At 47.9% G+C, this 138,623-nt stretch overlaps 2 protein-coding genes and 1 long non-coding RNA gene across 7 annotated transcripts; 1 reads left to right on the forward strand and 2 right to left on the reverse strand.

The window, feature by feature from the left end:
* Window positions 1-5,797: 5,797 nt before the first annotated feature.
* DGAT2 (diacylglycerol O-acyltransferase 2) lies at window positions 5,798-42,501 on the reverse strand. 4 transcript variants are annotated; one of them, XM_005290530.5, is made up of 9 exons: window positions 42,265-42,460; window positions 37,388-37,438; window positions 30,042-30,161; window positions 28,732-28,839; window positions 27,311-27,381; window positions 13,517-13,721; window positions 9,789-9,963; window positions 8,527-8,729; window positions 5,798-7,276 (listed from the first exon to the last, which is right to left on the reverse strand). In XM_005290530.5, exons 1-9 carry the CDS (start codon window positions 42,305-42,307, stop codon window positions 7,122-7,124), a joined length of 1,131 nt encoding a protein of 376 aa, XP_005290587.2. In that variant the 5' UTR covers window positions 42,308-42,460; the 3' UTR covers window positions 5,798-7,121. The 4 variants fall into 4 exon arrangements, with proteins under 4 accessions (XP_005290587.2, XP_005290589.2, XP_005290588.2 ...); XM_005290532.4 differs by having other exon boundaries at window positions 8,527-8,724; window positions 42,265-42,437; XM_005290531.5 differs by lacking the exon at window positions 37,388-37,438 and having other exon boundaries at window positions 42,265-42,501.
* LOC101953993 (uncharacterized) lies at window positions 42,464-73,415 on the forward strand. Of its 2 annotated transcripts, XR_010597914.1 has the most exons (5): window positions 42,464-42,530; window positions 49,893-50,104; window positions 70,174-70,356; window positions 70,472-70,768; window positions 71,678-72,316. It is a non-coding gene; the product is annotated as an uncharacterized LOC101953993 (long non-coding RNA). The 2 variants fall into 2 exon arrangements; XR_010597913.1 differs by lacking the exons at window positions 42,464-42,530; window positions 70,472-70,768 and adding an exon at window positions 42,733-42,786 and having other exon boundaries at window positions 71,678-73,415.
* Window positions 73,416-74,690: 1,275 nt separating this feature from the next.
* MOGAT2 (monoacylglycerol O-acyltransferase 2) lies at window positions 74,691-117,460 on the reverse strand. The gene is made up of 6 exons (XM_008172211.4): window positions 117,251-117,460; window positions 108,419-108,597; window positions 81,854-82,058; window positions 79,198-79,372; window positions 78,345-78,544; window positions 74,691-75,826 (listed from the first exon to the last, which is right to left on the reverse strand). Exons 1-6 carry the CDS (start codon window positions 117,342-117,344, stop codon window positions 75,672-75,674), a joined length of 1,008 nt encoding a protein of 335 aa, XP_008170433.2. The 5' UTR covers window positions 117,345-117,460; the 3' UTR covers window positions 74,691-75,671.
* Between the last annotated feature and the right edge of the window lie 21,163 nt (window positions 117,461-138,623).

A 138,623-nucleotide genomic window follows, 5' to 3' on the forward strand; every position in this document is an offset into this window, starting at 1 on the left:
GACTGGAGCAGGGTTGGGGTTCTGTATGGGGCAGTAGCTCTGATCCTGGTCTGAGAGCCCCACACAACCCCACCCACACACGCTGGAACCACCGGGGTGAACAAGTAACAGTGACAATGAGAAGGTTGAAATGCTTAGGAATGCAATCCCAACTAAAAGGGGACAGAGAGGCCTCAAGGACAGATTAGAGACCAGCTAGGGAATGTGGGGACATATCAAACCTTTCAGGTTTCATTCCACTTAACCTAAAGGAAGAAGCAGAAATAATCTTAGCAATTATTTCTGAGAAGACCTGGAGGGGAGATATAGCCCCAGTGGATCGGAGAAAGGGAAGCACACTGTGGGAGAGAGGGGGAGCCCAAGAAGTTTCCCTTTAATACTAAGAAATTTGCTGTAATAATAAAGCAGTAGAGGAAAATAAGGTGATAAGGTTAAGCGGAAACCACAGATACCAATATAGCAATACTATTTACTACTATCTGTAGGAGGGTGATGCCCAGAAGCCCTGACTGAGATCAGGGCCCCATTGTGCTAGACGCTGTACAAATGCGTGGTCAGAGCCAGCCCTTGCCCCAAATAGCTTACCATTAAAATAGACAAGCCAGACCAAGAGTGGGAGGAGGACAGAGATGGGAAGTGACTTGCTCATGGCAGGTGAGTGCCAGAACTGGAACTAGAACGCTGGTTCGCCAGGTCCTGCTGCCGTACATAGCTCTTACAATAGCGCAGAGATAGCCTGTACCTTCCCAGAGTAAAAGCCATGGGAGGCGGATTCTGTGAGATTCATCGTGGAGTGTCCTTTAGACGCTTCTATCCGGGTTAGCGGCCTTGGTGTCTGCACAGAGCGTGGGTGCACAGCCTCTAATCCGGAGGGAGGAAGGAAGCTGCAGCATGTTTCACCAGCCCCACCATGGTGCTCTCTTCCCATCCAGGACCACCAAAGGGCCTCTCCTCAACATCTGTCTAAACCCCCATTCCAAGAGGGCAGCCATGTTAAGGGTGTGGAGCATCTCATCTCCCATGGGCAAGGTGAGCTCACCAGCAAAGCAAAACACTGGAACTGATAGTCTTCGTTGTCAGTAAGGCAGGAGGAAGTGAGCAGGCTGGTTCTTAGCTACTACTATCCTTGACTGATGAGTCATTTGGCTCCCTGCTTCTGTGTATGTGAAGCCATCAGGCTACCAGCCCTGACCATTTCTGTTTCCAGGATACAGGAAGCAGAAGTGGACATGAGATGGAAAGCCCAGATCCAGGTCCAGAACCGAATTGCCGGGACACTTGGGCCTATCACTGCATGCGTTATAACACAGAACCCCTGCAGCAGATCAGATGTTAACCATAAGCCCCAGTACTCAGTCCTGTCCCAGGTCCGGTACAGCTTTTCTGTAAATCTGACAAAAAGAGAATGTGATTTCAAACATTCCAGGATCCTAACTGTGAATTAACCTTGAGGAATCAACTTCCCCATCAGACTGTCTTCACAGACAGCACAGGTTTGCTTCCTAGAGCAGAGTGACACAGATGGTGTCTGGTCTCTTGGTCCCAATCATCTAGGGCAGTGGTTCTCAACCTGCGGCCCATGGGCTGCTTGCAACCCAATCAGCACACAGCTGCAGCCCATGTGATAGCCTCAGGGCCATACAGTACTATATAGTGTGGATATGGCCCACATCACACAGAGAGCTGCATATGCAGCCCACAATGGTAAATAGGTTGAGAACCTCTGACTGAGGGGGAAAAGAATCCTTTTTTGCACCTGCCTACTGAGCTTTCACTGGCCTCCCTCCTGGCTGGTTAAGTGCTCCCTGTGACGGGTTGGATCACAGAACCCCCCTTGGGAGCTGCCACCCGATGTGCAAAGACTACCCCTGCTTCTGTTTTCCCTGCCAGCTCAGGACTCCAGCACCCTGTCTTGCTGAGCCAGACACTCCTGTCTGGCTCCAGACACAGATCCAGGCTCTGAATCTCCTGTCCCAAAGCTGCAGGTTACCTGAAAACAGCTCACAGAAGTGCGCTTGTCTTTAGCACTCAGATGCTCAACTCCCAATGGAGTCTAAACCCAAATAAATCCGTTTTACCCTGCATAAAGATTATGCAGGGCAAACTCATAAATTGTTCGCCCTCTATAACACTGATAGAGAGATATGCACAGTTGTTTGCTCCCCTAGGTATTAATACATACTCTGAGTGAATTACTAAATAGAAAGTGATTTTATTAAATACAGACAGTAGGATTTAAGTGGTTCAAAGTAGTAACAGACAGAACAAAGTAAGTCACCAAGCAAAATAAAATAAAATGCGCAAATCTATGCCTAATCAAACTGAATACAGATAATCTCACCCTCAGAGATGCTTCAGTAAGTTTTTTCTCAGACTGGACACCTTCCAGGCCTGGGCACAATTCTTTCCCCTGGTACAGCTCTTGTTGCAGCTCAGGTGGTAGCTAGGGGATTCTTCATGATGGCTCCTCTCCCTCTCTGTTCTCTTCCCCCCTTTATATATATTTTGCATAAGGCGGGAACTCTTTGTCTCTCTGGGTTTCCACCCCCCCTCACTGGAAAAGCACCAGGTTAAAGATGGATTCCAGTTCAGGTGACATGATCACATGTCACTGCAAGACTTCATTACTCACTTGCCAGCACACACATATACAGGAAGACTCACAGGTAAATACAGCCATCTGCAGACAATGGGAGTCATCAAGATTCCAGACCATCATTAATGGTCCACACTTTACACAATTACAATAGGCCCTCAGAGTTACATTTTATATTTCTAGTTTTAGATACAAGAGTGGTACATTTATACAAATCAGATGATCATACTCAGTAGCTTATAAGCTTTGTAATGACACCTTACAAGAGACCTTTTGCATGAAGCATAGCCCAGTTACATTACATTCACTTATTACCGTATTTTCTCTAAAACTATCGCAGTTACATTATATTGACTTATCAAGTTTTTATAAAACCATATAGACTGCACAACGTCACACTCCCCTCCAGCTATTCTAGTATTCCTAAGCAGTTCTCATACCTGGGAATAGTTTTGTTTGTTCCCTGCTTTGGAATCTCAGTGCAATTTATCAGGAGCTCGACTCCTCCCTGTTTGGAGCCTTAGTAATGGAGAATCTTTTGAACCAAGTACAGAGAAGACCAGCCAGACCTCAGGTGTGGGGCTTCTTGAAGCCAAGAGCTTCAGAATCCTAATCCCAGCTCTGAGAGACTTTGGGCAGGTCATTCGCACACAGGCTCTGGATGAGTTTGTGATGTTGCTAGAGAATTTAAGGGGGGGCAGGGGATTGGTTATATATGTTGCACTATAACTATCTGTCTGTAACAGTGAAATATGGACAGATGGCTAAAGAGAGGTAATGTTAAGAACACAAGTTATCAGTGATGAAATTTGTTTTGCCAGTATCTGTCTACTTGCAGAAATCGCCGGTGAGATGTTGACTACTGACTAAAGATACGGATCTCAGCGTGTGATGCAAAACATCAACACCAGTCACAAAACAGGATCTATACCAAAGACGTAAATGACAAAGTACATCAACATGGGATTTACTTGGACTGGAGACAGTGAATACCCTCAGCCGCAGGGTGTGGGATGTAGTGAAGGTCTGTCGAACAACAGCCTAAAACCATCTCTTCTATGCAGACACTCAGGAACAAAATATGACCACCACAAGGACAAACCACTAGGATTTTTCAAGCGGACACTGGTGCAGTTAATGGCAAACAAGAAAGTTTTACGCTCTACTGCTGCCGACGATATTAAGGCCCTCAAAGCAGCATACTTCGTGAGTTACAGTGTTGTGAAATCAGGAAAAAAAAAAAATCTCACACTGCAGCAGAGGAACTACTATCGCTTGTGGCTGCAGCCATGGTAAGCACTATGCCCCAAAATTAATTCAGTTCCTGCCATTATCAAACAACAGCAGCATGCCGAATTGATGACATGGCCCATGGGGTCCTAACTCAATCACTAGTAGCCAGTACTTTGCTCCACAGCTGGACAAATCCATGGACATAGCAGGCTTAGCTCACCGTCTTGTGTACATGTGGTATATTTACAAAGGTGCAATACAGGAGGACATTTTGTTTTTCCAGTTGCTGCCTACCACAACTGCGAAGGAGATTTTCTGGTTGCTTGACTTCACAAAAACATGGTATCATCAGGTCAGGATGTATTGGCATCTGCACTGATGGCGCCAAACCAATGACTGGTAAGTATAGTGGAATAGCGACACGTATCAGAGCAGTCGCTCCCAATGCAATGCGGGCACATTGCAGTATGCATAGGGAAGCCCTTGCACCAACTGGAAGGAAGTGCAGGACAGCGCTGTAAACTTTATAAAAGCTCAACCCTTGAACTCCAGAATCTTTTCCACTCTTTGTAATGAGAGTGGAAGCAAGCATGTCACTCTATTGCTCCACATGGAGGTTTGACAGCGGTCACAGGGCACATTGCTTTGAACTTCATGCCCACCTCCAGGTATTTTTTGACAGACCACCCATTCCCACTCACTGTCTGTATGACACAGCTTGGCTCTCATGGCTGGGCTACTTGTCCGATATAGTCTCTCGCCTGAGTGATCTAACTCTAGGACTTCAAGGGCTCAATGCAACCATCTTCAATGTCCAGGACAAAATTATGATTATAGTTCTATATATTAGGTGTGTGTATGCGCATTGTAATTTGTAAAAGTTTGGGCATTAAGAGAGTAACTAGCTCTGTTGGTCTGGGACCACGTGTGCCCTGGGTACCAGATTTAGATGGCTTCAGTTCTGTACCAATGACAACTGTACCAGTTCAGTACCAATGACACTGATCCAGGTGGAGATAATTTTCAGTTGATTGTGGCGCTCTATGGGGACTCCTGGGCCTTGCCTTAGAGGTCTTGCGTGAATGGCTCCTGGGAGTCTGCACTCGCTCATCTCCCTTGCAGTGAGGGCTCCTGCCAGGACTCAGGAAGTCTACGGGCTGACTCCTTGAGTAGGAGTTTGAGCCTCAGTTCTCCATCTTCCCTGGATCTGGGCTTCAGTTGCTGACACAAGGCACACGTCTGTGGACTGTTTCTCTCTCCCAGGCAGTGAACGCACTTTGAGTGTCCGTCAGGCACTAAGATTCCTTGCAACTGAGACACTTTTTGAAGCAGGGAGGGAGAAGAGGGGGCTTGGGCATACCAAGGGGTTGGCAAAAGACAAAAAAAGTTTTATTAAAAAGGCAATGTCCAAAATAAAATGTAAACTAAGAAAAGAGGCTTCCAGGGAAGCTAAAAAATTAGCAATTCTAAAAGCATTGAGCCACAAATGGACAGCTCAACCACCCTTGGCTAGAGACGGAGCTATAGAAGGAACTGAGGTGGGTTTGCACGTGAGGAGCAGCACATGCACCCAAAGTTCTCCGATCAGCAGCGCAGCAACGCAGAAACCCCTTCAGTGGAGCACCCATAGGGACACTACTTGAAGTAGTAACTGATGTGTAAGATCTGCACAAGAGGAGTTTCAGCACATTTCAGGGCTCTACTCCAAACCTGGGTCTCATGAAGGATCTCTGGAAAGTAAGTGTTTAATTTCTGAGAGGTTGAGAGGGGAAGAGTTAAAGATTTACTATTGGTTAATCTGTAGGATGTCATTGCCCTATGCACATGCACCCAGAGTATGTTGGAGGAGCACTTGCAACACAGTCTAAATAAAATAAACCAAATAGCCACAGATAACATTTAAGGAACCCGGTTACACATCTGTAGGATGCAGAAGAGAGCCATGGCGCAGGAGAAGAGGGTATGAACTATTTTTGCTCAAATTTATTTCTATAAATTTGTACAAAAAGTTTGGATGTGGTACAATATTCCATCAAATAGGAAAGGAGGAACATGTAGTTGTGATGCAAGATTCCAGGACTGTCCTCTTGCATAATACAAAGGCACGTTTCAGAGCTTCAATACACTCAACAACTAACTGTTGAAGAAGGCAGGTTACACATGCAGTAGTGCAATGTTTTAAATTACACACACACACACACACACACACACACACACAGTACTCCGAATACAACATCTCACTACAAGCATCATTGTCAACATCCATGTAAACATTTTATAAACAAACATTTAAAAACAGTCAATAAATGTATATCCTGTGCAGAAAGACTACTTCCTTACATTCACAGCATGGAATATATTATAATTTTTTTATAAACTCCTCTTTGAACAGCAGAATTCATTCCCAACTTTACATTTGGACCCTGATCTTGCAAACACACGCATCACTTCATGCACATGAACAGCCCCGTCGGATTCACCCTGCTGCACATCCCTGAGTGTTTGCAGGATCAGGGCCATTATTACATTCACATAAAATTGCACCTCCCAATACTTCTAGAGTTTGTTTAAAGTATTGCTGGCTAATACTGAGCGCTTCCAACATTCTCATACAACACACATTCAAGTACCATCTAAAGTCAGACCTGCTTATAAAGACATTCAAAAATTAAAAAAAGAGGGAGCTAAATATACTATATACTGCATGGAAATAACATGGTACATTAGAGTTACAAGTTCTTTTGGTTTCCAACCCCATGCACACCAGAAGCTATAAAACAGGGCCCAACCATCAAATTGCATTGTTTGTGCTTTCAGAAGGGGCTTTTCCCAACCAGAAACGCCCTTGTGCTATGTACCTACAATACCGGGGTCACTATCAAATCAAATAAGTGCTTTCTTTGGGTTGCAAAATGAATGGGCCCAACTCTCCCAGCAGAATCTGTGCCACTGCTGGTAAGAATCTGTAGCAGTGGGAATATTTAAAGTCCATCATTGGCAATCAGAAATATTATATAGCAGATTACAATGGGAATCACATTTTCCCGTCCTCATTCCCACAGCTGTGGGGAATTGTAGTGTTCTTCTTGATAGTGATAGCAATTTGTAATGGGATGTATCTGAAGCAAGATTTTTTTTATTTTTAAAAAGGTCTAACTTTTTTTCCTTTAAAAACAGACACCCATCCACACATGCTTTCAGCTTTATAGAACAAAAAACAACGTGGACTTTTGGAGACACCATCTCCAACTCCGATTTCGAGCAGGTTACCACCAGGTCAAACATAGTTCTCTCAGTTGATGTCCAATACCTCCGTCTCTGGCAGGCCAAACTTAGTCTTGTACTTGTCAAAGAGTCTAATCAGAGAGCTCACATACATGCAGTGATAAAAGTCTATCTCCCTCTGGCTCGGATGGTCAACTTTAGGAATGGTGATAGGCTCCCCAACTGAAATGAAAAACAAAATCCAGATTAGACAGTTTCTCTCCCAACAGAGGGTCTGAGGCTTCTGCATTGTCTAGACTCCTATCTAGGCTGGAGTTTTGCAGTGGTGTAGCTACATTTATGCAGCCCCAGATGTAGATGCCCTGCAATGGTGTAAGACAGGGCTTGCACCAGAACAATTTAACATACTAAGGGGGTTATCCAAAGCCCATTGCAATTATTGAAAAGATTCCCACTGCCTTCAGCGAGATCTGCGTCAGAGTGCAAGTCACACCGGCACAATCCCTGGTTTCCAGTGGTGCAGAGCATGTCTTTAGTAGCCAATTACAGTGGTTGTAGCAGAATCCAAGTTACACCAGTGCAAATTTTGCTGCCAATGCACCAGAGGGTGTAGCAACTTCTGCCGTTACAGATCAGCAGTAACTTACTACCCCTTCAAGAGTAAGGAGGAGGAATTGTATCTTAGCAGGATTTCTCAGGAATACAATGCCTCCTGGTGCAATGCCTGGGGTAGTGCAGCTTATGCATTACCCTGGGCTGAAAGGTAAATTCTAGCTCACTGAACTGTTCCTGGGTGATCCATGCCAAATATATTGATCTTCTGCACTCTGCTGAGTTGGCTATTGGTTCATGTGCTGTTCTTATCTGGGTCACAAAGGGAGATGCCGCTCTACAATACTGTAAATAAGATATTCACATAGGATCCACGTGGAGAGAAGGGGGACAGAGTAAGGAAACAATGATAACTTTGGACTGTCTGCACAGCTTAGGCAATTGCTGTAGGATGGATTTTTCATTCACTGTGGATCCTTTAAGACGACTTCAAGAGTCTCAGTTTCTGGTAGATCCAAGTAACTGCTGTAACGTTTAACATGGATGAATTAGAGACCTGACATACCTGCTGCAGTAAGAGAAACCCTGCATAGAACTGGGCTGTTTCTCCCTTCTGAAAAGCTTGGTGCTTTGGGAGGCGAGAACAAAGAGGGGGCTCAGTGTCAGAACACTCAGGCTGGAGTGGGATCCAGACACAGATCTGGATTCCAGAGAGCAACCCAGTGTAACAACTTCTGCTAAACCAACATGGTGACTGCAAGGAAGGATAAAAGGCTAAGTTCATCCTGCTTGAATCTGAGCCTTTAGATCCAGGGAGTCTAGTTATCCTAACCTCAGCACAGTCTAAACCAGCCTCTTCTCCAGCCCAATAGAACAGGGCGGTGCAGAATGTCATGTACATGTTCAAATCCAGTGCCTACCAACAGTGGTGATGGGCTTGGAATAAGGTAGCAATCCCCAGGTGTTGGAAGAGAAAAGGCCACGGCCATGGAATATGCACGGAGCAAAACCGATGTGTTTCTGAAACTTCTTCTGGACCCATCTTCCCCAGGAGCCCTCCTCGAAGATCACCTGCTTGTAAACCTCGTTCTCGCCAAACGAATACACCGGGACCAAATCTGCTCTACAAAGAAAGAAACAAGACGCGAATCAAAACCTTCCAGAGGCTGGAAATCACCTTCTAGGCTCAAAGCCAGCAGACACATGCTTGAGCAAAGAAGAGCAACAGGGGAGGCTCCAGCTGATTTTCTGCATGCTGTATTCACTGCAACTTTGCCTGCAACATCCAAAACAAGGATGTTGTTAGGAGTTACTATGCTAAATACTTCGCTATTGCTAGGAGTTACTATGGTTTCCAAGATGCAATATGCTCCAGTGGGTGCCCCGGTCAGTTGTACAAATCATCAGAAGACAGAGTCTAAACTAGAGAGGGAGGATGGGATTGTGATTAAGGCACCAGAGAGACTCAGGAGTTCCAGGTTGGATTCCTTGGGCCAATCGTTTAATCTGTTTCTCCTCCATAAGGAAGGATTTCCCCCATTCTTCTCCCACGCTTTGACTTGTCTCTTCAAATTGCAAGAGCTATGGGGCTGGGACTGCCCATGTATATGTACAGAGCATGGCATGCCTAGCACAATGATCTTAGCCAGGGCCACTCGGCGTTCCCATAATACAACCCCCAAATCAGAAAAAAGGTGAGCTATCCATCAATGACTTACACAACCAGAGCTGCATGGGCGGGGCTGAAGCAAGCACCTGAACTGCCAGTTTCATATAGGTGCGCACACACAAAAAGTTAATCTGGTTCCTATTTCAGGGGTGGGCAGAACAATACCGTGGAAGTGGAACAAAGTAAAGGACAATACAGGCTTTGGAACAGCAGAGTCTTACTGATAGGGTTACCATACGTCTGGATTTTTCCCGGACATGTCCGGCTTTTTGGTCCTCAAATCCCAGTCCGGGAGGAAATTCCAAAAAGCCAGGCATGTCTGGGGAAAATAGGGAGGGGTCGTGGGACTTGGATCCAGGCCGGGGGCCGCTCGCCCCGGGGGCCGAGCCGGAGCCGCTGGGACTGGGGTTGCGGGTGCTGAGGGGGAGTGTAATGAGGGGGCTGTTATAAATCTACTCCCATAGGTGTGCTGGAAATTGAAGTGTTATGGATTAGAGCGGATTTCTCCTTTACCCGTGTCGTAGAGCCAGCTTCACAAATCCCTTCCGATTTTTCAGAGTCACCGAGTTCTTCCCTGGCGTGCAGTTCAGGGACTCTGCAGCTCCTCCCACCACAATGACAATTGCATTTCCACGGCCGTTCTTGGACAGGATGTAATCTATGCTGTCGCGGTTCACAGGACAGATACCTGAGCATTCCAGGAGAGAGAAATCTGGCTAGGAATTACTGAAGACTTGCCGTTTGCAGTGCAGAAGATGAGTGGGCAAGGAGGGACACATTTGGTTTTGAAAACAAAGCGCTGCATAATCCCCAACTTTTAAAGAGCATCTCCCCCCATCCTCCAGGGTGAGATATGGCACTTATTCAATTCCAGCTGTTATAGACCAGCTGGATGGTCCTAAATAGGCCAACCATCCTCCTAACTTAGAAAGGAAATCCCCACGGACCAAAATGAACTCCAAAGATTTTTAAAGCCACATGGGTATGCGGAGCTCAGCACTGCAACACCTAAGTGATTTAGAAACCTAAATCTCATTGTCAAAAGGGATTTAAGCACTTAAACATCTAAATTAAAAATATATATAGATTATACCTATCTCAAAGAACTGGAAGGGCCATTGAGTCCAGCCCCCTGCCTTCACTAGCAGAACCAAGTACTGATTTTGCCCCAGATCCCTAAGTGGCCCCCTCAAGGACTGAACTCACAACCCTGGGTTTAGCAGGCCAACGCTCAAACCACTGAGCTATCGCTCCCCCCCCAAAGTTCCATTGATACTGGATGGTATTTAGCATCTTAAGTGCCTAACTCCCTTTTGAAAATATTTTCACTCCTAAATCAGTTAGGTACTGCAGCACAGAGCACAGCAATGCCCAAATACCTTTAAAAAGCCGGGCCTAAAACAGATAGATGCGGCACTAGTCTTACATCAGTACAAGGCCCCTAATCCCACCAGCCTTTTGCTATTACAGGACATCATTGCTCTGGCACATGGGCACTGAACTTTACCCTTTCAGTTGGCAGTATTGGTCACTGATGTAGTGCCGGAATGGCTAGCACATAAGAGCTCACTTCTGCACTCAGATGAATGCCCATTTGTCCAAGAGCCATAGGGCTGTCTAATTTAAGGGAGAAATCCTGCCCCCAAATTTTGTAGCACTCAGAGTAGTTTTACACTTAAAGGGAGAAAATTTGAGTGCTCAGTCAATTTAGCAGGATTTTCTAAATATTTTAATGGCTGTGTAATGGTTTTTGCTGGGGGATAGAGTGTGAACCATGAAGAGAGACAGGAAACAGTGGGGAGAAATCTCATGTCCCTGGAAAGATGCTTTCGTGTTGCATTCTGGGGTGGAAAGCAAGAAATGCACAGTGCACCTTCACACTGGGATCTCTCTTTTTTCCAGTGTCGATTAGCCAAAGAACTAGCGCATTTTTCTAACACTGCACTTCAAAATGGAGAGTGCTAGAAGTTAAAGCAAGCTAGACACTTTCTGTTCTGCTCTCAAACTAGAAAGTATGTATGGTGAAAAGGTATTCTGGTGGCCTTCATTACTGCAGCATAATTCTCTCAAGAACCCAGTACTGGCAAAGATGAGGATACAGTCTGCAGGAGAGTAGGTGAATACCATCCATTATACAGCCCTACAGGGGGGCATAATGCTTTACGGAATTAGTGCCAGGCTTGGCTCCAAGGAGCTTAAAATTCCAATCAGAAGTAGAAAAGGGGGATTTATTTTCCAGCTTTATTAAAAATCACTTAATTGACAATGCTAAATATATGCAGTATCTTCTCAGATTCCTGAAATACAGGGATTTTATGGTAAGGTTATTCTCAGTCTAGAAAAAGTGTCCTTGTTCCTAAATCAAGTTTCAGATACACTAAAACACAGTATTCAGAGTAACAGCCGTGTTAGTCTGTATCCGCAAAAAGAAGAACAGGAGTACTTGTGGCACCTTAGAGACTAACAAATGCTCTAATAAATTTGTTAGTCTCTAAGGTGCCACAAGTACTCCTGTTCTTCTTAAAACACAGTACACAGTCAAAGGACTTCTATTTTCCTGAAATCAGTGACAGCTTTCTCACTAGAACTTACAACATACATGATTTAAAGATTGGAATGAATGAGATGCATTAGTGCAACATAGGAAGATCAATTTCACTGCTTAATACCCCCAGCCCCATCTAAATGGAGAGACAGCTTGCTTTTCCCTTCAAAAGGGCTTTATGGAACAGCTACAAGCTGAAATAATACCATTACCTAGTCTATCTGTGGTAGGTAGCTAACTAGCCCATAGGACATGCAGGTTAGCAAGAGACCATCCCTCCTTGGTAGCAAGCCATGGTGTGACTCTACCCCACAGTGCCTGCCATGGTCTGTTTGTGTGCACTCTACTGGTGTGTATGTGTGTGTGGGCGGACACATACATACACTTAGTTGCAGTGCTTGGAGCTAGCCCTTTGAAAAAAAAAAAAGACAAGATAAAAAGCACATCACCACATTGCATGTGGACAGTCCATGGTAGGCTAGATTCAGACCTCCAGCTTGCCACAAACTAAATGTTCAAGTGTAACCTCACCACAGGCTACTGCCACACAGAGCATGTCTAAGTCTCCTTCCTAAGACCAAGTCTACACTACACTTATTTCAGTAGAAGTACGTTGCTCAAGGGTGTGGTTTTCACACCTCTGAGCAATGTAATTATACTGACTGTAGCCCCCTCCCAAGACAGCGCTATGTTGGCAGGTGAGTTTCTCCAGCCAACGTAGCTACAGCCTCTCGCAGAGGTGGAGCGACTACTAAGCCGATGGGAGAGCGCTCTTCATCAAAGCGCTACAGAAGCGCAGCGGCACCAACGTCTCTTTTGTAGTATAGACCTACCCTAACATTCCTTTCCTGGCCATCAGAGTTAATAGTCCAAGTTTCCCCCTTAAAGGCAAACTGCCAATTTTCTATAGCCTTTTTGGTAATTACGGTAAATGTAATAGGATTAAGAAGCAAAAGTTAACCACAGTACTAAAATAATCAAGCACCAAAGAAAACACTTACGTTTGCTAGACATAAATTTGGCCTGTTTTTTTCTCACCACCTCCAAATGCTCAATAGATCTTAGGAGATGGAAGAGGCTTATTGTATCCTTTAGCCCACATCCACTGGTGCCACTGCTAGATTGCCCACCTGCAGTGTTTCTTAGGCCTTGGCTACACTTACCCGCTAGTTCGGCGGCTGGCAATCGAACTTCTGGGTTCGACTTATCGCGTCTAGTCTGGACGCGATAAGTCGAACCCAGAAGTGCTCGCTGTCGACTGCGGTACTCCAGCTCGGCGAGAGGAGTACCGCGGAGTCGACGGGGGAGCCTGCCTGCCGAGTGTGGACCAAGGTAAGTTCGAACTAAGGTACTTCGAACTTCAGCTACGTTATTCACGTAGCTGAAGTTGCGTACCTTAGTTCGAATTAGGGGGGTAGTGTAGACCTGGCCTCAGAAACATGGCAAGATATGGGCTTCAGCGTGCCTTTGTCTTTCTACTAATATAAACCAGTCTCAGCTGCTCCAGCAGGCGAGACGAGAACAAGCTGAGGAAAAAGATTCTGCAAATAAACTGATTTCAGCTTCAAGCTTTGGATGCTGCAATAGAGACCGGGGGCGGGGAGGGAGAGGGGAGAGGAGGGAGAGAAAGACAGAATCTGGAGAGTGGCTAGGTGGTGAGAGGGAGAGAGGAAGGAGTGGGATCTTTCGTTCTTACCGCCAGACATTAAGTAGTCCCTCAAAATAGGCATTCTAAAGTTCCCAGCTAATGTAGCAAGGTACGGTCTGATCCCAGGAAACTTCTGGCCAACACCAGTGGCTTCTGTGCTGAAGTTGCAGAACGCACCCAAGCCCATGATTCCATGCGGGTGGTAGCCAAAAATGTAATTCCTGTTGGTCAGCAGATTGTGGGTTTTAACCAGCTGAGAAAGAGAAAGGAACGTAAAGTTAACACAATTGTTTAAAACACCAGCAAAATTGCATGCAGAAATTCTCTTGCACGATACAATACAAGGCCAAGAGAAAAGGAGGTTTTGAAAAATAAGTTTGACACTAAATTTTGAAATCCGCAAAGCGTCAGTGCCCAATTCACCAATGCTGATCTTCTGATCCCAGCCCAGAAATGTACCTCCCATCACCATCCACCAAGGAAATACAGGACATACCATCTTGAATTCACTTGGGATGGTGGAAATGAATGAGAGATTCAATAAGAAAATCCTTTTGGCACCCTACAGTTAAGAGGCAAATATTGTATGAAAGTGTCCCCTATCATGGGGCTACACGCTCACTTTGCCACGTTTAAGGGAGTGATTGGGTTTCAGCAAAAACCCATTTCCCTTCAATGCCCCTCCTGCCTAGGGTGACCAGATAGCAAGTGTAAAAAATCAGGACAGGGGGTGGGGAGTAATAGGTGCCTATATAAGAAAGAGCCCCAAAAATTGGAACTGTCCCTATAAAATCGGGACACCTGGTCACCCTACTCCTGCCATCCCTCATGTCCTGAAATCCTATTCTTTGCAGTCCTGGAAGCAGAGGTTGTACTTGGTGCCACAAAGCCCTTTAGACTGAACTACTGCACAGGAACTAGGGAAAAACCATTTCCTGTATTCGTTACCTGTAGCTGCTAGCAAAATTAAATTTGCTGAGTACCCGAATGCAGGCTCTGACTCCCTGAAACCCCCATCTGCTGCTTTGCACTTCTAGAGCAGTTTACATTTAGTCACCTCCCGAAATAAGCAGCCTCAACATAGTTTGCGCTTGATTGGCAGCAGATAGTTTCTGTAACATTTTTCTTTCCATGTTAGTGCGATCTTTCCCCAACTCTAAAATGCCAAAAGTGGGTGCACAAGGCCTTCATAACCAGTGGCTGGTACTGTTCAGTTCCTGGAGGACCTGTACAGGAATCCAAGTGACAAGCCTTTTTGATTCAAGGTTGTGCGAGTTTTCTGGCCATTTGAAAATAGGGAGAAGACAGACTGGTACAGAATCAATCCCTCCTGGACAAATTCAAATTTCATCCACGCATCTTAGTTCTCAGCCACACATAGGGTTACCATCCATCCGGGTTTCCCCGGACATGTCCGGCTTTTTCGCTTCTAATAAAGTAGAAGTGTCTGGGATTTCCCCCTTCCCCCAATGCAGAGTGCAGCGCACTGATTGGACGGCTGGGCCTGATTGAAAGCCGCCCGCAGCCACTGGGGCCCTCTAGCAGCCAGAGTCCCTCCCCCTCCCCCGCAGAGCAGTGCCACAGTGTTGGCTGCCCGTGGAGCTCGCAACTCTCCCTCCGCCTGGTAGGGGGGACAGGCAAGGGACAGGGAACGGGGGATTAGATTGGTTTGGGGTTCTGGGGGGGCTGTTGGAAGAAGGGGGTGTAGAGAGTGGTTAGGGCAGTCAGGGGACAGGGAGACTTAGATGGGGGCAGGGTCCTGGGGGCAGTTAGGGTGGAGGGAGCATCTCAGGAGAGGGCAGTCAGGGGACAGGTAGGGGGTAGGGGGATTCTGAGGGGGGCAGGAAGTGGGAGGGGGTGGGGCTAGGGCGGCACCCCATGTCCTCTTTTTTGATTGTTGAAATATGGTAACCCTAGCCACACATAGCAAACAAAGTGCAGAGAAAAATCCATGACCTGCCTGAAGCCGTGCTAGGTGCAAATTGGTTTCACTTAATTAACCTGCTACCATTTAGCACACAAAAACACCCCCATGAAAAGCCATCTGACTGGGAAAGGAAATCATGTAATTGTCGCGTAGTTCAGTGACCCTGTAAATCATAGCATAGGATGGCTTTGCATCTGTGAGTGACCTTCTCTGCCATTAAAGCCTGGATACTTTATACAAGTTATCAACTGGTCTTTCACAAGGCAGAACAGGGATCACGGACTAGAATTCCTTGGTGGATGCAGGAGCAGAGAGACTGGCTTTGTTTCAGATGGTGCATTCAGAATAAGACTGTACAGATTCTGCCAGGTTCCAAAAAGGCAGAAACTTTAACTGCTCTGTTGTAGTATATAGTACAACACACCACAGTCTAAATTTTGGCCTCAGATATCTACATGCATCTTACATTAAAGTCAGTTTAATGGGTTAACTTCAGTGGGAGCTGCACTCATGTTTGGGTACTGTGGTAGTACCCAGGAGCCCCAGTCACGAGCCAGGATACCATTGTGCTAGGTGCTGGATAAACTCGTAACAAAAAGACAGTCCCTGCTCCAAAGAGCTTACAAAGCTCTCACATGTCCAAAGGCAGAATATGACCCTTGGTATGCATATATAATAAGTTGTATTTGAAAGAGCAGAGAAACTTTCCAAAAAACTGATAATGTTGCACCATCATAGCTGATTTACGCCAAGAAGTTTATTGGTGATATGACAACATGGCTCGACTAAACGACAAAGCAACGAAATGCATCTCTGTGGGCCTAACGTGTGGTGATAAATCTAATGCCCTGGCGTTTGTATGCACATGCAATAGGCTGTATTTGAAAGAATGCAGAAACTTTCCAAATATCTGGTGAAAGTAGGTTTGCACCATCACAACACATTTTACGCGAAGAGATTTCTAGGCAAGAGAAGTCAAGTCATGTTGTCCTGAATTGCCAAGATTCCAGATCACCAAAAAGTACCTAGCAATTGATCAAGCATCCAGGAGTTTGAATCAAACAGAGGACCGTACTCTCAAAAACAAATCTACCACACAGTAACATTTGTTCTGAAAAAAGCACACGAATGATACTTCAGCAGGTTAAACGTATGGATCATCATCATCATCATCTTCCCCAGGGACTTACTCTCTTTGCAACAGTTACAAAGTTATAAATTCTGTAGGACTAATACCCCAGGAGTATTAGAAGGATGCTCAGATTTATTACATGATGGTAGCAGCCACAGTTCTTGAGCAGGAGGGGACCCTGTTTTGCTAAGTGCCAACCCCAAGATGCCAAGATTCAAACTTATTGCTTTATAAATTAGGGCAATTTTTTTTCAGGGTTTCCCCCCTTTTTAATCTCATGAAAAGAAAAGCCGGCAAGAGGACACAAAGCAACTCTGTTTTCCTTCTCTGGAAGAAGAAGAAGAAACCCCAAAGGTCTGATTTTGAGCCCCCAGAACGACAATCTCTAGATGAGCTTTCTGAAGAGCTCAATTATTTATGGTTTGTACTGCAGTAATACTCAAGATCCTCAATCACAGACCAGGATCCCATTGTGTCTGGCGCTGTACAAACCTAGAACAAGACAACCCCTGCCCTAAAGAGCTGCTTATATTATAGCACTCACAATTTTTGAGAATCAGGCACCATGTGGTTTTAAAGCTGAACTGTTTCATGTCTCATCAGCAGAGAAAGGAGTTAAATGCAAAAAGATTGCATCCCGTTACCGATCAAACTGCTGTGCATCATTAATTGGCACTGTAGTGCATGTTCTGCCACCTTGCTTTGTTCCAGTACCCGGATATAGCAGGAAGGACATTCCACATCTTTATGGCTTTGGGATGCAAGAAAGAGTCATGGGGCCAGACAAAGAAATGGAAACTGCTTTTCAGGAGTAGCAGGGATAACTAAAAGGAGGGGAATGGGTGGAGAGAGACTGAACATTCAGTTATGGATAAAATAGCAGTACCCGATTTCTCCTGCCCTAGTACTGGGGGAGACAGGTAGCAAGTAGTGACTAGTAGGCCTGGGCAAGGAAGGTGGCCACAGTACACCTGCAGTTTGGTTTAACCAGCCTCAGGGTCTATAAGTTACATGTAGTGCATTTACTAATAGCTTTAGAGCCTTAGACACTTTGCAGTTAAAAGGGTGAAGGAGCTTTAACAAAAAGAAGAACAGGAGTACTTGTGGCACCTTAGAGACTAACAAATTTATTAGAGCATAAGCTTTCGTGGACTACAGCCCACTTCTTCGGATGCATATCCTGTATCCTGTTCTTCTTTTTGCGGATACAGACTAACACGGCTGCTACTCTGAAACCGGAGCTTTAACAGACTCCAGTGAAGCCGATTGTCCCTTTGCTGTCAGACTAGCAGTACAAACACCTAAGCACAGCTTTCCCACTGCTGGAGTAGTCTAGATAGAGGAGCACAGGGAAGCAGGACTCCTATTCCATTGCCAGCTCTGTGACTAACTTTCTGTACGTCTTGGGGCAAGTTATTTGATCTCAGTTTCCTCAGCTGTGAAGGGATGGGGCCATACCCCTCTCAGGAGTAAGGCTGCTCTGGGTTACAGCTCAGACCTAATTAAAGATGCTGCAAGGTCCGGGTTACCTTTCTGCATTCTAATAATGCATATGCAGAGCCTGCCCCTTCTATATGCCTCATTGACCACAGTGAGAGGGGGAAGAGAGCCAGCTCATCCCAGCAGCTGCACTTGGTCACCCTGAATCCCACGTGCTTGTGTTTATCCCGAGAGGTCACTTTAGGAGGGAGTTCACACCCTTCGGGGCTCTGAAAGCTGCACTCTACAGTGGTGTCTGTTCGCCATTGGACTCTAATCTGTCAGGGCTTCCACCGGACAGGAGGCCCTTTTGCAACCCTGCCAGCCTTCTGGAAGCTGAAGCAGCAATGAGGAGTGTTTGGTTACACCCCCTCCACCCCTTTCTCCGAGCACTGTGAATGGGCTACAGAAACCCCACGGGTATGTCTACACTGCTGTCACGAGGTGGGATTGCCTCATGTGTGGACAGGCCTGAGTTAGCTTGGATCGAGCTAGCTCACTAAATAGCAGAGCTGTGGTGGGACCGGCTAGCCACTGGAGTGCAGTCCCACCAGTACTCTAGGTGCATACTTGGAGAGCTAGTCCATACCGCTGCCTCTACAGTGCTAGCGATACCCAAGCTCGCTCGATCCAAGTAGTAGGTCCAAGCCAGTAGGTCTATGCATTCTGCAGTCACACCTCCAGACAGCAGCCCAGAGACTAGCGCAAGCCATGTGTGGCTTTTATGCACAGCAGACGGACAGGCGTTCCCCACAACCCCTCCAGCCTGGTGGACGTCTGGCACATGAGACAACCTGGTCAGAAAACTACATCCTCCCCTTCTCTCCTCAGTTTAACACAGCCCACTGCCCTTCCTTTGCACAGCATCCCAGAAGGATGGGGCAGGCCAGCCAGTTATGTCTGTGGTACCCGCTGAGGGGGTAGGTGCCGGGTTAGTGAGTTGTATCACTGAGCAGACCATGCCCACGATGCTCTTTAAAGCTGTACCCCAGAGTGATGTGGCATTTCCAGCAAAGCAAGGAGGCTTCTAGAGAGAGAAAGAAACACTCAGGCGGAGGGGGAGGGGAGAGAAAAATCCAGAATTATAATAATTAAAAGAACAAGAGCTTTGGAAGCATGATAAATGCTCCTGTGTCAGGGCTTCAGCCAAACCTGTACCTGGCAGAGGCTAGAAAGAAACTTTTCCTAGGCACAAGTTACCCAGGAGGATTTTCTTGCACCTTCCTTTAAAACTGCCATTGGCCACTGTTGGTGGCAGGACTGTGGACTAGATGGACCACTGGTCGGAGCATGGCATTTCCCACAAAATCCTATAGGTGATTAAGCCAGCTGATTAAGAGGGAGAGTAGTCCATAACTGCCCATTGTTTTGTTTTCCCCTGTACACATACTACTACTTTAGCATGGAGATCCTAAAGCTTCCCTGGTGCCCCCCTTCAACACCTCACTCTCTGCTCCCTGTGAAACCTTCCTCCTCCGCTTATTTTACAGCCCTCACTAGGTGAAAGGTGCCCTAATGCAAAGTTCAGCAGCACAAAATCCCTGCTTCCCCTTGCCTCACGCTGTTCAGCGGTTACCGAGTGATATTTAAAAAGGGTTACCCCCAGACTGAAGCTACAACCTTTGGCACAGTGCCCTGAGGTTGGACTTTCCTCCCCACAGCTAATAAAACTGCTGTGAACGTGACCACTGGGTGCACGGGGAGCTGTTGAGTCTGACACCGCGACAGAGCATGCACAAGCAGAAGTGGAAGTAGTCATAGTAACAGGACACAGTCCAAGTAGAGAGCCTGAACAGCCTAGGGTCCAAGGATTTGAACACCAGCCAGACCTAGGGCTCACCTCAAAGCACTGACTATCCAAATTTATTTGTAGACCAAGGGTACATCTACCCTTTGAGTGGCGGCAGCAATGGTGTGATGGGCCAGCTGCGTCTAGTATGCACCTAGCATGTCAGCCAGATACAGGCTTGGGCCAGCCAGCCCCTCCCCCTCCTCACACCACCATACACTACAGTTAAGCCCACTAGATCAGACAGTGGGTCTTACCCCTCAAGTTCTGCTTGAGCTGGAATTTACACCTCCGGCACCACATGGAGACACACCCCTGGAGTGAAGGAAAGGAACACAGCTACAAGCCAGGGGGCAGGGGTGACTGAGCACAGGGCTAATTCCTGTTCGTATTTATTCCTCTTTATGCTGGACCAGCAGGAGGCGTTGGGTAAGGAGGAGGGAGGTTAGAACAAGCGAAGAGAGCAAGGGGTTGGTGGGGGCAGGGAGAACGATGCAGGCAGTGTGAGGACTGAGGCAGAGGCTGGCGCAAACAGCCGATCAGCAGAGAGTAAAAGCCGTCTGAGAGCTCCCAGTGCTGCATGCTGGCTGCTGACATCACTTGGGTCCAAGGTGTCTGGAGCAAGCGATACCAGCTGGGCATCTCCCTGCCTCACTGGTGCCAGGAATACCCCTTGTATCCCCAGAGGCTGGAGTTTGTCCTGTCTTGCTTCCTCCATAGCCCAATCCCCTGACCTGGGGTGGGGTGGGAGTGCTAAGCCCCAAGGTCTGGCTACCATTTTTGCAGAACCACCCATCTATTCAATCTCAGCAGAGGGGCTGGAGGTTATTGAAATTAGGGATTAAAGAAGATCTGCGATGTCTAGTGCAGGATGCAAGAGCCTCTGCTTCAATTTAGCTGCAGCAGGACCAGCTTAGAAGGAAGGAAAATACTCTTCTGTATGCCAACTAGGCCAGCCAGATCAAAGGGATTTGGGAGCAAGCTGGAAAAGCTCTTACAAGCCTCATTTGGCATGAATGGTGCAAGGCTGCCTGCAGCCACCTTTGACTCTGCTAGCAAGCTAATTGTCAGGTGCTTATTTGAAATAATAGTATTAAGCAGAGGCTGTTTGCAGCTACACTCTTCGCTCCCGAATGGCTTCAGCAGAACTTTAAGTAGCCAGCATTAAAGTACACATATTCAGCATTTTAACTGTGCATCTCTTCTGACCAAGCAGGCACTTTATAAAGCCAAGCACTACAGGGTTCACGTGCACAAACACTAGTTCACATTCACAAGCACTGCAGTGGTTCTCAGCCAGGGATACATAGAGGCCTCCCAGAACATATGTCAACTCATCTAGACATTGGCTTCGTTTTACAACAGGCTACACGAAAGCACTAGCAAAGTCCGTACAAACTAAAATTTCATACAGACCATGACTTTGTTTATACTTCCCTATATAGTAGATCAGGGTTTCAAACCTGAGGGGGGGGGGGGGAAATCACGATATTTTTATAATTATATGGTAAGCAATTTTTCAGTAATAGTGTGCTATGACACTTTTGTAGGTGTGTGATTTTGTAAGCAAGTAGTTTAAGTGAGGTGAAACTTGGGGTACATGACAAATCAGACTCCTGAAAGGGGTACAGTAGTCTGGAAAGGTTGAGAGCCGCTGGTTTAGAGAGAGAAAAACACGAAGTGTTGATGTGCACCAATGCTGATTTCACTCAGGAAGATTCCCCATAAATGAAGACCTTTACTTTATGACACAAGACAAAGTTATGCAATCATCAGATTGTAATGACAACTAGATAAGCAGGCAAGGATTAGCAGAGCACGCTTGGTAAGTGGACTCTAGAATACAACGAGGCAGAGTCTGTTGCTGTCTAGAACCACTAGACTAACAGATACAGGTAACTATTAGTCACAGCACCTGGTCCAGACGGACATTATCAAAGGTCAGGCCTCATATAGACCTTCTCTTGACTGAGACACCCCCCAGGCTGCAGAACTCCTGAAATTGCCCTGGGACTGCAGTTTACCTACATTGCTAAGCTTGAAGAACTCCTACTTCCAGGGCCAGTCACTAAGTCGTAGCAGACATAAGCCTTACTAAGCCAACAGCTTCCTAAGCTTATTTCTGCCCCACTAACTGATGTTATTCTGCTCCCTTACATGCTAACCTCACTAAATATATTCCCTACACCTTTGGCAGCAGGTCAGTTTTGTATCCGGCATGATCTTTAACGGAAAGAGAGAAAGGAGACAGAATTCATGCCTAGCTTCCTCTGCTTCCCAAGCCTTGGCTGTTTCAAAATACAGTACAACCTCCACTATGTGCATCTTGCAGCACAGCCAGCCTAGCGACCAAGCCTCACTTCTCAGGGACTTACGGTACTAGAGTTTGGTCTCTTATGCCTAAGACTTCATAAGTGCTACACAAGAGATGCAACAGCCCACAGCCATGAGTATTCCACTCAGCAGCATAGCAAACTTGGCTACAGGGATGGCCAAAACCCAACTAGAACATGACTCTGGCTGGCTTCCTTGCTAATTCACAAAAGGAATTACCCTTCCCACCCCCCCTTTTTGGAGTTATCCAGGTTCTCCTGTAGCATGTTCCTGCACATTTGCAGACCCAGCTGAGTGGGCTCTTCAAGCACTGTTCAGGTGTTTTAAAATTTTTGGATTTAACAGTTATTTGGATTACAGTAGCAGCTAGCGGCACCATTGTGCTAGGCGCTGTACATACATAGCAGGAAGTAGGAGGAACCCCAGCCCTAAGGAACTTACAACCTAGAGAGACAGGTTATGTAAAGAATGGGGTGAGGGGGTAACACAGCAGAGGCCAAAAACAGAAGCATGGAGCTGAAATGACAGCGAAGGTCACAGAGCCATGACAAAGCTGGGTGTAAAACTGAGATCTCTGGCCTCAGTCCTGTACCTGAGCCACCAGATCACACACCCTCCATTTTATACCTTGTTTCTAGTGCCAGATACCCAGCTTAGGAATACTTCATTCATAGCACTTTGCTTATGGCAGAGATATACGTGTGATGGTGGGATGGGCAGTAAGTGCTCCCTCCTCCCCAGGGGGATGCAAACACTTTACATGGTTATGAACTTTAAGCAGGTTTGCTTTTAAATAGAAGCGTTTAGTACTGCCGCACCTTTCGCTGTTACAAAACTAACACGTTGGTAGGTTGTGTCGATCAGAGCAGCAGAGATGCAGTAGGAGAATTAAACACTGATTGTCAGCTGGAGGCAGACGTTGAAGATTACACTGTTGCTCAATGATCATGGGAAAGATTCATACGGGGCAAAGTTCTGCATATCACAATGTGATTTCCCCTCCCATCTCCACCTTAATTAGGCAGCACTAGGGATTCTCGGACCCCTACTATCTCCCTTGTGCACTTCACCCAGCATGTGGCTGTGCAAGGGCTGAAAAATGCAGACAGCACTGTCTCAAGGCGTATTTACCCCCCCAACATCCCTCCTCTGAGCTAGCTAAAGCGATTCACAAGCCAGGGGTCAGTTTAGGGAGTCACCAGCCCGAGTAGCTGGTTTTAAAGCCATTAGCGCCCTTGCTGACAGGTTTTTAATCCTGTAGGATTTGAGCACCTTCCAGGAGGATATTTGTACTTCTACTCCCAAGCAGCCATGGGATCAAAATGATGTCCTAGCTCCTGATGCTTCCCAAGCCTACATCCCTTATGTGTCGGAACTCAGCCTAGCTGCTGGCACCTTTTTATGCCTCTCTCCCTGGTCGCACGCCCCTCCCTACAGGTATAAACGCCATCTCACATGGTCATTCCTGCCTTTTAAATGCAGTCCACTGTCCGGATTAGTAGAGCAAGCTCAGCTGTCACTGTTGTTCAGCCACGTGGTGACAGGCAGCCCAGTGAAGTATTTCAGTGGCAGCAGTGGGACCTAGACAAACACTGAGCAAATTTTAATCTGATTTCAGAAATGTGATTAGAGAGTCAGAGCTGGTGAGCTGGCTCCTGCAAGCATTTTAGAAGGAGGCAGTCGCTGGTCTGGTATCACCCATATGCAGACCAGAGAGTATGGATTACACAGGAGCCATGTGTAGGACAAAGCAAACACCATAACACATTGGAGTCCTGCCATTCATGGCATGTTTAGTTGCTCAATACTGAGAAGAGCTGGTCTCAGTCCCTCCATACCCAAAGTAATCCCCCAACCAGCATCTCTAATACATATATCTTACATTTATATAAAGCCTTCCAGCCTAAAGCTAGAGTTTGGCACAGCCATCAGCTGTTGGAATTCTGCAATTAACCCAGGTTCTAATTAGAACTTGGGATACAGACTTCTGCAGAGTACTGGTCTCAGATCACACCCAAGTGCACATCTGGCTGGTTTTAAACACCGACCAATCCCTGGCTGTCCTAAGCAGGTTTTTAGGACATGGTAGTTCGCACCTTAACTCTGCCCATGCTGGCTCGTCACCGTTGCCAACACCAGCCTATCTGCTCTGAGGGGAAAGTGGACACTTTCTAGGCAGTAGACCCAGGAGAGAACAGGGGTGTTCTTACCCACTCAAGTTAATCAGGCCCACTACATATTAGCTGTTTACAACACCACGGTACGTTCCTGCCCCAGAGTTAGTAGCTAGGGGTATGTCTGCACTTGCCTTGGGAACCTTTCCCACCAGTGCTCAAAGCTTCAGCTTCACTCCTAGGCTCTGCTGTTTTAAGGCCTGTCTTCCAGCCATGCTCAGAGGAGGTCTATGTGACTAAGTTTCTGGGGGCTGTGCACAGAACACAGCTCTTTTGGGAAGTGGGAATCCCCAGCCTGGGCAGCATGGAGGGAAGGACACTTGCTATCACCAGTGGAGCTAAACCAGCAGCAGTGGGAAAGGATAGCCAGGCTCCTAACATAGACAAGGCCACAGAGTGCCAGGAGTACTGGAATATGGTTCTTGCTTAAAAGGTACACCTGGCTTCCAACCTCTGGAGAGAAAGGGCTAGTTGTGTTGTTGGCTGTTCGATAGCCCCCACCCTGCCCGGGGGTGGGGAGGAAGAGCTACAGAAAGCCTTACCCAGTCATGTAAGTAACAGGCATGCTTCTAAATGTACCAGGGCCATTTGGCAGCCAAGGCACCAGAGTGCCCGTTTGTTTCCTTACATGGGACAGCCATGGTCATTAGCTATGTGATGCTGCACAGTGCTAGATAAGCAGGACTTTGTCCCCAGCTCTCTATAGGGTGGTGGCCCCTGCATTGCCATTGACATGGGATCCCAATGGGAAAGCTCAGGACTGCATGTAGCCACCTTACACCCTTATCACACCAGCAGGAGTGTTCAGTCTGACAGGGCTGGGTAGCATGTCTAGCCCAGGCATGTGTCCTTATGGAGGGAATGGAAACCAAAGGACGGAGACGGAGCTATGTGCCAAAGACAATAGATGGGGAATCATTTGGATACACAAGAGGGCTCAAGAGAGCCCAGGATGAGAACTACACTGGCTGCAGTACTGCAGCCTGAGTAGCTGGCATCATACCAGCCTGATCCAGCGGGAGGGATCTGCAGCCAGATTTGACAGCCCTGTCTGAAGGGGTCCTGCCCATTTGCTGCTTTGGATTTTTGTAAGAGCTGTGCTCTCTGCCCAAGTCAAAGAGGCAGGTGTCTGCTGTGGAGACTTCAGGAGGAGAAGACAACCCAGCCAAGACTAAATCCCCAGCCAGTGGAGGACAACCAGAAGTATTGAGCTAATTGCTTTTCCTCTGCTTAATATCCTCTTCCCCCATGCCTGCCTGCTGCAGGACATTATCAGTCACAGATGTTCCGACTCTGTGCTGAATCAGTTGCTGACTTCACGTTCCACTGTTTGTGTGGTTGATAAACAATGCTTATCTAGATTCACCATCTGCATGCAAGGCCCAAGGACCAGTGAAGTAGCAGTACACACTCTCCAAGGTAGCTGCAGGGAGATGGCAAGTCAGCAGGGAGTCACTTGGTCTAAGAAATCCCATAGGAGGTGTTCAACAAGCTTCCACTAGAAGACTCTGGGAGTTACAGTTTTGACAAGTTATTGTTTGATGTGCTCAGTTTTGTAGTTATGCTTCTGATTGCTAAGGTCAGCAAGGATCACCATTAAAAAGCCAACAGGCGTCATCTAGTCCAAGTATAGGGGCAGCATTCTTCGATATTATTGATGTATAGTATCTGTTAGCAAATACTGGCTTTAATAGCTACCACTGCATTCCTAGAATAAGCACCTTGAACGACCTACCCTTCCTCCAACCGGCATGCTGAGAACAGACCTCTTCCCAGCTCCAAGCCCTCTAACTAGCTCTGAAGAGTCCCCAGCTGCACAGCAGGGTTACTTCCATGTAGGTTTTCCCATCTCATGCACTTACCAGTCCTTCCTCTCCTCAAGCAACCAGTCTAGTGGAGTCAGAATGATTAGCTGGGAGACTGGTTGCATGGGGCGGGAGGTGCACAGGCTAGAGGATCAGAGAGCATTTGGAAGATGAAGAGGCGAGCAATTCCACATCCAAGTCACACCCACTTCCCCAGTGCTGGAGTCCCTCCCAAATTAGCTACAAATACTTAGCAGCCTGCTTCACTTCAGCAGTGGCCATTTCCAGGGGGTGCGGGTCCCTTTTGTTAGAGATGGAGACCTTTAACTCCAAGACCTTTCCCCAGCTACTACCTACACATCTGCTGACTGTGCTGTGAAGTGGACTCCTGCTAATTCCAAGGTCTTGCTCGACAAAGTGGCATACAGGAAGCCTTGAATTCTTTAGTTGTAAAGTGCTATGCTGTAGCTTAATGAAAACTGGCAAATCTCAACCCTGGCTACCAATAACTTGAACAGCATCTCAGGAGCCCAGAGACAGAACAACTATTTATTGAGGCTACCGTGTAATCAAGCAGGTGCAATAAAAATGATTCTTGCCCCCCCTCCAAGGACTTTTTGCATATTGATAATAAAATTAAAGTTTAGACATGATCACCCCCTATTCCACCAGGGAGCCTTACGGGCAATGGACTAGATCTTGGTCTTAGGTCGTGTTCTATGAAATGAAGAGTACAAGCTGCAGAGGGGATAGCATTCACTTCACATGTTCTAGCTGGTGGGGAGGGGTGAACAGGAAAATCCATTGTTTATAGGATACTCTTGTACAACCAGATTTCTCCAAGGCAAACTGGTGCCTTGAGTCAATGGAGTCATCTCAGAAACAAATGACATTCCAAACAGAATCGATTAGGGATGCACCAAGTTTGCAACGCAAATGACAGACTTTCAGAGAAACACATCACATGGAGGGATCCTAAATATAGCACATTCTTCTAACGTGGTTTTTCAGTTTCAGATAAGGATAAAGTAAGGCCTGTGTACAGAACAAGAGCTGGTTTCCTCATGTCAAAGAGGGTTTTTTTTTTTTTTTTGTTAGTTTGTTTTTCTCCACAACAACCAAGAGGTTACCACAAGACAAATCTAAGAGGAACAGAAGAGCCCTTTGTACAGTCAGGAGTAGAGCAAGAAAAGGTTATTTACCCGTACGGGAAAATAGTCTCTGAAGTATCTCCATATGGCCCAGTTTCTGACCCACTGGGATCTTCTTCCACCTTGGGAAAAAAGGGAAGAAAGTGCAGTTTGAGAATATCAGTAGCAGTGTGGAAGGTCAACACCACTGATGCCCATTAGAAGATCTCAGGACAGCACAGATGCCCTACAGCCCTGGGACGTAGAGACTTGCACAAAGCATGTTAAGGCCTCGTTTTCAGAGGTATGGAGCACCTGTACCTCTCTTTGGCTTCCACACTTCTGAAGAGAGTCAGACCTCAAGCAACAACTGCATAGCAGAGTTGACAACTTAACCCAGGAGTCCCCAAGTTCCAGTGCCATGTAAACACTAGAACTGAAAACAGGGGTTTGTAGTATCAAGACATCCATGTTTGCCATCTTTTGGCTCAGTTTCTTCCCCTGAGAAAGTCCCATTAGCTCAGCCAGGATCTTTTTGCATTGAAAGCTATGTAGAGTTAAAGTCTGGCTGAGACATTAAGTCTTTAATGCCTGGTGGTCCTAATTGCCTTCTCTGGTTACAAGAGCCCTTTTTTTCTACTAAGAAAGCTTATAAGCATGGGGAAACTGTATTCAGGTGTGTCAACTGAAGGAAGCTGATCATTCTCAACTAGTTTCCACAGAATAGTAGGTCAATATACACATCTCCCATCAGATGGGGACTCAAAATAAAACCCCTGACAACATGGGCATCACTAACCAAAGCAGCCACTTGATCTTAACTGTAAAAACTTCAACTTCCCCCTGAGCTTTTGCCAAGTCAGGTTTTAATTTGGCTTGCAAGATTCAAACAGAGGACTTTGGAATCTTCTAAGAAAGTTTATAGACTAATTACTTGTCTCTAGAGCACATTGGTACAAGAGCTTAATCGGATTTAGAGAAGGGCTACACATTTATAAGGATAAGAAAATTTGCCGTCACTTCCCAGGACAACAGTTAGGCAGGATATACGGGCTAGTCTACACAGGGAAGTCAGTGCGCACCAAACTAGGGGGTGAGTTTAAAGCACATTAGACACGCTGCACTAATTCCTTGTGTGGACACTCCTGCACACTAACAGTGACCTCATGTGCGTTAGCTTTGTACACTTCCAGAGTGCATTAGGCAGATGCGCACAAAGGCATACAGTAAGCACCCACACAAAGAGTTAGTGTGGAGTAAGTAGTATGCACCAGCTACTGCAGGCTGCCCCCCACCATGTACAGACAAGCCATGTTATATGGCAAGCCAGCCACTAACTGACAAGAGATCTATTCCCCACCGTCCTCCCAACACACAGAAATTTCCATAATTGTCTATTATGAGGAGCCTTGCACATTCTGTGGCATATGCCATTTCCTATGTAAAACCTCTACCACACTAAAAGGCATCATGCTACATGGTCTACGACTTACCTTTCTTTGGAGTATTCCAGTCAAACACCAGCCATGCCAAGTACACAGCTGCAATCACCCAGCAGTCTGTACAGAGTATGTACATGAGGATTACAGTGCACGCCACACCTGGAGTTGCCAGAGGGTCAGGGAGGAGATAAAAGAGGGGAAATGGCATTAAAGTCTCATTTTTGCAGAGCGGGTATCTCGATCAGCATTAACACCCCTTGACTTTTGACCCTGCCATACTTAAGGATTTTTAAACTAAATCTGATTTAGTTGTTACAGATTAGTGACATCACACCGAGACTAAGCCTTCGGGAGGGCTGAGACAAAGCTTCATCCAGAGCAACCTACTTCAGAGCACTTACTTCCCTGTCCCTGCCCCAGAGACCACAGGTTCTCCCTCTACTGCAGCAGGGTCACTGGGCCTCATGGGGAGGAGATTCTGCTGCTGGTTCAATGGTCTTGTGTCACAGGAAGACTCAATACACTGGATATTCCCCAACACAAAAGTTCCTCACACCCCCTTGCACCAGGCTGGGACTTGTCATATAAAAGCAGCTAGCATTGATTTTAAATTGGGGGGGGTGAGGGAGAGAGAGAGAAAAAAAATTCCATCTATGTCCCACCGACATGTCTGGGATGAAACAAAAGGAAATTCAGCTGGAAACAAGAAAAAAAATCAAGAAAAAAAAGCCCTAAAATGCTTCTCTTCCTCCCACTCAGAGCTCCTCTTAGCTAAGCAGGTATTAAAGCAGGAAGGAAAAGTCTTTGCAGCCGATATGACAGGCACACAAGTGTTACCTATAAGACGGCTAGCTGGAAGCACTCCCCAACAATCAGTTCTACTGGACTGGAATCTTCAGAGAAGAGTCACATTGCAAGCGATCATTAAAAAATTAGACTGAACAAAGCTTGGAATATATGGTAAGAAGCAGCCCATCAGTGCTAAGGAGATTGGAAAGACCCATGAGTCTATATTTTTAGAGCGTCTGTCACTAGAAATGCAGATTGGATACTTTTTTCAACTACATTTGGAGCATTCATGGCAAGACGTACGTTATCTGCAGAGCACAGACTGTACAGAAGGAAGGATTTTAAAAGAGATCTGCATCTTTGTGTTCCAATACCTACAGATCAGCCCTGCTTACATGTGTGTAGTAATCCTTCCTATGTGTTCTGTTTATCTAGCAATAGTAACACCCTGTTCTTAAGCAACAGAGGGAGACCTAACAAGTTTTACCTTAGCTGTTAAGGACCATGATTTGATTTCTGCCAGGACAGTTTTAATCAAGAACCTTCATTTTCAAATGAAAGTTATTTCTTACCCATGACGAGGAAAGTAAGGACCCATTGCAGCACAGATATAATCTGAAGTTGCTTCTCTACTTTGGACTTGGACAACCAGGATAAGTCCTGCAGAGCAGAGAGAATGCTTGACCCAGTACCTAAGAACAGAAAAATAAAGATAAAAATTACTCTGTACATCCATTTAGAACAAAGCCTCATTTGAAGTGAAAAAATAGAAGGCAGAGGCCATTGAGTTCTATGCTGTATTACAGAAATCACTTCTACTTTAAGATACTAAACAGGATTTATGTAGTTCACATTAGTCTCTTGGATGTCATCTCATTTAAGGGAAAAAACCTGAAGGGGAAATCTGTTATTCTAGAACTAAACAGAGCTGTTCTATAAATGCTTGCCATGTCTGTTACAAAGCAGCACAAATCCTCTTCAGTGCTCCCAAGTGCAGTAACATGGAGCATACAACAAAAACCTCTGTAATAAACATTACAACTCCAAGTGTCCTTTCAGCCTCCCTAGTACTTCAAAGTTTACGTTACAAGCCAGTGATGGTCACACTGCAAAGTGTATTAACATATCTAGCGGTTTGCCACAGGAATCTTTTCCATACCCGACTGCCAATTGCTAGGAGACACTGAGGCCAAAGGCAACTTACTCAGTTTCCCCAGTTTACAACTTGGGAAAAAACTAATCATTTGTAATCCTATGCTAGATCAAGCCATTGAGAACTATTCTTAAAGAGACAATGTCAACTTCATGTTTGCAAACAGGCCAATAAACCAAACGACAAAAAGCAAACAATTGCACTACATTAATCACCATCATTCAGACACACTTCCAGATTTTTTGCACATTAAAGTTGTTTGTTATTTACAAGTAGATTTTTGACTCCAAGCAGACAGCTGGAAAGTTACACATTTACAGATCCATCAAGACAGGAAATTCCAAGTGTAAAGGAATTTGGCTTCTGGTTAACCATTCACAACAAGCTTTTAAAGTGTATACTATGTTCTTTGTCAGCGTTCAAATCTTTTGCTTGCAGTAAGTACCAATAGGTCTACAAAGCACTGATCAGGAGTGTAAAAGCTGCAGAAGTCAGTGACAGATTACTGGTATAGTATGAACTTAGGGGAGAGTTCTACACTACAGCAACATGTGCATGCTTTAACCCAGGGTAGGCAACCTATGGCACACGTGCCAAAGGTGGCACACGAGCTGATTTTCAGTGGCACTCTCACTGCCTGGGTCCCGGGAGGGTGGGGAGGCGGCTCTGCATTTTAATTTAATTTTAAATGAAGCTTCTTAAACATTTTAAAAACCTTATTTACTTTACATACAACAATAGTTTCATTATATATTCTAGATTTACAGAAAGAGCCCTTCTAAAAATGTTAAAATGTATTACTGGCACGCAAAACCTTAAATTAGAGTGAATAAATGAAGACTTGGCACACCACTTCTGAAAGGTTGCTGACCCCTGCTTTAACCAAACATCAAGTCCTGATTAGTTTAGAAGATAAATGTGGCATGAACAAGTGACAAGAAATATACTGCTAACTACTTCATAGCAGATTTAAACTAAAAGAGAACGGGATAAATTCATGGTGGTTAAGTCCATTAACGGCTATTCGCCAAGACGGGTAAGGAATGGTGTCCCTAGCCTCTGTCTGTCAGAGGGTGGAGATGGATGGCAGGAGAGAGATCACTTGATCATTGATTGCCTGTTAGGTTCACTCCCTCTGGGGCACCTGGCATTGGCCACAGTCGGTAGACAGGATACTGGGCTAGATGGACCTTTGGTCTGACCCGGTACGGCCTCTCTTATGTTCTTATAAAGCTAGCTGTTCATGGCTCGCCGAGCAGCCTCTAGACTGAAGGAATACACTTGCAGGTACTAGCTTTAATACGATTTCTATAAAAAAAAATGTCCTGTTTGTTTCACTAGACACTTGAGATGTAGCCTTACAATTAGTTTGATTTAAACCACAAGTGCTATATGCCAATGTTAGCTAGAAGCCAGTGTTAATGCATAAGTCCAAGCACAAGCATCTTTAAGTTTTCCTTTGAAATGAGCCATGCAATGTTATGTGAAGTCAGATTCCATAAGAGGTGAGAAGTGTGTTTGGTGGCACTGAACTATTCCATAGGGAGAACTAGTATGAGAGTTAGTAATTGGATAGGTAGCTTTCCTCCTATGGCAGGTCACTGGCCTGAATCTAGCTCACGACAGCCATAAGGCAGACAAGCACTCCAACAGCTTGTGAGAGGAGCCTCCGTTCAGTTCCTTAAGGACACGTTAGTTCACAGTCTGTACTAATTGGTCCCCTTGCTGGCAGTCCCAGCAGAGGCATTAAGGACTGAATGAGTATTAAGGCACAGAGGAACAGCACAGGGAAGGCCATGGGGATGAAGTTTAGACTTCAGACCCCTCATTATCCAAGACCTGTGGGGATCTCCCAATTTACTGGGAGCTGTGTCTAGAAAGGTAGGGGTGTGTGTGTGCGCGCGCGTGTGTGTGTGTGTGTGGACAGAACTCAACAGAAGTGTCATTGTCAGGGCAATAGGCATACCACTTTGTAACATCACATTTACTGTCTAGAAGTATATGTACTGTCTAGGACATACCCCAGCTACACAAGCCCCGCCCTGCACAGGGCACCTGTCTCACATAGTACTGGGAGGCCACTGAACCCTCAAGGCTCTTCCTCCTCCTCCGCAGCTGTCACTGGGGGACAGGATCTCTGCAGGCATCAGGAGCAAGGAAATGAAGCCCCTTGCTCAGTTATGGAGCATGTGCTCCAGCATCACGGGGGCTGTGAAGATGCCACTAAGGAGTCAATGGCACTTCCCAGGGACTGAGGAAGTCCTAAATGGGTCTCTTCTCCCTCCCCAGCCCAAATGAAGTAGGCATCTGTAGCGCCACCCATTATTTGTGTTACAGCAGCACCCAGGTTCCAGTCAGGACCCCACTGAGGTAGATGGTGTGCAACTAGTGGAACAGAGGTTACCACAGGTCACCCAACAGGTCAGTGATTGAGCTGGCAATAGACTCCCAGTTCAGTGCACTGTCCACTGGAGCACCTTGCCTCTGGATGGTCCACCCAGCAAATCCTCTTCAGCCCACATGACTGAGAGGGTGACACTGCTTTGTGGGGGAAGGATTCACCCCAGCCACCTCCTTTTGAGGTCATTACTAGACAAATCGGAGGGAATCCTTGTGATGGAATGTGACCAACCTAGTGTGAGTGTGCAGACCTTCTATGAGTTACAGTAAACACACTGCCACCCTTGAGGGGGCTCCCCGGGACTTACAATTCACATGCAAATACAGTCAGATGCAGGTCCAACTTTGGAGGACAGAAGTCGCAAGTAGCTAACCAGAGACATTGCAAGCATACTAGACAGGACATTAGAGGCAGCATAGGAGAAGGGAAGCAAGTGTCGCCTATCTGAAGTGCACTATTTAGAGGGATGTCAGTTTTGTAGTAGTTAGGTTTAATTGAGAAGTTAATGAATTCGAAGTAGTTTCCAGTACAAAATTGGACCCCAAAATCCAACAGAACGTGGCAGGGTTTTAGAACTGCATTTTTACGTTCTCTCCCTGTTGCTGTCAACTCTGGCAAGACTCTCAGCTTCTCCTTGTTTTGAGCAACTGGCCAGTGCATTTGATGAAGATGTGTGTAGGGGGATGGATAGCTCAGTGGTTTGAGCATTGGTCTGCTAAACCCAGGATTGTGAGTTCAATCCCTGAGGGGGCCATTTAGAGATTTGGGGCAAAAACCTGTCTGGGGATTGGTCTTGCTTTGAGCAGGGGGTTGGACTAGATGACCTCCTGAGGTCCCTTCCAACCCTGATATTCTATATTAAACAAACTGAAAGTACTTTGGAGTAATTTCAGCTGCCACAAGTAAGGCTAGTCAGTAAGATATTCAAAGAGAAGTGCAGTGCCCTTTAAAGATACAAGACACCCAGCTACTATTGGGTGGTGGGGAAGGTTACCAGCAACTCTGCACTAGTCCTTAATGACTTTGTGCCCCCTTACTATTTTAGTTATAAAGTCAGTTTGAAAAAGCGGCAGTACAGTACTGGGAGGTAGATGCTAATTCTAGGCTCTGCTCCAACAATGACAGTGTCTTTCAACATGTTATTTAACCTCCCTTCCCCCCCAAATCTTGCTTATCTTGCATGTGACCCTGCTTCCATTTAAGTCAATAAGAAAAACTATTGATGTAAGTGGGAGGTGTACAGGGTTTCTGTATTCAGAAGTGGGAAAATACTTTACCTGATGTAATGGCATTGCAAAAATATTTGTAAGAGAGCCTCTAGCAGTAACATCAGTATGGTTGGTTTCTTGTATTATAGTTGAGACGCAAGACATTTATCTCACTTGTGATGTTAGCAATACCAAACCCTAGAAGAAAGTTAACCATAAGGAATATCTGCATGTTTATCAGCTTGAAGGGAATTCCATTAAGCCTGTCTAGCAACCTGTCCTCCCAAGAGGAGGGGAAACTTTCCTAACTGGGGATAAACAGACAGGTGTTCGAGTGGACGCAACCAAAGTAGGAACCAGCCCCCTGTCTGAAAAGGAGGCTGAACAGTACAAGATTAGCATCTGCTGAATTGTAACTGAAGTCTGTAAAGGAATTCAATAAATTGCAGGCATTTAGAAGTCAGGCAGAGTGAATGCTATGCAGATTTAGGATTGCAGTACATAAAATTAGGGGAAGGATCTTCCTTTGGTAGCAGTCACCTAAAACAGATAGCGTAACTAGCACTGCTTCTCAGGACGGGTTTTGTTTTAGCTTGCTAAAGAGGGATAATCGCAACACAATCAAAGAGACCAAGGCAGCAAAAGTATTTAACTTCTTAGCCTTGTAAAATAATTGGGGGGGGGAAGGGGAGGGGGGTCTTTATAAGTCAAATGAATTGTGGAATTGCAAGCCAGGCTACTCCACTGCCCTCCACAGTAGCCATATTGTGTCAGAGGATATTTTGTTGCATCCTTTAAACCAAAGGCATCTTCAAGTCTGACAAGAGAAGATTCTACACCTGCAAACCATGAAGGACCTGGCATTTGGGTCCTTCCAGGAGCATGGCTGCTGGCAAATCCAGGTCTAGGAGAATTCCTACCGTTGTAGTTTTTGCAAAAGCCAAACTGCCTTAGTGTAAGCCTTAACAGAAGGCCTGCGAGGTACAACTAGACTAGCGCCTCTGCAAGAATCAGAGTGGTACAGACCAATCTTGTCCAGCATCCTGCCTCCAAAATTGCTGGAGGGGAAGACCTAGCATACAGCCAGTTGTACAATACCTTACCCTGTGGGACAGTTGCCTCCTAGAGACAGCCAGCAATTAGTTTATACCAAAAGCATGAAAACCTAATCCTTTTAATTTTATCATAGTATATACTTGCAGGTGCTGCTATTCAGCGGTATGTTTAATTACTTGGAGTGGGTCCCTCTCCTTTTCTTTCTCCTGAACCAAGCACCTGTTTAATCCCGTTAGACTTGTTCTTCAGCATTTCTTGAATGCTATAAGCAGATGGGCTATTTACTCTATTGACAACCCCTAATATTGGGTATTGCTGATTGGCAATATGCTACCACCCACATACCCATGCTTGAAACTGCACTATGCATCACGTATGCTAGGATTTGCTGCTTCACAGTGAAGCGATACATACTCCAGAGCAAATGTGCTATTTATCAGAAGGAGATTTAACAGGTCGCGAAGTGTTTGGTTTTCAGAAAGTGACTCAATTACAAACATTAATCCAACAAAATAAAAACCTATTATGAAGTGTTTACCCGAAGTAATTCAGAGAGCTTTTCAAGAGGGATTACTTTGAAGCTGTACTGTAAACTCAAGTTTGTGTTGAATGCTTAGCCAGCTTTTTGGCATGGAAAGTTTTAGATTACTTATTTAGAATTCTGACTTAGTACTTTCCAGTCCATTAGTGTGGGACAGAATGATGTATTCTGGGATATCCGAGATACTGCATCCCCTTTCCATTTCTCGAAGAAAATGAGACTGGTTCTATTTAAACACCCATGGTTAGCCCATTTATGAGGGGAAGCAAAGATGATGTGGACTGACCTGGTCTTTGATCACCATTTACATTAATCTCTTCCCTGGGTCCAAAATTTAATCCTGCAAAAATAGGAGCTTCCATCATCTACTGAAGCAGTAATAAGACAGTTAGTAACTGTTCTTTGGTCCCATTCGCAATCTGCTCCACTTTGGAATGTTTACTGGCTGCGGTTATGGCCACCCATTCCAGAACACCATTCCAGGAATGGCACTACAGACAGCACAATCTCCTAGCCAAGAATAGGGAGCACATTCTTAGTGATCATGCCTAGCATGGTCAGGCTACTGAACTACACCACTGCCCATGCCCAACTGCAGGAACAATTGAATCACTTCTCTACATCACCTAGCACTTTGGAAACTACCTGGGCAACAAGAGGGTTCCAGCATTTTTATCGAGGGCACAAAAATTAGGTGCATCTGCCTTGCTTTATCTCTGGCCAAAAACAGCTGAAAGTTTTGCAGAAAAAGAATCAGGCACCTGTTTGCAATTAAGGAACCACGCTACCTCCAAAATCCCCTCCAGTGCTTGTCAACTTGAAGGATAATTAGAGAGAAAGATTGAAGCCTGAAGGGAATCTTATGTATGCAGTAGATGATTCTCTGTAAAGATCACATGAGGCTCAAAGACCCCCCCCCCATGACAGTAAATCAGAAGGACTAGGGAGAGCACCACCAGTAGCATGGAGCTCAGTATTCATAGGTACTTATGGATAGATTTTTACACCATTTTTCCACCCCATCCTTCTTTTCTCCTCTGGCAAGTTCCACGAGATTGGATATTCGAATTCAGCCTGAGCTTGAATAGCAGTTATACAGCCACTGATCCTCTGTGGCAGGCTGCCCATTTCTAAGCGTCTAAAAGATAGTTCATAATCCTACTGGAAGGCTGTGCTGGACTACAGTCTACAACTGGCATAGCGTTCATACGGAATTCCCTTGGCGAGAAGGATCCAAAGAGCTTTGGAGAGTAGATATGTTGCAATATTGCCTCAAGTACTGCATGCTGCTCAGACCTGGAAAAAGACTGGTAGATCTTAAAGATTTCTTGAATAGTAGCAGCCTGTAAAGAAGCAGATACTGAAGAGAGGTGATGGAGAGTTATTCCTTTAAGTGGAGGCAAACAATAGTAAGGACAGCCACGTAAAGGAACTCCAGTGGCATTACTGATTGTTTGAGAGGAACAGGTAAAAAAAACTCAAATGATCTAGGATACAGAGTTGGTTGTACCTTTTTGCCAGGCTTCATCACTCCCCTCTTCAGTCAAATCAACACTCACCTATTCTGGTTCCTACTACAGCCTCTTCCCATTCGCACTTGGTACCTGAAACTACAAGCAGAACAGCTGTTGATCCTTAAGCCTTGTCCTATAGTGAATTTTAAGCCACCAGTGCAAACTCTAGTGAAGACACTATTTACAATAGTGCATTTTCATTTGTACTAGTGCAGGGTTCTCAAACTGGGGGTCGGGACCCCTCAGGGGGTCACAAAGTTATTACATGGGGGGGGGGGTCACGAGCTGTCAGCCTCTACCCCAAACCCTGCTTTGCATCCAGCATTGATAATGGTGCTAAATATATTAGCACGTGTTTTTAATTTATTGGGGGGGGGTCATCACACTCAGAGGCTTGCTATGTGAAAGGGGTCACCAGTACAAAAGTTTGAGAACTCCTGTACTAGTGCATCTTATCCTGGTGCTAAACCTGGGTAAACTGCACTAGTGAAAATACCTGTAAGTCTTTTACATTGGTGCCCTTACAGAACAGACTGCCCCAAGCAGAATTTATACCCAAAATAAGGGAGAGGAGCCAGAGACTACACAAAAACCAAACAACGGATCGATTTATGCAGATCACAGCTATTTTACAGGTTTCAGTTTTAGCTCTGAACAGGTTCAACCCAGCAGCGGCTGGTGCTAAAAGCCAGAGAATTACTAGAGGAAGAAAGGGCTGCTGGAGGAAACAGCAGTAAGAAGGGCCAGATTAGCCTATAGGGCCTGGTGGCAAATGTCCAGGGCCTGGATCTAGAACGAAACCTGGCCCAGGCCAACTAAGCTTTGCTAAGCAACAAACACCTAGTGAGAGACCGTTCTTGCCTTCACGAGGCTACGATCTCGATTGACAAAGTCAGGGGATAAGAGGGAACCAGAGGCAGACAGGTGATGTGATTTGCCCAGTGTCACAGCAGATCAGTGGCAGAACTGGGAAATATAATCCAGGACTCCTGACTACCAGTTCAGTGCACTATCCACTAAGTCACACTGCCTCTAAATTCCCTGCCAGGTGAATCCCACCGAACAGTTTCTGTAAGAGACAAAACTCATTCCAGTGGTACAGGAGGAATCACAAGGTTCCACAGCTTTTCTCTGGGTGAGGCTCTTGATTTTACAGACCGGCTTTTAAAATCACACACACACAAAACCATTTTTGCCACCCCAAGAAAAAAAAACCTGCTTGGACTGCCGCCCGAACTGCCAAAGCAAAAAAGCCACCCGGACTGTGCTGCCCCAAGAATGGACGGAGTGCCACCCCTTAGCATGTGCTGCCCCAGGTACATGCTTCCTCCACTGGTGCCTGGAGCCGGTCCTGGGTATCAGTCACTTCTGACAAATTACAGAGCTGTGAACAGCTTGCAAGCCTAGGAAGTGGTGACATTTAACTTGCACCATGAAGGAAGCTGCACTTAGCAAGGCAATACCTTCCTTCCAAGGTGAACAAGTCACACTTGTAGAAGAACGAGGAGTACTTGTGGCACCTTAGAGACTAATACATTTATTTGGGCATAAGCTCAATTACAGACCTAAAAGTTGCAATACTCCAACAACAACAACAAAAACCTTCAAAAACAGACTCCAATGAGAAACTGCTGAATTGAAATTAATTTGCAAACTGGACACCATTAAATTAGGCTTGAATAAAGACTGAGTGGGTGGGTGATTACACAAAGTAAAACTATTTCCCCGTGCTAATTCCCTCCCCCCCCCCCGTTACAACTTCTTGTCAATGGTTGAAATGGGCCATCCGGATTATCACTACAAAAGTTTTTTCTCCCCTCCTGCTGATAATATCCCACCTTAATTGATTAGTCTCATTATAGCTGGTATGGCAACACCCATTTTTTCCTGTTCTGTGTGTGTTCGTGCACGTGCGCACACACACACACGAAAAAATGGGTGTTGCCATACCAGCTATAATATATATATCTTCCTATTGTATTTTCCACTGCATGCATCTGATGAAGTGGGTTTTAGCCCACAAAAGCTTATGCCAAAATAAATTAATTTGTCTCTAAGGTGCCACAAGTACGCCTCGTTCTTTTTACTGATACAGACTAACACAGCTGCTACTCTGAAACTTATAGAAGAGAACTGGAAATGCATCAGTGCAGGCCTGAAGGAAAACGGACCTGCATGGAGAATTAAGACAGCTTTTCATCTCTACATCAGATTATTTTGAGTTAAGACCAACTACACTGTACATAAACCACAGGCCACTTTAAAATATGCATATGCCCTAAATACATTATTAACGTATTGGCTCAGAATGGGCCTCACAAAGGAGGTGCCATTGTGGTCTATCAGGTCAGTGCTACATATTTGATGCCTTCCATGAATGATTTAGTCCTTTCTTAACAGAGTAAGTTAAGTACAAAAGTGGAGTATTGCAGTTTACACTGCACTGTCAGCTCATGCACAGGCTCTCATCTCCAAATGGCACCTAGGAAAAATCTCTGCTTGTCAGTTTACCACAACTTCTTGGTTTTATTTATTAAGGGCCAGTAATGTTCTCAGGGCTGACCAGGACAGCAAAATAAAGTCTCTTTTCCAAGATCCTGCAATCAGAACTACTCACAGAGAGCCCTGTATAGGTGTGGACCCCTCCTGATGCCATACTGGAGTAACCCACACACCTCCTGGGTGTGGTGCTCTGTCCTCTCTAGTGGCACTGAGACCACTTAGAATTAATGAGTCTGCTACAGCCTTAGCTAAGAGCCATGGGGCTTTTAGCTCATGCTGTACAGGCTCATGCATTCAGCTCCTGAGATCCCAGGTTCGATCCCACGCACGGACAAGCAGGGACTGTCAGTGTTACACAGGCATCCACATCAAAGCTATTTGCAGGATTGGAGCCCAAAAGACACATGGAAGACCAGAAATCCAAACACAAGAACAACAGTGGAGGGAGTGCATGCTAGTGGCACTGGAATAGAAGTCAGAGGTCCCCCTGCCCCCAGCTTTGCCTGTTGGCAAACCCTGCCTGGACAGGTCACTTTACCTCAGGGCCGCTATGTTCTTTCCCACCATTTGTCCAATGTCTACTCAGATCTTCAGAGCAGGAGCTGTCTCAACAGGTACGTGTACAACACAATGGGGTCTCCAGGCCACACTATGTTACAGATCATCAAGTGTGGGTGATTTTTAAAGTTTCAGTTTATCAAAGTTATGTAAAACTTTACTGGTGTGTAAGCCCCGCACCACTGCTAAAAGGCCAGCAAACCGGTTTCTCTAAAGGGTAGAGAACAGGCTCTGAAGCATAAACATTTGCATTTGCTAAGTTTATTGCTGCTGTACCTTCGGAGGCCTTGTTTACTGACACCCAAGGCAGCTGTAACACAAGCTTCCTCACATCGCCCATCCAGTGACCTCAACCTGAGGTAAAGGTTCGACCCTCCCTAGATGGAGTGTTCAGTATCTATAAAGCAGATAGACCTGAAGGAGACTTCTAGCTTGACAAACTGTCTCCTCTCCACAGCCCAGAACCACCAACCCCATTTCACTACGGAAATGGGAGGAGAGTTTTGTATTGGTGGGTAGAGGTGAAAGGAAGTCTTAGCCACTAACCCATGCTACCCTGGATAAAGGCCTATTTTTAAACTTAATCTTTAAGATGTTTTAGGGAGACAGACATCAGTCACTTCTTTCCAGCTTCTTCCTACTGCCACAAGTATAGGAAAAGTAGCATTTAAGAAACTAAATTAAGTTTTCACAGCTAGTTTCCAATGAAATGGTTATTTGCAGCCGCAAGGCTGATCATAAAAGCCATTAAATTCCTCTTCCCCTCACACACAAAAACCCATGTGTTGTTAAGAAAATGAGACCCACTGTGTCAGGAACACATCAAACCCAGAAAGAGACACTTGTCACAGGCTGAGGCATCAGAGCCGGACAAACCCAGCAGCTTTTCCAAGGCTGGCTGAAGAGTAGACCCCCCCAAACAGACCCTTGTGGAAGCCTCCCAAAGCTACAAACAAGGTATTTTTCCTTTCCTTAAGACAGTGGCTCTCAACCTTTCCAGACTACTGTGGACTTTCAGGAGTCTGCTTTGTCTTGCGTGCCCCTAAGTTTCACCTCACTTACAAACTTACTTGCTTACAAAATCAGACATAAAAAAAAAAAAAAAAAAAAAAAAAACACAAAAAAGTGTCACAGCCACACTATTCCTGAAAAATGGCCAACTTGATCATGCGGTCTGAATGAAATTTCAGTGCGTCCTGACTCCGCTAGTGCTTTTTATGTAGCTTGTTGTAAAACTAGGCAAGTATCTAGAGGTGTTGGTGTGCCCCCCTGGAAGACCTCTGTGTACCCCCAGGGGTTCCGCCTACCCCAGGTTGAGAACCACCGCCTTAAGATACAGCCACACTGCTACTGGGGGAGAGGGAGATGGCAGATGTAGCTTCACAACATACAGCTCTAAGGTTCTGGCCCCAACAGCCCTCCCAACATGAAAAGCCAAGCAGCCAGCGCGCACCTGCCACAGAGTCAGGCTACAAACACCCCTGCAGCAGGCATGTTAGTCAGTCACACAATCAACAGGCAGGAAAGAAACCCCCCAAGGCAGGGGATGTGTGGGCAGGGGGCGCAGAATGCCTAATGCAGCAGCCAGCCCGCTCCAGACGTTGCACCCCAACTCCTCATTTTGCAAAACGCCCCTCAGCTCCCCTCACCCCCAGACTGCAGCTCCGTGCCTGCAGAAGGAGCATCATACCGGCCCCTTTTCCCCCATGCAAAGCCTAGGGGGGTGGGACACCCAGGAGCTGAGATCGGCCTGGGAGGAAGGCGCTGGGTCGGCCGCGCAGAGGCTCGCCCGCGGCTGGTCCATATAGAGGCATATGGCCCTGCGAGGCTTGGGGACCGGCCGCTAGGAAGGCTGCGGTTACCTCGCAAGACGCCCGAGTAGGCGGCGATGATGGTCTTCATCATGGCTCAGGGTCGGCGCCCCCCAGGCAGGTCCATAACGCGCCCAGCCGGGGCCGCGGCGTCCGTGGGAGGCAGAGTCCGGCGCGCTGTACTGACCCAGCCAGCGCCCTGCACAGCCCGGCCGGCCCCGCCGCGCTCCTTTATATCGGCCGGCCCGGAGGGAGGCGGCGCGCAGGCGCCCTGCCTGCCTCTCCCTCGGGGATTGTGATGCAGCTGCCAGCCAGCGGTGTGTGTGTGAGAGAGCGAGCTGGCGGGAGGGGGAGTTTGCTCCAGAGGGAGCTTTATGAAAATAGATATTCTGATAAATGATGTTGCAAAAAAAAGCCGGGTGTTGCAAGGGGGGGGGGTGATTTCAGTGGCAATGTCTTGCAAGCGACAGGAAATGCTCTTCCACCCCCCCCCCCCACGCCCAGTCCCCAATGGTAGGTGCGTGGAGCCGGCGGAATGGCCGTGCGCGGCGCTTGGTGCCACCCGAACCGCAGGCAAGTTTCCTGGGGTTCCCCTTCCCCCTGCTGCGCGCGCCCCGGGGACTGGCCCAAATGCAGGGACTGGGCAGCAGGAGGCCGACGCGTGGGTTTCCTTCCTGCCCCTGCTGCTGACCCGTTGCGTGGTCCCCGTTGTGCAGAGCGAACTGTTGCCGTATAGATCGAACAACACCAGTGTGACTTTGCACTAGCTTCTTATTGTGCCTTGGTTTAATTTACTATGTCACGGGGGGAACAGCACCTGCCTCGTGTGAGAGCTGTGCAGTATTATTTATCATTTGTATTATTACTGCAGTATCATAAGAGCGCTAGTCCTGGGCCAGGAACCTATTGTGCTAGGCGCTGTATAATGTGTTATGTAAAGGGCTTTCAGAGCGTTGGGAGAACAGCATTACAGAAGCCTGGAGATTATTGAGTCCCTATCATTTCCCCCAAGAAGCTGTTGGGTGAAAAAATACATGCCAGATAGTAAATATTTTGCTATTGTTGTGCACACTTTTTTTCTCCTCTGATAGGTACAGAGTCTGTGTTTAAGAAAATATTACTCTGAAATCCTTTATGGATGCTGTACAATTTTAATGTAAGATGCGGTATCTATTTATGCTTTTCAACTTCTTGCTTTTCTCTGTGTGCGCACTAATTTAGTGTTAGAGCTCAAAGTGCTCTTTAGACATTAGAAGACCTAGGTTATCTTCCCAGCTCTCTAGGGTTTGATCCTTCACTGGCATTAACTACTCTTTGGGCAACTTGGGCAAGTCACTGAGGGCCAGATTTTAAAAGGTGTTTAGGCCCCTAAGAGGCAGATGGCATCTAGTGAGATTTTCAGAAGTGCCCAGGTGCCTAATTCCATCAGTTTGAAGGGGAGCTAGGTGCCTTTTGAAAACCCCGGTAGGTGCATCTTTAAGCACCAACATATTTTTTTCAAAATTTGGCCCATAGGGCCTGTTTCTGCTTCCAGTAGGAAATGTGCCATTGATTTTAGTGGGAGTTGGGACAGGTCCTTAGAGTCCGATCCTGCACTGAAAAGGGAGCAGGTTCAGGCCCTTCACTCAATCTCTGTAACATGGGGATAATATTTATCCAACTTTGTGAAGCAATTTGAGAACTAATGTTAGTGCCGAACATTGCTATTATTTTTCTGTGCTCCCCACGCTGCCAGCATGGGCTGCAGCATGCTAGCTTCCTTGAGCTGCTTCAACCCTCACCTAGCAGCAGCTACCTTTAGGGGTGAACTTGAGTTCTGTTCTTGCCCATGCAATCATAGCATCCCTGGAGGCAGGAGGGCAAGCTGAAACAATAACTTTTTGGCATGGGGACACCCATTTGTTAGGATCTGGAGTGAGACCAACAACTCATTTCACAATAAGGTGACCAGACAGTCAACAGATGGTTACAACTTTTGGTCGTTACCAGCCTGTGCTGGACTTGAATCAGTGACCTAGAGGTGAAAGGCTTTGGATTTCCCATAAGCCATCCCCTGAGCCATCGCTGTATAAACCATTTGGTGCCAAAAGGGCATTTGAACTGTCCTGTCGGCAGTCCCAATATTCTGTTGTAATATGTACCAAAAGGGAATATTGCAACAGTCTGTCTGGAAGCTCTGTCTTGCCCAGCAACTCCTGGGTGTAAAATGCAGGGATGCGTCCTGGATGGAAAAAGCCATAGTTACAGTATACTTAAATATTATCTTATAGGAAAGAGGATGGGCAAGGAGTATGGATTCCTGCAGCAAGCAGTGCTATGGTACGTTCTATGGCTTGCGTTATATAGGAGGTCAAACAAAACGATCATAATAGTCCCTTCTGGCCTTGGAATCTATGATCATCTATCTATGAACATCCATTGCCAAATGTTTGGCGCTGACTGAGTTAACTCTATCAATGAGCTCACACCTGTGTGCTTTCTCCTATGCTGTCCCTCAGTTGGGAGGAGCTCCTTATAAACATCTGCAAAACTAACTCCGTCTCCTCCTTCAAGTCTTTTCTCAAAACTCCTCTTTGCCATGATGCCTAAAAAAATTTGACAACAGTTAGGCCACTGGTATTCTCACGGCCTATCAAGCTAACCATGCTGTTTCCTTGTATTCCCCCCATCAGTTTGTCTGTATCCATTTGTGATGTCTTGTCTTGTAGTTAGATTGCAAGCTCTTTGGAGCAGGGACTGTCTTTTTGTTCTGTGTTTGTACAGCACCTAGCACAATGGGGACTTGGTCCATAACTAGGGCTCCTAGGTGCTACAGCAGGGGTGGGCAAACTACAGCACGTGGGCCACATCTGGCCCACGGGACCGTCCTGTCCAGCCCCCGAGCTCCTGGCCCAGGAGGCTCACCCCCGGCCCCTCACCTGCTGTCTCCCCGCAGCCTCAGCTAGCTCGCTCTGCCGCCGTCGCAATGCTCTGGGCGGCGGGGCTGTGAGCTCCTGGGGCAGCACAGCTGCAGAGCCCGGCCTGACCCGGTGCTCTGAGCTGCATGGTGGCGGCAGCGTGGCCCGGCTCCAGCTGGGCGGCACGGCTGTAGCGCCGCCAGCCACCGGTGCTCCAGGCATCGCGGTAAGGGGGCAGGGAGCAGGGGAGGTTGGATAGAGGGCAGGGGAGTTCGGGGTGATGGTTAGGGAGCTGGGGTGTGGATGGTGATCGGGGGGAAACAGGGTAGAATGGGGACGGGGTCCCCAGGGGGCAATCAGGAAGGAGGGGGGGTTGGATGGGGTGGCAGAGGGCAGTCAGGGGCAGGGGTTCCAAGGGCAGTAAGGGGACAGGGAGAAGGGGTGGTTGGATGGGACAGGGGTCCTGGGAGGGCTGTCAGGAATGAGAGGAGCGGTTGGATGGGGCGGTGGGGGCCAGTCAGGGGCGGGAGTCCGGGGGCAGTCAGGGGACAGGGAGCGGGGGGTGGGGTTGGATGGGGCAGGAGTCCAGGGGGGAGGGGCAGATAGGAGGTGGGGGCTGGGCCACGACCCCCTCCCCTAACCGGCCCGCCATACAATTTACTAAACCCAATGTGGCCCTCAGGCCAAAAGGTTTGCCCACCCCTGTGCTACAGTGATACAAATAATTGTAATGGATAGAGATGTGGCGTTCCAGGGCTAACTTTATCAGGTTTCTCTCACTGCACCCCATTAAGCATGTGAGTATAATTTTCCACCCCTGTTTATTTTCAGAAACAGTTTGGGTCACTTAAAATTAAGAATCTGCAGCCACAAACCAGATACCTAGCTTGTCGGATGACAGTAAGTGGGGGGCCTAAATAACAGCATCCCCAAACTCCACCTGTCATTATCTGCACCCACATTTTGCAGTTGCAAAATGTGAGACCAGTTTTTGAAAATTTGGCTTCAGATCTAGTCCGGCTCTGCTAAATCCTAGCCTGTGAGCTTTCTGGGGACTGTTGTAATGGACCAGGATATAGGTAGTCAGGCCTGGTGGGCAGACCAGACTAGAAACCAGAGCTGGGGGTCAGAGCCAGAGTCAAACCACTAGCTAGAGGTGAGGCGTAGAAGCAGGGATCTGGAACAACAACAGAAGTCAGGCAAGAAAACAGTGTCCAATGTAGCAGCAAGACCAAGATTCCCCAAGCAGCTGTTCAGACAACTTTCTGTCCCTCCTTCTGGCTTAAATAGTGAGTCTGAGCCAGAGAGGCTAGACATCTCCTCCAGTCAGGAGTTTTGTGGGTGGTACGTATGGTGAGCGAGGGTCCAGCAAGCTACCGGGCAGTTGCTGTGGTCTGAGGCCTGCCTGAGGACCATAGATTCGGGTTAGAGACCGGTGATCGTTCAGACATGGTCTGCTTCTGTGTAGATTGTCTGTACACTGCCTATGTACAGTAGGACTAGGGTGACCAGATGTCCCGATTTTATAGGGACAGTCCCGATTTTTGGGTCTTTTTCTTATATAGGCTCCTATTACCCCCCACCCCCGTCCCGATTTTTCACATTTGCTGTCTGGTCACCCTAAGTAGGACCCTGATTCTGTAGGGATTTTTAAGTGCGGTTGCAATATCAATAATGAATAACAGCAATGTCAAAGTATACTTGAATAACAGGACATGGGAAAGAAGTTGATTGTAACCCAGAATTCCCTTACTTACATTAAGGAGTACCTTGTTCTGTAAGTTGTCCCATTCATGGAGCAATGTATGAGTCAACGTGAGGATGAGTGGCAGAATCGGATCCTAGATTTTTCTTTCTGTGATCTCTTCCGCCCCTCCCCTCCCCTCCAATAACCCATCCACCACACTACTCACTTGTGAAATGTTTTTGTCAATTACAGGAGGCTAGGTTGGTGGGTTTTTATTTTTTTATTTTTAAAAAACAGTGCTGCTTTGTGCTAACATTCTTGCTTTGGCACAGAGATAACATAACCCGAATCTCCAGCAGAGTCTTCCTCAAACAATGCCATTCTTTCAAATAACATACTATTAGTTCACTTGAGCCTGTGGGAGAACAGGTTTTGAACAGATTACCATGGATAGCAGGCAATCTTTGGGGTTTGTAAAAAGCAACAGAGGGTCCTGTGGCACCTTTGAGACTAACAGAAGTACTGGGACTAACAGAAGTACCGCCTCTAAGCTTATGCTCCCAGTACTTCTGTTAGTCTCAAAGGTGCCACAGGACCCTCTGTTGCTTTTTACAGATTCAGACTAACACGGCTACCCCTCTGATACTTTGGGGTTTGTGCACCAAAATCATTTACAGTAGTAGCAGAAATCTTGAGGCAGCATTTTTGTGTCTTTAGTAAGCAGCAGGACCTGAAAAACAGTGGGCAACAACAATGCACCTTTGTGCAGTGACATTTTTTAATGCATGCACTGAATTTTTAGGAATATTCCTATTGAATATTAAATAAATGCCCCCAGAGCTCTTGGTCTTTTCACCAAAAAGCAGCTTTCTTTTTCAGTAACATTCAGTGACTTTGAAAATATTTGAAGGCACCTGTACAGCAGTTTATGAGTCCGCAACAAGTTTAAAGCAGTTTTGTGGGGCTATCTCACAATACACTATAATAAAGCCAGGATTTCAAAGTCAGGCAAGTGTAATTATCTGTGTGCACATAATTCACACATACAAATATCTAAAGCACTTACCCAAAGATCAGCTATTTGCCAATGTGTACGGCCATTTAGGGCTGCATATATTAGGCACATACAAATGCATGCACATAATTGACCTCAGCTACCTTTGAAACTCTTGCCCTCTATCTATATATTTAAAATGTACTTAATAGTGGGAAGGGAAGCTAGTTAATATTTTGGGTGTTGCACTTCTAGGTTTCTGGTTCCAGGTGATATCATTTTTAGAAGATTTTGTTTCCAGGAAGTTGAGTGATCCATCACGAGGATTTGAACCAGAGACTACAGTGGAAGTGTAGGCAGAGCCAACCCATGTTCTGTAGCATAGGTTACAAACACAGTACTTCTTACAGTTCTTTTACCCACAGGTTCCCTCCTGCTTGCACTGTCAACTCTAACACACAGAGACCACCTCTAATGAAAGGGAAAGTAATTCAGTCTCCTTGCCCATTCATACCTTGGCCTCTCTGTTAAGCTGGTCAAGAAGGTGCCAACTTTGATGGAACTAGATATTCACATGAGTGAGTACTCATGTGAGTAAAAGTTGCCGAATTGGGTCCTCAGGTTGTGTAGGAGCAAATATTCTTGTGATTTTGGACTCTTAGGTTTAAGTCAGAAGGCCAGAATTCTGATCTCATTTAGGCAAGTCATAAATCTAGAGTAACTACCTTGGGCTTGATGGAGTGACTCTGGATTTACACCAATGTAACGAAGAATAGAATTGGGGCATAAGATGAAGACCACCTCTTTGCATGCTACTTCCTACAATCTAGGTTGGCTAAATCGACACTGAGCCAAACCCTTCTCATCTGGTTTACTTGTGTGACTCAGGTGAGCATGTGTCATTCCAACATCTGCAATATGATAAACCACATTTCAGTTGGAAACAGGGGAGATAGAAAATGTCACCCAGCTAGAAGGAATAACGTATCTTACTGAGTTGGCTTGATGAAAGAGCTGGAGAGAGAAAGCTGTATTGTATTTAGATAATATCATGAATTGTTGTCTGTTAAAGCCCAAGTGTGTATTATAGGAGTCAGTGGGAATTTTGCCATTGACTATGTTGGGAAGTCATTCGAGATCTGAATGCATCAGGGAATGGGTGGATCCACAATCTTGGGATTTCCATATCATTTTTACTTTGAGCCCAGAATCCTCTACTGATAGCAACAGTAATTATGTATTTAATTTGAATAATGTAAACCGCATTTTCAGTTACACAGCATACCCTGTTTCCCCGAAAATAAGACATCCTCCGAAAATAAGGCCTACTTACAGTTTTGCCTCTCGTTGTAATATAAGGCATCCCCCCGATAATAAGACCTCCCCGATAATAAGGCATCCACCGATAATAAGGCATTTTTCATTTCTGAAAAATAAGACATCCCTGAAAATAAGACCTAGCGCATCTTTGGGAGCAAAAATTAATATAAGACACTGTCTTATTTTCGGGGAAACAGGGTAATAACTAGACGGTAAAAGCAGATACATAAATAGGGAATTTGAACTTGAATGAGAGAGCCAGCAAGATTTGTTTTGTCGAATTGCCAGGAAGACAAAACACACAGAAAAGTCTCGTTATAACTGTTGCTTTGGTTACTGTTTTAGCTGCCACTCGTTTTACTTAGGCTGATGTCTTTTTGCTCATACATTATATGGCGTCTCCACTCCTGCTGATGCCTGATGCTCTGTGATCAAATGATACCTCCTGTGAAGGCATTTGAGTTAACTCAGCTACCTCTAACGAAGTCGTGCCCACTTCCTCCATCAGCGAGTTTGGCACAGAGTTCAGTGATTATTCACTCAGACTTGAGTGTAACATGATCTGCAAGATGCCATCTGTAGATAAAGCCCTTTCTGATGCCACACTTGTAAGCATGGAAACTAGAGATGGAAAACACCTATTAGGTCATCAGGTCCATCCTCTGACATTGCAGGATCATAGCCTTCAACATAGTTTCAAAGGTTTTGTGCAGAGATAGCAGAAGGTCGTATGGAATTTCCTCTATTTGACAGATTTTTCCCTTCTTTTTCTTAATTTCAGTGCTCAATAGACGTACCAGGTTAACAGATTTGATGGCTGTAGTCCTGTATCCACAGAACATCTTTGGAAGCAACAGTGACAGCTTCCCCACACTACCCTGTCAACAGACCTCAACTTTAAAATGGAGGGACCACCTGTATAATGGAGAAAAGTAGATTTTTAGCCAGTTCACTTACTACATATTGCCTCCTCCAAGCACTATACAGAGATAGGTAAGTGCTACTATTCCTATTTTACAGAACTTCCAATCCTGTTCCTTATACAGAGAGAAATGCTGCTTCCCTTAGAAAGATATTTCAGATCAATACATGATTTTCACACACTCATCTTGCTCTCACTTACACCATTGACTTCAAAGAAGATACTTCTGAATCACATCACTGAAAGTGGAAGCGGGGGGAGGCAATTGGGCACCCAAGGTTTTTTGTTTAAATTAGGCACAACTCCAGTATTACCAACTGAGCTGTCACCAAGGATCTTTGAATCCAGCAACAAATCCAGGTTTTTCCATCTGTTATAGCACATCCTCTGTAATTGTTGGGTTGTGCCTGAAATGTCCTTTGTCAGCTTGTTTTAATCGAAGTGTCCGTAAAACGTAACCACTCCAGAGCAGATGAGCAGCAGTGACCGACCATTATGTTGCATAACACTCATTAAGAGGGTTTTCGTGCTTCAAGAACATCTTGACTGCAGGACAGCAAAGACTCACTTGTCTTGAATAAGGGAGGCTTTGATCTAGTAATAGGAATAGCCAATTCCTTCCCAAGATTACTTGATTGTAATGCGTGACTTTCGGCCTCTGTAAAGACTAGAACAAAATTTGGTTTTATATTTCATTCCAGGCATCACACAGAACATGTCAGCAGTAGTGCAATGTGGGTGGGCATCTACCATGCATCTACTATGCCCTCAACAACAGCTCACGTACAACCCTGGGAATTAATAATTATACGTTAAACTTCCAGGTCTTAAATCCAGGATGGCAAGGGACTGTACAAACATCTTTTCTCTCCCATGTCATCTCTGTGAGGTAGGTAGGTAGACCAGTATTATTATTCCCAGCTTTCAGATGGGGGGAAGTGAGTATTTGGGCTCTGTGCAGGTGAACTCCAGCCTACAAGTCAGAACCATAGTGGTTGATGGGCCACTAATAGCCACTACTCAGAATGATGTAGTGGGTAGCAGTATGGGCTAGTGTACTGAGCACTGGACTGGGATGCAAGAGTTTTAGTCTGGCTTGGTCACTGGCCTGCTGTGTGACCCTAAGCAGGTCATGTCCCTGCTCTGTGCCTCAGTTTCCCCATCTGTAAAATGGGGATAATGATGCTGCCCTCCTTTATAAAGCATTTTGTCCTGGGTCCACAACGGAACTCGGGTGTTGTAATGCTAAGTGTCATGGCACCTAGAAAGTTACAGGAACAACACTGCGATCTACAGAGCTTGAGTTAGGAGCCTGATACCATGAATGGAGAGAGAGAGGCACCTTCAAATATGATCCCCAAAAGCCAGCACACTAGGCAGAGAGCTGCCTAAACTGGCCAATGAGAAGCATGTGTCCTAAGCCCCCACCCCTCTTGCAGAGTTAGGTGCCTAACTCTGGGCTGGAGGAGGGGCCTATCTCACTAGCGATCCACAAGCAGGAGCCCCTCGCTTGCAGTCAGATGGCCTGGGTGCCCGAGTTCTCTCTTGTGAGAATGCACTAGGTCCCTGTCTCACTCCACAGAAAATAGCCAGAGGAAGAGAAGGTGCCCCTGCCACCAAATAGCTTCCTGCCCAGGGGTTAACGTGCTCACCTGGGATGTGGCTGTCACAGGTTCAGTTCCCGCCTCAGGCCAAGAGGGTTTGAACAGGGGGTCTCCCCCCTCTCAGAAGAGCATTGGGATATTCTGAGGTGGGGCTCCCGCAGTCTCTCCTTTGGAAGCTGTTCCAATATGATACATAATTAAAGACTGAGTGAAGCGGGGGGACTGCACCCTGGGTTTGCCATCTCCCAGGCCACACAGCCAGCCTCTCTCTCTCAATTATTCTAAGTAGTTAATCCAGAGTTGAAGCTGCGCCAGAGGAAAGGCTGCAGGAATTCCATAGCTCAGGGGTTAGCGCACCTTCCTAGGAGTTGAACAGGGGTCTCCCCGCTTCTCGAGGAGGGAATGACCTGTGTTTCCCACATTCCAGGTGAGTGCTGTAACCACTACAATTATAAGGTGGTGACACCACTGCCAGCTTTTGAACAGGACTCAATGCAGTAGGCAGCCTTTGAGCACCCCTAGTGGGTTGGGCCTACACCTGAGTCAGGCGGTGGAACGCGTGTCTTCCCCCAGGTTGTGGATCATGTGGCGGCCTAGATGGGAGATAGGTGTCTGGACACCTAGAGCGGGGCAGCAGCACATGTGCCTAGGGAACTTTTACCCTGAAAACTTAGGCACTGAGTTTTGTTGCTTTACAGGGTTCAGCCTAAAACTGGGACGAAGGTGCCACCCCAGATGTAGGGCTTGTCTACACAACACTGCAATCTGGACGACGGGGTATGAATTGTGGAGCCCCTCTGTGTTGTGCTGTAACTGCCCCATGTAGGCCCTGCTGGCATGAACTAAAAGGTACAGAGTTCATGTCAGTGTAGTCCTGTTTGAAACTGGACTACATCAGTGAGAGCTAGGCAGGGTCTGCACAGGGCAGTTAGAGCACCACACGTTACAACACTCACAATTCATCCCCCTGTAGCCCACACTGCAGTGCCATGTAGACAAGCCCTTATGCACCAAAGTGTAGGGTTTAGGGGCACTTAAGTACCTTTGTGGATCAGGGCCTTCCTTGGAAATATCTGGATGAAAAGTAAGACTAGATATTCTTATTACTCAAGCCTTTTATTTTCCCACCCCCATACCTTCATAACATCACTTGGATTTTAGCAAAGGGCTGTGTTTATGTTTTAAACACCACCCTTATATTCTCCTGTTACTTAGTGATCTTATCTAAAGTGTGCTTCTCATGTGTGTCCTTCAGAGAACTTGCTTAGAAAAGGAAGATTACCAGGGCACTGGTGTCATCCCTCAATCTTTTGGAAAAAAATTACCTTGTGGTTGACTGATATGTGCTCATCACCCTATTATACAAAATGGAAAGTGACTGCCTAAGAAGGAAGACTGCAGAAAGAGATCTGGGGGTCATAGTGGATCACAAGCTAAATGAGAGACAACAATGTAACACTGCTGAAAAGAAGAAGAAGAAGGGGGGGGGGGAAGCAAATATCATTCTGGGTTGTATTAGCAGGAGTGTTGTAAGCAAGACACGAGAAGTAATTCTTCCTCTGAACTCTGTGATGATTAGGCCTCAACTGAAGTATTGTGTCCAGTTCTGGGTGCCACGTTTCAGGAAAGATGCAGACAAATTGGAGAAAGTCCAGAGAAGAACAACAAAAAATGATTAGAGGTCTAGAAAACATGACCTATGAAGAAAGATTGAAAAGGGGTTTGTTTAGTTTGGAAAAGAAAAGACTGAGGAGGGACATAACAATTTTCAAGTGCATAAAATATTTTTACAAGGAGGAGGATGAAATATTGTTTTCCTTAACCTCTGGTGATAGGACAAGAAGCAAGGGGCTTAAATTGCAGCAAAGGTGGTTTAAGGTTGGACATTAAGAAAAACTTCCTAACTGTCAGGGTGGTTAAGCACTGGAATAAATTGCCTAGGAAGGTTGCGGAATCTCCGTCATTGGAGATTTTTAAGGGCAGGTTAGACAAACACCTGTCAGGGATGGTCTAGATAATACTTAGTCCTGCCATGAGTGCCGTGGACTGGACTAGATGACCTCTCAAGGTCCCTTCCAGTCCTATGCTTCTAAATGGGCACATGATAGAAGGTTAAATGCAGCATTTAGTTCTATGGGACTTCTAATTTCTATCTGAATAGCCACAAGAGACTTCAGTTTAACTTTTCCTTTGGACAAGTTCTCTAAAAGCCTAGGTTTTCTCCTGTATTGCACTGCAATAGATGCAGCCCTGGGGAGGTACCATCTGTAAGACCTGGTCACTGGATATCAACTCATGATCTTCTGATCAAGAGTGTGAAGTCCTACCTTGAGAAATGCTACAGCACTGTCTGCTGAGACTGCAACAGAACAGGCCCTTGCCATGGTATAGAAAGTTACTGGGCCACATTCTCAGCTGAAGTAAATCAGTGTAGGTCCACTGATGTCAACAGGCCTGCTGATGGGCGGGGGGGGGGCAGCAAAGGGGGCAATTGCCCAGGGGCCAGGGCGATTTAAAAGGGCCCAGGGGCCCCCAGATGCACAGTGGAGCTAAGGCAGGCTTCCTGCCTTCCCTCACTCCGTGCCGCTCCTGGAAGCGGTCGGAATGGCCCTACGGCCCCGGGGGGTGGGTGTGTGTCTCTGCACGCTGCCCCTGCCTAGAGTGCCTACTCCGCAGCTCCCATTGGCTGGGAACTGCAGCCAATGGGAGCTGCGTGGGCGGCACCTGCGGGCAGCAGCGCATGGAGACCCCCTGGACCCCCGGCCTAGGAGCCGCTGCCAGAGGGGTGTGCCAGTCACTTTCGGGAGCCGCCCAAGGTAAGCACTGACCCCCTAACCTCCTCCTGTACCCCAACCCGCTGCCCCAGCCCAGAGCCTGCACCCCTCACCCAAACTCCCTCCCAGAACCCACACTCTCTCCTGCACCTGAAATCCCTCCCAGAGCCCGACCCCTCACCCCATCCTGCACCCAAAATCCCTCCCAGAGCCTGCACCTCACACCCCCTCCTGCACTCCAACCCCCTACCCCAGCCTGGTGAAAATGAGTGATGGTGGGGGAGAGCGAGCAACAGAGGGAGGGGCAGGGCCGGTGCTACCATTAAGGCAAACTAGGCGGTTGCCTAGGGCGCCAAGATTTGGGGGCGCCAAAAAGCAGTGCCCCTAATTTTTTTTTACAACATTCCTGGGCTGGGCTGGGCTGGGCTGGGCTGGGCTGGGCTGGGCTGCCGGCGGCGCGCTGACATGTGCGGCTCAGACTCCCTCTCCCAGCGCAGCGGCCGCTCCACTTCTCCCGCCTCCCAGGCTTGCGGCGCCAATCAGCTGTTTGGGGCCGCAAGCCTGGGAGGGGAGGAGAATTAGAGCGGTGGCAGCGTGCTCAGGGAGGAGGCAGAGCATAGGTGAGCTGGGGTGGGGAGCTGCCGCACGGCTCCCCGGGGAGGGGGAGCTGCCGCGGGGGGGGGATGCCTCGGCAGAGGCGGGGAGCTGCCGCAGGGCTGTGGGGGGGGGGGAGGGGCGCAAGGTGGAAGTTTCGCCTAGGATGCGAAACTTCCTTGTACCGTCCCTGGGGAGGGGGGAATGGAGCGAGCAGGGGGTGGGGCCTTGGAGAAGGGGCGGGACAGAGGCATGGCCTCAGGGAAGGGGGCGGGGCAGGGGTCTCTGGGTTTGCACAATTAGACAGCTGGGAACCCGACCGGGCAGGCATGTGGAAGCCCTGGCCATGCCGGAAGAGCGTGCCCAGCAGTGCAGCCGGCCGCTCGCTGGGCACCAGCCAGCACAGGTGCAGCATTGCCCAAATGTCAGGCGGACAGCGTCTGTGTGCGCGCGGCTTGTGCGTGCGCGGGGGCCCATTGACTGTTCTGCCCTGGGGCCCGGAATTGCTGTCAGCAGGCCTGGGGCCTGGATGTCAATGAAGCTACATCCTCAAACATTTAGGCACCTAACTTCCATTGATTTCAGTGGAATTTAGGAGCCTAAATACATTTTGAGACTCCAGGCCTAAGTATTTCAGGTCAAATTCTCAGTGACACCAGTGCACATGGTGCGAGATTAACAAACAAGCTGATTTTCACTTGCTACCGGTTGTATAGACTGGTTTCAGCCCACTGTCATAGGAGTGAAAGTCTCTGGAGCATATTACTACTTTAATGAGCCATTTAATCCCGCACTGAATATGGTCTGTACATCACCAGCGTTCATTGGCACTACACTATCAGATATGTTTATCTCAGGTTATTCTATGCAGCCTATCACTTAGTTAGTGTCTAACCACTTTCTGTGAAGTATCGAAGCACGACAGTCACTTTATAAACCGAGCACTCATTTAGAAGTCACTTTTGTTAGGGCAAAGGTTGCGTATCATGTAATATACTGGTAAATGATGCAACTGAAGTACTAAGCAGAAATCTGTACTTTTTATAGCACTGGGCTCTTTTTTTTTTTTTAATTTGAAAAGTTAAATCAAGTTGTTGAAAGTAGATTTTGAAGTGTAGGGACTCATTTTTCAGCTACCCTAGTGGCTCCTGTTCACAAGTGGAAGCAAAGGTCAGGATGAAATCTTTAACAGACAGAATGTGTGTTGAGCTGTGTGAAGGAAAAAAATGAGGGACAGTAACAGACAGCAGGATTTATGCAAGTTCATGAGGAAGGCCAGATTTCAGAAGTTTGTACCCTTGCCATAGTACATACAGCCGACTATTGATTGTCTAAAATTAGAGCTCATAAAGATGGACTGTCTGGTTAAAGTCTTTTATTCCTGATTCAGGTCCATGCGGGCTTTGCCTGAACAAGGACAGCAGAATTAACAACAGAGCTGATCAATGTTTTTCTTTAAACAGCTTTTCTACCAAAATGAAAGTCTCCACAGAAAATGTCTGTTTTACTCCAAGTTATGCATTTTTCCTCTGGCAATTTTTTTTGGGGGGTGTCTCCCTCTTCCACCAAAGAGCGGGGTGGGGGTAGAAATGAAATGTTCCACTTTTGCTTAGTTGACAAAAGTTCCATGGGAAAAACTTTCAAAAGAAATTAACATTCCATTTTCAGTTTTCATGGAAAACATATAGCATTTGTCAACCAGCTCTAATTAATAGTAATCCAGCACACTTCTGTAGCGAGCATCTCCCAGAGCCCTACAAGTCTTCATGGATTAAGCCTTACACCACCCAGCTGAATTTGTCCTTGTTTCAGATGGGGGAAACTGAGGCACAGAATCATAGAATATCAGGGTTGGAAGGGACCTCAGGAGGCCATCTAGTCCAACCCCCTGCTCAAAACAGGACCAGTCCCCAACTAAATCATCCCATCCAGGGCTTTGTCAAGCCTGACCTTAAAAACCTCTAAGAATGGAGATTCCACCGCCTCCCTAGGTAACCCATTCCAGTGTTTCAGCACCCTGCTCGTGAAAAAGGTTTTCCTAATATCCAGCCTAAATGTCCCCCACTGCAACTTGAGACCATTACTCCTTGTTCTGTCATCTGGTGCCATTGAGAACAGTCTAGATCCATCCTCTTTGGAACCCCCCCTTTCAGGTAGTTGAAAGCAGCTATCAAATCCCCCCTCATTCTTCTCTTCTGCAGACTAAACAATCCCAGTTCCCTCAGCCTCTCCTCATAAGTCATGTGCTCCAGCACCCTAATCATTTTTGTTGCCCTCCGCTGGACTCTTTCCAATTTTTCCACATCCTTCTTGTAGTGTGGGGCCCAAAACTGGACACAGTACTCCAGATGAGGCCTCACTAATGCCGAATAGAGGGGAATGATCACGTCCCTCGATCTGCTGGCAATGCCTGCTGCTCCATGGTCTGGCCTCAGCAGGAGAGCAGGCAAAGGGGGCCCAGCTGGCCATGTGTAGTTCATGGCCCCAGTATCACACTCCACCCTCTGGGCCTCTCTTTGCTCCCTGAGGAGCATTGTTTCAAGTATCAGAGGGGTAGCCATGTTAGTCTGTATCCACAAAAACAATGGGGAGTCCGGTGGCACCTTAAAGACCAACAGATTTATTTGGGCATAAGCTTTCTTGGGTAAAAAAAAAAACACTTCTTCAGATGCATTGAAGTGGTTTTTTACCCACGAAAGCTTATGCCCAAATAAATCTGTTAGTCTTCAAGGTGCCACCGGACTCCTTGTTGTTTTTAAGCATTGTTCCTATCCATTATGTTTAAATTTGCAGCTGACATGCTTGGCTAGTGCAGGTTGGGACAAGCTTAATATTATTAGCCAAGTCTCAGTGCCTCCCCACGGAACTCGCTGGCAACGCTGAGCCTCCCAAGCACTATACCCCACCTTTGACAGTTCCTCTAGGTGGCATCCAGTGGCTCCCTAGACAGCTTTGAGGAGCAGTGGGCGCTGTCCGGGGTTCTCTGTTCAGCGTCCCCCTCTGGATTCCTAGTTTTGAACCTGTGACCTTCACTCCTGACCCTGTTATTCATTAGTTGTGCCCCACATTCAGTTGGTCCCTTCTGCAAGGCTGGGGGAGGGGGCTTTAGATTTCCAATAGGGCCCAAGAAAGGTGCATAAAAACACTGGAGGATAAAACAAGCAAAGCAGCTCTTACCCAAGTCAGTCTGCAGTTGCCTAGATCTTACCTACTAATCATCCCTTGGAATTATCACCCTTAGCACTTTCCATCCTCAAAGTATTTGACAGACATTAAATCTTCCCAACACTCCTGTGAGGTAGGAAAGCAGCGGCACCTCCATTTAATAAACAGAGAGAAAATAAGTGACATGCCCTTGGTCACGGGAAAAGTGAGTCAATATCAAAGCAAGTCAGTATCAGAAACAGGATTTGAACTCAGGCATTCTATGGCAGACCATGGACTTGATTCTCCACTCCTTTTCCCCATGTGTAGTCATTGACAGAGCCAGTGTAAATGCTACCAGATCAACAGAGGGTCCAAATGCTACCAGATCAAGAGTCTCCTCTTGCTTGCACAGGCAGTAGTGTTTTACACACATGTTGCACAGATGTAAATGGCTACGAAAAGCAGCAGAGAATCAGTACAGTGGTCATATCTGGATTGAATCTGAGTCTAACCTGATGTAACATCTAACAGAGTCCTGAATGGGTAACTTAGGGTAAGGATCATTTAGACTCCCATCCACTTACTAATATAACATACAGCCCCTTGCACATCACCTCTGACTGTGGCCCACTGAGAGTGAACCTAGGTTGATTCAGAGATTCTAAAGCCAGAAGGGACCATTGACCTCCTGTATAAACACAGGCCATACAACTTCCAGAAAATAATGCCTAGAGCAGATCTTTTAGAAAAACATCCAATCTTGATTGAAAAATTGTCATGGATGGAGAATCCACGCAACCCGTGGTAAGTTGTCCCAATGGTTAGTTATTCTCAGCATCAAAAATTTACACTTTATTTCAGTCTGAATTTGTCTCGCTTCAACTTCCAGCCATTGGATCATGTTATACCTTTCCCTGCTAGATAGAAGAGCTCATTATTAAATATTCGTTCCCCATGTAGGTACTTACAAACTGTAATCAAGTCACTCCTTAACCTTCTGTTTGTTAAGCTAAATAGATTGACCCTCTTGAGTCTATCACTCTAAGGCATATTTTCTAATCCTTTAATCATTCTCTTGGCTCTTCTCTGAACCCTCTCCCATTTATCAGCACCCTTCTTGAATTGTGGGCATCAGAACAGGATGCAGAATTCCAGCAGTGGTCACACCAGTGCCAAACACAGAGGTAAAATAACCCCTCTACCCCTATTCGGATTCCCCTATTTATGCATCCCAGGATCACATTAGCTCTTTTGGTCCCAGTGTCACATTCGGAGCTCATGTTCAGCTGATTATCCACCAGGACCCCCAAATCTTTTTCAGAGTCACTGCTTCCCAAGAGGTGTACGGCTTTCGTTCTTTCTTCCTAGATGCATACGTTTACACTTAGCCATATTAAAATGCATATGGTTGTTTGCTTAAACTCAGTTTACCGAGCAATCCAGATAGTTCTGAATCAATGACCTGTCCTCGTCCTTATTTACCACTCCCCCAGTTTTTGTTCTGCAAACATCTGCAAACTTTCTCAAATGATGATTTTATGTTTTCTTCCAGGTCATTGTAAAAATGTTCAATAGCGTAAGGCCAAGAACCAATCCCTACAGGATCCCATTGGAAACACACCCACTTGATGATGATTCCCCATTTACAGATCTATCAGTTAGCCAGTTTTTAATCCATGTAATGTGTACCATGTTATTTTTATATTGTTGCAATGGGGGCATTCCCCCCCACACTAGCGCTGGAAGGGTTAATATAAGGAGAGAGGCCAGGTAGCCATAGGCTGCACCTGGAGAGGAGCTCTAGGTCGCATTGAGGTTTAATTGGGGATGAAGCTCACCTGGGCAGAGACAGACAGGGCTTCTATCAAACCAGGGAGCTGGTAATGGGGAAGGGGGCTACAGTGAGATAAGGGGAAAGAACAGGTGCCTGTATGAGGAGGGTAGGAAGCAGACCAGGGAAAGAGCTAGGCTATGTACACAGCACAACTTAGGTCAGTATAAATTATGTTGCTAAGGGGTGTGAATATCCACCCCCCGGAACAATGTAAGTTACACTGATCTAAGCCCCGGTGTGGACAGTGCTATGTCGGTGGAAGAGCTTTTCCCACTGACATAGGTACTGCCCCTCACAGGGGCTGGAGTAATTAAATCAGTGGGAGGGCTCTCTCCTATCCCCACTAGCAGCACTGGGGCAGCGCTGCTGTAAGCGCTGTAGTGTAACCCTAGCCTTTGGGATTCAAAGGGAGAAGTTTCTCACCCTTGTCCGTTTCCTTATTCTGCTATCAGCATCCTTGAGCATTCCCCAGTCTCCATGGACTTCAGCTTCCTCTCTGAATTTTTGGGGTCCTCCATTCCCTCCGCCACTCCAAGGGGTCACATCATAGGGACCTGCCCCCACCTGAGGGCCAATCGCCTCTCAAAGCCCCCCAATGTGGATCCAGGCTGGGACCAGCGAGTCTCTGCAGTTATAGGTATTAGTGTGACGTGCTAGGTGCTCAGACGAGTGAGATTCTGCCTCCATAATTCACTCTGCCCAGCAGCCCACCAAGTGAGAAACAAAATCCATGAACTGAACCCAAGTTTCCCAAGGGCGATAAAGAAACCACTAACCTCTGGGCTGGATATCATTTCCCTCTGATCCAGATTTGCAACCCATTATATTTCAGCCTCCACTCAGCAAGATGTGGACATCCCTTGGCACAAGGAGATCTGGTGCTTTACAAGCCAATCACAGCTGTTTTTATAAAAGCAACTGATGCCAAGCACATTGTAGTGGGAGAAAGACAGTGTGGTCTAGTGGTCAGAGCATAGGACTGGGAATAGAAACTACTGAGCCCTGCTGCTAATGTTGAGAGGACTAATGATTTGTATGTCAGCTATCCACCTATTTGCCTTTTTAATCAAAGCTTTTTTCTTTAAGAGGGCAAGGTCTACACTAAAGTCCTCATTATATTTTTCTTTTTAAAATAGGAATTCAGGGTGTCTGTCTTTTAGCGTAAGAATATTATAATAATCCCTAGCTCTTATATAGCACTTTTCATCTGTAGATTTCAAAGGACTTTAGAAAGTAGGTCAATATCATTATCCCCATTTTACAGATGGGGAAACAGAGGCATAAGAACGGCCATACTGGGTCAGACCAATGATTCCTCTAGCCCAGCATTCTGTCTTCCAACAATGGCCAATGCCAGGTGCTTCACAGGGAATGAACAGAACAGGCAATCATCAAGTAATACATCCTTGTTGTCAACTCCCAGTTTCTGGCAAACAGAAGCTAGGGTTACTCAGAGCATGCGGTTGCATCCCTGTCTATCCTGGCTAATAGCCATTGATGGACCTATCCTCCAGGAACTTATCTAATTCTTTTTTGAACCCTGTTGTAGTTTTGGCCTTCACAACATCTCCTGGCAATGAGTTCCACGGGTTGACTGTGCTTTGTGTGAAGACATGTAACCCATCCACTGTACTGAGAAGCTAAACAGGATTTTGCATAATGACATGACCAGGCTTCATGGCAGTTTGTGGAGCCTGCTGGCTCCCTTCTCCACTCCTCCCCCTCGAGGATGACCAGAGGATGAGTATGAGGAGGCCAGTGCAGAGATCTCCCCTGAAAGCCAGGATCTCTTTGGGACTCAGGACCCAGATGCTGGCCAGGTAGAAGGTGAATTTGATTCCTGCCTTGAAGCAATAAAGCCTGATTCCCAGGCATGATCTGAGACCAGGGCTGAGCAGGTGGCTCCTATGGAGGGAACCTTGGCGTGTACGTTTCCCCACTACTTTGTTAACCATTTACTATTTGTTTCAATTTATTGTTATCATGCTCTACTGCAGCGCTAGTTGTGTGCTAGCCGGGTGCATCCTGGCCACAGCCATTGTAGGCTAGAAGCCTTTCCAAGTCTGACATCCTCAGCCCACATTGTCTGTTCTCCCCCTTTCCAAAATGCCTGCTGCACCGGCTGGACAAAAGCACCAAGTGCTAAAGCACTGAGGACTGACCGTTTGGAGGCATATTCCCATGTACCCGTTTCCTTTTGCCTCCCCTCTGCTGTCCTGGCCAGTGAATGCCCCTGAGGCTCTTTGCCAGCTCGAAATGATGAGTCCCAGCATGGTGCAGCTGCCGCCTCGATACCCGATTTGAATAATGAAAACTCTTGTGAAATATGCAAACGCGTGTAGGCAAAAACAGAAGGTACGCTAGGGCCTGCTACAAAATCACACGTCCACCACCCATAAACAACACTGAAAGGTGCAAAAAAACCCTTCCCCGTAGCCCAACCCCCAGGGGATAATACCTGGATGTACAGCGGCACCGTTTCAGGCCCGAGACTCAAAAAAAGAGCAGTAGGCTTCCCATGATAATACCGCCCCAGTTGGGTGCACTATGCAGTGGATACCTTGCTGGCTGCTCAAACCACGTTTCTGTGTCTCAGCTTCCCCGCCCTCACTAAGGCTTTCTCCCTTACTCTCAAACACTGTGCAAAATACAACACACTGCTACAACCTTTGGGGGGTTTCTCTCTGCTGCTGCCAACCTGGTCCACCAACAGCACCATCTCCCTTTCAAACGGCCAAATGCACCCTCCACTAGTACCATTCTGCACCTGCTGATGGGGGGGTAGTTAAACCATTCCAGCCTGGATCCACCGCTCCTGAAGACCCTCCTGGTGCTACTGCCGCCACATCGTCCGCTTGGGGGTGTGGCAGGCGAAGTCCCAAGCTGAATTCATCTGGCTTTGAGTGCTGAAATACAATCCAAGCAGCTTCTGCATATATCAGGGTTGCCAGCATAGTGGTACGGCGCATTGTTGGGTCCATGCTGGCTGACAGCTCTTTGCAAATAGTGCTAGCCTGCACAGAACGGAAGTATAGTATGGGATGGAGACAGATGAATCATGTGAATGCGCCAGGGTTCTGCTATGCCTCCCAAAATGCACAGCGGGCAAAGGCCCAGAATGCACCCTGCTCACCAGTGATGCAAAGGAGCATGCGATCCCCTCCAAGAATGCCATGCTCTCTGTTCGCAGCAAACAGCAGCCATGCGCACACAAGGATGTGCATTCACAGAGGGCCCACCGGCCTGTGTGTACACTGTTATTGCAGCTTGCATACTGTGGGCTACCTGCTGCACAGCAAAACACCCCAGTTTAACCCCCAATGTAGACAAGCCCTTAGACTCTCATCCACTAAAAAATCTCGTAGGGCAATGAAGAATCTGCCCTATAGTCTAAGACGGGTAGGCAACCTATGGCATGCGTGCCGAAGGCGGCACGTGAGCTGATTTTCAGTGGTACTCACACTGCCCGGGTCCTGGCCACTGGTCTGGGGGGCTCTGCATTTTAATCTAATTTTACATGAAGTTTCTTAAACATTTTAAAAACCTTATTTACTTTACATACAATAGCTTAGCTATATATTATAGACTTCTAGAAAGAAATCTTCCAAAAACATTAAAATGTATTCCTGGCACGCGAAACCTTAAATTAGAGTGAATAAATGAAGACTCGGCACACCACTTAAGGTTGCCGACCCCTGACCTAAGGCCTTGTCTACACGAGCCCGTATCAGTATAGCTATAGGGGCAAAACCCTCCTAATTTAGATGCTGCATATTCCGCTCTGAAAGTGCTTTTGCTGGTATAGCTTCACTGAGAGAAAGAAGCTGTACCAGCGAATGGATGTTGATCGATGCCGGTATAACGGCATCTGCACTAAGGCTTTTGCCAGCAAAGAAACGTCCCAGAAAACAACCCCACCCCGATCAGCATAGCTCAGCTGCCAAAACGTTGGCGTGTGGCCCAAACTAAGTTAGTGTAAGGGGCTAGGAGGGCATAGCTACACACACGAGTTTAACTATTCTGGTATAGCTAAAGTGGTACAGCCCTTTAGTGTGGATGCAGTTACAGGTATATAGCTATTCCCATAAGGGAAGGGGAATAAGCTGTAATGGTATTAACGCCTTCAGACTAGTATAACTACATCCAGGCTAGTAAAACTAGCCCCCCCCCCAATCAAAATAATGATACAAATCTAACACTGTGTGTAGCCCAGGTCTAACTTCCTGCTCACACTGTACTCAGAACTGGCCCTGAATCTTGGGCGCTGGAACCTTATCTAATGACTGGGGCCTGGGCCCCAGATTTGCCGGTTTTAGATACAAAAAACTTGGGCTTGACCCTCATTCACACCTAGGTGCCTTTGCGCCGCTCTGGCGATGGAAAGGGAACTCTAAGTGTAATGTATGTCCACTTTAAGCCCCCAGTGTAATAGGGTACAGATGAGAATAGGCCCATTGACACAGCCAAAGCACGTGGTTTCATCCACGTTCCTCCCTTTCTGGGGGACTCGTGAAGGGCTGGGATTGGTGGCTGTCATCCACCGGGCCGATAACCCTCCACCCATCCTTATTAGAGTGAAAAATTGCTTCCTTTGATCCATTCTAATTTTACCTCCTCTCGTCACTGCTGGGTTGTTAAGTAGATCCCTGGGCCAGAAGCTAAACACCCAGACCACCCGGTACCACCCACAGACACAGAAGGAGCAAAGCACCCATCCCCTGCATGGGATCACCTCCCCCAGCCTGTTCCAACACCTGACACCACATGATGGATGCATTAGCGGCAGGGCCTCCTCCTGGATGATGTGCTGCCTTAGCGAGTTCTTTATTGCAGCATTAGCCGCAGACTGGTCTCCAGAGAGCCATTAGATTGAAACACTTCTGTTAATTAATAGCCAGGAGGGCTCATTTCTAATCCCAGAGCCGTGTGTACACCTTCCCCTGCCCCAACCACTGTGCAGCAGCGTGTGTGGCACAGGAAAGCCCTGCAGAGTGCTTAGGGCCCTGTCCTGGAAGAAGATGAGGCCCTGCAGGTACCAGTGAATTATCCTCTGTCTGTGCCCCCCTCAGGGGTCTCAATCCTGCAAGCTACAAAGCTCCCATTGGAGCTGATAGGTGGAGCAGCTGCTCTGCCCCTCTCAGGATCAGGCATTAAAGGAGTGCTTAGGCCCTGATCCTCAAACATAGATAGGTGCCTAACTCCCATTGAAATCTGTGGGAGTTAGGTGCTTAAATGTCTTTGAGGGTCTGGGCCTCAGTGCCTCCCTGTATCCGGGTGGATCAGGCCCAGATCAGGAGATTTTTCAAGGGGCATACTTGTGTGACGTTATTGACATAAACTGGGACCATATAGATCATTGTTGCAACCAAGGTCCTGTAGTGGCACCCAAATCTTGTATAAAGGGGGTCAAATGGGGTGTCTAGGACAAGGTTATGGTTTACTGGTTATGATTATGCTGTCTATATGTATGTATCAGTTTTGTAGTCGAAGTTATGAATATTGGCTCTATACTGTCTGTATGGCAAACTTATGCTATGCTGCTGGGTGACATCCCAGACAAGCTGAGATTAGCTCTGCCTAGCCTGCTTGATGGCCCATTAAGGACCATCAGCTATACAATGGACCCATTGAGAGAAGGCAGATACGCCTTGTACCTCAGCAAAGTATGCAGGGACTGGCCCATGTGACTCCAGACTCCATTTTGCTGTAATTTTCCACAGTAAGAACAAAGAGGTGTTCTTACACCTGGAAAAGACTATATAAGGCTGATGCCTGATCTCCATCTTGTCTTCAGTCCTGCTTCTTACCTCTGGAGGGACTTTGCTACAAACTGAAGCTCTGAACAAAGGACTGAATGACCCATCCCAGCTGGGGATGTATTCCAGAGACTTGATTTGAACCTGCAGTTTATTCCATCGCTGCTGCAAGCCTGAACCAAGAACTTTGCCATTACTGTATGTAATTGATTCCATTTAACCAATTCTAACTCTCATCTCTATCTTTTTCATTTTATGAATAAACCTTTAGATGTTAGATTCTAAAGGATTGGCAGTAGCGTGATTTGTGGGTAAGGTCTGACTTGTATATTGACCTGGGTCTGGGGCTTGGTCCTTTGGGATCAGGAGAACCTTTTTCTTTTACTGGGGTATTGGTTTTTATAACCATTTGTCCCCATAACGTGTGGCACTGGTGGTAATACTGGGAAACTGGAGTGTCTAAGGAGATTGCTTGTGAGACTTGCGCTTAGCCAGTGGGGTGAGACCGAAGTCTTAGTCTGGCTGGTTTGGTTTGCCTTATAGGTGGAAAAACCCCGGCCTTGGGCTGTAACTGCCCTATTTTAGCAATTTGTCCTGAGTTGGCACTCTCAGTTGGGTTACGCCAGAACCGCATTGTCACAACTTGGTAGCAGAGATGGGCCAGACCCATTTATCCGACACCCATCCCTCCACCCCCGCACCCCTACCCTGAGCTGTGGGGTTCAGAGAAAAGAGGAAGGATAGTACTATAGTTAAGGCCCTGGGACCCAGGCTCAATTCTTAGCTCTGCCACAGACTTCCTCTGACCCAGGGCAAGTCCCCTCATCTCGCTGTGCTTCAGTTCCCACCTGTGAAATGCAGAAGATAATCCTCCCTTTCACCCACCCTTCCTCTGTCTATCCTGCCTATTTCGATTGTGAGCTTATTGGGGCAGGACCTGTTTCTCACTGTGTGTTTGTACAGCCCCTAGCACCACAGGTTGGAGCCTCTAGCCACGACAATAATCAGATAATAATAGATATCCACAGCGTACCCCTCGTTTGGTCCTTCTCTTGTCTTGAGTCCCTAGGAGATGCCCAGGTGGTTCAGGGTTATCCAGCATGGCTGGGCATGCTGTCAGTGGTATAGGAGATGCTCATGTAAAGTGCACATGTGGTTTAATGATGCCACTTCAGGTTTTTTCTAGTATCTATTTGATGGTGCTAGATTCTCTGCTGGTGTAAATCGTGACATCAGTGCTAGTCAACGCCACTGACTTCACTGGCGCTACCAGCTGAGGCGCTTCAGCTATCGACCAGCTGAGGGTCTGGCCCAGGATGTGTTCGACTCTCTTGGTGTTTAAGTGACTGTGGCACGTTCTTAGTGCCAGGACCTGCTTGGGGAGCATTTCTTGTTATTTTTATTATTGACTATTATTTGATCAATTGCCCTGTGGTAGCGCCTAGGAATCCTAGTTATGGACCAGGACCCCACTGTGCTAGGCGCTGTACAAATGCAGAACGACATATTATTAAGCATTACTAAAATCTGTAGTATTTTGATAGCCTCATTATTAGTCTGGACCCTGCCTCAGTTTACCTACAGTGGTCACCCTTAATAAATTACCCATTGCCAACAGTTATCACAATCTTGTCCTCTACTTGTTAGGGGTGTGTGGCTGGCGGTGGGTGGGATGCGTCCATATCTCATCTCATGCCGTATAAATCTGGGCAGTGGGTGAGGGACCAATTAATATTAAGGGGAGGGGCTGTGATTCTTTGGGAGGAGGAGCTAAATTCAATAACCTTTTCCTCAGTACATCACTTCTTGCATTGTTTAAATAGTTAGATTATGACAATCCTTCAGCAAAAGGGAGGACGTTTATCTCGTGATTAAAGCACAGGATGGGGAGCCAAGAGCGCTGTATTCCATTCCTCTCTCTGCCATTGGCATGTTCAGTAACTATGGAAAAGTCACATGACTGGGCTGTGCCTCAGTTTCTCCATCTGTTAATGGGAGCTAATAATACCCCTCACACAAGGAGATCGTGAGGCTTATTTAATAAATATCTGTAAAAGTGCTTTGAGGTCACTGGTCTTCGATGCTGCAAAGTATGTTTATTAAGATATTAACATGGCCTGATATATAACACAGTAAGGGATTATGCAACCCAAGTAACTCCTTTGGCACAGGGGATTAATGTTTAGTCCCAGCAGTGGTGGGATGATAAAAGCAGGTCATTTAGAATAAGATTTTCAAAAGTGACTGGTGATTTTTCAAAAGTGACCGGTCTCTATTTTTTGGTGGCCAAATTTGAGACACTTTAACAGGGCTTCATTTTCAGAGAGCAGGTACTTAGTCCCAGGTGGTCTCTTCTGAAAATCTTGGTGTTACATTATTCTGGTGTTATATAAGAGGAGAATTCTATAGTGTTGTTTCCTTGCTTTGGTACTGCAGGGTTATTCACTGAGTTCAAAGTGCGGTCTGATGTGGAGTAGAATTTCTTTTTATTATTACTCCACGTGTACACTTTCCCATGAATCAGTTGTTTGCAATCACAAAACTACTGTACTTACTGAACTCATGATAGCATTAGAGACAGTTACACGTTTGTCCCAAAACAATGGGTTATTTTCCTAAATATCAGTTCCTGGGGCTGGTTGAATAATTCAGAACAAATTAATTTGTCAAATTGCGCATCTTTTTTGGTTCATGAAGCGTCTGCAAGTAAATCATGGTTTTCTCAAATGTCATGTTGTTTGAAATAATTTGCCAATACTTTCTAGACATTTTTCTTGGTCTGTAGCTTGCTCATAGGTAGTTTATTGTGAGTATTCAAACATCAAGCTGGTTTGATTGGCTACCTATACCATACACCATGTTTCTGTCCCCTGATTGCATGAGCTCTTAGACTCAAGATTCGGGTAGCAATACTAAAGATTCTGAAGTCAAAATGGACTTTATGAAGTTCACCTGCATCTCATTCAGCTGGAGATAGGGTTCTCAATACTTTTTAAAATCAAGTCCATGGCTTTTCAGCCTGACGCATGCAACATCATTGGCCACTTCTGAATATGTGGCCGTTCCTTGTGCTTATGATAATGGAGATAATCCTCCAAGTGTAACCAAGGCAGTGCTGCCTGCTGAAGTCCAACAAACTATTTGTTTCTGGAGCATCTTTATGTCAAGCTGTGTTTACAGGTGACAGGAGATCTAGAAAACCGTGTAATTTAGCCTCTTTCAGAGGACAGGTGCTCAGCACTCTCTGAAGGTCCAACCCCACAAAGGTGTCTCAAGTTGGGCAGCCCAATTACCGAGGTACCCAAAATCACTAGGCATTTTGGAACTTTTAGGTCATTGTACTTGATTGAATTGAAGTCTAGGATCATTTTTATAAACATGTATAAATATACCAGGTGGATTCTGGATTTTTTGTTTGAATGAGTTTAGTGATTTTATTATTAATTGTTATTATTTATTTATTTATATTACCGTAGCCCCTAGGAAGGAGCCCCAGTCATGGACCAGGATCCTGTTACGCTAGGCGCTGTACAAACACATTTGTAGGATGTTTTTTTTAAAGTACAATATACTTGGCAAAAACATTAATACTGTGAGATGTGCGGTTGATCTCAGCTCAAACCGTGAAGGCTTTTTGCCATGATAAAGCATAATTTCTCTAGTTGCTTGCCATGAAAACAACAAACCTTAAACTTGATTCAAGGACATCTGAAAAGCAATTTGCAATCTCTGGAGGGAAGCAGCTGTAGAAGGGCAAATTGCTATTATATTTGGCTTCCCTTTCGCTTTGGAATCAGTCAGTGTTCTGTATTCTTCAGTTGTCTGAGGTGATTTTCTGAGTCTTATCATTTGAATCCGCTAAGTAAGACAAATCCAGATTAGGGTTTCTCTTAAGAGAATTGCTAGAAAGAGCATCTGACAGATGGACAGGCGGCCAAGCAAGCAGAGACCATTAAACCTGGACTCTCAAGTTTCTTCTGAGATTTCCAAAACAAGGAAACATGGAATGTCTGTCTATGTGTACAGCACATACAGTTAGAGCTACCTTAGCTACACCAGAAAGCAATCTCTGAACTGATCATTTCTTGTTGATGGTTGTGCCTCACGTTAAACAAAGCCAATCCCTGGTGCTGGTGTATGGAGTGGGGATAGAAAGGGGGCTCTGTAATTCTAGCTTCAAAAAGTAATGTATTTTTTAGATGACCTCTGCACATAATGTAATGAACTCATGTGGGTTTGGCATTGGCTACAGTATGGGTGGGGTTCCACAAATTCTAGTACTTGAGGTTCAACCAGAGAGGGCCTCAGGCTATGAAGTTCAGATCCCAATGTTGCTGTCGTTCAGGAGGGGGTTGGGGTTTGAGTGTGAAATTTTGGTTCAAGTTCTGGTTCCAAGTCCTTTTGATTATTTGTATTTTTATTTTTTCACAGGGTTTTTTAATGCATCCAGGAACCAGTTGTGGGACCAAACTGAGCTGGTCTCCTGACAATAATTCAGTTGCTGACTGATGGCTCCATGAGGAGACAAGGCCCGGCTTTGTTTAGGTCCATTAATGGCTCCCTGCTGCAAACATGTCCATGAAAAGTACAATGCAAGCACAACTGCTGAGCTAGGTGGGTTTATTTAGGTTCCTGTGGTGCCCAAGTGCACGGTCCTGGCTTTAGGACAAAACTGGCCTGTCAACGAACCATTTATAACCAAGGCCTTAATTCACTTCCTTTCTTCCAGCTCAAATCTAGAGTGATGCCAACCAGCTTCTGCCCTGTCCACTGTACTGAAACTACCCTCCTCAAGGTCTCTACGTCTTCCTGACTAGGCCTCAGGGCCTGTACTCCATCCTCCTCCTGCCGTGCTGTTTCCTTTCCAGAGGGACCCAGCTGTGTAAGGGAGAGAGAAACACTTTCCTGATTAGTAGCAGCAGCAGTAGGGTGGGGCGGGGCAGGCCAGCTGGCCTGTCACCCCCATGAGGCTAAGGAAGGGCCAGGATCCTTGAGCAACTGGAGGAGAGTTGCAGTCTCAGTCCAGGTCAGGACTATCACACTGGTTACTTTTCCATATTTCCTGTGTTTGTGTGGCAGACGAGTAAAACAGCCTGCGTCAAAGGCTCAGCCAGAGCTCGGACAGGCTCCCTGTTTTGTCCCCACGCTGGTGGCCAGGCTGCCACCCCCAGACTGTCCTCCCTTGACTTTTGTGGCCCTGTGCGCCCTTCGTACTGCCCCATCTCTGACTGCTCACTCACAGCCACCTTTGGCACCTCTTCCTCCTCCCTCTCTTGGCTGGCGTCCCTGTGGGGTTTGTCCTTGGCCAGCTCCGTTTCTCCTCCCATGCCCTCTCCCTGGGTGACCTTCTCCATTCACATGAATTCAACAATTCTGGCTGTGCTGAGGACTCACAAATCTACCTCTCCCCCGCTGACCTGTCTCCCTCCCTCTTGTCCTGCAGCTCAGCCTGTCTCGCCCATGTTCCCTCCTAGCCCAGTTTAACATGGCTAAAACTGAGCTCCTGAGGTCTACTCCTATTCCCCCAGTTTCCATGTCTGCTGATACCACCATCCTATGTCACCTGGGGTTGCAGTCTGGAGGGGGGTCATCGGGCCATATTTAAGTCAGGCCACTTCTTTCTCCACAACATATCTAGACTCCAGGGCTTTTTCTCTGTCCCAATGTCTGGAATGCTTACCCAGGCTCCGATTCTCTTGCATTGCAGCCTCCTCCTGTCTGGCCACCCTGGCAACAACATCACCTCCTCGGGGCCATCCAAAATGCAGCTACCAAAATGATCTTCCTCATGCATGGATCTGGTCATGTCAGCTCCCCACCTATTAGCCACCTGGCATGCTACTTCAAAGCTAAACGTCTCCCCCTTGTCTTCTAGGCCCTGCACAACACTGCTTTGGCCTGCATCTTGGACCTCGTCTCTTTTTATGTCCCTCAGATTCCACTCCACCAATGATACTGGCCTTGATGCTCTGTAGCTGTAGAGGTCATGCAGGAGACGGTCACGGCAATCAAGCTGAGAAGCCACTGAGGCATAGACAATGGCCACAAAGACAGAAAACACAGGACAGACTGTGGTGCTATTGTACAAGAAGAAACAACAGGCTTCAGCAAGAGCTTGGATGAGAATGGAGGGGGAAGGGGAGCTAGAAAGTAATTGCTTTTTCCTGATACATCTTCCTGCTGCATATGGGCACCTGCAACCTTATTTAAGGCCCGAGAGAGTTATTAATAGGAACAGTGCAAGAAATGATGGCAGCTGACCTGCTTTATTCAACTGGATTAAGCATGGGATTACTGGAGGAGTGTTTAGAAATGTTTACGAGGCTCTGTTGCTTTTTCATGTTGTTGTCTGTTGTTCCTTCCAAAGAGGAGAGTTTTGTGCAGGATTATTCAGCCTCAGAATAATACCAGCTGCAATGTGATCAGTGCAGAATTTGGAACAAGTGCACTAGAAATCAACAGGTCCTAGTATTCCCCATTTAGAAACTGATCAGCCCGTTTTTACCCTGGTGCTAAAAGAGGTGCTTGTTGGTTTAAATACAAATAATTGTTACAATAAAAATCTTTGAGAGAATTCTGACTGCATTCCATATGGCTGAAGGAGGAGAAGCGGGGAGAGAAGTGATGGTTGTAGACGCCCCTGGGGAGCTACGGGCAGTGTAAAATAATCTAAACAGATGGTTCATGGCCTCCTAAAGATTACTCCTCATTCCCCAGCATAACTTCCATGGTGCTAAATCCCATTAAGTTAGTGTTTAATAAAGTTCTCAATATCAAGAAGCAGCTAATTAAAGTCCTGATTACCTGCCAAACGTGCCCTTTAGTAACATACTTCCTGTCTCAGTTAGCCTCTCCCTCCTCATCTTCTGTTCATACTCTCTGTGACGTTGCACTCCATAATGTTTTATGGAAATATGCTTATGAGTGTGAATATAATGTAACTGGGATATGCTTTATTCAAAAGGTCTCTTGTAAGGTATCATTATAAAGCTTATAATCTACTGAGTTCCGTTCATCCTATTTGTATGAATGTATCATTCTTGTATCTGAAACTAGGAATATGAAGTAGAACTCTGAGGTCCTACTGTAATTATGCAAAATGTGGGCCATAAATGGTGGTTTGGAAGCTTGATGGCTTCCATTGACTAGGACAATTGGTTGTAAATGGTCTGTTTACTTGCAAACCTTCCTGAGTGCGTGTGGGCCAGTCCTGGAAGAATGGAAGCTGGGGTCTCAGAGGACATGTGAACATGTCACCTGATATTGGAATCCATTTTAAACCTGGTGCTTTTCCATTTAGAAGGAGGGGTGGGGACGCAAAGAGATAAAAGATTCCTGCCTTGTGCCAAAGCTATAAAAGGGGGTGGAACAGAACAAAGGGGTCTGCCAGTCATGAGAAAACCCCTAGTTACCAGCTGATCTGGAACTAACAAGGACTGTATGAGGGAAAGGATTGGGCCCAGACTAGGAAGGAATCTAGTCTGTGAAAGACACTTATTGGAACATCTCTGAGGGTGAGATTTTACTTGTAATTAGTTTCTTAATATATTAGGCTTAGACGTGTGTGTTTTTGCTTTATTTTTCTTGGTGACTTACTTTGTTCTGTCTGTTATTACTTGGAACCACTTAAATCCTACTTTTCATACTTAATAAAATCACTTTTGTTTATTAATTAACCCAGAGGAAGTGATTAATACCTGGGGGAGCAAACAGCTGTGCATTCTCTCGATCAGTTATAGGGGATGGACAGTTTATGAGTTTACCTTGTATAAGATTTATTTGGGATTTGGATCCCATTGGGAACTGGGTGTCTTGGTCCTAGAGATAGGTGACCTGCTGAGCAGTTTTTGGTTAAAGTCTGCAGCTCTGGGGGCATGGACCAGACCTGGGTCTGTGTTGCAGCCGGCTAGCCTGTCTGGCTCAACAAGGCAGGGTTCTGGAGTCCCAAGCTGGCAGGGAAAACAGGCTCAGAAGTAATTCCAGCACGTCAGGTGACAGTCCCAAGGGGGTCTCTGTGACTGAACCCATCACACTCTCCCTTTAAGAAAGAATTTAGGATTAAAAGCTATGTGTACATAGCACCATTCACTTTTGACTCTCTGAGCCAGATTCTCTTGTCTGGTATGTTGGTGCAGCCCTGTTGAAATCAGTAGGATTGCACTGGAGGAAGAGAGAAGGGTCTTGTAGTTTCACAGAGTTTGTTTTCAAAGGGATTTGGGAATTTCAGCTTCATTTTTTTTCTTGCATTCATCACTATTTCAGTAGATACAACGCATTCTAAAGGATGGGAGGGTTGATCTAGTGGTTAGGGTGGTAGAACTGGAATCAGGACTCCGGGGATCTAGCCCTCACTCTGCCACTAACTAGCGGGGTGACCTGAGGGCTGGGGTCACTTACAACCTGATTTTTTTTCTTCAAAGGTGCTGAACACCAGTAGCTCCCATTGGTTTCAGTAGAGTTGGTAGGTGCCCAGTGCCTGAGAACAATTAGGCCATGTAATCACTCTGTGCCTCAGTTTACCTAATATGAGGGAAACAGTCTCTGTGTCTGTAACAATCCATTTCATCAGGGTGTTGCGAGGCCTGCTTAATGAATGTTAACAAAGCACTTGGGAATCCTTGGTTCCCTATTCAGTTACAGCACGGTGTGATGAAATGTGGGTAACATGGCAAACTGTGAGCATTTCCAAACTATCCAGACCTAACACACAGCAGGAGCTGCCTCAGCTGGGATCTCAAACCCTTTGAAATTCACCCTGCCCTTTATAAAGGGCCTCATCTCTTTCATGCCAGTGGGGTACAGCATTCAGTGATGGCAACAGGTCTCTTGGTTACACAGGGCCATGCTGTGATACCGAGAATCTGAATCTCCTAGTAAATTATGTTTAGTTCAGGGAAGGCGGAAATAACCCAGTGTGAGTACCGGAACCAGCACCAGATGAAGAGATTAGCCAGCATACATTTATCTGTCAAAATTCTGTTTAAAAAATTATAGCAATTTACACAGATGAGATGATGAATAAACATTCTTTTTTCAGTGCCCATTCTCAGCTCATTGGTGACTGATTTGAGCTATCCCTTGGGATAGACGTTCCTATCTGTTAGCTTGGTCTGAATGCTGAATAATTCTGGGTAGGTCTACACGGCAGTCAGGAAGTGTGACTGCAGCACGTGTAGATGTGTCTGGGCAAAGGCCACTCAGGTATGTATCCAGGGTCCGGGCGGGCAGAGCTAGTCTGTGGAGCTACCGCTGCTCCTGTAGCATAACTGCTGTTTTTACTCAGGAGCAGTTACACTGCTAGCTAGATCAAAGCCAAGTTGGGTATGTGTACGGGTGTTGCAATTGCCCCTTCTGATTGCAGTGCAGACATAACCTCTGTTGAAGCCAAAAAGGCGACCTAGCGGTGAAAGGCTCAATAGCCCATACGGAGGCTGAGGGCATTGACCTCTGCTTCTTTGAGCCTGAGCGTTTTCATGGCTAACCTATGAAAACAACACCCATCTAGAGTTACATGCCAGGGAGGGTCTTAATAGTTTGCCACTGTCTGGAAATAGCAGGGTGATTTAATAAAGGTGATGTAACTCTTAAGGCTGAATTGGAAATAGGAGTTTTACGAAAGGGGAATTTTAATATTGCTGGGATTTTTACTTGACGATCTCTTACCAAGTGATCGTGACATTAGAAAGTGTGGGAAACTGGAGAAAGTAGTTCCATACAGCACTCGTGTAAACTAGAGATGGGCCTAAATTCAAACTCTGGATCGAAACACACACAGACGTTGGGGAAACAGACCCCAAATCTGTAGCTGCCCCTTAGCTTTATAGAGGGCTGAACCCCAAACCTTAGGTTCTGAAAGCTCCAGATGGTGGAGAAATGTGGAGCTGAACTTTCGGGCCCATCCCCAGTATCAACAAATGGGGTGGCCTGGTTTATATAAATTCAAGATGCCTGTCCTCTGGGACATTGTATTTAGTTTTATGCGCCTCAAAGAGTTTGCACAGTTCCTCAATGTACGTCTGATGTAATCGATCGACTTCTTCTTGGGATGGGTTGTGCTTCTTCTCCACTTTAATTGGCTTCCCGACTGGAAAACAAATGCACAAACATTAGGAAAGACTACAGCCTGTGAGCCAGGGTATCCAGATGCCACCCTCATTTTTAATGCCAAGCTCTGGCCCCTGGAGGCCCCAGGTTCAAGTATGCAATGTTCCAGTTGAACAGAATTGTAGTTAGGAATCAAGATGGAATATTGTATGCTGGGGACTTATAGTTGGGAGGTGGTGGGCCTAGCTGATAGGGCATTGAACTACAACTCGGGAACTAGACCTGGGTTCTTGTTCTAGCTCTGCTGGGTAACCTTGGGCAAGTCTGCTCACCTCTCTGTGCCTCAGTTTTCCCCATCTGTAAAATGGGGATAATGATACTGACCTTTCTTTGTAAAGTGCTTTGAGATCTGTGGATGAAGAGCGCTAGCTAAGAGCTAGGTAACGTTATCTGTGGGCACCATAAGACGCAAAGGCAGGCTGTCGCCATTTGAGATAAATGAGATGTGGTGTTGGAGCTCCTGGCAGGCCGCCTATGCAGCCGTCACTGTCACTAGGATTTGGCACCTCTGGAGTAACCTCTTGTTTTAAAACACAGAGAAAAGATCTCAGTGAAGCCACAAGTTGCCCCTGGAATCTGGGCTCTCGCCCAGGGAAGAGCTGTGGGAGCACTGTGGCTATCACCAAAAAAGCCTCCCCCCTTAATCATAAGCTGGATTTATCTACAACACCATTCACAGAGCCCCAGGAGGAAGGCGTGGGGCCCGGGGAGCATGTCTACATTGCAAACACCTGCCACTGGCCTATGGCCACTGACTCAGCCTAGTGGGGCTCGGGTTGCAGGGCTAAAAAACTGCAGTTTAGGTGTATGGGATGAGGCTGCAGCCAGGACTTGGGACCTCGCAACCAGGAGGTTCCAAGAGCCCCAGTTCCAGCCTGAGTTTGAACGTCTACCCTGCAATTTTATAGCCCTCCAGCTCCACCAGCTTGGGCCAGCAGCCGGTGTTTTATTGCAGTGTGGGCATATCCACAGAGGTCAAGATTTTCAAAATACACTTGTAATTTTGGTTGCTTCCATTTCTGGGTGCCCAACTGGAGACGCACCTTAAAGGATTCTGCTTTTCAGAAAGTGCTATCCGCCCACCCTCTGAAAACCTTCACAGGGTTTGAAACTGCTTTTGAAAGCCTCCAAAGTATTTTGGCTCCTAACTTCCATTACAATCAATGAAACATGCGGACTGGGCCTAAGTGACTCTAGCAATGAGAACAAGTGCCCTCCCTCCCCAAGAAGCAATTGACAGTGGGACAGGCTGCCTCTTTATCAGGCAGCAAGGCCTTGGGGTTATCTGTCGTCCTTCTGAACTTCACTCTAATTGTGTTTGTCAGGCTGCAATGGGTTCCCATTGTTTTGGGTTGCTGTCCATCTGTCTAATTACAGGTCCTGAAGATGCGGGTGTGAGGGCGAGTAAAGCCATTGAGAGATCCAAACAAGCTGTAAAACAATTAGGAGTAATTGCAGGCTGTCAAACCCAATCAGCACTGTCAGCCTTGGCCTTTTCAAACAGCCTCTTTAATTAGACTAACAAATGCTGGCTGTGCTCAGTGGGTCAAATCCACTGTTGGTGAAAGCAGGTGCGATTCCACTGAAACCACTGAGCTCCACTGAAATCTAGCCACACGCGGACTGGCGTGCTAGGAACTGCCTTTCTCTGCAGTTTGTTCACCGAGGCCCAGACCCTCAATGGTATTTAAGAGCCTATCTTCTACTGAAGAAGTGAGGTTCTTACCCACGAAAGCTTATGCTCCCAATACTTCTGTTAGTCTTAAAGGTGCCACAGGACCCTCTGTTGCTTTTTATCTTCTACTGGGTCTTTGGGGGTATTTAACCAGCTCTTTCAGCTGCGTCTTCTCTAAACCTAGTGCTGCTCCTTTTAAACACTCCTGTAAACTCTGTAGGGCTGCAGATTTGTTCAGTCTCTGATCTACTTGTGGAACTGGCTGGAGGATGCAGAAACAATCAAATCTACTTAGTGTGATTCAAAGTCTCAGGTCAGAGCTGAACCAAAGCAACCTTGTCCCTACGTACACCATAAATGGGTCTCCTGGTCGCCCCATCCCTATGCTGTAGCCCTGCCCATCCTTGCGGGAGGCAGCAGGTTTCTGAGTTCAGATGAATGGGGAAGTTCACACCTCTTGGAGCTATTGTTTCAGGCTGTCTGCAGACTCAGGCAGACATCAATTACACTTGGGTCACATTTTCAAGCTTTTCTTTGCATTCAGGAGCCGGTGTCCTATACATATGTCTGAAATGAGCCATGGCTTAGTTTGTGTAAGCTGGCAGCAAATCCTTAACTCCACCCTGGAGCCAGGAGAAAGCAGGGGAGGAATTGTATGTCTCTGAGTAACAATGCCCCTTGGGGCTGCTCTGGGGTTGATGTAGGGTAAGCACTACCCCGGCACAGGGCTGTGGCCAAAGGCACCATCTTGTCCTAGATGGTGATGTGCCCTGTAACAATCTCCAAGCGCAATCACAGCTCCCAGTGACCAGGTCAAACTTACCCACAGTGAAGATGGGCCGTCGATACGGGAGCAACCCGAAGCTGTACTGGAACACGCCCCGGGCATGGAACAGGGGGAGGGAGATGCCCATGATTTGCTGAAGACGGTGCTGCGTCCACCTCAGCCAGGAGCCCTTTGGGTTGTCGACCTGGTCAAAGAGCTCATTCTCCCCAAAGGAAAACACGGGGACGAGTGGAGCCCTGCGGAGGGAGAACGGGGTCAGGGCAGGCAGCACAAGCGCAGCAGGCCAGCAGACAGTGCACGGACGAGGAGGCTCTTTCTGTGCATGGCCAGAAGCCAGCAGAGCTCTGCACTCAGCAAGAACTCGCGCTCTGCCATTGGGCAAGAGATAAGGCAGAGGCACCGCTGCCTGCCCCTCGGGGAGAGCAGTGTCTGCAGAGCCCACGCTAGGGCTAATAGTGCCGGGGGAGTGGTGTGGCTCTGCTAGCCTAACCCTGTACGTCCAAGGAGTCTCTGCCTGGCTCAGAGCAAGCAGGATCCCCCTTGCCACGGATGGGCAGGGCTGTCGAGGGCATGGTTTTATGAACACAGTGCTGGCCTTAAGCATAAGCAAAGCCAATGGCCACTTGCGCCAAAGCCCACTGAAGTAAATGGAGAGACTCCCACTGGCATCGACAGGCTTTGGAGCCGGACGTTAGAGGCATCTCATCCAGCGTCCGTTCTGGTGCTCTCCGGCCAGCCCCAGCTCTCCTTCCGGCTGTGGGACTGGCAGGGGAACGGCCCAGCCAGCAGGCCGGCCTCCCCTCCTCTGGCTGGGTGGCCTTGTTTCCCTACCTCCCCCCTCATCGCTGCGGTGTCGGCGTGAGGGCAGCGACAGGGCTCACAGCATTACCCGTGCTCCATGGCCAGTCGAACGAACCCCTTGCGGTTTTTCAGCAGTAGGGTGAAGGCTCCAGGCCGTGCGTCTAGGGCCTCCTGGGCCCCTCCCACTGCTATGACCAGCATGTTCCCACCTCCCCACCTCCTCAGCAGGTACGAAGCACTGTCTTTGTCGGATGGGACGAGACCTGGGAGGGGCAGAGACAAGAAGAGACGCTTGACACTAAGAGCCTCAATTACCATGGGCCAGTCATTCATACATCACGACTTGTACAGCTCCACTACGGTGCTTGAAGGTGCATCCTCCTCCTCTCTTCTATAGCGCCAGAAGTCGATCCAGCCCTTTCCAGCCCTCCAAACCCCAACTGGGGGACAGTCACAGGGTGCGCTGGTCCCTTTTAGGGAATCTGGGCTCAGCCTCACCCTGTGACAGTGACCCAATGTGTGGGGCCCATGCAGGAGATTGGACAAGCATGGGATCTATCCCTCTCTCTGTAAGGTTGGGGTCAGGGTTCTTTATCACTGATGTCAATAATTTCTCTACAACAGACACGTAGGCACCACATTTGCGTGGAATGTGGATGACGTTGGGGCTGAAATGAGTGGTGTCCCTCAAAATGAGCTCCCTTGGAGAGGTATCTGGTAGGTAAGGCCTGTTCCCTGCCTTGAAAAGTCTCCAGTCTAAATAAGACAAGGCAAAACAGAGGCAAGACCTATGGTCCCATTTCTGCAGAGGGCGGTCCGGGGTTACTAACGGGAAGAAGTAAGGGGAAGCCACTGCCTGGGGAGATGGGTTTTAAGGAGGGATTTGGAAGTGAGAGAAGGTGTTTGGCAGATGTGGTCAAAGAGACAGTTCCTGGTACAGGAGGCATCATGGTGGAAAACAATAGTACGTATGTGATTGTTAGCATCCGGAGACCAAGCAGCGGCAGACAAAGGAATAGGCTAAAAAGCAGAACCGTAACTAGGGTGGGACGAACGGGACAGCCGCCCAGGGTGCAAAGCCGTGGGGGTGGAAAAATGAGGAAAAACCCCAGTAGGGGGCGCAAATATGTTTGCTCGCCCCAGGTGCTAAAATGCCTAGTTACGGCTCTGCTAAAAAGATGCTATTGGGATAGCGTGGGAGCTGTTGCCTTTTGCCAACAGGCCAGTTCTGAACCATTCCATTCTCTCTCTGCCACTGACTCACAAAGAGACTTTGGGCAACTCACTTGGGCTGGGATTTTCGGAGTTAGGTGCCCAACTCGATGGAATATTACTGGGATTTGAGTGTCTAACTCTCACTGGCCCCTGTGGAAATCGTACCTAGTCTCCCCCTGACTCAGTTTCCCCATCTCTTCCTTCGTAAAATGCCGTGTGTGCTCAGCTGGAAAGTGCTATGTATCACTCTATGGCGCGGCTGCTCACTCAGTTCCCACCCCAAAGCCTTGTTGCTCTTTCTGCCAGCTCATGTGCAATGGGCACTTCCGGGTGCCAGGGGCACGGCCGAATCTGCTGCTCCAGCACTTGGAAAGCGCTGCTGCGGCTGGTGTAAAGGGTTTGGGCGAGCACCCAGGAACTGATCCCGCAAAGCACTTACACAGGTGCGCAAATAGCGCCACTGAGTTCAGTGAGACTATTCGTGTGGCTAGAGCAAAGCGGATGCTTCTGGCTTTGCTGAACCGAGACTAAAGCCTTGCTGCTGGTCATGAATAAACAGAAACAGGGGCAGCATTTTGGAGGAGGAAAGGACAGAGGTGGGTTGGCGTGCAGTTCTTATTGACAGCAATGGGAGTTTGGCCACTGGCTTCAATGGGAGCAGGATTGGGTTCCTATTGGTGACCTGGTGGGATGACAAACCCCATCTTCACCTGTGGAGGCAATGCAAACGGTGCAGCCCTGGTGAGCCCACTGGGTTTCTGCCTCCCTCTTATCTCTCTCTAAACAGTGGAGATGCAGCTGTGACTCGGTCAGCAGGCTGAGAGCCAGGTGACCTGCATTCCATTCCGCCTCTGCCACTGACTCACCGAGAGACTTTGGGCAAGACACTTAGGCTGGGATTTTCAAAGGAACCTAAGAAACATCCGCTGAATGTTACTGGGATTTGAGTCTCTAACTCTTGCTGGCTCCAGTGGAAATCGTACCTATTAGCTCCCTGACTCAGTTTCCCCATCTCTTCAATTACACTTAACCACCTTCGGAAAGTGCTAGGCGTGATCAGATGGAAAGTGCTATGTATTATTTTCATCCGCTTATTTTTTCTCACTGCCTGTTCCTTCCACGGTCTCCAGCATTCTATCTGTGCCTGTGGGAACGTCTACACTGCAAAACCAGGCAGTAAGTCTCAGAGCCCAGTTTAACTGATGGGCTTGCAAGGCTCATGCTGCAAGGCTAAAAACAGACCCTCCCCCCTCCCCAGTTAAACCGAGGAAGTAGGGGGAGGAGAGAAGGAAGGACAGGGCATTAAAGGGCTGATTGTACCTGTTCAAAGCTTTTTTTTCTGTGTTCCCTCCACTCCTTGGCTGCGTACCTGCTTATGGCAAAGAACATAGGAACCCAAACCACTAATAGGCTCCCCAGTGTGACTCTTCCAAAATCTCCAGCTTTTCACGCGGTCCCAGAGGGCCGAGCTCCTATCTGTCATTACCACTGCCCCTCATACTCTGCCCCCATGCTACACCCCTGCTTACCTCCACTCAGCAGGTAGTCCCTGAAGAAGGGGACTCTGAACCAGAGTGTCAGCATCATCATGTGAGGGGTCAACCCTGGGAACAGCTGCGAAAACCCCGTTGCCTCAGTGCAGAAATTGAGGAAGGCACCAGCCACCAGGACCCCGTGGGGATGGAAGCCGACCACGTAGTTCTTACTTGGATCCAGCTCTGCCGTTTTCACCAGCTGGAGACACAATAACCGATGAGGAGATATAACACAGACAGAGTTGGGAGTTTGTAACAAATCCTAGAGCTGCCGCCGAAGCCTGGCTGGGCATTCGCCTTAGAGAACAGTCATGATTTTCCTTTGTGTGTGGCTATCTCCCTCCCTCTAGGGGGCGCTAACAGTGAGTGCTCCTTACCCTCCAACTCTCACAGAGGCTAGAGATACTCAAAAATTTTCCTCCCCTCCCCCAATTTTTTTTTTAATTTTTCATGGCAATTGCCCTTTTAACTGTTTTAATTTTGGTCACTATCTTTCAATTTCTGAGGAAAATTTCAAGCCAAAATCTTTTGAAGTTTTTGGAAACATTTCATTTGGGGGGGTGGGGTGGCTCTCTACTGTGTCTCTCTCTTTTTAAACATCCCCTTCCTTTTCTAGTGTGATGCAACAGTGTGATGCTGTTGCAAAAAAAGCAAACATGATTCTGGGATGTATTAACAGGTGTGTTGTGAGCAAGACACGAGAAGTCATTCTTCCGCTCTACTCTGCTCTGGTTAGGCCTCAGCTGGAGTATTGTGTCCAGTTCTGGGCACCGCATTTCAAGAAAGATGTGGAGAAATTGGAAAGGGTCCAGAGAAGAACAACAAGAATGATTAAAGGTCTTGAGAACATGACCTATGAAGGAAGGCTGAAGGAATTGGGTTTGTTTAGTTTGGAAAAGAGAAGACTGAGAGGGGACATGATAGCAGTTTTCAGGTATTTAAAAGGGTGTCATAAGGAGGAAGGAGAAAACTTGTTCACCTTAGCCTCTAAGGATAGAACAAGAAGCAATGGGCTTAAACTGCAGCAAGGGAGGTCTAGGTGGACATTAGGAAAAAGTTCCTAACTGTCAGTGTGGTTAAACACTGGAATAAATTGCCTAGGGAGGTTGTGGAATCTCCATCTCTGGAGATATTTAAGAGTAGGTTGGATAAATGTCTATCAGAGATGGTCTAGACAGTATTTGGTCCTGTCATGAGGGCAGGGGACTGGACTCGATGACCTCTCGAGGTCCCTTCCAGTCCTAGAATCTATGAATCTAGTGGGAAAGTTTAAACATTGAGAGACTGTTTTTCCCTCTCCCGCGCCCCCCATTTTTTTTCAACCAGCACTAGCAGGGACCGCAGCTGTGCCTGGCTCCTGTGGCGCAAACGAAGTGTGCAAGGAAGGCTCCTTGGCCCAGATCCTCAAAGGAATTTGTGCACAATAGGCCTGTAGCCTCAGAAGTATGTCAGCACTCACGCCCATTGAAATCAGTGGGTGCGAGGCACCTAGATACCTTTGAGGATCTGGGTCCTTGTGTCCTACCCCCAGCGGCGCGGCGCTCCTGCTCTGCTTTAAGGCAAAGGCTCTCTGGGGTAAGGCTATGAGAGAACAAAGGATTGTGGGTACCATTTGAATTCCTAGCAACACCTCAGCCTGCCTGACGTTCTCCTGCAGGTGTAGGGGAGCTCTCAAATTTGAGAAGGAAGAAAATGGTTTAATATGCTGGAAGAAGGCTGAAAAAGAGCCACTGACCCCAGCAAGGGGGCTCAGCTGCATCTGGGCTAAAAGTACATTGTCTGCATTGAGAATTGGAAGTAATTCTCCCACTGGTGTGGTGCTAGAGCACCAGCACAAGCAGCTTTTCTAGGGGGAGTGACCATGGGAGAAGCAGTGCAGACCAGGTGCAAGGGTAATCCATGCCTGCTTGGTGTGGTGCTCTGGCCCCCTCTAGTAGCAGCTACACCATCAGAGAGTGGTGAGCCTGCTACACGCTTGGCTAAGAGGTGTGTGTCTTTTAGCTCATGCAGTAGTGGCTCATGGATTAAGCTCCAGGGGTCCCAGGTTTGATCCCAGCTGACAACAACCAGGGTGTCTTGGTGTTACACAGGCATAGCTTATCATAGTGTTCTTTGCAGGTTCTGAGAAGGGCTTCCCCTTTTGTTGGGCTGGCTTAAGGGTAAATGTCACACAGTGTTTAACTTTTAGGGGGCGGATCCGGAGTCCCCCCGTCCTTTCACCTGCTGCGACAGTTTTGGGGACAGGGGCATCTGCCTCTTTAAGGGCATCTCTATCCACCTTCATTGATGTGATCATCAGCAGGTGACAGGAGCCACTGGACTAGTTCGGTTACAGCCCAGCTCAGCTATTCAGTCCCTACCAGCTGGGACAGCGGGTCTGCCCCTTTAAGGACATTCTCCCCTGCCCTCCCTATCACTGCTAGAGCCCCCAACTATCTGGAGCTGGCCCGGGTTTGATAGCCATCGGGATGCGCTGCAAGGGCTGGCTTTTCTCCCAGGCTTTACAGGAGGAGGGTGTGTGTCAGGGATGTACGTGTTTAGCTGGAGAATTGGGGGTGGGAGGTATGTTTTTATCTGGAGACTGCGGGAGAAGCAGATTCATTTCATAGGATATGAGACATGATAGTGCAGTTCAGGATGCCTGGACTGTGCCTTGGGCACTTGGCTGACTTGCCTGACCCATTTGAGAACGTGGACACTTCCAGCCCAAGTTAGACTTGACCAAGGGTCTGTCTACACGGCAATTAGACACCCGCGGCTGAGCCGTGCCAACAGATTCGGGCTTGTGGAGTTAAGGCGTAGTTTAATTGCAGTGTAGCTGTACAGGATCCTAGAGCCTGGGCTCTAGCGCGAGCCCAAATGTCTACACCACAGTTAAGCAGCCCCTTAGTCCGAGCCCCACAATCCCAGGGCAGGCGGCACGTGAGGTTTTAATGGCAGTGTAGACAAACCCTCAGTGACCTGGAGACAAAAGTTCCTGCCACCCTGCTCCCAGTTCCCTGAGTCATCCAGGCCCACTCCCACAGTTAGCTTTACTTACGGCCCAGCTTCAGGAGTGAAGAAGCGTGTTGTAGAGGACTGTGTGTGTGTCTGGCTGCTGCACTAAGATAGGAGCCGAACAAAATCTACCAGGAAAAGCCCCCAGGGAAAGAAACGCCTCAGGAACTGACACACCACTGCAGGCGGCACAGCAGGAGGAGTGAGTCTGTAATAGGCACTCAGGGCAGGGTAGAGGCCTCGTCAATGAGCTCAGGGAGGCTGGGAGCAGGGTTGGTGCAGAGCAACTCTGCACCAACTGGGCAAGCTCACTCCACAGGGGTTATTCTCAGGGGTCCAGTTCCACTCAGCATAAAGCCCTTTTCACCCCCAGAGCAGCTTAAAGGGCCTTTTGCCTAAGAGAGAATCAGGCCCCACAAGCATTATCCACTCTGTTGCCTCTGAGTACATCAGTCCACTCCGTGGTGCTATTCTAGTGGCAGGGCAGCTAATTAATTCTCCCGGAGAAAGCCAGAAGCAGCAGCAGCAGCAGGTAGGTCATAAGAGGTATTTTTTATGCTGTGGCTAATTTTCCATCGGTCCCGGAGCGTTATTGACAGTGCACATGTACCCAGTCACGCGCCATCTCCTAACGAGGTGAGGTTGTGAACAAAAAGTCCCTTTGCTGCGGAGCACAGGCGCTGAGCAAGCAAAGGGATCTGATTGCTGATTTCACTCAGTAGCCAGGGACATTGCCATGATTCACTCAGTCTCAGGCAGCCTAGATTTGTTCTCTGTAAGTAACGTACATTTATATAAGGCCTTTCCTCCTCTCCAAGTAGTTCATAAATGGAAAGGCAAACTAGATCTAAGGGTTTGGGGCATCACTGAAATGTAATCACCTCTGGGGCAGAGGGATACTCAGGAGCTGTTTAATGGGCCACAGCAACACTCAAGAACAGCTTAGGAGAGGAAATGAAGACTATTTCCCCTGACTCTGAAGGGGAATATTGAAGGTAGGTAAGTTGTAGCCAAGGTATTGAGGTCTAGTAGTTAGAACAGAGGACTGGGAGATCTGGTTTGTAATCCTAGCTGTACCACAGACTTTCAGAAGACTTCACCGTTTGGATGGCCATAGGCATCACAATAAGAGCTGAGTTTTTTTTGAAAATCTGTCCTTTTATCTAGGTCCGGGGTAGGCAACCTATGGCACGTGTGCCGAAGGCGGCACGTGAGCTGATTTTCAGTGGCGCTCACACTGCCCGGGTCCTGACCACCAGTCCAGGGGGCTCTGCATTTTAATTTAATTTTAAATGAAGCTTCTTAAACATTTTAAAAACCTTATTTACATTTACATACAACAATAGTTTAGTTATAGATTATAGACTTATAGAAAGAGACCTTCTAAAAACGTTAACGTATGACTGGCACGCGAAACCTTAAATTAGGGTGAATAAATGAAGACTCGGCACACCACTTCTGAAAGGTGCCAGCCCCTGATCTAGGTGCTTAGGCGGATGCTGAGCTCTTAAAAATCTGACCCTTTGTGGGTGCTGAGCACTTGCAAATCTGGTCCTGGGTGACCTTGGTCTGCCCCCTCTAATAATGAGAGAGGACTCCAAATCAAAATCTCAGCTCCACACACTCCTGGACGTTAGCTGCTCACAATCTGAATATTGCAACTTATATCATCACTCATAACACTGGCCGAGCTCACAGGGGTGAGACGTGGGACCAGAACTTCTTGACAACCAGGAACAAATGTCTCAAATTGCGCACCCAAAAATGGAGGCACATAAAGTTAGTGAGCATTTCTGAAAAGTTGGCTGGAAGCAATTTGTCCATGGCCTCGCAGAGCATCCATAGCCTAGCTGGGATTTGAACCCAGCTCTCCTGAGGTGAGGTGAGGCCAGTCCCTTAACTAACACTCTGTTCTTATAAGCACTATTGCCTCTGTTTGCTTGGGCACCTCATTAACCCATATGCTACAAAATGAACATTTTTGAAAATGTCACGCAAGGAGAACTAATTTTTATCACAGACCATAAGGGAAGGAAGGACAGTGAGACACAGGGCACAGTTCCTGGAAGGAGATCCAATTTAGACAAGCCGATGATGGGGAATGCAAATCTCAAAGAGAACTATTCAAGGGGAAGGAGACAGCTGGGAAGCAGGAATGCTGAAAAACAAACCTAGATGTGATAGTGTAAAGCATAATTTTGGATGCTGTTGGGCTTTAGGAGACCTGGTTTGATTCCCAGCTCTGCCACAGGCTCCCTGTGTGTCCTTGGGCAAGTCATTTAACCTCTCTGTGCCTCAGTTTCCCATCTGGAAATGGGTAGACAACCCCCCCCCCACACACACACACTTTGTCTCTCTTGTCTATTTAGAGAGTAAACTCTTCAGGGCAAGGGCTGTATGTGTGCGTGTTTGTATGTGCAACGAGGCCCTGACCTGTTTGGGGCCTTGAGGTGCTATTGATATACAAATCATAATATAAATAGAGACGTCACAGCTGAAGGAAAGTCCTGCTCCTGTCATCCTTGGGGACACCATCCCTTGGACAGTACATTCAGTACTAGGTACCACCACAGCAAAAGGATACTGGCAAAATCAGATATAATTAGGGGGCTGGGGGGATCAATAAGGAAAGAGTAACATCTTGATATTTTGGATGAAGGACCAGAGGAGGATGTTGTTATGTAGAAACATTTCATGGGTGCAAACACAAAGTCTCCTGGAATCCTGCCCTTCTGGGGAGTTTTGTCATTGCTTCAATAGGCTCAGGATTTCACCCCAGTGATGGAAAGGAGTAGGGCTGATGGTGGGCCAAGGACATGCATTCTGTAGGCTGAAGAGTGGGAGGCAGTGAAAAGTGATATTAAGAAACATACAAATATCACTTTTCACAGCAGACTTACTCAGCCCTGGCAAGCCGGGAGACAAATTAAGCCTTGGATGGGGAGATGGGTAGGGAGGCAGTGGGGCTGGGGGTGATGTGGTGGATGGGTGAGGGGTCGGAGGAGGCTGTGAGGACCGGGGGTGATGCATGAGGGGCTGGGGGACAGAGCCCATGGCCAAAGCTCACCGCCGCATGGCTGGAGACTGCCACCCACCAGTTTCGATAAAGCTGGAAGCCTGCGCCCCACCGCCCTGGGGAAGGTGGGGGACTCACACCAGCTGTCTGCTCCTCTGGAGTTTGTGGCTCCAGGGGAGCCATCCCCCGATCACCACCCAGAAATAAGGCTGTGTCCGCAAGAAAAGCCCCTGGTGGCTGCATTTGAGAAACGCTGCATTAGACTGGGGAACAGTTGAGCGGTTCTCAACCTTTTCCATTCTGAGATACCCTCCCTTGGCTCCTCTTTGCAATACGAGCAATCAGAACCCCAAGAATAGTCCATTTGTGCCGCCTAAGACTGGACACAACACAAATAGACACTAGAGGGAACAAACCCGCAGCAGCCAGAAGCATGGACTAGATAAAACCGAACAGTCCTTTTCCATCCCTGATTTCCACAAATCCTGATTCCCGTGCAGTTAATTTATCACTGGTTGCACTGCGTTCTCATTATGGCTGGTTGCTTATCGCTCTCCTGCAATGCTTTCCTTTTAGGTTTCCCTGTGATTTATTATACTTTTATAGCACGTCTGCGTTTAGCCACCGCATTTAGAATTGCGCTATCTGTTGCCGTATCATTTGTTTTCTTTGCAGGTTCCTTCTGGTAGGAGCTGAACCAGAATGAAAATCCTGGTGTTTTATAATCCCATCAGCTGGAAGATCTGTTCCCAATGTAGGTTTCCTCATGGAGGGCCAGATCCACTCCCCAGTGCGTTAACCTCTCCCGATCTAGTTCCATAATTCCGCAGACCCACCGGGGAATGCAAACTTGCAGATCTTGGTTCTGCCATGGCAGGCCTGGCTAGGCTACCTCAGCATGTCCAGGGCTCTGGGTGAGTGGCACACCCTGACCTGTACACAGTATCAACTTTAGGCCTTTGTGGTTGCAAAAGGACCGAGCTTCCACAGAGCTGATATTGCATCACCCTAATCTGACCCACAGTTGCACATTCACTAACGCATGGGAAAACCTTCTTCCCCTCTGCCCCATCTACTACTCTGCCAGCCCAGAGAATTCCAAATCAGCTTCCCTGTTATGGTTGCACATAGACTTGTATGTCCCAGTAGCCTCAGAAGTGGCTAATGGGTATGAGTGCAAAGGTTGCTGGGACTTAAATGTTGGCAACCGGCTGACACACCAGAGGGATGGATAAAGTGGAGTCAGTTGACCAGAGAAGCCAAGAAGACCCCACATTCTGCATGGGTCAGTTCTGCAGTCCCATGTATATCCTCTCATCGGCTGTTCCCTTGTTCATGTAGAGCAGCGGTTCTCAACCCACTGGCTGCATGCAGCCCAATTAGCACACAGCTGTGGCCCAGCTCAGCTGTGTGCTAAAGGACAGCCCATGTGCCGGGGTCTGCCAGGTTCCCGGCTGCCCGGCACGGAGGGGTCCAGGCTGCCCTGCCACCCAGTGCGACGCGGTCGGGGCCCCGGGTCTGGGGCAGCCGCGTGGTGGGGATCCAGGGTTGGGGCAGCCGGCTGGCCCTGGGAGCTTCAAGGTCCGGGGCAGCCGTGCTGCCCTGCCACACGGCCTCTGCAACACATTGTGGCTGAATATGTGGCCTACAATGTATAATAAATTGAGAACTACTGGCATAGAGCTTGGGGAGGAAGGGTGGCTTTGGTGTTAGGGGACTGGCCTGAGACTCAGGAGACCTGTGTTAAATTCCTTACTCTGTCACGGACAAATTGTGTGACTTTGGTCACATCACCGCCTCCATTCCCAAGCTTATGTTGTGGGTGAAAAGGAAATTCCTGTCTTGCCTATTTAGATGATAAGCAATGGGGGCAGGGATGTTTCTTACTCTGAGTGTGTACAGCAGCTAGCACACTGGGGCGCTGACATTGGCTCCAAGTCTGGGCGTTGCTGTAATAACAATAAGCAATTCTGCAGATAGTGGATGTATGAGCAACTTTTTCACATGCAACTCAAGCATCCACAGCCAGAGATTGCACCTAGATCACTGAATAAGCCAGCTGCTTACATTCACACCAAGTCTGCTCCTTTTCAGACTGGTTTGATTAGTGATGTGCATACTGCAAGCTCAGGTAAGGATAGCCATGCTTTCTTAGGTACTTATTTGACCCCTATTACCACAGTATCTGAGCATCTCACTCTCTTTAATGGATGTAGCTTCATAACACTCTCTGAGGTAGGACAATGCATTATCCCCATTGTACAGATGGGGAGCTGAGGCACAGAGTCTTGCCTGAGGTAACGCAGGATGTTTGTGGCAGAACACAGATTTGAACTGAGGTCTCCCAGGTGCTATGCTAGCACCCTAACCACTGGACGATTCTTCTACTCTACTCTCTCTTTTGTTAAGGGAACTCTTAGACACAATAACTAGCTCCTTCGTGCCTGAATATTTTCTTTTTAATGTTTAGACATTCCCATTTTCCATCTTTGTCAAAGTTCAATCTCTTACCGGACTAGTGGTCAAGTTTGGGTCATGGTCCCAATATGCACATACTGGGAAGGGAGTTAATCTCTTATATTGCATGGCCTAATTGTTATGCAATACAGTCTTATCTTATAGGCCCTTTGGGGTGGGAGAAAGGTGGGGACCTCTTCTCTTGCTGGCTGGCTGGCTTGTTTGTTTGCTTTTAAAGTGGGGTGGGATTTGCTCTTGATCTGTTCTTTTCGGATGAGTTGTGCCTTTAATAATTGTCAGAGCACCCAGAGTCTAGGGCAGGTGCATCCATGTAGCTAAATCTAAATAAAGTGAGCTCCTGCCCTGCAGTCCATCCCAAGTCCATTTCCCATTCCAGAAAAACAACAACCTGCAAAAGAAAATTGTCAATGGGAAACAATCCTGTCTGATTCAGATGCAAGAAGTGAGGTTCTTACCCATGAAAGCTTATGCTCCCAATACTTCTGTTAGTCTTAAAGGTGCCCCAGGACCTTCTGTTGCTTTTTACAGATTCAGGCTAACACGGCTACCCCTCTGATAAAGGACATGCTAGTTCATCTCCTTGCAATGAGAGATTGTTCCCTACAAAAGTATTCCCCGGCGCTTTTTTCAGTGTAATTTTAAATTACTCTGTTTACTGGGCTTTATCCTCTTTCCTTGGAAGATTTTTTCCACAGCCCAGTGTACCTTGCTGTTAGGAGATTATGAGATCATCTTACACTTTCCTGGGCTAAATTTCATCCTATTACATTTTGGACCCAGCCCCTTTTGCTCTTTCCCCAAATACTACTATAAGCCAGTGGGTAGAGCAGTGGTTCTCAACCCATGGCCTGGGGGGCCGCTTGTGGCCCTCAGCACACAGCCGTGGCCCATGTGACACCCTCCAGTTCAAGTCCATGTCCCTTTCTTCAGGGTTGGTTTTCTTAATAAAGAGAAGATGCAAAATCCTTTACATGACACACAACACTGGGTAATAGAGGCCTGGTCACTTCTGCAAGCTGGGAAAGGACAGGACACAGCTCACCCAAATCACATTGGCTTGTCCATTTTCACTCTGCTCTTCTCCTTAGCCAAAACATAAGTGTGGAGATAGAATCCCCCTCCCCTCCATGCACAAGGACCAGGGGAACACAGCACAGGCCAGTGAGGTAAGAGCACTGACCCTGGTATTGTCTGCACCAGCCGGCAGAGTGCAGTGGGGTACACACACTGTGCCCTATAAAAAGGCACAGCAAGGGTTTCCTGAGTGCCCGCCCGCACACCCGGAAACATTGCATTGGCCTTGGCGACAATGCTCTTAGGAGTGGCCACTCCTCACCCTTTGTGGTTCTCAAATGCAAGCTCATTAGCTCTTTGTTTTGTTCTCCTGAGCCTGAGCCGGAGAAGCTTGGTGTTTGCCAGCCAATCATTGCCCTTTATACTACTACACCTTTTAACCTTCAGTCCTAGGCAGAAAGGCCCTGGAGCCTCAGCTAAAGCAGGGAAAACAACATGTTTTCTCTCTGGGTGGCGAGCCCACACGGAGAAGGAGGACTGTTAATATTTCACATGGCACACTTGTCCAAGCTGCGTTTGCGTTATGTTTCCATTATTCAAATGGGGACCTGGCTGTAGGCCACAGTCCTTCTTCCTGCTCTGCTCCAGTAAACAACTAGACAACAGCAAACCTTCTTTCTTCCCCATCCACTTCCCCCCTCCCTGGGCCACTGCTCTCTGCTGCTTTGTGATCCCGTGTGGAGTCCCCTCAGGCCCACACACCCCGCATCCCAGGGCAGCTACTGAACACTACCGGCGCTGAAAAGTTCCCCTTCCCCTGAGGCCAGGGCAGCCTGTCTTGTGATCAGAGCAAGGCACCAGGAGTCAGGAGCTCTTGGTTCTGTTCCCCAGTCGGAGGCTGATTGATCCTGGATAAATCTCTTAGGCCAAAGTGTTCCTACTTGGGTGTCTCGAGCTGGTCCCCTAAATCCACATTGAGACTCCTAAGCAGAGCTGGCCTGATGTTCCGAGGTGCTGAGCATACGCACCTCCCAGCGACTTCCTGGCAGAAGACACCCCTCCTTGCTTGGCCTACCTGGGAGTACGGCCTGGTGTGTAATGCAGGCCTTGCTCTTGGGATATTAACCCCTATGTGCGAGTGGGTGGGCAAGGAGAGGAGTCATGGCTCTCTCCCGCCCATGCACTGACCAGGTACAAATGGAGCAATGTTATTATTTGTATTGTGGTAGCACCTCAGAGCCTGAGTCGTGGACCTGGACCCCACTGTGCTAGGCACGGTACAAACACAGAACAAAAAGCCCCTGCCTCAAAGATCCTAAGCAGCACCCTTTCAAAGGCTGTGGTAACTTACTTCCAACCCACCTGAACAAGAGGGGAGATGGGAGGAATCGTGACTTGTCACAACGGCTTCCTGGGGCTGAGCCATTACACACTGCCTGTTAATAAGGGCTGTGCTTAAAGGCTCAAGCTAGCCCTTCGCTTAGATCTCATAGATGTGCCATTGACTTGCGAAGCCTGCTCCCGTGTTGTTGCATCATATACTTATGCTCCTATGATGTATCCGTATGAACAGGAAGCTCAAAAAAGGACAGAGTTGCTGACCAGGGTGAGATAAAGCTGATAAAGCTGTTGTGCTTCCATCCAGTCGGAACAGTGCTGGGCTTTTCAAGATCGTGGTTTGGAGGTTTCACTGCCATTGGGATTTCCCAGCATTTGGGTGAACTAGCAGGGGTAGCTGCAGTGTCAGACAATAACGAAGCAAGATTGAATTCCAGACTGGTTTGTCTCCTTTCAGTCTCACTGAGTTTTCTCGTAGGTTATTCAAGGAAATTGGGGTGGGCGAGGGAGAACATATGACCTATGTACAGCATGAAGAGTTACATAAAAGGTGGTTTCAAAACAAGCAGGAATCATTTAGCAGTATCCGCATCAGCGTTCTTGCCGCACCATCAGGTGCATAAGGCTTAAGTCAGTAACCAACGAATAAATGCAAGAACCGCGTGCCATATACGGTACGATATGATAAATGGGCATATAAATCAATACACATCAAGTCACGAGCCTTCGAATCCGGGCACAGGGTTGAAGTTGCAGGATAATGAGGTTCATCTTGATATTTCACTTCTCTATTCTATTATGGTAGTACCTAGAAAGATGCTTCGGTCCTGAACTGATGATTACAGCTAAATGCTCACAACATGAGAAGCCAGGCTGATCAGACCTGTGCAGGGAAGCAAAATCTACACGTTGCAGTGAAAAAGCAGAGCTGGTTGAAATACTGGATTTCTGTTCCATGGCAAATGCCGACACAAAAATATTTTTTTTGTTCGAGATTGGAACAAAAAGTTGACATTTCAAAATGTCCCCCAAAGTGAAATTTCAGAATAAAAAATTTATTTCAGGTCAGCTGTAACATTTCATTTCAATAGCATTGAATATTGATTTTGACTCTTTTTGTCCATTATATTTGTATTTTATTTTATATTCATTTTTACTTTATTTTTCTATTTTTTTTTTTATAATTTGAAATGAGGGTTTAATTATTTTAAAATTATAATATGAACATAAAATAATAATTTGTGTTTGGTAATCCAACTGGTAATTAGTCTGGTAACGGATGTAATTTGCATAACATAAAATGGTATAATAAAATAATATAAAAATAAAATAAAAGATATAAAATAAAACAGATTTCTAAATGAGAAGTCAATTTCAAAATGAAAAATTGAAATGCTCTGCTAAGGTTGAAATGGACGGTCTCAACCACATTGAAATGTTTCATTTCTCTTTTTTTTTTCAAAAAGAAATGTTATTGAAATCGACATGTTCACATGGAACATTTAGGTTTTTTTAATTGGATTTGTGATTGAAAAATGTTCCATTAGCAATGTTTGATCATCTCTGTGTCAATGTGGGCTTTGGTTGATATTTTAATGGCAAGGCATGTCAGTGATATGATAACAAGTGGGGAGCTAGCTGAATTAGAAAGCCTGGGCAGGGTGCTAGACTGTAACTGAGAGAAGACCTGGGTTCAAGACCCTGCTCTATCACAGACTACCTGCGTGATCTTGGGCAAGTCACTTAGTCTTACTCTGCCTTAGTTTCCCTCTTTATACAATGGGGATAATAGCTGTGTCCTACCTCACAGGGGTGAGGATAAATATATTAAAAGAGCAGGAGCCGCCTTGGTACTATAGCAAGAGGGGGCCATAGATACATTTATTAGCAATAGGCAGTTTATAGGCTGAGGTCAGTGACTTATCTGCAAACAGGCTTCAGTGTTGATACATTCTGCTCATGATTCATGCATATAGGCGGCTAATTGAGGGGGCCAGGAGGGAATTTATTCATTCCACAGTTGTGCATTCCTCTGAGGCAGCTCATACTGGCTGCTGTTGGAGCTAGGATCCTGGCCTGGATGAGCCACAGATCTGAGCCAGTATAGGCAGGAAGGAATGGTTTGCATAGGCTGTTCAAGAGCCATCCCCCAAGACTACTGCTTCAAATATTTGCTCTTTGTAATTCACTCTGTGGCTGGTCACCTATGTCACATGACATTGTTTAGTCTCCCGGATTGGATGGCTCCCAAAGAGGCTTCAAGCTGGCCACATAACTCCTACCCTTAAATAGGTGTTTACATGAGTATTCAGTCGGGATCGGGCTTCCTGCACCCTCCTCCCTGCGCAGGAGAGGAATGGTGACTCTGAGCCGCCCTTAGTTCTCTGGGCTTCTCCTGGAGTGATGAGGCGACGCACTGCCCCTAAATCAGGGCAGATTTCCAAGTTACCATGTGGCCTAGAGAGATTGGGGCCTATGCCAGTGGAACAGAAAGAGCTGAGAGAGATGACTTTGCGCCGTTTGACTTTGTGTAACCCCATGTTCCCTTCTTTCTTCTCCTACCAATAAATGAAAAACAAAGTGAATGGCCAAGGCTGTTAGAAATTAAAAAGTTCATGGTTAACTTCACAGGCAACTATATAATTTGCAAATAATGCCGCCCTTTTATCCAGCTTGTGATGAAGGGTCCTGGTTTATGTAAAGAATTCCTGGGTGTGTTTGTTTTCAATCAAAGTAGTTTGTGCATCGGTCAGAGCCCGAAAAATCCAGCAGCGCCTCAGGGCCACAGTTCTGTTAAGTAACCCTAGTCGTGGTTTCTGCATAACCAATGGAATGAGCAAGATGCAGGCCGGAAAGTCCTGAATCACAGCTTTACAACGTTACACTGTGTTATCTGAAGACACATGGGCTAGATTTTGCTCACAGTTACATCAGTGACAATCCAGAGTGACGCCACTTACAGTGGTGGCCTTTCAGAGTTTGCCAATCGGATTAGGGTTACCATTCATCCGGATTCCTCCGGACATGTCCGGCTTTTTGAGCTAAAAATAGGGTCCGGGGGGAATTTGTAAATGTCCGGACTTCCCCCCCATGCAGAGCGCGCGCAGCTAACAGGGCAGCCGGCCGGATGGTGCCACTTACATGGGGCTCCAACTGCCCGAGAGAGCCCCTCCTCCTCTCCCCTGCAGCTGAGATCACTCCCTCCCTCCCTGCATCCGCAGATCGCCTCCGGCAGTCTGGAGCTCCTCCCCCGCTCCTCCTCCCCTGCTGCCCAGCCTGCCAGGACAAGTGGCACGGTAAGGGGGCCAGGGGGTCAGAGAAGGGGCAGGGAGGTTCTGGAGAGGGCAGTCAAGGGACGGGGGGGCGGGGGCAGGAGTTCGGGGGGGGGAGGGGGGCTTCCTGGGCGGGGTGGATAAGGTTTTGGGCAGTCAGGGTACAGGTAGGGGGTAGGGTCCTAGGGGGGCAGTTAGGGGACAAGAAGCAGGGAGGCTTAGGTAGGGGGTGGGGTTCTGGAGGGCAGTTAGGAGCAGGGGTCCCAGGCGGGGGCAGTCAGGGGACAAGGAGCGGGGGGGGGTGTTTGGGAGTTCTGGGGGGGGGGGCTGTCAGGGGGCAGGAGAGGGGAGAGGGATCGGAGCAGTCAGGGGACAGGGAGCGGAGCAGTCAGGGGACAGGGAGCAGAGGGGTTTAGATGGGTCGGGAGTTCGGTGGGGGCTGTCAGGGGGTGGGGAGTGGTTGGATGGGGCGTGGGAGTCCCAGGGGTCTGTCTGGGGGTGGGAGTGTGGATAAGGGTTGGGGCAGTCAGGGTACAGGTAGGGGGTAGGGTCCTAGGGGGCCAGTTAGGATGGGGAGAGGGTCTCAGGAGGGGGCAGTCAGGGGACAAGCGGCAGGGAGGCTTAGGTAGGGGGTGGAGTCCTGGGGGGAAGTTAGGGGCAGGGGTCCTAGGAGGGGGCAGTCAGGGGACAAGGAGCGGGGGGAGGGTTGGGGGTTCTGAGGGGGGCGGGAAGTGGGAGGGAGTGGAAGGGGCAGGGACGGGGCTAGGGCAGGACAGGGCGGGGCTAGGGTGGTGCTCTTCCCGTCTTCTTTTTTGCTTGCTGAAATATGGTAACCCTACCAATAGCCTTAGATAAGTAGGTGCTGGCAGTTAGATAACCTCAGTATTTGCAGTACTCAAGATATTTCCTCTAGTAAATAGTGGGAAATAGAAAGGGATGCTGTATATACTGAGGTAAACTTTTCTATCTGTCCCGAGTACTTCAGTGGGGTTACTCTGTAGTACCTGATACCAGAACCTGAAGACAAGAATTTAACAGGTGGATTTGCCCCTCGTACGGTAGCTGATTTCAAAAGAGCCCATGGTTCCTGTGGTTTGCATCAGTTCTGCTCTGGTTCGGACAGGGTTTCCATTTTCTGCCCCTGCTTTCTGGGCTTAATGGCTTGTTCTTGTCTAATTGTGTCAGGATGAAACCAGGTAACAATCGATTTGGAGGTGGGTTTCGTTTGTTTGTTTACAAGAAATTGCTGTATGGGGGCAAGGTTCAGGCTGATAGGCCTAAAGTTAAATCTCACCGGGCTTGACTGAGCCTGGGATGTTCTGGCTTCTGCACTTTGACAGGGCCTTTCCCTATAAGATCTCAAAGCTTTAATTTTGCAAGGTAGGTAAGTGTTATCACCCCTGCATTTACAGAGGGGCTGCAGAACAAGAGGTGAAGTGACATGGCTTCCCAGCAAGCTAGTGCCAGAGCTTGATATAGAACCCAGGGGTCGACGTCTAGTCTCTCACTGTGACCCCCAGACAATAGCGCTTCCTAATAGATGGCCCGCAGCGTGAGTGGGGCGGGTGTGTGGGGGTGAGAGTGGACAGGTGTGGAAGGGAAGGGGCTGTGTGAAGGGACAGGAGAGGAACGCTGAGTGGGGGATGGCCAGCAGTAGTTAGCAAGTGCCCATTGAACCCACTGGTTCATTAGCAAAGAGTGAAGCCGACTGCAGGTTAAGCTGAACAAGAGGAACTCTATTAAACCCTGTGCCCTGCTCTAGTCTGTCCACCTGGCCGAGGTGCTTCTAGAGCCACTTCCTGTTTCCCTAGTCCTAACAGCCCTTCTGGGAAACATGGGCCCTCTGACTCCAGTTCCCCTGGCCCTGATCATGATACGCTCACCAGGGCCTCGCCCAGCTCCTCAGTGGCCCATTGCTGCTACCTCCCTCATTCAAAACCTGCCAGCCCCACGCCCTACAGACGGCAGCAACTGCACATAAGGGGTCTGGGTTGCCATGCAAGAGTTTTCTGTGCACCCTGCTGACTTTCAGGTTTATTTTTCTCTGCTTCCTTCTCTCCCCTCTCTAAAAAGTTCTCCTAAACTCACCAGGATACGCACACTGCCGGCTGGCCTGTTCGCAGGGCCCTGGGAGCAGGGCCGGCTTTAGGCCAATTCCACCAATTCCCCCGAATCGGGCCCCGCGCCTAAGAGGGCCCTGCGCCCAGTGGCAGGGCCGCCGGGAGGGAGGGGAGAAAGAAGTGGCCAAGAATCCCTTCCCTGGCTAGAGGCTCCTTTTTAATTTTTACTCACCTGGTGGCGCTCCGGGTCTTCGACGGCACTTCGGCAGCGGGTCCTTCACTCACTCCGGGTCTTCTGCAGCACTTCGGCAGCAGTGCCGCCGAAGACCCGGAGCGAGTGAAGGACCCACCGCCGAAGACTAGGAGCGCCGCCCGGTGAGTACAAGCCCCACGTGTTTTTTTACGTGTTTTTTTTTTTTGTCATCCCTGCCGGGGCCCCATCGAAACTGTTCGAATCGGGCCCCGCACTTCCTAAAGCCGGCCCTGCCTGGGAGCTCCCAGAGCCCTCGCTTACAGAATTGTCCGTTGTTTTTTAGTCACACCTTGGTAACTCTGCTAGCATGATACCAGCAGGGGGGGAGCTCTTACAGTGATGGATCTGTCACAAGCCTGAAGCTTGCAGTAGAAAAACTGCACAGCCAGTTAATTACCTGCAGGCAAGTCGCTAGCTGCATATGATGAGTTAACTTCACTCAGACTCCAAGAAAATGGATACATGCACCAGCCCTCCCCTCCTTTCTCCCGCAGCAACAAACATGCTCCGAGATCATAGCTCAGCTTCAGGGGACATTTTAAATAGCTTCCTAAAATAACAGAGGGCAGAGCAAATCGGCAGCTTTTTTTCACCTTCTGACCCACAGAAACGGAAGGTTTGCCATGTCAGGTTTGCTGCTGGGATAGGGGAGGATTAGAAGCCATGTTTAATCCTCCAGGAGCGACTAATCCTTTCGTGTTAAATGAACTGATTGTACACAAACACTGCAGTGGGGTGAAGACGCCAGCCTGTGCCGCTTCTCTGGGGCTCGATTGAGGAGCAAAGACCAGATCCATTTGTTTCAGTAAATTAGATTGGTAATGCTCAGCCGGCTAGCTATTTGGGTATCCATCACCTAGCCAACCACACAGAGATAATACTCAGCACTTTCGCTGTACAGTGCTCGCCCTCCGGAGATTGCAGAGCTCTTCGCAAAGCAAAGGAAGGCTCAGTCTCCCCCCTACCGTATCGATGGGGGGACAGAGAGACCTGCGAAGCCTAGGTAGCAAGTCAATGGCAGAAGCGGACAAAGCACCCAGCTCTCCTGAAGTCAAGGCCCAGACCTGCCTTGCTCCCACTAGATATTGCAAGTAAAGAAGCCGCTTGTACATGGTGTAATGTTACTGCTCTACAATACCGTGAAGCACCTGAACGCTTTCCTTCCTAAGCCCTGCCTGGCGGAATCATAGAATATCAGGGTTGGAAGGGGCCTCAGGAGGTCATCTAGTCCAACCCCCTGCTCAAAGCAGGACCAATTCCCAACTATATTTCCCCTCCCCCGATCCCTAAATGGCCCCCCTAAGGATTGAATAACAACCCTGGGTTTAGCAGGCCAATGCTCAAACCACTGAGCTATCCCTCCCCCCCTCATGCCCGTTGCCTAGTAAAATGGGGCCCCAGTCAGTGGCTCCTATAGTATAAATAAGAAAAGCCTCTCGTTCCAGTTCTGACTCTTCCCTGTGTCCCGGGCAAGTCTCCTAGCCTTTAGGCCTTGGTTATCTCCATCAGGGTAATAACACTGCCCTGCTTCAAGCAGGAGTCATGATCCATGTTTCCAAAGGGCTTTCAAGCCATAAGGCCTTAATTGTTGTTTCTGCTATTGACAGCAGAGGGCTAAGTGTTTGTGTGGCTGAGGAGCATGGCCCTGAAGCATGGCTGTATGGAGCAGGAAGGTTTTGGGGGAGTCCACTGTTTTCCCAGCTCTTCCTCTGCTCAGCAGAGTGAGCTGTATTGCGTGCGCTTTGTTGCTTTGCAGCACCACCCAGTGGCGGTCTAGAGAACAGCAACATTGCTTTGGAGGAAACTCTCGGGGTCCTGATTCTGATCTCTCATTCACTGGTGTGAATCAGGGACTGATCTCCCCAGTCCAGTCCAGTTACACCTGTGTGAATGTAACTGAGGTGTGTGGCCTTCTGGCCTTGCAGTTACTACTGCAATGGAGCAATGTCTGGAGAGGTGAGCAGGGGCTTAAGGTGGAAAATGGTGGCTCAGATGAAGAGACTGTGGCACCCCATTGGGCCCATGGGGTAACCACCAGCCCAGAGTCTCTACTTGTGTGCAGAAGAGGGATGGGTTCCTTTGGCATACGCCCTGGTTTGGTGCAGGTACAGGGGCTGCCTGGACTTTGACATTTGAGGTCCTCATGAAGCAATACAAGGACATGTGGGAGCTGGCTGTCTTCAGGCGCCTGTGGGTCGATCTGCTGGAAGTGGGGATCAGGTGGGGATCAGGAAGGCTTGCAGCAGAGGGGAAGTGAGATTTCCTTGTAGGAGGTTGGGATTCTTCCTCGGGGTGTGTCCCATTCTGCCCTGCTGCTGTTGGAATTCCTCCGTGGCATCCCCGGTACACTCAACATACCAGACAGCCAGTCGTTCCATGCCACTGGTTTCTGACCCGACCCTCCTGTTTGGGGTGGGACAGAGTGTGCCCCATTTCGGCCAATCTCCAGCCCCCTCTCCCAGCAGGAAATCTGGATCCAGGAGAGGCCTCTGGAAGGTGAGAGTTGGGTGGGGGCTGATGCCATGAAGTGGCTGAGTCCCTCGTCCACATGTGAGCGGGGAATTCCAGACACGGATCTCGGGGGGATGATCCAGGCCTCATTGCTGGCACAGATAGAAAACCATCCCCCAGATGGTTGTGGAAATACATGCTTGCACCCAGTTTGCCCTGGTGTAAATGCAGTGTTGCCAACTCTCCTGGGATATGTGGTGCTTTTATTAAAGCCCAGGGATCCTGTCATTGGGTGAGACTCTCAACTCGGCTCTAATTTTAAAAACAAAGTACGTTTCTAGCCTTGTGTTTATGGAAAAAAGCTTGAGAATGCGATCTGAGTACCCCCTATTGGACCAGGTACCAGAAGGCAAAGAAAAACAACTCAACATCAATCATTTTTTTAAATCTCAATGACAGCACAAGGTGCAGGACAACTGGGAACCAGGCCCATAGGGCGATTCAAAACATTAGTGTCCAATTCCCCTCACTACGTTATCCAGCCGTGGCATCCTCTAAACAATCCATTCCCCTCCTGGGTGTTTACAGGCTTCCCATATTTTGAGGCAGCTATATCACCCATTAGCCAAACGACTCATATGTATTTCTTTCAATGGTTCCTCTGAGGGCTTTTCCTTCCAGCCCCTTAATCATATCGGTGGTTCTCTATACAACCACTCTGCATTTTGTTTGCATCTTCCTGGCATTGGTGCTGAAATGCTGCGCTGCGGTAAAACTTAGCTGCCAGGCTCCTTCTTCTGCTCATACACAGCAGCATCTCTTTCCTGCTGGCAGATTTAGACCTCTCTGCAGCTGCTCAGCCTTCCATCTTTTGTGAATCAGACCCCGGGATGGAATAAAAAATAAGCAGACATACTGACTGTCTGGAGTGTCGCGAAGAGATATTATTAAGCCAGATCAGCTGTTTCTGCATGTATTTAAGAGAAGCAAATTGGGCTTTATAATCCATTATAAAAGGCAATATTTTGGGGGGAGAATGTGCATATACAGTAGGTCCTTCCTCCCTAATGCCCAAGAGGAAATAGAAAGCACCTCAAAACTATTTCTGTCTGATGGTTGTTGACTGTGTGTCAACAGGTGAAGCAGAAATCAAATGCAGCAAGCCTAACCCATTTTAGCACAGTGTGTGTCCCACTGTTTACTCATGGCTGGCTCACTAGAGGATAACAGCCTATTACTGCTACCAGCTAATGGAGTTGGCCCCTTAGCTCAAGTGATAGAGGCATGTGTGGAAGGTCTTGAGTTCAAATTCAGCTGATGACCTGTACAGCAAGTCATGATGCTTTGGAATTATATGGCATCTTCCAGATTAGTTAATTTAATCACTACAAGCCCTTACTTTGGGAAGCATTTACCTCCATGTAAAGATGGGTAACTTGTGGCACAGTGCCTTACAGAAAAATCCTGTAGAACTTAATAGGTTTTTTTAAGCCATGTAATAGGATTTAATATAGCTGTGTCTCTCTGCTGTAGGATTCTATAGGATAGTGTCAGAGAGTGAGCTGGCCCTTTAAGAGGGGTTCAAGGTCAAGCACTGGTCCTGTTCCTGAGTCAGCTCAGAGCCAAGGCATTCTGGGAGTTGGAGTTCAGAGGGACTATGGGAGTTGTAGGCTGGGCAGTGATGCATCCTTGAAAAAGGAGGCAGGGATATATAAGAGCTGTCTTTTAAAGTCAAAGAAGAGACAAGATTTATTTTGAGATCTCCTACTTGAAGGGAGTGGGACCTACGGCTGGATTTTTCTATGCAAGGGGCCTGGGAAGAGGCCTAAGTGGACAGTCAAAGGGCTCTGGAAGATGGGTGGTGTCTTGCTCTAGAAAACCAGAGAGATCTGGAGAGAACGGGAGCTGCTGGTGGTTCTCAACCATAAGGCCCTGGACCAAGTCCAGTGTCAAAGCACGCCTGCGCTGAGCTACAAAGGGCTTGGATTCTTACTTGTTCTGGAAGAGGAATTATTGGGCTTGGCTGGAACACTAACCTTCCCAGCCTTGAAAGGGAAACTGAGGTAGCAGCCGTGTTATAGTGAAGAGAAGGTAAGTTTCTGCTATAGCACTATCTTAAAGACACTTTATAGACAAGTTAGCACGTCCTATTGTCTGTAAGGATTGAGAGTAATTTCTGTGCAACTCCACTGGTAATTCCTGTTAAACTCGGGGCCGTCTGTACACTAACCATACTTACAGGATGGGTGGCCTCCTTCTTAGAAGCAGTAACTCCGAAAAAAAGATTTGGGGAGGGAAGGGTGGGGAGAGGAAGGGGTTATGGTAGATGATCAGGGGAACGTGAGCTGTGGCCAAAATGCTAATGTGATCCTTGGCGGTATACAAAAGGAATCTCATGTAGGAATAGGAAGGTTATGTTAGTTCTGTGTCTGGCACTGATGAAACCCGCTACTGGAATGCCATATTCCGTTCTGGTGTCCGCAGTTCATGAAGGATATTGCAAAATTGGAAAGGGCTCAGAGAAGAACCGTGAAAACGATGACAGGGTTGGAAAACTTGCCTTGGACTTAAGGAGCTCACTGTATTAGCCCAGCAAAGCGAAGGTTAAAGGGTGACTTGAGCAGTCTGTAAGTATCTATGTGTGGGGAATGGAAATTTGATAATACAGGATTCTTCCATCAGCAGAAAAAGGTATATCATGGTCCAATGGCTGGACAGACATGGACTAGAAACAAGCTGCAGTGTTTTTAGCAGTGAATGTCACTGACCATTGGAACAGGCTGCCAAGGGCTGGTGTTTAATCTCTAGCAGTGGCAATTTTAAAATCAAGATTGGATGTGGTTCTGAAAGATCTGTTCTGGATGAGTTCCCCAGGGAAGTTCTCAGACCTGTGTTAGACAGGCAGGCAGACCAGAGGATCACTGGGGTCCCTTCTGGCTTTATAATTTATGAATCTACAAATTCTATAGGACTTAAGTTTTTTCTGTTTAGTGAACTCCACAGGATATTTTCCTCTTCCTCCCACAGGGATCACCAGCCAATCCCTCCCCCCACAACCAGATCAGGGCCATCTAAAGGTAGGGGTGGGAAAGGAAGATTTGGAGACTGAACAGGCTGGCCACCTCCTGAGTGCTCCCTCATGGCCGGGGGTAGTTCTGCAAGCTCTGCCTCAGTTTCCCCTCTTCATATCCCCTTTAAAACATGCCACATACACACTTAGCTTCAGCAACACCCCTCCCTGTGGGTGGATTTATTAACCTGACAAACCATTCAGACTAAAAGTTCTCAAGTCCCTGCTCCCTGTCTTCCTGCTGGGGGGTCTCCCAGACCTTCCCTGCCTGGAGCCTCTTCCCTGAAAACTTAGGCTTGCCTGCTGGCTCCCAGCAGCAAGTGACACTGCTTGTTCCTCCCTGAGAATCCCCCTCTCTGCTGCTCTTCATAGGACCCACCAGACCCAGCGGGTTCTACTCATTAAACACCACACCCCAGCCTGGGTGTGGTAGGAAGGGCTACCTGTAGGGGCTGGCCAGCTCCAGGCCTCTGGCCTGTAAAGAGGCATGCCGCCCTGTTCCAGGGACTTGCTCTTAGATGGTGGGAGAGAACTTGGAGCTCTTGGGGGCGGACCAAATGCCTGCTGAAATCAATGGAAAGACTCTTGTTGATTTCAGTGGGCCCTTGGTGAGGGTGGGTGGCTTGCCAGGAGGGAGGAAGGGGACTTGCAAATCTAGTAGCTGTGTGAATGTGCTGACCCAGACTCACTTTTGGTATGATTCCGACTTCAGTGACACATGTCTCCCTTCTGTCCCTGTTTGTGGAAGGCATCGGACCTCGAGCTCAGAAGTGACGCAAATATTTCACAGCCCTTTACTGGGAATTCTTGCATTCTAAATCAAATTCTGATACTGACTCCTTATGTGACCATAAAGTGACGCAACGCCTCCGTGCCTCAGTTTCCCCACTTGATGATGGTATAATTGCCTATTGCACTGTGGTCTTGTGAGAGTCAATCAGCTAATGTCTGTACAGCGTTTTAACAACAGCATTTATGTAGTCGTGCTCAAGCATTATTGCTGACAATATTAATCCTTCCCAGTCCAGAGCTCTGCAGCACTGACTGTTCCTTGTCCCCAGCATAAATATCTCCCTTGCAGCCTCTGCTCCTTCCTATCACAGAGGGATCCCTATCGTCTACTGTGCCACTGGGCGCTTGGATTCAAAGGCATCGTTAATTCTGATCGCTGCACCCAGGGGAAATGTAAAGTACAATGGGCATCAGGAGAGCAATTTCAGAAAGGCTTAAAATGTTGTCTTAAAGATGAGCACGGCTGCTGTAATGCAGCAGGATGCAGGGGAGATCCAGTAGCCCTTTGCAATAGGGACTCTTAAACTCTCTGGTCTAGTGTTTAGAGACGGATGCGGCTCTGCTGGAATGGGGCTCAAGGAGACTTATTTTTGGATCTACTTCTGGCTTGCTGTATGACTACAGGTTAGTCCCGGTGTACCTCATTATCCCCATTTCACAGATAGGCAAGAACTGCAGATTTCCTATTGCATTGTCTGCTGAAGGCTTCATACAGCCTTGTAGAATTGTCACTTTGAAGCAGCCCGGGCACAAAATCAACCCACCCCCCCTCCCTCGTTGCTGTCATGATGATGGTAATGAAAAAACAAATGAGATTTCACTTGCCTACAAAATATTACTCAACCCTGACACCTGGGCAAATAACACTCTGCAAAGCTGGCTGGCTTAATTAACTAATGTACATGAATGAGCACCGGCTCCTAGCCAAGCAACAAGGGAGAAAGCAAATATTAAAATAAGGGTTGGTGGAGTAGGGGGAGGGGCAAATTGGGGAACTTCATCCCCTGGAAAATGCTGGAATACCAGTTGGTGTCCTGCATTCTGGAATATTTTAAAAACACACAAAAAACCCCAAATGTGCCTACGAACCCATAAAGTGCCTCTCTGGCGCCCACGTGCAAGTGCGGACGAGGGGCAGCTTGGTAGGGTAGCCAGCTGTATTCTGTTGCTGTAGGAATAGCAAGGCCCCCAAACACCTGCACGTATTTGCCATCAGCTGCCTGCAGACTCATCCTAAGACTGCTCTGAGTAAAATGAGCAGTACTGGCTGGGACCTGTTGTCTCCATGGGCTGCACCTCCTTAAGGATGCGCTGACGCAGCAAAGTATGTACTGTGCTCTAAACCCGTGCTAAAATGCTTTGCTGAGTTGAGGCCTAAAAGATGAGGGTGGCCACAGGCTGCATCTTGTAACTCCAGGACTGCACGGATTATTTAACGGCAGATGTCCCAAATGAAGCAGGTGTAACATAAGCGTCCACCTTTTCCCCCCACTGGCTCCAAATCAAAACCCACCTGTGAGTTCTGGCCAAACCGAGACCCTGGGTTGTCTTCTGCCCACCCCTAAGCTCTGCACTGATTTAATCTTACTACTTGCAGTGCTGCACTTCCCTTTCACTTCTCACACAGGAAGAAGCAGCCGCGGTGTGCGTGTCCTTGGCACTTCAGAAGTGCACTAAATACATGCTCTTACAGAGAAATCTTCCTTGTAGACCCAACGCAGGGCTGCTCACCATTGCTGTCACAGGGGTGCGGTATCTGAATGCCAGTGACCAAGGCCCATGCATGACAGGCTCTCCTATTGCAGGACACACTGCCACCATTGTTGCCCTAGGCCGGGTATCCCCAGTTCCTTTAATAACTCAGGGTATCTTTCATTCAAAGACACTGGAGATCAAGTTTCTCTTCCCCATGAAACCTTAGAAGGATGGCAGCTCCACTACCCCTACTCTGTATCTTCCCTATATCCCTGCCCTGAAAGCTTCTCTATTGGTTCCTTTGTCCCACCCATCTTCTCTGCTGACCATCTCTCCCCTCTGTGCCCCCTTCATCCAGTCCCAACTCTGTGCTGCCTTTCATGCCTCCCTATTCACTACAACCACAAAATGCTAGGTATCTAACCAGCTGAACATGAGCTCCCAGTGTGACGCTGTGGCCAACAGGCCAGTGCAATCCTTGGATGTATAAACAGGGGAATTGCAAGTTAGAGAAGTCATAAGGGCACTGGGAATCCTGTGTCCAGTTCTGGTGTCCACAGTTCAAGAAGGATGTTGATAAATGGGAGAGGGTTCAGAGAAAAGCCACAAGAACGATTAAAGGATTGCAAACTGTGTCTTTTTAGTGATTCGTTTATGAAAGAGAAGGTTAAGGGGTGACTTGAACAGCCTGTAAGTACTTAAAGGGGGAACAAAAACTTGGCGGTAGAGGGCTCTTCAGTCTAGCACATAAAGGTGTGTCGAGATCCATTGGCTGGAAGCTAATGCTAGACAACCTCCGACTAGAAATAAGGGGCAGTTTTTGAACAGTGAAGGTTGTTAACCACTGGAACAACTTGCCAAAGGTTGTCGCGGATTCTACGTCACTGGCAACTTTTTAAAAAATTCAATATTGGATGTCTTTCTAAAAGGTAGATTCTAATTCAGGGAAGTCCTTTGGCCAGGAGATCCGACTCGATGATCACACTTGTCCCTTTTGGCCTTGGAATCTATGGAAAACTCCCTCCCAGTTAATGTTTGCCCCACGGCCCTCCCTCTTTGAGCTCCTGACAGCCCATCTGTGTGAAGTGTTCCGCCTGTAGGACCCTCGCTGTGTCAATCTTCTCTATTGTACTTAGCGGTAGTATCTGTCTGCCTCCCAGGCTAACAGGCTGGCATGGTGAGGCCTGTAGTAGTGGATTTATGGAGGCTCTGGCTTTGGTTCTTGGGAGTCCTGTTTGGGAGTTTTGTCAGCTTCCCACCCCCCTCTTAGCAGCTCTCAGAAAGGCAGGTCTTGCGGTCTGACCTAAAGATGCTCAGATTCCAGCCTAGTTTGGTCTCACTCCACAGCACAATCCCTGACTCTCCGCAATACGTTGCTTTGTACTGCACCACCTTATGCCTGGAGACTGCAAGCACTCTGAAGCCGGCCCTCTAATGGGTTCTGCACATGCACCGTGTGCCACGTGCACTCAGGGTGCTATACGGCCACCAGTAAAACAAAACGCCAGTTAGGATTTAAAATGTACACCCGGCCCTGAAGCTGCGGGCTAAAATCTCGACTTAAAGCCAGTTAATTTCCAGCCGGCTACTTATCTGTAAATTGCTTTAAGCACAGGACCTAGGAGCCAGGAACTCTTGAGTTTAAGTCCAATCTCAGCTCCTGACTTGCTGTGTAACTTTGCTTAGCGTCACTGGTTCTTCAGCTTCCTTAAAAGTGCTCAGATTACCACAGAGGGTGCCGGACAAGCATCTAAACACACCTGGATGGAAAATGGGGAGACTATTTCCCTACCTCCCAAGGTGTAGTGAAACTGAAAAGCTAGGCGTCTAAAGCCAGATTTATTTAGGTCCGTGGGTCTGAAAATGCTGGGCTAAACAACTGTTACAAGGTCAAGCAATAGGTCTTCTACCCTCTGCTCTAATCTCTAGCCCAACCTTCCCTCCAGGCTGTGAAAGACAAAGCAGTAAAATCTAGTGCTGACTTATTCGGTCCAGTGCTAGGATCCCTTGGCCCCTCTTCAGGGCTGTAAGAGCCTGATCCAATGCCCATAGAACAAAATGGGAGTTCCTTCCCTCAGACTCCAGTGGGAACTGGATTAGACCCTACCTTTGGTTGCACTTACGGTGACGGGGAAATAGTTCCTCATGTGTCTCCAGATGACGCTGTTCCTGATGCAGTGAATCCGTCGCCCACCTTTGCTTGGCGTGTCCCAGTCCAGAAGCCACCACGTTGCATACAGGACGCTGACCAGCCAAAAGCGAGTGAAGAAGAGGCCGATGAAGAGAACTATGCAGCACTGTGCTGAGATAAAAACAGGGCAGTCAATGGGCAACCCAGGCTTGGCTGGGGTCAAGAGGTGAAAGAACTTACTCAGAAATATCATCGCTTCCAAGGCAGTTGCACCTCTGACCCCCATTGTTGCCTTCTTGAGGTCACCTCAGTCAGATCTCAGGCCTCTAGCCATCACCTTTTGCAGGGCAGAGTCCTAGGATTCAAGAGTCCTAGGGATTGAGCTGCTATCCACTGTGATCCCATTAGAAGGCCTGACTTTATGGCAGCACCTGCAGTTCTGGTAGGGCCAATGACAGAGTTCACCAGGGACTAGCCAGCATTCATAAAGCAAGGTACTACTTATTCAGAACAAAAGCGTTACAGAAAGAACATACCTTAAAACCAATAAACCGCTTGTGTGCATGCTCACTAGACAATACCCGTCTGCCAGGTGGAGACCCTGGCAGGTTTCAATGTCCTCACTTCTCAGGTCATTGCTTGCTAGGCTTCGCTAGCCAGGTCAAACCAGTCTATGCAATTTCCCCCAGGCAGGGAGGGTTTTCCAGCCTGGTTTCCACCCTAAGGATTTGTATTAATTTCTCTGCCCCCTAAGTGACTTTTAGTTCATGCAGGAATCTCCTACAACTCCCCCCTGGAGGTAGAATACAATCCCTAGCCCACAGAGATACGTACATTTATGAAGTTGATATAATAGCCTCTGAATATTCCATGTGTCCCTAACAGCTGCCGCTCCCCTACAGTCTGTCTTAGAGTGACCAGATGTCCTGATTTTATAGGGACAGTCCCGATTTTGGGGTCTTTTTCTTATATAGGCTCCTATTACCTAGGGAGGGACGATGAGGAGAGTGGAAGGGGGAGTTCGAGAGGAGGGGGAGGGAGGGGAATGGAAGGGGGGTTTGAGAGGAGGGGGAAAGAGGAGCGGGGGTTCAAGAGGAGGGGGACGGAGGGGCGGTGAGCAGGAGTGATGAGGGGAGTGGGAAGGGGGTTCAAGAGGAGGGGGAGGGGTGGCAAGGGGAGTGGAAGGGGGTTTGAGAGGAGGGGGTGGGAGGGATGGGGAGGGGAGTGGAAGGGGGGTTTGAGAGGAGGGGGAAAGAGGAGCGGGGGTTCAAGAGGAGGGGGACGGAGGGGCGGTGAGCAGGAGTGATGAGGGGAGTGGGAAGGGGGTTCAAGAGGAGGGGGAGGGGTGGCAAGGGGAGTGGAAGGGGGTTTGAGAGGAGGGGGTGGGAGGGATGGGGAGGGGAGTGGAAGGGGGGTTTGAGAGGAGGGGGAGGGAGGAGTGGGGGAGGGGAGTGGAAGGGGGGGTTCGAGAGGAGGGGAGAGAGAAGAGGGGGAGAGAGGAGTGGGGGAAGGGAGTGGAAGGGGGTCCAGAGGAGGAGTGCGGAGGGGAGTGGAAGGGGGGTTGGAGAGGAGGGGGAAAGAGGAGTGGGGGAGGAGAGTGGAAGGAGGTCCAGAGGAGGAGTGGGGGAAGGGAGTGGAAGGGGGTACAGAGGAGAAGTAGGGAAGGGGAGTGGAAGGGGGTTCGAGAGGAGGGGAGAGAGGAGTGGGGGAGGGGCGTGGAAGGGGGTCCAGAGGAGGAGTGCGGAGGGGAGTAGATGGGGGGGGGGGTTCCAGAGGACAAGAAGGGAGGAGAGTAGTCATCAAATGCTAAACTGTATTAAACTTTTCACCCACTAGGTGGTGCTGAGTGTAAAACACCTTATTTAAGCTACGCTCAGCCAACAGCCACACCTGGCAGCGCATGAAGGGATCTCATGAGGAACACATCTGGTGTGTCTAAGCAAGCTCAGCCGCCAGTCTGTATCTGGTACAGAAGTGTGTGACAGCATACTGTGGGGGAGGGGGGCCTGGAACAAGGGGAGGGGGTTCTGGACTGGGGGAGGCAGGGTGAAGGCTGGGGGGCGGGTTTGGAGCAGTGGGGCAGAGTCTTGGGCAAAAGAGTGGGGGGGATGGGGTGGGGCGGCCTGGGAAGTGTAAAAGGCTAAGCCAATCCCTTATTGTCTTTGCTGTGATACTCCATGAATGATACTCATATTAAAGGATCAGAGGGGTAGCTGTGTTAGTCTGGATCTGTAAAAAGCGACAAAGAGTCCTGTGACACCTTATAGACTAACAGACGTATTGGAGCATAAGCTTTCGTGGGTGAATACCCACTTCCTCAGATGAATGTAGTGGAAATTTCCAGAGGCAGGTATGAATATGCAGGCAAGAATCAGTCTAGAGATAACGAGGTTAGTTCAATCAGGGAGGATGAGGCCCTCTTCTAGCAGTTGAGGTGTGCACACATAGTAGTGGTGTCCAAACTGTGGGATGCGCCCCCTAGGGGGGACGTGATGGAATGTTTGTGGGGGCGGGGAGGGAGCACCCCTCTGCCCTGCTCTGCCCCCAGCCCAGCTCTGCCCTCATTCCCTCTCTGCTCCTTGGCTGGCCAGCTCCACCTCTAGCCCCAGCTCCTCCCCCATCCCCAATTCTGCCCTCTGCTCTGCTGTCAGCCCAAACTCCTCTGCTGAGCCAACTGTGTAGTAATGGAGGGGGTGGGGGCAGAGATTCCATTAATGGTAAGGGGGGAGGAGGGCATGACGGGGGAAGTTTGGGCATCACTGCCATAGTGAGATGCAGAGGGCTGTAGGATATGGAGCTGCTGGACTCAATCACATGAAGTTGTTGGCTGCTTACTGCCCGTACGAAAGCCTCCAATGAAACCCTAGTACTGAAAGTTACACCATTGTAACCAGGGATCTGGCCCTTTACTGTGCAAGCATTGTCTAGCAATTAAAAAGTTCAGAGACTGGGGGGAGACCCTCACCCCTGATCTGGCTCCTCTATGCCTGGTAAAAAGGCTGGAGTGGCAAAAGGGGGCCATAAAACGGGTCGCGTTATATCGAGGTAGAGGTATATATAAACACAGGGCTAGATCTTGCTGAGCATTTTCTTCTTGCACCTACAGTTGGGCCTAGGTTATTTTATAGGCAGTGTGGCAGTGGGGGCTCCCGTTATACTATAAGTTGCAAGGTAATGGTTGTCTAATTTGGATTATATGAAGCACAGATAGAAGCCCAATGATCAAGGAATACCCTGTCTCCACAGCAGGAACAAGAGCTATTAATGCACTATGTAGGAATCGCAGCCTCAACTGGCTATTGACTAGAAGGGTTTGCCTGAGGCTTCCCCTTGAGGCTGGTTATTAAGGCCCCATGGAATTTCGGAGCCTAAATACATTTGAGGATCTGGGCCTAACAAACTAGAATTTACATGATGAATGGTGTCATTGGCTGAGAAGTGTGGTGGCCCCAGGGGAGTCAGTGGGAAGAAGATGTCGCCCTGCGGAACCAATGAACCCCATGGACGCCATCTTGGATTCCCTCAGAATTCTGCTGGTTTTCTTTGGAACCTCCTGAAACATCAACAATGGCTTTTTATGGCTTTAAACAACCTCTTTGAGGAGCGAAAGCAACAAAGGTGAGAGACTCTTATGTCAATGTCAAAGGAGAGCTCATGTCCCAGAAAAACTAGCTGCCCAGATGCCAGCGGCTCCTGAAATTTTAGTCTCTGTCCATTTAGTCTTTAACTTGAAAGAACGGTGGCTTGTGAATGGAGGCTCTTCAGATTCTGAAAGTGACATTGGTGTCCTCTGGGGCTGACTCTCTGGCACTACTGCATGAACTAAAGGAAGATCTCTCAGCAACATAGGGCCTAAGACATTTAGTAGCTCTAATCCCATCCAGTAGGGGGTGATGCACCAACACACCAGATGGCACATCACACGCTAATTATCGTAAGCATTTCTAAGGTGCCAGATTGAAGAGCCCATTATGAAGTATGTGTTCTCCTGGTAGGTACTTATAGGGTGTATTCAAATCACCTCCTAACCTTCTCTTTGTTAAGCAAAACAGATAGGCTCAAGGAGATCCATCACTATAAGGCACATTTTCTAACTCTTTAAGCATCTCGTGATTCTTCTCTACACCCTCTCCAATTTGTCGACATCCTTCTTGAATTGTGGGCAGCGGAATTGACACAGTGTTCCTGCAGCAGTCGCCCCGGTGCCAAATACAAATACAGTGCCTCTCTACACCTACTCAAGATTCCCCTGTTTCTGGATCCCAGGATCGCATTAGCTCTTTTGGTTACAACATCACCGTGGGAGCTCATGTCAGCTGATTAACCACCAGGGCCCCCAAATCTTTTTCAGAGCCACTGCTTCCAGGATAGAGTCCCCCATTGTGTAAGTATGGCCTACAGTCTTTATATACACTTACATTTAGCTGTATTAAAATGAATATCTTTTGCTTGTGCCAGTTTACCGAGCAACGCAGATCGCTCTGGATCAGTGCCCTTTCCTCTTCATCATGTACCACTTCCCCCAAGTTTTGCATCAAAGGGCAAGTGCCAGGACACATTGGGGGATCCGCATGATGCAGATGCCCCTGTGGCCAGACGCAGAACTGCCCCTGCCATGGCACTGGGAGTGGAGCAGAAGCAGGCTGAAAGGGGCAGAGGAGTTGATGAGAATGGAGCTGGGTTCTGCTGATTTTGGAGCCCTGCAAACCTCCAGGCAGATGAGGCACATGCTAGGGCAGCCCTTGAGGCTGTAAGCTTCTGATGGGAGAGGTGCAAACTGATATTTCATACGCTCCACTCCAAGCTTTCTCTGCTTCTGAAGCAAGCAGGACATCAGTGTTCATCACACACACACTCTCACGCGCGCCTCTCTCTCTTTCTCTTTTTCCAGGACCCAACCTCAGCCTCGTGGAGATGCAGATCATGTCTGCCTGTTGAAAAAGAAACTGCAGCAGACTCTGCCCCCAGAGCTGGCCCAGCCCCTGGGATCTGGCTGTGCCATTCATGTGCTGAGCTATCCAGCACCCCTCTTGAGAAAGAATGGTTCCTCTTACTTCCCAGCTGCCCCATTCTCCTTGCATTGGTTCATTTGCATAACCATAGCAACAGCTACCAGAGGAGGTAAAGCTGAATGGCTGATTTCTGGCTCTCCAGCTAAAGGTCTGTGCAAATGCCTGGCACAGATTGACTGTACCTTGGAGAAGCCTTATCTCAGGGCTGAACCTTGAACCTTTCTAAGGCAGAGATTAGTAGCCAAGGACCAAACTCTGTTCATTTAGAGCCTGATCTTGTGAGTTTGGGTGGTACTAAGCCTCCTTGGCTGAGGGCACACAGCACCTTACAGGGTAATGTCCTTGTATAGAATTCATCAAAAAAATTCTGGCTGAATATATTTCCATCGGAAAATGCTGGCTTGTCAAAACTGACATGTTCCTGCGGAAAGTTCTGATGTCAACAATGTTCTGTTTAGGGGGAATGGGAGGGTGTGAAACTGTCGGCATCTCAGCCATGTTGAAAGGTTCTCTTTTCACACTTTTTTGGAACACCTTGGCTTTTGTATGGGTGCATGTGTGTGTGTGTATATGCAGGCATATTTATATATATAATGAGTTATGAAGTGAAAATCTAAAGAAAACATTTTTGTTTGACCCCAAACCAACTCCCCCCCCCCCAACTATTTGATTCCCTGCCCTCTTGCCCCCCGGAAATTTCAATTTGGAACAACAACAAACTTCAGCATTTCTCACAGAATTGAAACTCTGAGTTTTGACCAGCTCTGTCCTTACAACCGTGTGATCCAGAAGTAACTCCTTGGAAGTCAAGGGGGCTCATTCTGTTCACTCGTCGGGTCTAAACCACCATAACTCTATTGATTTCAGCGGGGTCACTCTTGATTTATACCAGCATAAAGCAAAACGTGTTCACGTCACTGATTAGAGAACTCCACTTGCACTTAAAGTGCAGCTTGGCTACCAATGTGCTGTTAAAACCCTCAAAGATACCACCTCTTACAGGGGGAACTCCAAGTGCTTTACAAGCAACGAGCTATTTAGCTCAGTTGGAAGAAGGTTTCAAATGAGGGAGAGGAACTTCTCTGAACAGAACCTAGACCCACTGGGTCCAATGGAGCTGTATTCTGTGCAGAACCTGCAGGGGGAAAGGGAACCGTACACCACCCTTGCATTCCTGGATTCCCCAGGCTACAGTAGACATTAAACCAGCACTTGGCAAATTAGAGCAGGCGCAGTTGCCCAGCCACGCTCTTGACATGCACTGAAATCCCCCACATGCTGGGATGGTGTAGGGCTGGCCATGTCAGCTCTGCACCACCTAAGCATTCCTCAGAGCTGGAGGGGAAAGGGGAAGGATTAATTGTCCAGTTAGGGCAGCTTTAGGGGCCCTTGGGCGGCTGGTATAATATAAAGGGGCCAGTGCTATGGGCCCATAGCATTGAGTCCAAACTTAGCCACGCCAGAGAACATAAGAACGGCCATACTGGGTCAGACCAAAGGTCCATCCAGCCCAGTATCCTGTCTACCGACAGTGGCCAATGCCAGTGTCCCAGAGGGAGTGAACCTAACAGGCAATGATCAAGTGATCTCTCTCCTGCCATCCATCTCCACCCTCTGACAAACAGAGGCTAGGGACACCATTCCTTACCCATCCTGGCTAATAGCCATTAATGGACTTAACCTCCATGAATTTATCTAGTTCTCTTTTAAACCCTGTTATAGTCCTAGCCTTCACAACCTCCTCAGGCAAGGAGTTTCACAAGTTGACTGTGCGCTGTGTGAAGAAGAGGGTTAACAACAAAACCAAACCTCAGCCTTTGCTTTCCTTGCAGGTCTGGATTCCCTGCAAGACCCCAGTTCCCTGCCCAAAGAACCTCTGCTGTGCCTCTCTGTATCCAGGGCACAGTTACATTGCATCTGCCACAATAAATTAGCCACTTCCTATAGAGTCACTGAGATACAGAGAGGCTAAATGGCTTGGCCAGTGGAACAGTGGTCCAATTTATTCCTGATCTTGTGGCTGAACCTAGGGGCCAGATCTTGAACTGGTATAAAGCAGCCGAACTACCTTACACCAGCTGAGAATTTGGCCCCACCTCTCCTGACTCCCACACCCCTGTTCTGTCCATTGGACAATACTGCCTCAATAAAACGGCAAGTCTCTCCCACTCCTTTCCATTATTATTTAATTGAATCTGTTACCTGCACGATAATAGGTTTTCTGGGCTTCTGAACTTTCTAATGAGTTCCTTGCCCAAGCTGGGTTTCCCCGGAAACTGCCTTTTTATTTTGTTTATCTAAACAAAGAACTCTGCTGCTCAATGCAGGCAGACCAGCTTCTACATCCTTTGGCCATAATGCATTTTTGTAGACGCTCCTAAGACTAACTCGAGTCCAGGCGTTGTGGTCATTGGGGTTGTGTTTTTATGAGTAACAGCGAGCATGTGTGTAATTAGACAAGCAAAAAGGCAAGCCTAAGGAGGTGAAAGGTTAACTCATTCAGCGGCCAGCTCTGAGTAAGAAGGGGGAATGTGACTGGGTGTAGTCTGAATCTCCGAGCCACTCTGCCAAGTCTCTGTTCTTAGCTTGCGGGGATTTTTTAAAATAAATCCCTAAATAAGGGAAAGCCACAGAAAGGGAGCTCTAGGTAAATGCTGTTTGAGTAGTGACCAGGGCCGGTGCTACCATTAAGGCAAACTAGGCGGTTGCCTAGGACGCCAAGATTTGGAGGCGGCAAAAAGCGGTGCCCCCAATTTTTTTTTTACAGCATTCCTACGCCCCCTCCACGAGTGCACAGTCGCCGCTCCACTTCTCCCGCCTCCCAGGCTTGCGGCGCCAATCAGCTGTTTGGCGCCACAAGCCTGGGAGGGGAGGAGAATTAGAGCGGGGGCGGAGTGCTCGGGGAGGAGGCGGAGCAGAGGTGAGCTGCAGTGGGGAGCTGCCGCACTGCTCCCCGGGCCGGGGGGTGTGGGGAGCTGCCGCGGGGGTGCCTCAGGGCGGGGGGGAGCTGCCGCAGGGCTCCCCACCCCAGCTCACCTCTGCTACGTCCCCTCCCCGAGCACGCTGTCGCTGCTCCACTTCTCCCACCTCCCAGGCTTGCGGCGCCAATCAGCTGTTTGGCGCCTCAAGCCTGGGAGGGGAGGAGAATTAGAGCGGGGGCAGCGTGCTCGGGGAGGAGGCGGAGTAGAGGTGAGCTGGGGTGGGGAGCTGCTCCATGGCTCCCCGCCGGGGGGAGCTGGCGTGGGGGGGGCGCGCCTCAGGGCAGAAGGAGGGGAGCTGCCGCGGGCGCGAAACTTCCTTGCACCGGCCCTGGTAGTGATAACAGAAACAAGGCAGAGTGCAGCTGCAAATGCAATTTCCAGGCTGCAAGATAGACTTTTCCTAACATACCCGTATCTTGGCACAGTTTCCAAATTAAGAGCAGCCTCATTTGTGTCCAAAGAAAGGACTTCACTTTCCACTCCTCTTCGTTATTATTAAACATGTTCTGAGATATGCTATCCTGCCTTCCTAACCTACAGAATGTTTAGAGTCTGGTAAGGGATAGATGCAGGCGGCGGGGGGGACATCCACAGCTTCTCTCTGCACAAATGTACTGCAGCTCACACTCTAAGGAGGCAGCATTGGGCAGTGGCCAGCCAATAGGAGCTGGTGGACTTCGGTTCTATTCCCAGCTCTGCCATTGTATTGGTGTGAAATGTTAATTCTGTGCCTCAGTTTCCCCATCTGTAATGTGGGTCGCAGGCTCTTTCTTCCTCTGTAAGGTGCTTGGATAGCACTTTTCTCTAGAGAGACATTAAAATAAATCTTACCTAGTCCCAGGAAACTGAAGACCCAATGAACTACTGAAGCAGTCTGAAGCCTTCTCTCTAAAGGAATAGCGAGAGGAGCAAATTCAACCTTCATCTTGGACCAAGTGTGTGATTCAAATGGCACAGGACTTTCCTCAAGTGGGAAAAGCAGAGAGCAAAGTCTTTTGCCTGCATTTCACCGTCTTACAGTACAGCAAGTTGTGCAACATACAGTGAGTACAGAGGTTGGTAATCTTGTGATCAGCAAGGCCAGCCCATTTCAGGAAGCGTGAGTAGAAGAACATTCTCTGGGAGTAGACAGAGACGCTAAATCAAAGCCCTCAACAAATAAACAAACAAAAAGCAGTCAGTCACTCAGGGTTTCGCAATCTTACCTCCCTCTCGCCATCCTTGAAATAGGCTATCTTTAGGACCCTGATCTGACTTTTTATTCATGTCTGTCCCTATTTACCAGGGGAGTTTCTTCCCTCCAGCTGCTTGAAGTACTCAGCTGTGCATCTGTTTCTAGGAAAGGACTTGGTCTCTGGAGCTTTCACACACAAACAGTTCAGACATGGCCACGGAGAGAGTCTTTTCTTTCTCCCCATACAACGCTCCATGCACAACTGTAAATGAGGATTGTTTTTGGTTTTCTTTTCTGTATTATAGAAGGGACAAGCACAGGCAGGTCCATTGTTTGCACTGTCAAGAGCTCTTGTATTTGCAGACTGTACATAGCTGAAGGACCCATATAAACTCTCCTCCAGCAGTGCAGCTTTGGAAGCTGAAAATCCAGTAGCTCTTCTTTTAGAGCAAAGCAAATGCAGGGAGACAATAATACAAAATGAGGAACACACAACAGCTGAGGGTGTTGGTGTCTGCTGGCAGGGCCGGCTCTGTTTTTTTTGCCACCCTAGGCAAAAACGCCTCCCGCCGCCCCCGGCCCCACGGTGGGGAGCGTGGCAGGGGAGGGTGGCGAGCCCGGCCGTGGCCCCGCTCTCCCCAGCCGGCCGGAGCGCAGCGGGGAGGGCGGTGAACCCAGCCGGGGCCCCGCTCTCCCCAGCCGGCCGGAGCGCTGCGGGGAGGGCGGTGAACCCAGCCGGGGCCCCGCTCTCCCCGGCCGGCCGGAGCGCTGCGGGGAGGGCGGTGAACCCAGCCGGGGCCCTGCTCTCCCCAGCCGGCCGGAGCGCCGGGAGGAGGGCGGAGACCCCGGCCGCGGCCCCGCTCTCCTCGGCTGGCCGGAGCGCCGGGGAGAGGGCGGCGAGCCCGGCCGGGGCCCCGCTTTCCCTGACCGGCCGGAGCGCTGGGGGGAGGACGGCGAACCCACCGCGGCTCCGCTCTCCCCGGCGGCCAGAGCGCTGGGGAGGGGGCGGCGAATCCGCTGCGGCTCCGCTCTCCCCGGCGGCCGGAGCGCTGGGGGGAAGGCAGCGAGCCCAGTCGGGGCCCCGCTCTCCCCGATCGGCGGGAGCGCCAGGAGGAGGGTGGAGAGCCCGGCCGTGGCCCCGCTCTCCCGGACCGGCCGGAGCGCCGCCCCTCTCCAGGTGCCGCCCCAAGCACGTGCTTGGTAGGCTGGTGCCTGGAGCCGGCCTTGTCTACTGGGCAGAGGCGAGGAGCTCTGTTGCTTTGGGGGTGATGAATCTGATTTTAAAGGGTATACCTTGTAGATAAGGGACTGGACCTTTCATGGCTACTGCAGCTGGCGGGGCGGGGGGGAGGTAGTGGAACTACAAAAGACTGCCAGTAGCAAAAATCCCCAACGGCCGGCAATGGGACACTAGATGGGGAGGGCTCTGAGTTACTACAAAGAATTCTTTCCCAGGTGTCTGGTTAGGGTGACCAGACAGCAAATATGAAAAATCGGGACAGGGGGTGGGGGGTAATAGGAGCCTATATAAGAAAAAGACCCCAAAATCGGGACTGTCCCTATAAAATCGGGACATCTGGTCACCCTATGTCTGGTTCCTGGGTCTTGCCCACATGCTGAGAGTCCAACTGATCACCATATTTGGGGTCAGGAAGGAATTTTCCCCCAGGTCAGATTGGCAGAGACCCTGGGTTTTTTTTGCCTTCCTCTGCTGCATGGGGCTCGGGCCACTTGCAGGTTTAAATTAGGGTAAATGGTGGATTCTCTGTAACGTGAAGTCTTTAAACCATGATTTGCGGATTTCAGTAACTCAGCCAGAGGTTGTGAGTCTATTACAGGAGAGGGTGGGTGAGGTTGTGACCTGCAACGTGCAGGAAGTCAGACTAGATGATCACAATGGTCCCTTCTGACCTTAAAGTCTATGAGTCTGAGAACTGCATGCAGTATTCATGATGTGGGCATACCAATGGATTTATATAAGGCATTATGATATTTTTGTCTTATCCATCCCTTTCCTAATGGTTCCTAACATTCTGTTAGCTGTTTTGACTACAGCTGTACATTGAGTAGATGTTTTCAGAGAACTATCCACAATGACTTCAAGATCTGTTTCTTGAGTGGTAACAGCTAATTTAAACCCCATCATTTTATAGGTATAGTTGGGATTATGTTTTCCAGTGTGCATTGCTTTGCATTTATCTACATTGAATTTCATCTGCCATTTTGGTGCTCAGTCTTCCAATTTTGTGGGATCCCTTTGCAGTCTGCATTGGACTTAACTGTCTCAAGGAATTTTGTATCATCTGCAACCTTTGCCAACTCACTATTTACCCCCTTTTCCAGATCATTTATGAATATGTTGAATAAGACTAGTTCTTTTACAGATCCTTGGAGAACATCACTATTTACCTCTCTCCATTCTGGAAACTGACCATTTATTCCTACCCTTTGTTTCCTGCCTTTTAACCAGACACTGATCCATGAGAGGATCTTCCTTCTTATCTCATGACTTCTTACTTTGCTTAAGAGCCTTTGGTGACGGACCTTGTCAAAAGCTTTCTGAAATTCCAAGTACACTGTATCCACTGGATCACCCTTGACCATGTTTGTTGACCCCCTCAAAGAATTCTAACAGATTGGTGAGGCATGATTTCCCTTTACAAAAGCCATGTGGACTCTTCCTCAACAAATTGTGCTAATCTATGTGTGAAACACCAGCTGTGTTCCTGGAATGTACGTCCCATTGGAAGATGACTTGCTGCACTCTCCATTAGCTTCAGTTTCCAGAATAGCCCCAAGATAGAGCTCACTTGGAAGTGTCTGCTTTTGTGGTGACAAAAGCCTGGGGTTTCCAGCTGATTGATTTTAATGATTCCACTTGTAGTGAGAGAGAGAAAAGAGAGGATTCTGCCATCAGGTCTAAGAGCAAGGTGTGGTTAGGGGTGGGCAGCAAGAGGCTCTCTGATTGCACAGCTAACTCGGATCATGATCTCCATGATATTTGCTTGAATTATAAATGGGGCCTGTGGCGTATGATTGAGATAAGTGAGGCAGTTAACTCAACACTTACCAGGAGAGATTCGTTTTTTCTAACAACCTTGAAGCATACAGCAAACTTCTACCTTGACAGTAAGGAGGAAAAATAGATTTGACAACTGGGAAACTAGACAACTCTTGTTCTGATTTATGTACTGTTGCTTTTAAAGGCGGCAAAAAGGACCCCACCCTGGGAGTTGAAGATCTGAGTTCAGTTCCCTGCTCTGCCACTCACCAGCTGTGTGACTGTGGGCAAGTTTAGTTTCACTGTGCCTCAGTTTCCTCTTTATCAGGCATTAAGGGTACACTTTCTATGGGAGATGCTTTGGAAATCTCTGGATAAAATGGATATTGGAAAATTAGCGAGCTCAGAGGAGAGCTACTTTACATTACTAAAGGAGCTCAATCAGTTTAGCTAATTAAAGAGAATATCTGGTGCTAGAGGGGCTCTTTCACCCAGCAGAGCTAAGTGTCACAAGATCCAGTTGCTGGAAGTTGAATGTGAAATAAGATGAACATTTTTTAAGGAGAGTCTCTAACCAGCTTGCTAATAGGGCGTGATAAATTCTCCATTGCGTAGAGTTGTTAAATCGACACTGTATGACTTTCTACTAGTACAACCACCAGTTTTTGAGCTAGATACAGGCCATAGATTTCCTGTGTTAGACAAGACTAGATGTTCAGAATGGTCCTTTCTGGTCTTAAAGTATCTGAATCTAACGTGCTTTTATCAGAGCTAAACAGTGGCTAGACTTGTGATGGCTGAGAACATCCTGATGACTAACTTGACCTTCCACCTGTTTTTTCACCATGTCTTGTCTAAATCTTAGCTTGTGAACTCCCTGGGGCAGGGGCTGTCTCTGTGGCTTGTTTGTTGTCTGTTACAATGGGGTCCTGATTCCCCTGTGGGGACCTTAGATGCTATTACAATAGAAATAATTATCATTAAGTCTTCATTGCATAGATGGGGAACGGAGGCATGGAGAGGCTAAGTGACTTTGCCAGAGTCTCACGGGAAGTCGGTGGCAGGCAGGGCTGAGTCCTGATGTGCTCTGATCACTGGATTATCCTTTCTCTGTAGCTTTGTCATCTAAACCACGTGGTATTTCTGCTCCCTGACCAGATGATTGAGCCTCCTTAACCAGAAGAATAATGGATAACAAACTCCAGGTACAAATTTTCAGCTCTGTATTGAAGTTCACAAACCTTTTGGTGGATCACCAGCAGCAGTCTGAATATTTTCCCCCCAAATCACTGAGAAACATGAATAGATCCCTTCCCTCTCCCCCACTAATATATGGCCAGCTCTGATCATTAAGAAATTACTCAAGAAAATGAACGAATCCATTGCCAATCCCCTGTGCTGTGTAACACTCACTGTGCTCATGTGATGTAAAGCCTAGAAGATAAAGGCTTTGCATCATAAAAGGACAATAAAGTAATAAACATTGGCAGAGCGACAGTTGCTAACACTGGTAACTTTCTGATAACCAGAAGATTACAAAGCTTGAAGGTTCAGAATTCAAAAGTCGAAATCTCCGTTTAAACCAGGGTCTGTGTATGTAAGTGCTTTGGGGGCGGAGAAGCTGGGAAAGTGTTGGGTGCCTGTTAGAATGTGCAGGGCTCTCACACTTTTTAAATGACTCCCTTGCACTGTGTGCAGTCTGCTGTGGGAAGATCTCCCTGAATAGCTTGACTCTGTCAGTTCGACTATTAATGCAAATGATCAAATTCTAAAGGCAGCCAACTGGCTCTGCCGGCCTCCCTAACCGTACTTGCCCCCACCTAATCAAGACAGTCTGGCCCTCCGTCTGCCTGATATGTCTGGTCTGGAGCCGGTCAGGAATCTCCTGACTGAACAGACTTTCAGCAGAAAATAACAATTAGTTGAAACCGAAATGTTTTGTGGAAGCATATTGGTTTTGATGAACTTCCAGTGAAACATAGGCAGGCTTCAGAAACAAGGGTACTCAGGCTTCTAGGGTCTGTAGCAGTGTGGCTGCCCCACCACATGGACTGCCCTAGGGCTTCCAGTGACTGCAGCTCTGGGGAAGTCCTGCCAGTTGGACTGCCTCAGAGACAGAGACTCCAGAGCTCTTAAGCTCCCTGCCCATGCACCAGGGATGATGGGGAATCTGGGAGCCTTGGAGTTTGGGTTCCCAGGCTCAACTTCTTTAAGCAAAACATTATTTGGAAACAAAGGGGGTGGGGGTGGGGAGTTGGATTCCCCTTGTGATGTTCCCCTGGTGTTATCTGGACCGGTGATCTGCTAGGCCACTCCAATTCTTGACTCTGGGAGCTAGCCTTACCCTGCTCTGCTGTGAGAACCCCCATTCTCGGGATGTTCACGCACAGCCTCTGGCATGTAAGCTGCTCCTACCACATGAGTGAACACTTTTGGTCAGCCACTGCTTGGATTGTGCAACCGAATGACACTAGCCAATATCTCCGGTCCCAGACACAACCTTAGGAACCTCCATCTTGCAGTGTCCAGTTATGCCCGCTGGATGCTGCAAACTTGTATTAGTTTGTCAATTTAACAAAGAAATTGATATGTACCAGGCTTGTTATCCCAAGGGGAGTCTCTATCACACTTCAAACCAAATGCACTGCTCCAGGTAGAATAAACAGACAGATGTATTATCTACAAAAGACAGATTTTAAGTGATTATAAGTCAAAGCACAAGAAGTCAGATTTGGTCAAGTGAAATAAAAGCAAAACACATTCTAAGCTGATCTTAACACTTTCAATGCCCTTACAAACGTAGATGCTTCTCATCACAGGCTGGCTGGTTGCTCTTCAGCCAGGCTCTCCCCTTTGATAAGCGCTTCAGTCGCTTGGTGGTGGTGTCTCTAGATGGAGATGGAAGAGAGAGAGGAAGAACTTGGCAAACGTCTCTCCCTTTTATCATGTTCTTTCTTCCCTCTTGGCTTTGCCCCCCCCTTCAGAGTCAGGTGATCATTACTTCATTGTAGTCCCAAACTGACAAAGGGAAGGGGGGGTGACTCACTCGAGAGTCCAACAGATCCTTTGTTGATGCCTAGGCCAATGTCCTTTGTTCCTGTGAGGCTGGGCTGGGTTTGTCCTATACATGCCCTGATGAGGTGTGAACTGCCCCTCTGTTCCTCGAGACAAGCCTGGGCTTGTTTTAAGCCATGAGGACACGTTTTTCAGCCTCATAACTATATACATGAAATTACAACCTATAACATTACTATAACAACAATGCTCAGTGCATCATGAGCCTTCCGAAGAAACCTGACATGACAAACTTTGCATTGGATACCACACAATCATATTATAAGGATGAACATGGAGGTGCAGGATGTTTCCCCGAGATACGGAGTGTCACACCCCTTTGGTGAGAAACTGAGAAATTTCTGTTTTGTTCCAAAAAGGGAGCAATCTTTTTTCACAATTTTGGAATTTCTCACAGAACAGAAATTCCGACTTTCAGTCAGCTCTAGGCAACATGTCCCTGCTGCTTCTAGGCGGAGGCACGGCCAGGCGACTCTACGCGCTGCCTCCGCCTGCAGGCGCCACCCCCGCAGCTCCCATTGGCCGCGGTCCCCAGCCAATGGGAGCTGCGAAGCCAGCACTTGGGGAGGGGTGGGGGTAGCGCACGGCGCCCCCGTGACCGTTCCTCCACCTAGGAGCAGTGGGAACATCTTGCCACTTGCAGGGAGCTGCCCAAGGTGAGTGCCACCCGGATCCAGCACCCCGAAATCCCTCCCACGCCCCAACCCCAAGCCCCCTCCCGCACCCAAACTCCCTCCCAGAGCCCATGCCCTGCACCCCTCCCGCTCCCCCAGCCCTGAGACCCTCCCCCCCAAACTCCTTCCCTCTTAGTTAACCAGAATTTTTGACTTACTGCCCTCCCCCCATTCCCCCAACATGCCAGATAACAAAGCTTTTACTGTATATGGAGTCCACTGGCATGGCTTGAAGATCTGCACTGCTGGGACGAGGAGGGCAGAAGGCTACGGTGTGAGTCACGCAGGGCTAGTGGCCCAGAACTTGGCCTCAGTGTGCCGTTAGTTCCTCATCGATTTCAATGGTGAGTTCATGATAAAAACTAATGTCATGATACAGCCCTTGGAAAGCAGGAAGTATGACCATGCTCAATGCATGGCCATATGGAGGGGTCGGTCTGTCTGCACTGAGCCCAGAAGAGTGGTGATTAACTAGCCTGGGATCAAATAGCTCTTTAAAGTGCATAGCTGAAATGCTGCATGGTAAGTTGAAAGGTAACCCAGGGGTCGTTTCTGCCAGACAAATGAAAATGTCCTGTCATGAGCGCGGCAGCAAATCCCACGTTATTTATGGCTACTTGAAAACTTCAAATGTAATTCCCTCGTAATGGACAAGAATGAAATTACAAAGCTACTTGCCTGATATGTGCCATGTAGTCGCCGAGTAATTACACGAGTACTTGAGTGCTGCTAGAGCTCCTTAAATGTGTTGCCAAACAGCAGTAACAGCGTTCCCATTAATCACTCCTAAAGATCGCAGAACACGTTCATTTTAACTGGGATGCAGCTAACTGCTACACTTACTGGCATTACAGTAGGGTCTCAGGCCCAGTTGAGACAGAGATCCCCTTGTGCTGGGTGCTGTACTAATGCCTAGTAACAGGTGCTACATGTAACACTTTGCAGAGAACTGTTTGTTCCATTAATTTCGCCCCTTTCTTTGTTTGCAAATTACCAGCACTTCTAATTTGTACATCAGTAAAAACTGTTCAGTGACTGGTTTCTGTTGACTTATTTCAGCCTAAGTTTTTGCTTACAAGTCAGTTGCTGCAGCGGTTGCATTGGGTATTCCTTAGAGGTCTGATTCGGAAAGGTGAGGAGCACCTCCCCAGAGCTGTCGAGAGCCCTCTTTTCGTTTCAGGAGGTGCTCAGCGCCTTACAGATACTGCTGATCTCCTCAGTAATGCGCTATTGTTAATTGGACAACTTATTAACTCCCTCAGCTTTCAAGGTAGCCCCGCACACACATTTCTGATGCAAATACGTTCTGGATGTTTATTCACACAAACATTGCCGACTTTCTCTTTAACACATAGCGGACAATTGTGAAATAACCAACCTCTCAGGGAAGTGTGCTTCCTTACCCTCGTCAGGGGTGGGCAAACTTTTTGGCTTGAGGGCCACATTGGGGTTCCGAAACTGTATGGAGGGTCGGGTAGGGAAGGCTGTGTGTCCCCAAACAGCCTGGCCCCTGCCCCCTATCTGCCCCCCCCACTTCCTGCCCCCTGACTTCCCCCCCTCAGAATCCCCGACCCATCCAACCCCACCTGCTCCTTGTCCCCTGACCGCCCCCTCTCGGGACCCCCCCACCCCTAACCGCCCGCTGGAACCCCATCCCCTTCTAACCCCTCTGCTCCCTGTCCCCTGACTGCCCTCACCCCTATCCACACCCCTGCCCCCTGACAGGCCCCCTCATGACTCCCATGCCTATCCAACCCCCCCTGTTCCCCGTTCCCTGACCGACCCCCCCCCAGAACCTCCGCCCCATCCAACCACCCCCTGCTCCCTGTCCCCTGACTGCCCCCTGGGATCCCCTGCTCCTTATCCAACCCCTCCACTCCCCGCCCCCTTACCATGCCGCTCAGAGCACCAGGACTGGCAGCTGCGCCACCCAGCTGGAACCAGCCACACCACCGCGCAGTCTAGAGCACTGGGGCAGGCTGGCGGCTCTCGCAGCCGTACTGCCTGGCAGGAGCTCGCAGCCTGGCCGCCCAGAGTGCTGGTGGCGCAGCGAGCTGAGGCTGCGGAGGAGGGGGGACAGCAGGGGAGGGGCCGGGGGCTAGCCTCCCTGGCCGGGAGCTCCAGGGCCAGGCAGGAAGGTCCCATAGGCCGGATGTGGCCCGCGGGCCGCAGTTTGCCCACCTCTGGAGTAGGTAGTTCATGCCTTGAAGCATGCATTTACTGTGTATCCCTTCCCCCTCTCCCCGGTGCAGCTGTGGCTGTTCTCATCACTATACAGATCTAATTCCTGTGTGGGTCCTGCTAAACTCTTGGCCTTAATTATAGCTTGTGGCTATGAGTTCCACTGGTTAGCAAAGTGCTGTGTGGCTTTAAATCTCTATCAATTTTAACCTTTTTGCCTTTCACTGTCATTGACCATTCCCTGCAGTGGAGTGTACTAGCCTATGACGGCTGCAGAGGGGAGTCTCTGGGACCATGCCTGGGTTTTGCTGCAAAGACCCAGGCAGGCAGCCACTGCATGAGAGTAAGGTGGTTGGTGCTCTGAGAAGACCCTGGGCTACTCCTTCTTTCTATAGCTCTAGCCTGTTTTGCAATGTGGGTGCGGCTCCCCCTCCCTTGGCCAATCAGAAAGAGTTCTGAGAAAGGGGACAGGATACAAACCAACCTCCTTCTCTCAGAACACGGGGGAGGTGAGGCTAGGGAGGGAGGTGCCACTGCTGGTCCCTCCCGGACAGAGGAAGGTTCAACCTGCTCCTCTTGCCTTAGCCCAGCAGGAACACCTGGGGAAAAGAAACCCCACAAAGGGGGTGTTTTGAAATCTGTTATCTCTGGGCTTTGCTCTCTGGGAGAGGCTGGCTCTCTGTGGGGAAAAAGCCTCTGCGGGGTTACGGAGCGCCAAACGTTCTTTTAATGAGACGTTGCTGAGCATAGCTATTGGAGAATGGCAGCCTACCCCAGCCCTTCCTCTCCGTAAATAGCTGCGCCCCTCTGTATTGCTGGTGCGGAGCAATTGCACTGAATAAGGCATTCAAAGGGTGACCTTCCTGCTGTCATTGATCTGTCAGTTCCTGCACCGAGACACCTTGTATAAATCTCTGCTTGCTGCAGCTCGTGAAAGGATGCTGTCGAGCGGCCGCTTCTGCAGCTCCCTTGGCGCTTCTGCCTCACACAAGGGCACCGTTAGAAACTCAGTGCAAACGTTCATCTCTAGCAGTCATCAGATTGTTTTTAAAGACTGGAGAGAAATAAAAAGGCTGCCGTTGCAACTGAGGGGGTTGGTTTTTGTTTTGTTTTAAACCAGACTAGGTTTAAAGCACAGGCAAAACTCTGGCCTTGGAAACACACGGGGTGTAGGATGGGAGCAAAAGATAGTGGAGTCATGCTTTCTGGTTGGGGGCGGGCACAGCACATTCCACAGTGTCCTTAATGTTACTCTAAAAAGGAGCTGTAATGAAAAATTGAAATACTCTGTTGCACTAGGGTTGAACGAGAAACGGAGTTCTTTAACCTCATTGAAGCCTCGTATGTAACCACACTCTGAATGTGTAACTAAAGCTAAGTGTAATGTGGTGTGCATTAATTAAACAGCTCTTTTTTAAATAGAAAATGACTTAAACTGGGACTAATTAGTTTCTCACGGGGTGATAAAAACCATTATTTCACTCGGTAAAAACCACTTCCGGTGAATACAAGACATCTCTGCTTTCCAGAGTACTAACTGTGTTCATCAAGTGCTTGTCAGTTGCAGTAGCAATTTGGAGGAGACAAGGGATCGTGGTATTGGCTCATCTGAGGAAGATCAACCACAGCACATGAACAATTCAATCTGCATGATCCTAGAGATTTTTGACACATTGGAACTCAAAATTAACAGAGGGAAAAAAACCCACACGTTACTGACCCAAAGCCTAGGCAGCGTGTTAATTTGAGATCAGTAAGAGCTTATTTATCATAGACTGGAAATAAGGCATTTGTACCAGAAATAAGGTGTACATTTTTGACAGTGAGAGTAATTAACTAGTGGAACAATTTACCAAAGTTCATGGTGGACTCTCCATCACTGACCATTTGTAAATCAAGATGGGATGTTTTAAAAGCTCTGCTCTAGGGATTATTTGGGGGAAGTTCTATGGCCTGTGCTATACAGGAGGTCAAACTAGATGATCACAACAGTCTCTTCTGGCCTTCGAATCTATGAAATGGGTGCAGTATAATATCAGAGCATCTTTACCAATGTGCAGTAAATTAATAGACAGAGGTGGAAGGATGGGCTCGTTTTGGGGTCAGAAGATTTAGAGTCAATTTCTGGCTTCGACACTGGCTTCCTATGAGACCCTGGGCAAGTCACTTAACTGCTCTGTGCTTTCATTTCCCCACCTGTAAAAGGGGTGGTAATATATTTCCTCAGAGAGGTGGGGGGAGGCTAAATCACTAATGTCTGAGGCTCCAAGATACCACGGTGACGAAAGTCAGAAAAATCTCTATAAATAAAGACTCCCACTGACTTTCAAAAGAGCCTTAGGGAAACTCCTACTGAAATTCAAACTCGTAGCCCAGTCCAATTTCTTTCCTGTGCCCCCAGGACAGTTCTGGTTGCAATATCTCCTCCTCTTTGTCTTCCTTCTCCTCTTCTCTGCTAGGTTGAGGAAGCTTCTCCTTCGAAAGCTCAAAGGAGGGATCTGAGAAGTAATGATTCTGGGCAAGGGAAGGACACCCTGGGTCACCTCGCGCTGGATTGCCCACTGTACTGATCCCTCAGTGTTTTATTTATAGTGTATTGTCAACACCACAAGCCTGGTGCCTCAGTAACATCTCCTGACAAATTATTGCAAATACACCCTGGTATTTAAATTCCTCCTATTCTAGGGAATTCCCACCTATTTGACATGCATGGCCACACAGCCCACTCACCTTTAATTAAGAATGTGAGTTTGTCACGGAGGTCGTGGAAGTCACGGATTCCATCACTTTCCGCGACCTCTGTGAAATTCTGCAGCTGCAGCGGCCGGTGTGGCTGACCCCAGGGCCGCCCGAGCAGTGGCTGCTGTGGCGCCCCGGGGACTGCTTGAGCAGTGGTCCTGGGGTGGCCGGAGTAGCAGCTGGTGTGTGGCCCCGGGGCAGCTGCACCAGCTGCTGGGCAGCAGCCCTCGGGAACTGCCTGAGCAGTGACTGGTGCAGCTGACCCCGGGGACTGACTGAGCAGCGGGACCTGGGGGGCCTCTGGTGCAGTGGGGGCCTGGGCAGCTAAGATTTAGTCAGGGGTGTTTATAGTAAAAGTCATGGACAGGTCACGGGCTGTGAATTTTTGTTTCTTGCCCGGAACCTGGCCATGACTTTTACTAAAAATACCCGTGACTAAATCTTAGCCTTACTGTGACACTGCACCCCATATTCTTCATAGTGATATTATTATGATATGAGTATGGCATAATTCTGATGTATTTTATGCAAGGTAGGTCATGTGAGATATCATTGAAAAGGTTATAATTTACTGAATATGATTATCCTATTTGTATGCATGTATCATGTTTGTATCTGACGTTAGGAATATTGACTATGTATCTGTATTACAAATGTGTTTACACCTGAGGAACACCCACTAGACAAGATGCATTCATTCTGAAAAGCTGGTGGGGAAGGGCCATTAGAGAAAACAACAGGCCTTAGAAGAAGCTTGTCTCCCACCTGGGGGGGGGTCTTCCTGAGGATGCTATAAACGGCCTCCAAGCAATAGCTCCTGTAACACTACAGGGACATGCGACCAGCTCACCTGGTGCTGGACTCCATCTTGGGATATCAATATTTTTCCACTAAATGGCGTGAGATCCAAGCTTAGAAACAAAGAGTTCCCACCATATGCAAAAGCTATATAAGGCAGGGGAGTGACATCATCACTGACTCCCCCACCCAAGAAGACTCCTGGAAACACTTGAGGAACAAAGACTGAACTGGGGGAAGTGCTGGACTCAGGCTAAAGGGATTTTTAGCCTGCGAATGGAACACCTGGGGATTCCAGGCTGTAAGCAAGTGCAGGTTGCCCATTAAGAATCTGCTATTCATATCCAGTCTTTGTAGTATATTAAGCTAAATTTGTGTTTTTGTTTATTTTCTAGATAATCGGCTTTGATCTGTTTGCTATCCCTTATAATCACTTAACATCTATCTTTTGTAGTTAATAAACTTGTTTTTGCTATATCTAAAACTGGTGTGTGGGAGTCATAAAGCGGGGCAGAAAGCTGTTGCATATTCTTCTCCACATTGAGGGAGGGGGCAAATTTCATGAGCTTGCGCTGTACAGTTCCCTGTGCAGTGCAAGACAGAATAATTTTGGGTTTACACTTCAGAGGGGGTGCGTGCCTGAGTAGTTGGGAAGTACCCTAGCTGGAGCCTTCCCATGCAGTAGCTATAATAGGATTCAAAAAAGAACTAGATCAATTCATGGAGGATAGGTCCATCAATGGCTATTAGTCAGGATGTGCAGGGATGGTGTCCCTACCCTCTGTTTGACAGAAGCTGGGAACGGGCGACAGGTGATTACCTGTTCTGTTCATTCCCTCTGGGGCACCTGGCATTGGCCACTGTCAGAAGACAGGATACTGGGCTAGATGGACCTTTGGTCTGACTCAGTATGGCCGTTCTTATGTTCTTATGCCATTCTCACATAGATGAAAGAGCCGTTTAGTATGTGGTGGTTTCTCCCCACGAAGGTGCTTATACACTATAATCCAGCCACCTCTTGAGAGAGTTTTTTTTTTTATAAACTAAACAGATTGAGCTATTTTTAAGTATCTCACTGTAAGGCATTTTTCCAGCCCTTGAATAATTTTTGTGGCTCTTTCCTGTACTTTCTCCACTTTTTCAACATTCTTGTAAAAGTGTGGACACCAGAACTGGATGCAGAATTCCAGTGTCAGTCTCATGAATGCTGTAACCTTTTTGCCACAGCGTCTCACTGGCAGCTCATGCTGGGTTGCTTGTCTGCTATGACCTCATAATCTTTTTTGGAGTCACTGCTTCCAGGATACAGTCCCCCATCCTGTAGGTATAACCTGCATTCCTTGTTCCTAGATGCATGGTCTGTATTGTAGAGGTCTGCGATCCCTGATCAGTAATGCATCTCATATAGCTGGAATTCATGCTGACAATAAATTTAGCCGTGTATTTTGATCCCTGGGGCCTTAAAGGAAAAATAAGGGGATCAAATCACTCAGAAACTGGTGGAAGGATCTTGGAAATGGCACCTTAGATACACAGGCCAACATAGCAGCCATGGTGTTTTGTCAGACTCAAAGCCTGGTGCAGAGGTTCTCTTTCAGAAAGGTTGTCCCTACACAAGGAGACAGAAGTACTTGGCAGCCCTAGCTGCAATGGAGGTAGTCAAATAGGTCCCAGGTCTCTGGCCAACAATTTCAGACAGACTGTCTCACTGTTGTGTTTTTGAGTGCAGCGAGAGGGGCAAACATGGACCACTGGGCGTTCCCTTTCTAGAGCTCACTTCTGGACGGTGCATCTCTGAAGAAGCTGGGTCTTGACCAACTCACATTGTAGAGCAAAGAGGGTTTCTGGGAAGTGAAGGCTGCTGTTGCTGCACCAGGTATCGAATTTCACTCCTGTCCTTAAAAGGCTATACCTGAGCAGGGGGTGAGGAGACTCAAAACACGATGTTGTTTCTTTGATGGGTGGGAGACTGTGGACACGTGCTTCAGGGATCCAGCCACTGACTGTATGTCTGTTAGTGCACACTGGGCCAGCCTTGCCAGTAGCACCAGCATGCCTCAGTGCATGATGCTGTGGATTTTAGAAGCAACACTACTACTACTACTAGAATTCTTTGAGGGGGGGGTCAACAAGCATGTGGACAAGGGGGATCCAGTGGCTGTAATGTACTTAGATTTGCAGAAAGCCTTTGACAAGGTCCCTCACCAAAGGTTCTTAAGCAAAGTAAGCTGTCACGGGATAAGAGGGAAGGTCCTCTCATTGATTGGTAACTGGTTAAAAGATAGGAAACAAAGGGTAGGAATAAATGGTCAGTATTCAGAATGGAGAGAGGTAAATAGGGGTGTCCCCCATAGGTCTTTACTGGGACCAGTCCAATTTAACATATTCATAACTGATCTGGAAAAAGGGGTAAACAGTGAGGTGGCAAAATTTGCAGATGATACAAAACTACTCAAGATAGTTAAGTCCCAGGCAGACTGCGAAGAGCCACAAAAAGATCTCTCAAAACTGGGTGACTGGGCAACAAAATGGCAGATGAAATTCAATGTTGATAAATGCAAAGTAATGCACATTGGAAAACAATCCCAACTATACATCTAAAATGATGGGGTCTAAATTAGCTGTTACCACTCAAGAAAGAGATCTTTGTGGATAGTTCTCTGAAAACATCCACTCAGTGTGCAGTGGCAGTCAAAATATCTAACAGGATATTAGGAATCATTAAGAAACAGATAGATAATAAGACAGAAAATACCATATTGCCTCTATATAAATCCATGGTACGCCCACATCTTGAATACTGCATGCAGATCTCGTCGACCCATCTCAAAAAAGATATATTGGAATTGGAAAAGGTTCAGAAAAGGGCAACAAAAATGATTAGTTGTATGGAACAGTTTCCGTATGAGGAGAGATTAATAAGACTGGGACTTTTCAGCTTGGAAAAGAGACGACTAAGGGGGGTATGATTGAGGTCTATAAAATTATGACTGGTGTGGAAAAAGTAAATAAGGAAGTGTTATTTACTCCTTCTTATAACACAAGAACTAGGGGTCACCAAATGAAATTAATAGGCAGCAGGTTTAAAACAAACAAAAGGAAGTATTTTTTCACACAACGCACAATCAGTCTGTGGAACTCTTTGCCAGAGGATGTTGTGAAGCCCAAGACTATAACAGGGTTCAAAAAAGAACTAGATAAATTCCTGGAGGATAGGTCCATCAATGGCTATTAGCCAGGATGGGCAGGGATGGGTGACAGGGGGTGGATCACTTGATGATTACCTGTTCTGTTCATTCCCTCTGGGGCACCTGGCATTGGCCACTGTTGGAAGACAGGATACTGGGCTAGATGGACCTTTGGTCTGACCCAGTATGGCCACTCTGATGTTCTAACACATGGTCAGCAGTGTATTGGAGGAACTGGCTGCTGCCATGGGAGAATGGCTGAATACCTCCTCTCTCTCCCAGGCTCAAGTCTTCAAAGAGCTATAATGTGAGACAGGCAGTGCACCATGGTCATGTTCCACAGTAACTCTGCCTAATACATGGCCTCAGTGTGCTGGAGACGGACTGTCTGAAGTTGATGAGAGAGTGCAGGAGGTTCTGAGGCCTCCCAGGTCTGAGGCCACTTGGCTGCGTGTTGTCTTCTCCAAGAGCTTCGGCTGGAGCAGATTTCCCTGATGCTGGGTGACAGGAGAGAGTGGCGCAGTGGATTCCCCCCCGCCAGCTAGGCATGAGAAGCTCTGTGACATGAAGACTTGGCCGTGGTAGTGAGGAACGGCCAGAGCTGAGCTAGGCAACATTTAGCTGTTCCTGAGATTTCTTGAGAATTAATGCACAGTACATCCACCAATCAGATGTCACCAGTCCTCCTTCAGTCTTCCATTCAGTGACTACATTCATTGGTTTGCTGTTAAATAATACCCTCATGGATAGGCTTTCTTTCATCAGAAGAGCTCCAAGTGCATGACAAGTAGGCATACATTTATTATGTTCGTTTTAAGGATGGGGAAACTGAGGCACGGGTGAAGTAACCTTGATATTATGATGGTGGGTTTATCCTAGAAATGCCATAGAAAAATCGTGAAGTACCTGAGGTCACACAAAAAATCAGTGACAGTCCTGAATAAAACTCAGGTCCTCCCAGTCATCTGCTTTATCCACTAAACAATGCTGTGTTCTACATGTGTTGTAAACCCCTAACCCTATCGATCTTGGGTACTTATCTTGCCTCTATTACCATAGTATCTGAGCAGCTCATGATCTTTTAACGTATTTATCACAGAACCCACGTGAGGTAGGAAAATGCTATTAGATCCCTCTTTTACAGATGGGGAACTGGGGGTGACTAAATGACTAAAGTCACACAGGAAGTCTGTGTCAGAGCCAGGAATTAAACTCAGATCTCCCTAGTCTAGGACTTGGGGGATCTTGGTTCAAGTCCCTGCTCCTCAAATCACTGGACCATCCTGCCTCGCTGCACCATCCAAATCCATAGCAACCTTCAGTGGGTGCAGCACTAGGTCCTAAGTAGGTCGGAGACAAAGCTAAAGGTAAAGAGGGAAATCCTGGCCTCTTTGAAGTCAGTTGGGGTCAAGATTGCACCCAGATGATTTACATAGCACAATTGTTTCCGCTGTTGGTATTTTCCCATCATTACACAACCATCGGCCTAAGATAAAAGCTCTTCCTGTATACAGCTACTGCTGCTATTTAAACATAAGGCATTTTATTTATTTAAACGTCTGTCCTTTGTGAGCGAGGTTTAAAGCCAGCAAATCAATTCAACTGATTGGTGCTAAGGTACTTTACTTGCAGAAAGAGATTAAATTATTTTCTGTAGCTTATTTCTGAAAATGAATCAGCAGCTATATTGCAGGGGTTTTTTTTTTAACGGCAAAACCAAACAGCCTTTACCAAAAGCATTATGATACTGTCTCATTATGGAGCTTATTACAGCCTCTTGCTCTAACTGGTGTCTGCAAAGCAGTGAATTTATAACATCCTCTGTCTGCAAATACGGCACTGTATGTGGTCATGCAACATCTCACGTAGAATAAGGTTAGCTGTATATGACAAAGCATTTTATTTCTCCTTTTTGTAAAAAGACCTATTAAGAAGTAAAGTGAAATGATGCTAGCTGTACGCATGTAATATGCAAGTATCAACAGATATTTTAAAGCTTCTTTCAAATATTGTAGCAAAATTATTTGTATTAAAGTAACATCTGGAGTCCCCAAATGAGGTCAAAGCCCTATTGTGTGAGGTGCTGGACAAACACATAGTGAGACACAGTCCCTGACCTGAAGACTTTGCAGTCTAAATAGATGAAGGATGGGAGGGGTGAGAAGATATATGATTTGGTCAAGCTCAGTGGCAGGAGTGGAGATAGAACAAAGGGTTCCTAAGGGCTTGTCTACACTACCTGTTGGATCGCCAGGCAGTGATCGATCCAGCGGGGGTCGATTTATCGTGTCTAGTATAGATGTGATAAATCGACTGCTGAACGCTCTCCCGTCGACTCTGGTACTCCACCAGTGAAGACACTGCAGTAAGTAGATCTAAGTACATGACTTCAGCTACGCTATTCATGTAGCTGAAGTTGCATATCTTTAGATCAACCCCGTGCGGTAGTGTAGACAAGCCCTAACTCCCAGTCTAGTGTAACCTATCTGCTGGACCACACTCTCTCTATTATACTTATAGCAATTAATCACACCAATAGCTTTTAAGGCAACAGATATGAAACAACAGAGCAATAATATCTATAACTAAATGGAAGGCTTGTCAAGGATCATCTAGCCCCCTGACTACTACCCGATGCTACTCCTCCAGGTGGGCATTAAAGACACTGTGAGGTCTGACCCTGAGCAGATCAGAAGTGACTACCCGGGTCTGGGAGTAAGGGGGAAGGAGTTGGGGGTGCAGGTGATGTTCTCTTTGATTATTTCAGTCCAGGGTAGGAGCCCAGCCAGAGACAGATGCATCTTGGAGGTGAATGGCTGGCTGCGGGGATGGCGTCACCAGGAGGGCGTTGGCTTCCTTGACCATGGACTGCTGTTCAGCAGAGAGGGGGTCCACCTATCAAGGATGGGGAACAGCATATTTGGATACAGATTGGCTAACCTAGTGAGGAGGGCTTTAAATTAAATTCAATGGGGGCAGGAAACAAAAGCCCTCAGGTAAGTTAAAAACATGGAGACCTGGGAGAAGGGTTGGAATCTGGGGGGGAGCATGGGCTGTGATAGCAGGAATAAAGGAGAGACAAGTGAGAAGATGGGGGGGGATTCAAATCAGTATCTTAGATGTATACTAATGCAAGAAGTATGGAGAATAAATAGGAAGAACTAGAAATCTAGTGAATAATCATAAGTATGACACAGTCGGCATCATAGAGACTTAGTGAGTTGATACCCATGAATAGAATATTGGTATAGAAGGGTACAGCTTGCTCAGGAAGGACAGGCTGGGGGAAAAGGGAGCAGGTGTTGCCTTGTATATCAAAGATGTATACACTTGGATTGAGTCTGAGATGGAAATAAGAGACAGATCGAGGGACGTGATCATTCCCCTCTATTCGACATTGGTGAGGCCTCACCTGGAGCACTGTGTCCAGTTTTGGGCCCCACACTACAAGAAGGATGTGGAAAAATTGGAAAGAGTCCAGCGGAGGGCAACAAAAATTATTAGGGGTCTGGAGCACATGACTTATGAGCAGTGGTTGAGGGAACTGGGATTGCTTAGTCTGCAGAAGAGAAGAATGAGGGGGGATTTGATAGCTGCTTTCAACTACCTGAAAGGGGGTTCCAAAGAGGATGGATCTAGATTGTTCTCAGTGGCACCAGATGACAGAACAAGGAGTAATGGTCTCAAGTTGCAGTGGGGGAGGTTTAGGTTGAATATTAGGAAAAACTTTTTCACTAGGAGGGTGGTGAAGCACTAGAATGGGTTACCTAGGGATGTGGTGGAATCTCCTTCCTTAGAGGTTTTTAAGGTCAGGCTTGACAAAGCCCTGTCTGGGATGATTTAGTTGGGGATTGGTCTTGCTTTGAGCAGAGGGTTGGACTAGATGACCTCCTGAGGTCCCTTCCAACCCTGATAATCTATGATTCTATGACAGGCTTGTTGAAAGTCTCTGAATAAGTATAAAAGGGGTAAAAAACAAGGGTGATGTCATGGTAGGGGTTTACTACAGACTAGGGTTACCATTCGTCCGGATTTACCCGGACATGTCCTCCTTTTGTGTGCTAAAAATAGCGTCCGGGGGGAATTTGTGAAGCACTCACAATGTCCGGGATTTCCCCCTCCCCCGGCTGGGAGGGCTGCAGGAAAGTCCCGGGCTGGACTCCAGAGCAGCTTCCTCCTCCCACCCCCCCCTCCCTGCATTCTGAGCCGGCCGGCAGCTCCTCCTGCAGCCCGGTCCCGCAGCCCTGTGCAGGGCCAGGGACCGGGTTTTGTGTTTTGCAGGGGAGCTCAGCCATGTGTCCGGCTGGCACAGAGCCCAACACCCTGTTCTGAGCAGCAGGGTAAGGGGGGGGGGGCAGGAGAAGGGACAGGGAGGTTCTGGGGGGGCTTTTGGAGGGGAGTGGAGAAAGTTTTGGGCAGTCAGGGTACAGGTAGGGGGTAGGGTCCTGGGGGGCAGTTGGGGGGGGGTCTTAGGAAGGGGCAGTTAGGGGACAAGGAACAGGGAGTCTTAGGTAGGGGGTGGGGTTCTGGAGGGCAGTTAGGAGCAGGGGTCCCAGGAGGGGGCAGTCAGGGGACAAGGAGCGGGGGGTAGGGGGCTGGGAGTTCTGGGGGGGAGCTGTCAGGGGGCAGGAGTGGGGAGAGGGATCGGAGCAGTCGGGACAGGGAGCAGAGGGGTTTAGATGGGTTGGGAGTTCTGGGGGGGCTGTCAGGGGGCAGGAGTGTGGAGAGGGATCGGAGCAGTCAGGGGACAGGGAGCAGAGGGGTTTAGATGTGTTGGGAGTTCTGGGGGGGGCTGTCAGGGGGTGGGGAGTGGTTGGATGGGGCGTGGGAGTCCCAGGGGTCTGTCTGGGGGTGGGGGTGTGGATAAGGGTTGGGGCAGTCAGGGGACAAGAGGCAAGGAGGCTTAGATAGGGAGTGGAGTCCCGGGGGGCAGTTAGGGGCAGGGGTCCCAGGAGGGGGCAGTCAGGGGACAAGGAACGGGGGGAGGGTTGGGAGTTCTGGGGGGGCGGGAAGTGGGAGGGGCAGGGGCGGGGCTAGGGCGGGGCTCCTCCCGTCCTCTTTTTTGCTTGCTGAAATATGGTAACCCTACTACAGACCCACCTAACCAGGAAGAGGTGAATGAGGCTTTTTTTTATACAACTAACAAAATCATCCAAAGCACAGGACTGGGTGGTGATGGGGGACTTCAACTACTCAGACATCTGTTGGGAAAATACAGCAGGGCACAGATTATCCAACAAGTTCTTGGAATGTATTGGAGACAAATTTTCATTTCAGAAGGTGGAGAAAGCTACTAGGGGAGAGGCTGTTCTAGATTTGATTTTGACAAATAGGGAGGAACTGGCTGAGGATTTGAAAGTGGAAGGCAGCTTGG

Source organism: Chrysemys picta, chromosome 1 (assembly GCF_011386835.1).
Source record: "Chrysemys picta bellii isolate R12L10 chromosome 1, ASM1138683v2, whole genome shotgun sequence".
In the NCBI taxonomy this organism is placed as follows: Eukaryota; Metazoa; Chordata; order Testudines; family Emydidae; genus Chrysemys; species Chrysemys picta.

What these genes read in the sequence shown, in the direction of transcription:
- DGAT2 (XM_005290530.5), bottom strand. Translation starts at nt 42,307, where the DNA reads ATGATGAAGACCATCATCGCCGCCTACTCGGGCGTCTTGCGAG. An exon ending in GGACTACTTAATGTCTGGCG is followed by an intron (nt 9,964 to 13,516) that starts GTAAGAACGAAA and finishes TGGAATGCTCAG; the next exon opens with GTATCTGTCCTGTGAACCGC. An exon ending in CAAGCCCATCACCACTGTTG is followed by an intron (nt 7,277 to 8,526) that starts GTAGGCACTGGA and finishes TTTTCATTTCAG; the next exon opens with TTGGGGAGCCTATCACCATT.
- MOGAT2 (XM_008172211.4), bottom strand. Translation starts at nt 117,344, where the DNA reads ATGAAGGTTGAATTTGCTCCTCTCGCTATTCCTTTAGAGAGAAGGCTT. An exon ending in GGAACTATTTCCCCGTCACC is followed by an intron (nt 82,059 to 108,418) that starts GTAAGTGCAACC and finishes TTGTGTCTCCAG; the next exon opens with CTGGTGAAAACGGCAGAGCT. An exon ending in CGACTGGCCATGGAGCACGG is followed by an intron (nt 78,545 to 79,197) that starts GTAATGCTGTGA and finishes CTCCCTCCGCAG; the next exon opens with GGCTCCACTCGTCCCCGTGT.